This window comes from Podarcis raffonei, chromosome 11, assembly GCF_027172205.1.
Source record: "Podarcis raffonei isolate rPodRaf1 chromosome 11, rPodRaf1.pri, whole genome shotgun sequence".
Classification (NCBI taxonomy): Eukaryota; Metazoa; Chordata; class Lepidosauria; order Squamata; family Lacertidae; genus Podarcis; species Podarcis raffonei.
The window spans coordinates 29,209,231-29,331,126 of record NC_070612.1 but is presented as its reverse complement, the minus strand read 5'-3'; the positions used below and the strand labels follow the sequence as shown (position 1 = coordinate 29,331,126).

General features: G+C 41.7%; 2 protein-coding genes and 1 long non-coding RNA gene across 13 annotated transcripts; 2 read left to right on the top strand and 1 right to left on the bottom strand.

Moving 5' to 3' along the window:
* Nucleotides 1-1,393: 1,393 nt before the first annotated feature.
* Nucleotides 1,394-31,679, top strand: ANKDD1B (ankyrin repeat and death domain containing 1B). 2 transcript variants are annotated; one of them, XM_053407806.1, is made up of 15 exons: nt 1,394-1,696; nt 5,869-5,972; nt 7,755-7,853; nt 8,929-9,027; nt 9,123-9,227; nt 10,450-10,548; nt 11,669-11,767; nt 11,953-12,051; nt 13,087-13,185; nt 16,991-17,089; nt 19,073-19,171; nt 23,038-23,133; nt 27,144-27,342; nt 29,402-29,533; nt 31,369-31,679. In XM_053407806.1, the coding sequence occupies exons 1-15, from the start codon at nt 1,513-1,515 to the stop codon at nt 31,425-31,427; spliced, it is 1,671 nt and encodes a 556-aa protein (XP_053263781.1). In that variant the 5' UTR covers nt 1,394-1,512; the 3' UTR covers nt 31,428-31,679. The 2 variants fall into 2 exon arrangements, with proteins under 2 accessions (XP_053263781.1, XP_053263782.1); XM_053407807.1 differs by lacking the exon at nt 1,394-1,696 and adding an exon at nt 2,165-2,367.
* A 1,567-nt stretch (nt 31,680-33,246) lies between these two features.
* Nucleotides 33,247-67,573, bottom strand: POC5 (POC5 centriolar protein). 10 transcript variants are annotated; one of them, XM_053407797.1, is made up of 14 exons: nt 67,455-67,535; nt 66,461-66,506; nt 65,026-65,126; nt 62,255-62,357; nt 51,049-51,159; nt 49,912-50,108; nt 47,999-48,175; nt 46,130-46,246; nt 45,346-45,525; nt 42,093-42,255; nt 37,902-38,107; nt 37,521-37,634; nt 36,686-36,862; nt 33,247-33,680 (listed from the first exon to the last, which is right to left on the bottom strand). In XM_053407797.1, exons 3-14 carry the CDS (start codon nt 65,107-65,109, stop codon nt 33,534-33,536), a joined length of 1,776 nt encoding a protein of 591 aa, XP_053263772.1. In that variant the 5' UTR covers nt 65,110-65,126; nt 66,461-66,506; nt 67,455-67,535; the 3' UTR covers nt 33,247-33,533. The 10 variants fall into 10 exon arrangements, with proteins under 10 accessions (XP_053263772.1, XP_053263773.1, XP_053263771.1 ...); XM_053407798.1 differs by lacking the exon at nt 67,455-67,535 and adding an exon at nt 67,119-67,448; XM_053407796.1 differs by lacking the exon at nt 66,461-66,506 and having other exon boundaries at nt 67,455-67,573.
* Nucleotides 53,409-54,872, top strand: LOC128423072 (uncharacterized). The gene is made up of 2 exons (XR_008332661.1): nt 53,409-53,842; nt 54,780-54,872. It is a non-coding gene; the product is annotated as an uncharacterized LOC128423072 (long non-coding RNA).
* Nucleotides 67,574-121,896: the final 54,323 nt, after the last annotated feature.

The window sequence follows — 121,896 nt, the reverse complement described above, 5'->3', positions numbered from 1 at the left end:
CAGGGGGTTCACAGTGGTGCACATGGTTCTCCAATTGCCCAATGTATCCTCACAACAACCCTTTGAGGTAGGTCAGGCTGAGAGGCAGTGACTGGCCCAAGGTCACCCAGTGAGTTTCATGGTAGAGTGGGGATTCGAACCCTGGTCTCCCAGGGCCTAGTCCAACACTCCAACCACACTGGCTTGTAAAAAACGCAACACAGAGTACAATAGAAAATTGCTCTTCATCACTTGCAGTGCAATCCGATGCATTTTTTACTTAGAACAGAAGTTAAGTTTCATTGTGTCCAACCCTGTGTATTTCCTAGGAAGTGTGTTTAGGACTCATCTCCTTGTCAAAAATACATATATACTCAAGAACACAGTTACAAAACACCTTGCTGGATTACTGGAGTGTTTAAGTCCAACGTGTGACCCACTTTTTAGCAATGTAATGTCAGGAACTACAATGAACTTTTTCTGCAGATCTAGCTTGGTAAACAGGCCACCCTAATCTCTGCTGAGCAGTAGTGAGATTGCAGGGGTTTTGGCACTTAAGCAGGGTTTGTGTTCCTTGGAAATGAGACAGGGTGGAGACTGTCGTGTATTTATGAAGTACAGTATAGTTTACACGTTTACAACCTGAGTTTTGATGGAAGGAGTGTAGAACATTACACCCCAAGAGTGCCTCTGATGACTTCTCTCATTGCTTCAGCAAGCAGCAGCCAGCCAGCTTCCCAAGTCTCTGCATGCAGTCTCCTCCAGTCAAGAGCCTGTGGAGATCTGGCCCCTCCCACCTCCCTGCTTCAAAACCTGTTTTAAAAGGACACCTTTTTTCTTTGTTGACATCACACCCCGTTAACCCTAGCAACCTCCCCACCTGGATTCTTTTGTTTTTGTCCACTTCTTGTGGGCAGAGAAAGTCAGCACCTCCATGGCCAATTGTTCTTACTTGGCTCTTTTTATGTTCTTAATGCCATCACTATCAGTGATCTCCTGAACAGGAGAACTGGTCCAGCCTGTATTTTTCACTGCCCTGACAAATACTAGCTAAATTCTACCTTTTACTAAACTTAGAATGTGGAGTCTGCGCCCCGCCCCCCACCCCAAATTCCTAACAATATTAAATATGCCACATTTCCCAATGCAAAACAAGCAGCGCGCCTTTGGTGGTCCTGAGCAAAAAATAAATGTTTTTAATTACATCTTTCAGGACTCTTTGTCCAACCAGAACTGATTCCTTCTGCCTTTGGATTTCAGTGGACGCGCCTACCTCTCATTAGCATCGAGGTGTATGAATCTTGCCATTTTACAGTATTGTTTCAGTTGGCAACACTCGGGTCTCACTTCAAAGTCTGCCCGTCCTCCGACCACGACAACTGGCTGCGGGCAGGCAATGTAAGGGCAGGAACCCGACCAGCTCTTAGTCACCCTCGTCACCTACTTCTCAGGTCCTCCTTTGTTTGCCAGCTCCTAGGACTGACGGTAGCCCATATTTCTTATCTAGTTGACGGAGAAAAGCACACACAGCTGATGCTTGTGGACAGGGAGTCGCCCCTCGAAAGCGACACACACTCGCCCAGCGCCATGGAGGAAAACTGGAACCGCGCAGTGAAAGGCCTGACTGATTTTATGGGCTTTCTGAACCGGAGTCCCAAAGAAGAAAGCAGCAGCCCGAAGGCGACGGCGACAGCAGAGGCGGCGAACGCGGGGACTTGTGAGTGCTGCTGTTGTGTGGCGGGCGGCTCAGGAGGTGCCCTGCCGGGGAAGGGCGAGGGCGCAGCTCGGCACCGCGCCGGCAAGCCCCTGGCGTTATTATTATGACTGGAAGCCGAGCAGCCGGCCCCGCGAAGATGGCGGCCCTTCCCACCCCGCGGAAGGCGGGAAAAGGCAGACTAGAGGCGCAGACGGGCCCTTTGGTTCCTTGCGCTTTTCACGGGCGTCGAGGCGCTCTTGGCTGAGAAAGCGCGCTTCTTTTTGTCAGCAGCAGCAGCTCGCGAGGGCTTGTTTTTAGACAAACAAAAACCGTATTTTCTACTAAGCGCCAGGAGTGGATTAGTTTTATGTTGGTAAATTCTCTCTCAGGGCCCCGTGTGTCTCTAAACAACTTAAAACCGGCAGCAGCAATTCCTTCCCCGACTGCATTGTGCGCTTTTACGCATCTACGTGGTTGAACGACATAAATCAATTCCAGCTGGAGCGGGAAGGATTGGTAGCTCCTCCCTCCTTCCCATTTTAGAAATTCCCTTCTGTAGGGTATAAAAAGCAGGAGTCGAGTCCTGAAAAGTTTTTCAGTAACAGGGATCAGTCCTGGAACACCGGAAGAGCAGAGGAAAGGTCAGCATATTCTGGGATGCGTTCTCTCCACCACTTTCCCGCTGAAAATTGGTAATAATTCCGCTTTCATATAGTTCAAAGTGCTCCACTGACATTATTTCAGTAATATTTATAATAATCCTATAAGTCAGATAAATAGATATTGCAAGCAGCCAAAAAGTGGCTGACCATTTCTGATGCCCACTGGTCACGCAGGAACAGAACTTTCACCACATGGAGGCAGTTTGGCACAATCAGGCAGCCATTACATTATTTTCTACTGATAACCTAATTCATCTTTGGAAATTGCTAAATTCTTTGGTGCAGCGTTTCCCTTGTGGCAAGGAGTTCCATAGCTCACTTTTCCTTAAGCCAAATACAGGCGGAGATGGTTGTTTGGTTGTATATTTCCCCCTTTCAACACCTACTCTGGCCCTTTCCCCTCTGAGGAGGAAGACTTGGTCTCCCTTCCCAAACTTCTCCATTTCTCAGCCATCTGTACTCAGCGCTGGCATTAAGCCCAACCAAAAGGCGCTATGGCATAGTTAAGGGGCAGGGTAGGCAACTGAGGAGGCACTGGGCAGACTGGCACTGAGGCCCACATGAAAGGGGTCTGAGCCAGCTGTTTGAAAAATACTGGGCTAGAGTTTATCATTTTTCATAAAAAGTGAAAATGGAAACAGTGCACATATTATCTCAGCAAGAGGAACATGAAATTGAATTGTTGGTTTTTTATCAAAACAAACCAGTGTTTTACAAATGTGGAATTACTTTTGAGAATTTTAATCTTTCAACTTTTAAAAAATGTATACCTTACCCTATCAGCTTAAAAGACCCTACAGCAGTGGGAAAGTATAATGCTCCAGTCCTGAAAGCCACGTTGAACTGAATGAGATTGACTTTTGAGTCAATGTGGATATTTTGTGCTGTAAATATCTAAAATAAAAAATGAACATCTACTGTGGCAGTTATTCTTACTGTGTGGTTGCAGTTAGCTTCAATCACATTCCTTTCTATGCTTCATTAATAGTAGAGTCTTTTGCATATTGACTAGGGGTACTTCCATGCTGGTGTTTATTATGGGATGGGAGCTTGTCAAGTATTCATTATTATTATTTTGCAGCACCCCACATGGCATTGTAGACAAAGACATTTACCATTTAATCCAGATTTCCTTTTTAACATGGAAAATGTGATAAGTTTTTTTTAAAATTAAGTTGCCGACCTGTTGCCTATTTGTGTTATCTGAATGACCCATTTGCAGTATTAAGATGGGGTTCTGAATGCACCCTCTGAAGTCAGTGTCCTGTGGGGCTTATTCCTAGTTGTTAAGTAAGCATATTATTGTCCTGGAAGGCTATTTTTAATTTTTTTAGAAGTGTCCAGTCAGAATACTTTCCTTCGAACTGCTTTGACTACCTCTTAATGAACCCCAGTCCTCCCTGATATCTCCTATGCCTCAATCAAATAATTTAAACAATTCAGAGCAATACATTTGTTTTTCTTACAAGGCTCCTTTAGGGCTGTATTCATTCATATCAGAGCTGGGTGGAAACCTTATTAGGACCATTAGTCCTACAGTCTGCTTGATGCAGGAAACACTGATGTGGAATTCAGCCATTCCTCCAAAACAAATACATCCTCATAGAGGTAAAGGTAAAGGTACTCCTGTCCGTTAGGTCCAGTTGCGGATGACTCTGGGATTGCGGCGCTCATCTCGCTTTATAGGCTGAGGGAGTCGGAGCTTGTCCGCAGTTTCTGGGTCATGTGACCAGCATGACTAAGCCACTTCTGGCGAACCAGAGCAGCGCACAGAAACGCCATTTACCTTACCACCTGAGTGGTACCTGTTTATCTACTTGCACTTTGATGTGCTTTCAAACTGCTAGGTGGGCAATAGCTGGGACTGAGCAATGGGAGCTCACCCAGTCATGGGGATTAGAACCACCGACCTTCTGATCGGCAAGTCCTAGGCTCTGTGGTTTAGACCACAACCCAGGATGCAGGAAACACTGATGTAGCATTCAGCCATTCCTACAAAACAAATACATCCTCATAGTAGTAAGCAAAGTAGTAAGTAGTAAGTAGTAGTAGTAAGCTTTTGGAATATTTCCTCTTAGGAGCACTTTTTCTGTCCAAGCCAGAGTACTTATTATTCATCTGCCTCTGCAGTAATGAAACCTCAAATATAAACAATTCCCATAGAATATTTTAAATTACCTGTGCCTACTTATTCTTTCCTCTGGCTTATTTTTGTGAATAGGAGACCAGGCTGAAAGCAGGGAATGTAGGCCAAGGTGCACTGTCAAATTCATCATGAAAGGGAGAATGCTGAAGTACCTGTCTGTCTGGTCTATTTGCCTTTCTGCTCCTTGACCAGAATCGAGCAAACACCCCTTTTTCTTTTCTTTCATGTGTGCAATATCAATAGAATATGAAGTGATCTCTTGCACTCTCTGCATTAATGAAACATGTCAAATAAATGCGATAAAGCAGAGCATTAAACTGAGGTCCTTATAAAGTCACAACCATTGTTTTCCTAACTATTTGATTCTGGTTGCTGTTAGTGAGGGTGGAAATGAATGTTTTTACAGGCTAGTAACAGAAGCACTGCTGTGCCAGTAGAGCCAGTAGAACCCACCTCTGTGACTGCGGTCCAGCCTTAACTCTCTTGTTCTTTCTCTTATAGGAACATTTTTTAATAAAAGTGTATGTGCTATTTTGTTTTCTGTACAGTGGTACCTCAGGTTACATACGCTTCAGGTTACAGACTTGGCTAACCCAGAAATAGTGCTTCAGGTTAAGGACTTTGCTTCAGGATGAGAACAGAAATTGTGCTCCAGTGGCGCGGCAGCAGCAGGAGGCCCCATTAGCTAAAGTGGTGCTTCAGGTTAAGAACAGTTTCAGGTTAAGAACGGACCTCCAGAACGAATTAAGTACTTAACCCGAGGTACCACTGTACTGTGGTCAGATTTAACAGGTCCACTCTGGCTTTTAAAACCTCTTTTCTTTTGAATCTCATTTTTATTTATTTATTATAGAGTATTTATTATATACTAAATACATAATTGTTATATATTTAATTCTTACTGCATGAAATATACACATATAACAGTGGTATGTGGCATGAGCACTAGCATGTTGGGTTAGGATCAGGGAGACCTGAGTTCAAATCACCATTCCACCATTATGCTCACTAGATATCCTTGCATCAGTCATTCTTACTCACCTCACAGATTTATGATGAACATAATACACTATCTTATACCGAGCGAGACCATCAGTCCATCTGGCTTGGTATTGCCAACACTGACTGGCAGCACCCCAAGGTTTCAGGCAGGGGTTTCTCAATGCTGCTCCTGGAGAAGACGGGGATTGAACCCAGGAACATTTGTGTTCAAACCAAATATTTTTCCACTGAGCTATGGCCCTTCCCATTATATAATGGGAAGAAGGAAAGAAGGACCACTGTCCACCACTCTGTGGAAAGGTGGGATAAAAACGTAGCACATAAATTTAACTTTGTGATCATTTCTTTTATATTTCAAAAGTCCCATGCTTTTTGTTTTGCAGTGCTACCAGACGAAGAAGAATTTCAGCATGCTGCTAAAACTAATAATCTGGACACGATGGAAAGACTGTTTAAGAAAAGAATTAATATTAATGCTGTAAATAATGTAAGTATAATACACATTAACATCTGAACAGGGAACCCCCCCAACACCATCATTTCCAAAGCCTAAAATTACCTAACTGCAACACACTGCTCTTATAGGGAATGTTTCAAATATGTGTTTTGGGGATCACAAACAGGAGAGTGCTATTGTCTGGTGGTTGGACACTGTGGAAACAGAAAGTTGGACTAGATTAGCTTTTGCTATGATCCAGTAAGGATATTCTTATTTCCTTAAACAACTTTTATTTCAAGAGACTGCAGAATGTGCATTGCCAAACTGACTACTAAGAATTCAGGCCGTACTCAAATTCATGTCAAATTCCATGGACCTCATTGATCAAAGCGTTCTGCTTACCCTATAAAAGTGATCCTGCCCAGTATATGCCACTTGGATATTCCTAAATTTAAATGAGACATTAAATTTTATTCACATGAGGGCTTATTGGATTTCTGACATCTAGATAGACTAATTTAGACTCTGATTATGCATCATGGCAGCCACGTAGTCCTGAGTCACTCCAGATCCAGTCACTTTGGCATGGATGCATGGGCGTAGCCGGGGGGGAGAGCTGCCCCCCAGATCAAGTTAAACAATAGAAACACTTAACTAACTGACCAACCACGTCGGTTCTGCCACCCCAACAAAAGTTCTGCCCCCCCAACAAAGTCCTTCTCCCCCTAACAAAAATCCTGGCTATGCCCATGCATGGATGTTGAAGTCCTCCAGGCCCAGCAGTCTGGGAGTCCTCAGCACCACCTCTGAGACCAGCTCTGTCAACTCAGGCCGGGAAACCTCTGAGCAGTGAGGCAGGTGGTAAACCAGCAGAATCCCTAATCTGTCCTGATTCCCCAATGCCAGAAACACACACATTTTTCTTCAGGGTGACATTCTAGTGTTAAAAGTGGGAGGGTTAATCTTTGTGATCTTGAGTATCCTCAGTCTCGGGGTGGGGGAACCCTCTAAGGGCACGATCATAAATTAACTAGAGTAGAGAGGTAAAAAAACAGGATAGGATGTCTGCACCTTTAATACTCATGTACAACATGGAATTTGAGCATCATCCACAATGGTCTATTCCTATTTGTTTCTAATTTCTTTTTGCTTTAAACTTGTTTTTAACTTCTTCTGATTTCATTGTTTGGATTTGGATTTTTTTATATTGTTGTGAACTGCTGTGATGTTGTTTTATGATACAGCAGAATAAAAATATTGAAAGAAAGAAAGAAAGAAAGAGAGGAGGAGGAGGAGTTTGTTGCCCAAGCTGCACCAGCTGAAATTCCCTCTTCCATACAGCTGTTAAAGGCACTGGGTTAAGAGCAGCTTGGGCTAAGAACAATGTCATAAACACATAATGCAATGTCAACACTTACGCAGAAATGGTAGCACAGCACTTAAGAACAGTTTGCTGGTACCTCTATTTTTATCTGGGCATCTGGCAGTGGAGCCTGTGAAAACAATGTTATTTGCATATATTAATCAGCGTCCTTATGAACAAATATTTTACTTTTCCACAGACTGTTATCTACAAATATTTACCTGCTTGGCAGAGCCCATTGAGTTTATTGTACTTACTCTTTATATTTAAAGGTACCATCATTCACATATATTTGTGGGGAAATAATTTTCCAATGAAAATCCAAATCAAATTGTTGTTGACCAGTACTAAAAGAAAAGGAACTGAAATTTGGGGTTGTCTAGATGCTGAACATTTTGCTTTTATTACTGACCAGAAGATTTAAAGCTCTTCAGTGTTATTCTGTCACTTTTATTTTCTGATTTTAGCTGAAGCGCACAGCACTCCATTTTGCTGTTGCAGGAAATCATGTATCTGCAGTAGACTTTCTCCTCCATCACAAAGCCAGAGTTGATGTAGCAGATAAGGTATGCAAAAAAAAAGTTCTTTTTTATTGTTGACACAGACAAATAGGAATATTTTGTAGGAACGCTGGCATTGATAGATTGTCCTTTTTTGCTCACAGTATTTGAAGGGGGAGAGAGACATTTTTAAAAATAGAAACATATTGAAATGTTAATATCTTCCTCAGAAACATCTTCCTTAAAAATGAGAAATAAAAATAATTATTTAACTTTTTTGTTTCAGGTGTTCTGCATATGTTTGCTAGTTTAAACACACTCAAGCAAGAAAAAAAAGCACAAAATGTCAAAGGTTGCTTTATATCAGGCAAAATCAAGAGCTGTCTCAGTTTTAAATGGGAAACCTAGATGTGCAGTGAAATTACCGTACTAGTTTTTTTAAAAATTGTCCCACTTACATTTACATTTTGAAAGATGCTTTGCAAATGATGTCAAATAACATAAGAGTTAGGTCTATGCGTACTAAGATTTTTTAATATTTTTTTTGAGAGAGAGAACAAGATGGATTTGACTTTTAACCTATAATGTCTTTAGAAGTAGCTATTTTTTAATAATAGTATTGGGAGATTTAGAAAAAAATGCACTCATTGCTACATCATTGCTATTAGATACTTTTCTGTGGTTGAATTAAGTAAGCAGACTATTGTTGGGATCAGTGAGTGCTTTTTAAGGGTAGCTCTACAAATAATATATGAACTTAAAAAAAATGGTTTGTGCAATAAAAATTGTTAAGTATTTGATTCAAATGTCACCTCACACATAAACTCCCTACATGGAGAGGCCTCCATCTCTTACCCTCAGCTTCCTTTGCCAAACAATGCTGACCTACTGTACAGCTTTATTAAAATGGTTATGAAATACTTAAAAAGAGCTACATACACGCTGTCAAAAGAACCCACACACTGCTCCCAGCCTCACAGGTTTAAGTGGCGTGGTCCGAATTCCGTAGAATTTACGAGCTAATCCCCATTTGTCATGTCTGTTAACTATATAATGCCACAAAGTATAAATTGAAAAGAGCAGTTTGGAATTGCATTGCGACTTAACTGCATTTTAATTGTTCTTTTTTTAAAATTTGGAGCATGGACTTACTGCAATTCATCTTGCTGCGTGGTCTGGAAATCTGGACATAATGCTGATGTTGATTAAAGCAGGCGCTGATCAAAAAGCTAAGAACAAGGTTTGTTAGTGGTGGGTATAAAACAGCATTAAGATTTTTTCACAACAGAAGAATGTTTTATTCCATTTTACTAATCTGTTCTGTCTTTTCCTTAGGAGGGAATGAATGTCCTGCACTTTGCAGCCCGGAACAATAATGTTAGAATAGTGGATTATTTTATCCAAGATCTTCACTTGATGGATCTTAATAAGCCTGATGAGGTACCATACATATGCTATACTATGGGTTATTTGCTAGTGGATATTTCTGGATAGCATTAGTAAATTTTGTGAATTAAAAAAAAAAAAACATCTAGGATAACTATACATATTGTCACAGTAAAATTTCCTTTGTGGTGTTTGTCACAGGGCTGCCTTCAGATGTCTTCTAAATGTTATGTAGTTCTTTATCCCCTTGGCATCTGAAGGGAGGGTGTTCCACAGGGAGGGCGCCACTACTGAGAAGGCCCTCTGCCTGGTTCCTTGTAACTTCGCTTCTTGGAGGACCTCAGTGTCCAGACTTAAGAATGGGGGTGGAGACACTCCTTCAGGTATACTGGGCCGAGGCTGCTCTTTTTATCCTTTTCTCCTAACATCATGATGATATTGCCCATCTTCTTAAGTCTCTCTATGGGTACCGTATCCTGTTCTATATCAATTATGGACTTCTGGTAATCAATACTTAAAGTTCTCTTCCTTTACCTCTTTGCCTATGGTGAGGTGGTAAATCTGTGGCCCTTTAGATGTTGTTTGAATACAACTCCCTTCATCCCTGACCATTGTCCATGGCAGGACTGTCTTAAGCATATGCGGTGCCAGGGTACAAAGATCCGCCCGGTAGCCCCCCCCCCAGGTTGCCCAGTCCCAGGCACACAGGAGGGCGGAGCTGGCCAGCCGCCTCAGCGTCTCACTGGCTCGGTCACCTCCAAACTCGCGGTGCAGGGATCCCCTGTGGCGCTCTGACCAACGGGCGGGCTTTTCCCCGGACTCAACTCTCGAGCCCTGGACTCTTGGCCTGGCGCCCCTGAGAGCCCGGTGCCCAGGTGCCCTGCACCCCTAGCACCTATGGGTAAGATGGCCCTGGTCCATGGTGACTGGGGCTGATCAAAGGTGAGGACCAACAATATCTGGAGGATTACAGGTTCTCAACTCAATATAGGTTTTTTAGAGAGAGACTACATCATTTATACATTATGTTGCCACATCATATCTATCCATGATAGTTAGTTGCCCAGTTTCTCCTCTGTTGTTTCTGGTACTGACAAGTTTTGGAGCAGTGGAGCTAGGACCCAAGTATTTAGCAGTTATGTATCATTAATTGTATAGGTGTTTGCAGCCACATATATAGGAGTGTGCATTTGTAAGGGCACTGTAATACTTAACAAAATTTCTACAAGAGCTTTTTACTTCCACACTGACATCTTAATTATTTACTGTTTCCTAGAAAGGTAGGAAGCCATTCCTTGTTGGAGCTGAAATGGGCCACGTAGAAATGACCAACGAGTTGATTTCCCTTAACTTATCCACCTCAGAAAAGGACAATGTAAGTTTATCACAAGAATTCCAATAAATACTTATTGCCTTTGGGAATTTTGCAATGAGTGGCATTTCCAACTAAAAGCTGTACTTTCTTACCCATGTTAAACACTGTATTAAAACACTGTGAGTTCTGGCAATTAAGAGGGGGAAAGGATAGATTGAACAGTGCTTAATTTCACTTTGCCATTTAATATACCAAGCTGCTACATTTATGCATCTGCTTTAGAATATTTGTATGCCGCTGTTCCTTTTTACAATTTTCACACCAAACTTAAGTTTATTAGTAGCCTCGCTTATGTAAGAAAACATTGTATCTATATCAACTTAATTCTAAATTATCTTGCTCAGAATTAGTGCTTCATTTTGATAAGCACTGAACCAATTTATTTTATGTAAAAGGCTCTACTTGGTGAAATATATTGAATTAACATAATTAGTATTTTGTATATTATAGTATGCAAAACTAATGTTGGTTAAAATATGTGTTTCTACCCTTTTGCCAACTTTGGTAGGGCAGGGGGAAAACATATGGTAGATTGGCATCCGCTGTCAGCTCTCTAGCTGATTTGCAGTACAACAGCAGGGGTTTCTAACTTCCAATTGTTTAACAAGAGCAACAGCAAAACAACAATTACTATATAAATTGGACTGCTGAAATGAATAAAGCTAACCAGGAGTGGACTCTTGTGTGAAAGCTCAATTCACTTCTAGTTCTGAAAACAAATTCCTATCCTTGGAATATGGAACACCATGTTCTGTAACTCAAACAGTATTTTTTTTCCACCTGGATTTTTTTATATATAAAAGAAAATTTATCTAACTAGCTTGGATTCTGCTACCCCTGTCAGCTAGGGCATTTGATTCTTGCTTCACAGCCTTCCATGATCCCTAAATCTTTCCATTCTATTAGAGACACAGGAATAGATAAAAGGAGGGTGGGAAAATTGAGATTAACTTTTATAACCTGCACTCAAAATGCTGTCTTCTATTCCAGATTGCATAGTGCCCATATAGACTTGCGAGCAGTGCTCTAGAGTTTCTATTTACTCCAAGGGTATCTGCTTTAAGTGGTGATAATGAATATTATATGTGTATAATTTATTTCTGTATGTGTTATTTTACAGGAAGGAAACACTGCATTGCACCTGGCTGCTAAAAATGGTCACAGTGAGGTGGTAGAAGTTATTCTTCAAGAGTGGAAAGAAATAAATGAGTTAAATGAGGTAAACATAAAGATGTAAAAACAAAGCACGTGGCCACAATTTGCAAGAGCATGGTGCCATTTGCAAAGGAACCGGAGGAAACCATTGTGGCTCAAATCAAGCATTTTCCCCTCAGCCATATCTGAGATTGAACCATTGCATTGTCTATAATACAAGTGCAAACCTTTTGTATTGTTTCGTTATAGAATGGTGAAACCCCGTTTTACCTAGCTGTGGAAGGAGGGCACGAAGGGTGTGCCGATCTGTTATTGGAAGCCGGAAGTGACATCAATATCTCCAACAAAGTATGTTGATATTCTTAGACTATATCATCAATCTTAGAGTAAGCCTCACCAAATACAATGAAACTTTTAAAATATATAAACAGATTGCTTAAATCATCTTATGACTGAAGAAACTCTAGTCTTTTTAATCTCTCATCTTGTGGAAGCTCAAGAAAGCATGCCGGGCTTTCTTTTGGCAGAAACAGAAAGGAAACCCCCCACCCACCTGGTCTAGTAAGATTTAAAAAGCATGTAAACTGGAATGCTCAGTTATTTGCTAATGGTGTCTCTTAGTTATAAGCATTCACATTCTAATTGAAATCAGTGGTGTGGAATAGCTGCCAAGGGGAGAAGCAATGGCTGTCATTCTTGAAAACATGATTTTTCTGCTTTCCATGTCGTAGAGCATAATCCTATGCATGTTCATGCATCTTCATTCAAGCCAGATGCACAAGAGGAGGAGGAAGAAGGGGGCATTTGGCTTATTCTTGGTCCATGGTTTCTTGAGATACCTTAACTGGACCATAGCGAACCACAGGCCAAATCCATTCCACCACCTTATTCAAAATAGACATCCATAAGTCTCATGGACTTCATTCTACCAATTAGCCTTCTGTTATAAGAAAGTGGTGCGGGCTTCGTGAAGTATTACATCATGTTAATATGGTGAGGCATTTGTATGAAGTAGCCGCAACAGGAAATAATATTATGTCAGGCCATTAAGAAGTTAAAAAGAGCCGCTGGTTAATCAAACTAAAGGCCCATCAAGTCCAGCATCCTGTTCTCACAGTGGCCAATCAAATGCCTATGGGAAGCCTATAAGCAGGACCTGAGTACATTCTGCTTACTTGTGATTCCCAGCAGCTAGTTTTCAGAGGCTTACTTCCTCGGCCAATGGAGGTAGAGCTTTGTGGATTGTAGCCAGAGAACATGTCCTCTGAATGGTGGCAAACTGGTTTCCTTAATAATTTCACCTGCTTCTTGAAATATCTTCAGAGAACATTATTTTTTTAATTACTTTGAAATAGAAACTGCTCTCCATTGTCTTTCCTTTAGCACAATACCAGTGCATTGCAAATAGCAACCCAGAATGGACATACAGCTTTGGTCACGTTTCTTATCAATAAAAATATAGATCTGGGAGTGCATCCTCAGGTGAGTACTTTAAAAAAAATCAGGTTATGCCCTTTATTTTGCAGGCACCTCTTGATATTTATTGACAAGATTCTCTGAAAGTAGTGGTAGCTAGCTATGTCTAAACCAGCATATAAAACAAGGAGAGCCCATAGACAGTATAGATAAAGTATAGTGCACGTTAAAGACTTACAAGCTTGCTTTGGCACAAACTTCTCTGTGTTAGAAGTCGACTTCATCCAATGATTAAGTGTTATCCTGAGCTACAGGATATTCAGAGTTAACCCTAACTTTATCTACATGTGTGGTAGTGCATTTTAAATAATAAGGTCATGAAATGAAATGCAGAAAGTTCAGGCAGTGATGCTTACGTTATTGACGGTAGGTCATTGACAAAGGAGTTGCTGATGATAATACAGACATCCTCACATTGGTAAGCTGACACAGATAGGGCTGGTTTGCAAATAATGCTAAAGCATGGCTTATTAAACCACAGCTTGGCATTATGTGGGAGCCAAGCCCAGATGCTTAACTATGGTTAAAGGTTAAGTGCCCTTTTACAGTTGGGTCCCAGATTGCAGGGGACCTTCCAAATAACAAAGGATATTGTGGGCACATATAGCAGCAACATCCAAGGCTAATTCAAATCCTAAATCCAGGCAAGCAGTTGTTCTAACAGGGGTTCAGACAAGAGAAAAGCGGTGCCGGTCACCAGAGGCTTGGACACAGTGCTAGTAGCAAGACATTGCTCCAGCAGCTCTCTCAGCCTTACATCAAATCTTCCACAGCTTCCAGACTGCCAGCCCACACACCCCAGGGTCCAGCTGCAACTTCTTAGAGGTTTCTGCAGAGAGAGTCCTTACGAGAATGGCCCTACTCCTGATTAGTCCTTTACTCACAAGGAGTCCTCATCTGCAACAAAGCACTCATCCTGACTGGTCTCGTTTGGGGCTCAGGGGTCATTTTGCCTCTGCTTCAGATGTTGAGCTGTCTTTCTGCAAGGAGGGATCCCTGTCAGCCCCTCCCCCCGACAGTTCTAGATCCTCCATACCTGTTATTCTGGGCTGTTCTTGGGGCTCCAGATCATTTACAGCCAAATCCTATATAAACAAGTTTATAAACTTTAGTTAATTTTAACTGTAGCTTAGCATTATGTGCCAATCTGGTTAAGGAACTGTCCTTGCCCCAAAGCTACAAAGCCACAGGTGAGGAGCGATGGAAAATTTAAAGGCATGACTGTTCTTGCTAGTGATTTTAACTGTTTTGTGACTTAATACACCAAGGTTTAAGTGGACATCTGCCAGATACATCAGCCTTAAATATTTGGTTTATTAACTATTTTTAATGTCAACTGTGCCTTAGGGTTAGGTGCAAACTAGGCCATAGTGTGATAAGTCTCAGTTGACAACATCAAGGCTGTTGATGAATTGTACTTCAATGGTTTCAAACTGCAGTCTCCCTTTGAAGTTTATTTTTTCTCCTGAAAATCCTATGAATAATGAGAACTAGCCAATTAAAGTTAAAACGTCTTAGGCTTTGTTGGTTTCAGTGGGAATGAGTTTAGCATGTGTCTGACTCTTTCATGGAAATCAGTGAAAATTAAATGTGTCAGGATTGTGTCTAATAGCATCAACATTTTTTTAATAAAAAAAATCAGAACACATACATTTCCAAATGAAATACCTACACAGAACTTCCTGCAGGAGAGTGATACCGTTATGCAAAGGACTGTATGTTGCTGTCCTGTTGTTACAACCAGTTGTATATGTACGACCAACACGTTTATTATCAACGAAAGAGAAATATGTTTGTATTCCAACACATTTGGAGCTGAGATTATATACAAAGTCATCAGCATTAGATTCAGCTCTCATAGAGTTCTTGTGGTTAAACATTTAGTTCTTGCTGGTATCATCTGAGAAACATATTTTGTTTGCTATTAAAAGCTTTTCGTCACATTTTAAAATCTTGGCTAGCCCCGATGTACAATTTTATTTACTTAATTTCCCACCAGCTGTTAATGGTAGATAAAATTCATCCAGGTTTCATTCCTAGAGGGAATATGTTGACACTGAATCTAAAATTGTCGTACTGTATGTATCACTGACATGAAAACACATTTTTATTAAATTGAGGAAAGGCTCAGGAGTGTGTTAAAACTTGGAAACTTTAGTGAAAAAACTGAGAAGATAACTTAGTTTATGTAGCTAATTAACATTTTACCTAATTTATCCCCCCCCCCCCGTTTTAGGCTACATGAAAATGTCTATATTTTGCTGATAGATCATTATTACATTTATATCCTGTCCTTTATCATATTTGCATCCTTAGCAGAGAGTTTTTCTTATTGTATTGTCAGGGGATAGAACAAGTAAAAAAGGAACATTGCAAACCCTGCTTTAAGTATGTATATGAATGTATGAATGTACATACAAGGGGCTGCACCCCTGTTTTCTTCTCTCATATTTTGCAGCTCCTCTTTGATGACGCACCTCATTATTACATTCACCCCCTTTTCCCTATCTCTTCCTTTTTCCAACTCCCCATTACACCTATTTTCATGCATCCTCCTCCCTCCTGTTCTAATTCTGCAAATACATTTGCACACAACCCCCATGCTGGTATATGTTACTGTGTTTTTTAGATCAATAGAATCTTAAGAGCAAGCCTGTCAGCCTGTTCAGCTGGAGACTGAGTGGATGGATGTTGGAGCTTCTTGTTGATTAACAACACATAACACCAGGAATTAAATACATTATGTGAAAGTACTATGGAATATTTGAGGGCTCTGCATCCTTTAACTCTTTCACCAAGCTGAGAAAAAAAGAAGGCAGCCGAGGAAAGAGGGAGAAGATTGAGTACAGCAAGAAGGGAGGTACAGTGAGAGGAAAATGGCATTTAAAACAATGGCAGAAATTTGAGCAGAGGAGGCAGAGGGTGTCAGTGAGAGAAAAACAGCGGTTTAAAACAATGGCAGAAGTTTAAGTAGAGCAAGCAGTTCAGACCCCATGATAAAAAAGTGATATTAATATATATTTTGTTATTTTGCCCCAACATGCATCACTTTATATTGGGTTACATTAAATTGCATTTGCCATTTTACTGCCCATTCACTCCTTTTGGAGTTCTACACTCTACATCCCTCCTGCTACTTACCGTACTTTTCCATGTATAAGACAAGGTTTTCCCCTGTTAAATAATGTTAAAAAATTGGGGTTGTCTTATACATGGGTAGCCCCCCCCCAAAACTTGGCAATCCTCCCCCCCAAAAGCTCAACAACTCTGGGCAATCTTCCCCCATTTTCTTAATTTTGAGTCCCCCAAAATAGGGGGCATCTTATACAAGGGGTGTGTTATACACGGAAAAGTACGGTAATCAGTTCCTGATCTGCAAGAGGACCTCTCCTCATATCTTATTCTATGAGTTGCTAAGCTTGCTTAGGAGTGTTTGGTGAGGTACTTTGTCAAAAGCTCTTTGAAAGAAATAATTGGCCAGCCACTATTTAAAAAACCTTTAAGTAAAAACACTTAAAGCAGGATTTGAAGAGTTCAGTTTTTAATTGGGCCTTCCTTTTGACATACATACATTTATCATCACATTTATCAGCTTGTTACATTGCAGTTCATTATAAATAACACCTTTTTATTGCCAGCACACTTGGCAAACATAATTCTCTTGGCAGAAATAATTTGGCTTCCTTCTACCCCAAGGATTATTTTTTCCTGAAGTGTGGACACATGCTGAAGCAATATCTCTTCTGAACAAGAATACTTGGGTTTGACATTTTCATCATGCTGTTGTAACAAACTTTTCCTCTCTCTGCAGCAAAAGAGTCCTCCACTCCATTTGGCGATCTTAAAAAATAACCTACCTGTGGTAAATAGTTTAATAGAAGCTAACCATGATATAAACTCGCTCGATCAGGTGAGAACTTGTGCTTACAAGATGAAATCTCTTATTTTCTTACCTGCATTACGTTCTTATCTTTGTAATAAGATGGGGAAGGTATCAGTTGGCTTGATACATGCCAAGTGACTACTCTGTACAGTTACTATTTTGATAATGTCAACGGATGCACTTAAGATTCTGTATTCTCACCACATTTGCCTGTTTTAATAGCATAGACCTCGACTGTCTAAAACAGCTTTTGTCAACCTGGTGCCCCCGGATATTTTGGACTACATCAGTCCCAGCCAGCAAATATTTGTATGCAGTATACAGTGCAAAAAATTTCTTAATTTTGAGTCCCCCAAAGCTGTCTAAAACAGCTTTTGTCAACCTGGTGCCCCCGGATATTTTGGACTACATCAGTCCCAGCCAGCAAATATTTGTATGCAGTATACAGTGGTACCTCAGGTTACATACACTTCAGGTTACATACGCTTCAGGTTACACACTCCGCTAACCCAGAAATAGTGCTTCAGGTTAAGAACTTTGCTTCAGGATGAGAACAGAAATCATGCCACGGCGTCGCGGCGGCAACAGGAGTCCCCATTAGCTAAAGTGGTGCTTCAGGTTAAGAACAGTTTCAGGTTAAGAATGGACCTCCGGAATGAATTAAGTACTTAACCCGAGGTACCACTGTATATGCAAGGCTGTATCTTACCTTTTCTTAGAAATCTTCCCCTCCCTCCTCCAGCTGCCATTGTTGGAAATTTCTCCAGCCTGGTTTATTGTGAAGATGGCAGGATTTATTACCTACCTTCCTCATAAGTTTCTACCTTACAGGTGCACCATCTTCTCTTCGTGCATCAATTAAGTATAATTACATTTGCCAGGGGGAAGCTAGGTTCCCCTCCCCAAATTATTTGCTGTTTCTGGAAATCCCCTCGTTTCTTTTGAAACCCTGTGCTTTGGTGCACAATTTGTATTTAAAACAATGGGTCAACATCCCATTTATCATTTTAAATTGAGATCAAGAACTTATTTTAGACATATTCCTAGACGCCAGATAGAAAATATATCAAAATATCCGCTGGATCATTGGTGTGGGGAAGAGATGTTCTTGCAAGAACCCAAAGAGATTAGAACTTTTGAGTAGACCTTTCATAGGATTGCATTATAAAATGAATAATGGAGTAGTTTTGGGGGAACCCAATTTACACCATATAAATCTAACATTCAGGCAAGGCCTCTTTGCCGTGACAAATTCAGTACACATTTAAAGCAAAATATATAAGATTTGAACTTTCTGAAACAATATGGGAACCAAAACAGACCCATCCTTTGAAATTTGCACTTATCTGAATGTTGCAGTGCGGTTCTCCAAACAAACTACGTTTACAAGAATGCAAAAAAAAAAAATATGAGGGGAAAGTGTGCATAAAAACGAAGATAGCAGTGAAAATCGACATACAAAAATCTGTTCAATTGGAACAAATTGCTTGCAAAAATGTATACATTAGTCAAAATTGTGTGTGTTAGGAGAAATTCACACAAAAATGTTGATGGATTTTCATAAGGTTTTATTTTTTAAAAAAAATAAATCACAAATTGCTGCAGGATGTGGAGAACTAAATTTAAAATGGGGAAAGTGAGAAAGTGAGACAACTGGAATTGACAGGTCCTTCCATTCTTAGCACTCGCATGAAGAATAGTGCTAGTGAAATAGGCTTTCCCACCCTGTGTGTTCTGTGCCACCCCCAAGTCTACCTAGAACAGATTTAGGGAATCCTGGGGGAGGAGGGCAGGGAGGACATTGCATTGATGTTGCAACGTTCTCTTTAGCACTATGTTGAATACAACACATTGAGGGCAACGGACATTACTAATACGGGTCCATTCATTTAAATGGGTCTCCTCTGAGTTGAACTTAGCTTTGTAGAACCAACTGACTTTTTTGCCATGTTTTTGTTAGTAGAGGACATTCCTTGATAACATTCTTCTGCTTTGTCTTATTTCTGCAAGAGACATCAAACACCTTTACACCTGGCAGCAGACCTTGGAAATGTGGAAGTAATTGAAATGCTGCTAAAGGCAGGTTGTGACTTGAAAATTGTGGACAAGGTACTTTCTGTTGTTCGTGTTTCTGTGAAAATGCAATTGCTCCACATGTCCTGTTCTGTAGAACAGGCTGCTCTTTTCAAATATCACCCACTGATATATATAACTCTTGATTTAACTTCTCTCGTAAAACCTACAAGTGCATGGCAATAGTAAGCAACCTGTCAGATCAAACAGACAGTACTTACTGTTCTTTCTTTTTGGAAGGCTGAGCGAGATATAAAATACTCCTTTTCAGAGAAACACTTTCCCATTCTGACTCATTGGGTTCCATTTAGCAGCTATTTTGAAGTCTCTCATCCAATTGTGCCTTGATGCATCTAAACTTTTCCTTTCTATTGGGACATGCATTCCCCAAATATAAAAAAATACAAAGCAATGTAGGTCACACTGGCCCAGTTCACATGTCATGGTAATCTATAGTTAATGGGTTTTCTCCTCAGAATCACATGGGGAGGAAAAAACCATGGTCCCTGCCTTTGCATTATGTCAAGGAGACAAACAAATCATGATCAGTAAGCTAAGAACAAGTCTTAGGTACAGATTGTGGCTTCCTGGGAGCAAAATAATCCATGATCCCTGAATCATACATAACACCTAGAGATTTTTGAAATATTATAAATGCTATAAAATAAAATAACCCAGATCAATGTCTGCATGGATGAAGCCACGTAATTCATTCTATGCATAGATGACTGAGCCAATTTAAATGCTTCTATGGGGGCCAAGGCCCAGGCTATCAAAGCTGCATTAGTCAAGTTCTATTGTGGAAGTTAAACCTATCCATTCACATTTAAGTTACTGACCTAAAAGGCAGGCCCAATAGGAGTAATTTGTTGGAGTGTCTGAGAAGAGAATGTTACTTGAATTTATTATGCAGTGCCTTAAGTAAAAAGCTGGAGTAGCCCAACCAAGACTCGACAATAACTCTTTTGGCCCACAATTAATGCTTTCATGCATTGTGCTTTCTGTGACATGGATTCAGCAAGCTGAACATTATCTAGATACCAAAGGAATGAGTCCCTGTCAGAGAAAAAGGTGGGATAGAAATAAACATATAATGATGATGATGATTTTTCAAAAATAAGAGATTGGAATGACCTAATGTAAAACTAGGGACCAATCCAAGATATGAAATGGTGAAATGTCATTCAGGCACACTTTCAAAGAGTGAGTCCCACTGATTGCAATGGGATTTGCTTCCAAGCAAATATGCCTAAGTTTGTTTTGCTTATTAGTGTGACCCTCATTCTGTGGAGCAAAGGCTTCAGTTGCAGCATGTCTCTGAGTACCATTTGCTAGGAATTGCCAGTGGGAAAAGTGCAGCTATGCTCCCATCCAGCTTGCAGGCTTCCTAGAGGTGTTTGGCTGGGCAATGTGAGAACAGGATGCTGGAGTAGACGGAGCATTGGCCTGATCCAACAGGCTCGTCTTCATTCTTATGTTGCTGCGCTTGAAGCATGCTTCTGTCCCTTGGTGAGGCATACACCTGCCTTCTCTCTGCCCCCGTTTCTGCCACCGGCACCGCTGTCGTAAGTCTAGGTTAGATTACACCTAATGCAATGGAATGAATTTCCCTCTCACACGGCTTTAGCTCTTTAGCACATGGAAACTCTGGAAGATTTATGTTGTGGACAGCTGTTTTCAGTGTAAATCCACTCACATAAAAGGATTACTGAGATAACCCGGTAAAGTCACAGAATTATGTGTGGCCTTGAACTGTCAGTAGCTGGGATGTACTTGGATTACAGAACAGCCAGTGGCTGGCTGAGGAGAGATGGATGTGCAGCACTGTGAAAGCAGCCGTTGTTAGTGAAGAATTTCACTTTTTTACGATCTTGTGTTATCAGGGCTGTTAAGCAAAGTCAAGTGATTTGGGGCAGGATTCAGCTAATGCAAGGGTCAGCAACCTTTTTCAGCCATGGGGTGGTCCACTGTCCCTCAGACCATGAGGTGGGCCGGACTATATTTTGGGGGAAGAAATATTCCTATGCCCTACAAATAACCCAGAGATGCATTTTAAATAAAAGCACACATTCTACTCATGTAAAAACATGCTGATTCCTGGACCGTCTGCGGGCCAGATTTAGAAGGCGATTGGGCCGGATCCGGCCTGCGGGCCTTAGGTTGCCTACCCCTGAGCTAATAAGTCCTATCAGCAGGGGCCCTGCACAAGGACTTCCACTTGTGTAATGGGGGCTTCCCTACTCTTCTCACCCCTCTGCCCCCACCCCCCACAATTGGCTGGGGGAGGGGAGGATAGAACCCCTGGAACACGGAGGGAGGGAAGAGGAGGGAGAGATCATCCTGTCTGGCTAGCTGAAATGCTTGCTCTGACAGAAGAATCACCTTACCATGATATTGAATCCCCATGTATATGTTTAACGTAATCATCTATTATTTTTAAAATATTGCTTAAAGCTAAGCAAAGAACAAATTCAAGCTATGCAATAATTATTATATTGGTTTAGAGCCTGATATAAGACAGGAGAATATGGCCGTACTCACACATTGTGCTAAACCATGGCTTGGAATAATGTTAGCAGAGAGTGCTGTGTGCTCCCTGGGAAAAATGTGCTTTTAAAAAGGATAGTGTAATTTGTGAGTTTGGGGGCTGTGCAGATGCACATGCCTATAGACCCACCCCACCCCACATCCCAGGACTCCAACCTATGCCGGGGAGCACTTGACCCCGAATTATATTGCTTTTTGATGGAAGGGAGGAGATAGCATTTAATTAGGGTTAATTTGGTCCACCAACTTGATTCAAAATGGCACCTGGCATCCAAATGTAAACGAAGTCTGCTGCCTCCACCTTGGGAACCCTCATGCTGAGTTTGGTTTCTCAAGAGGCATCCAGATTGATGCAGGTTGGAACTGCCATGCCGGATTTGGCAAAGACCCACCAAATGCAGCAACGATATCTTCAGAGGGAACCAAACCACCATAGTTTGTACCTGTTGTGCCAAAAAGTAGGTGAAGCCATGCCAAAATTATATTTCAGTCAGCCATCTTGATTCAAAATGGTGCCCGGCATCCGACATCAGTGAAGATTCCCACCATCACCACCTCTGGAACACTTAGTCCAAGTTTGGCAACGGTATCTTGACAGGCGGCCAAACCTAAGCTTTAAATGAGTGTATTTGGCTTATATTATAAATCTTCAAAAGGGAATTGGGGAACTTAATGAAAAATAAGCCACCATGCTCCTGAATGCCAGTTGCTGGGGATCACAAGCCTGACTATGCTATTGTACTCAATTCCTGCTTGTGGGTTTGCACATAGTCGCTGTGTGAACAATTCTATATGTTTATGTGTGTGTTTTTCTTATTGTGATTAATTTCTATAGCGGAAACTGCTGTATGAGAGCTGGACCCCACAAGGCAGCCTACAAATACTTTAAATAATTTTAATTTTTACGAATTTGAAATACCCATTATATTGTGCTCTTCCTTACGACTGGATACTGTGTTTCATGTTCTGGGATAGTAGTCATACACATAATTATAGAACCTGCTAACAGTTTGTTCTTGTTGCTTTGATTTTCTACTATCCATATCCTGTAACATTGACAGTAAACAAGTTAATGTAATAAGCGAAACACTGCACTGTTAATGGAAAAGTGTATTATAATTTGCCTGGTATTAGTACACCATTAGTTCCCGATATTGAAGAGAGATATTTTTTGGATGAGCTCTTAGATCCTAATGACTACTACTTACTTTAGTTTTTGTATGCGTTTCCCCTTTTTGTGTTTGTTAATATTTCAAAATTCAGTTTTTAAAAAATTGAAAAAAGATGAAGCTGCTAACCTCTTTTATATTGGCCTTTCTCAAGCTTTAATTGATTCACACTGTTTGCCTTTTCAGCAAGGAAAAACTGCACTAGCTGTAGCTTCCAGGAGCAATCATGCCTTAATTGTAGATATGATTATAAAAGCAGAAAGGTATTACACCTGGAAACAGGTAAGAAAAAACTCTGGTTTATTTATCCTTTTGCTAACACATATTTATCCAATAAGTGAAACCATTTTTCCAAAAGATGTTAATCTAATGGCTTTGGATACCCAAACTCTAAGGTGGGCTTCCTTGTAAAGGGGCTAGAAAATGCTAGAGAGAAAGTGGGCATTTCTTTTTCTTATTTCCATTGCATCTTTTGTTTATGTCTTCACTGTTATCCAACAGCATGTTGAGTTAGATGCTGAGCTGTCTTCCTGAAGTTTCTTGGCATCCTGATGAACTTGGTGCTTCCCATTGTTAACGGACTGTATGGGAAATGGCGGGAAAAATCAGTATGTTCTGCCTACCCAAAGATCCTTTCCATACAGCACAATCTGGTGCATATTTACTTAAAAGTTAGTACCACTGTGTTTGTTGGGGTTTCTTCCCTTGTAAATATGTTTAAGATTGCAGCTTTGGAAACTTCTTTATTTTCCATCAGTCTACCTTCTGCTGTGGCTGGGTTTAAAGGCGGGAGGAGGTTTTCCCCATTGGGCCAATTATTTGCCTACTCATGCACCTTTTATTGCCCAAATTGCATTATGTTACAGTCTGATTGTCTGAATGGTTCATTAAGGTGAGTACACACTCATGTTTTGGCATTGTCACAGCACGTTTAGAATATTTGCAGTGGCATTCTTGGCAGCGACTACAGTGAACATATGGGACGCGGGTGGCCCTGTGGTGTAAACCACAGAGACTAGCACTTGCCGATCAGAAGGTTGGCAGTTCGAATCCCCATGATGGGGTGAGCTCCCGTTGCTCGGTCCCAGCTCCTGCCCACCTATGCAGTTTGAAAGCACATCAAAGTGCAAGTAGATAAATAGGTACCGCTCCGCCGGGAAGGTAAACAGTGTTTCCATGCGCTGCTCTGGTTTGCCAGAAGCGGCTTAGTCATGCTGGCCACATGACCCGGAAGCTGTACGCAGGCTCCCATGGCCAATAAAGCGAGATGAGCACCGCAACCCCAGAGTCATCCACGATTGCACCTAATGGACAGGGGTCCCTTTACCTTTTAAAGTGAACATGGTGTGTTGGCTGGCCACACAATGAAACCGTGGGGTTTTTTTGTGTGGGTGATTGGGCTCCATTTGTTTATTTCATGTCTGAGGCTAGCCACATAATATGGATTATGTTCAACCCTCCCATTGCCCCCGTGGAACCACGTGGGCCCAATGAAAACAGTTTGGCCTGCAGCAAGCTCAGAGATCCCGCAGGACAGATCACATGCCTCTTGGAAACTACAACTTCCATGATGCCACAGAACCTTGGAAATACTGTGCATGAATGGGCACATTCAAGTCCTCCTTGTGCAGCTTATGAAACAGAAGTAGAAGATAGTGATAAAATATGAAGTAAAGCTCCAACAGATCCTAAAAATCAGGGTATTGTTGGCGTGCTCCTTTTTACAGAACTAGTGTGCTGCAGTGGCTAAAATGTAAACGTTGGCAACTCATTCAGCCATGAAACTCCAGTGAGTTTCATGTCCTTCAGCAAGGCACTGTCCCGTACCAAGCAGGGGTTGTTGAGGATAAAATCAAGCTGCCAAGCTCTGTTGGAAGGACATGAGAAAAAGAAATATGGGAAATAAGCAAACATATTGATTGAGGGGAAAGGAATGCCAGCAGAATGCACACTTTTACTTCAGAAACAAAGAGCTTTCCATTATGGAGTTGGTGTACTTGAAGCTCTTGTTTTTTGTTCCATTAAATAAAACAGAGAATGGAGGAAAGGGCAGGAAGGGAACACAAAGTACAGATTCAGCTTAGATTAGTTTGGAGTTAGCTGGCTTTTATAATGTGTCGCAAGGTTAATTACATGCTTATTTAAGTGCAGGTCTTCACAGTTCTCTTCCATATGGGGAAACAAGGTTCAGCTGGGAGGAGGAGGAGAAGGCTGTGTTCTTTACCAGAGAGAATGGCTTTGGAGTCTGATGATAATCAGATGGATATTTGTCTGCAGATGTTTGCAACAGAAATGGGCAAAGGAGGGCAGGAGAACATTTCACAGCAAACAGCTGCTGGTCAAGGGAAGCAGAGCAATGTCTGGGTTTCTGAGTAAATCCATAATGGCATCTGTTGTAACATCCATTCAACATAGGCAAGCTGGGATTGTGTGTGCTCCATCTCAGCCCAATATACAGATGGGTCTGGTGAGGTCTTTTTTTGGCCAGGATTCTGTGTCATGTTCAAATTCTGTCCTTTATGATGTGAAGGTGCAGTGAGATACCCTTGTGCAGAAGGGCAGGAGGGGAAAATGAACTATTACTGCTTTTGCTATTTTTAGTATCTCAAGCTTAGTCCAGTCCTTTAAAAGGTAAAGGGACCCCTGACCATTAGGTCCAGTCATGACCGACTCTGGGGGTGCGGCGCTCTTCTCGCTTTATTGGCCAAGGGAGCCGGCGTACAGCTTCCGGGTCATGCGGCTAGCATGACTAAGCCGCTTCTGGCGAACCAGAGCAGCGCACGGAAACGCCATTTACCTTCCCGCTGGAGTGGTACCTATTTATCTACTTGCACTTGACGTGCTTTTGAACTTCTAGGTGGGCAGGAGCTGGGACCGAGCAACAGGAGCTCACCCCGTTGCGGGGATTCGAACTGCCGACCTTCTGCTGCATCTGTATGTCTATTGAAAACTAGACCTGGAAATTGACTGGGGCTGCATTAGGTATACCAGCAGGTTTTTCTACTGTGGGGTGAATTCTGCTTCCCCCACCTTCACACCTCAAAGCACGGCCTCCAACGTGAACACAGATTGTGTCTTCCTCTTTGCCCCTCCTCTAATGCTTCAAGCACTCTGCCTGCATTGGGCTGGTTAAAAACCAACAACAAAAACCATTGTATATATGTCTGACGAAATGCTTGTTCCTAGAAAAAGTAATAACTTTTTATCTTGAAGTGGCTTCAAGATTGAAACAAGGGCCAGCCAATCCGTGCTGTGCAGAGGTGGAGCAGAGATGTGTTTTGTCTTTAATCAGAACAAGGGTCTCTCACTTGCCAAGATGCAAAGATATATGAATGTAGAATCCTCTCAACTTTTTGTGCAGCCCTTCTGTACAAGACGACAAACCCAGAATGTTGCCTGAAAGGAAATGCGATTCTCAGGCTGAAAAGGGTTTCCCAGCCCTGACTTAAAATGTCAAGGCTATCCACGTGAATCTCTAACGGCATTAATATTCTAGAAGTGTGATACTGAAATTGTTTATTAATTTAGCATCTAATGAACCATGCAACATGGTCCAGCACCTGTGAACTCAGAATAGGCTATGATCTAATCTAGGCCTGCAAGATCTGGCGCATGGAAACTTTTGGCCATGCTCATGAATGCATAAATTAAGGTGTTCTATTGGGCATGAGGCCTCACACAATCTTGAAGAGTCTACACCATATATTTTATGTGTAGTGTATGTTTGGCAGTATCTTGCCTCTAGCAATGTGTTTTGATTTCTGCCCATTCCTTGAGAATATAAATAGATGAGAGGGGTTTAGATTCCCTACCTAGTTGCTATATGTGAGAGTGACTCTCTGATGTTCTTCTCTTGCTTCACCTCTGCTATCACTGTCAAAGCTGTAGCATTTATAAATGTCTCACTTGTTTGCTTCCTGGAAACAAATGCCTTAGGGGGATAGCAGTATAAAGTAAGTTGGGGGCTATTCATGTTGGTAATTCTGTACAGGCAGAGCAGAGGCAGAAGTGTTTGCTATGAGAAATGCTGGAAACAGGAGCCTATTATCCTGTTTCCCTGTATCAGCGAACCCTGGTTATTGGTTGGTTTGTTTTTACAATCTGTTGTTGCGTCCTCCTCCAATTCTTTCCCTTTGGGGGTGTAGTATGTCATGCTTCTTGTTGCAATCAATATCAGGGCTAGCCTTGGAAAATCATTAAGATTCAAAGCCCAGGGATATTTTTAATAATTGGGGGAGGGGAGCCCTATTATTGGAAGAACCACATGGCTTCATCTTTAACTTTCTTTCCAGGAGCAACTTCAAAGTGGTGATGATCCGCAAAATGATATTCTGTCTTTTAAACAAGATCACGGTGTGCAGACCAAACAGATTCGCTCCTCCCTTTGGAATCTTGCTTACAACCAGTTAAAAATGCGTGAGTGGACAAAACTGGCACAATTTTGGAAGTTTACAGATGAGCAAGTCAAAGCTATTGAAGAACAGTGGACAGGTAAATATACTACATGAAATGGCAGTGTCCTCATTCCAGACATAAGAAAGTCCACATAAGCCTGAGCTACAGGTTTTGAATTATGGAGAAATTAGTATTTCTCTGGCTCTAAGCATTTAAAATTAAATGTAGCTGTATGGTTGTTGGTTTTTAAATGCAGGATACAATCAATAGCTGCTACCTGTCTTGCCAACTTTGGATAGTTGTTTCCAAAGCGAGCATAGAAAATGTAATCATATGGTTCTTCTGTACATAATAAAATACAGGATGTACTTTTGTTGTTGTTGTGCTATATCTGTTCTCCTGGCATAGACTAGGTCTTAACATGGATTCTATAAATGCCCCTCTTTCAAATTTTGTAGGTGTATTTGTTTAAAGCAAGACTCTGTCTTTAGACATTGAATTAAAAGTCGTCGTCTCATAAGTCAACATACATATTCTCATACCTGTCAATGTTTGAAAGGGGTGTGTGAGAGAGAATTTGATTTTGGCCCCACCCACTGAGCACTGGTTCATGCTCAGTCACCAGCACATTGTGTAGTATGTTACTGTTTCAATATTTACATTTAAAGGTAAAGGGTGTGTTAAAAACAGATAAGGATCCCTTGTTGGTTCAGCCAACTGGGACCAAGTGAACTCTTGGATTACAAGCTCTGCTCTGCCACACAGCCATAATGTGGAGCCCTTTGATGTTTTCTCTAGCATGCCCAAGGTCACCTTATGCAGATTGACACCCATCAATCTGGCCAAAGGGTAGACAATTGTGAAGCCATGTTCCTAATGCAATTACGTGATGATTCTCCACTTAAACATGTAGTAAGATCTCTGTTCAATTTCCATGAGTGGGAAAAGTTATTCTTTAACCATTTCAACTATGTGTAGGAAAGGGAGCACTCCTTCTCCTAGTATGTGAACCCTGCAACCTCTGCACTCAAGCTGGGGAAATGAAAAGACAAACACATACTTAAGCTGCATTTTCCTCTCACCGCTGAGTAATGTCTAAATTGTAACTAACAAGGAAAGGTTAGCGCCTTCCCCGCAAGTCATTTAGCACCTATTCTCATAAACTTGGGAAGAGATAGAGAACAGAACAGAATGTTGGTAGCTTGCAAAAATCCCAAGTGGAAACGGGTAGGGCAGAAGATGCTCTTATTTGTGGCAAGACAGTTGCTTTCAAGTTGTGGAAGCAAATATCCAAAAAGGTTCCGTTCTCAGAGCCAAACTGGATGTTACATGAGATTTGTGTTTGCATCTCACATGTGCTGGTCTTTTTAAAAATAAATAAAGAGAAGAACAATAAGGGGGAGGGAATACCTAACCATTTTCATTCCATTTTGGGGGTGGGCACCCCATCACACAAGTTGAAGCTGCTCTCTCCCCCACATGGGAGAAGATACAGGATCCCCATACAGACAGTGAAGCAGTTTGGGGAGAGCAAATCTAAGTGGACAAATGGTGGACGAAAGAGTTAGGCAGCACCTTCCTTTTAGTCTCCACGGCTACTTTTCCGTCTTAAAAAGAAGAGTAAGGGTTTTCTGTTCTCACATCTCCCATGTAATGTCCATCTTAACTCTCAGTCCTCCCACACAGCAAATTGGTGGTTCCATATTCAGTGCGGATTTTCTGGGCTTTGGGGTGTTGGTGTTGAGTTTTTATTTTTATCTGCTGGTTGGGGTGGTGGGAGTATTGCTTGCTTTATTGTTTGGCAGCATGCTATCATGGTTATGGGAGTGTATTTCCCCCAAATTTGTTGTATGGAATATCAACCCCTTTTCCCCCTGTGGCATAGGGCATTTATATACATCTTTTCCAGTGCTTGGAGAATCTTTGGCTGACAAGAGACTAATGATAATTCCCTCTAAGAATTGCAAGTTTGAAACAGAGACCCTTTATACAACCCCTGCTCCCAACAGAGCCTCTTCTTTCCCTGTGAGCAGAGGGGCTTGGAGTATCAAGCTCATTCAAGCAAGCATCCCTACACCAGTGGGAGAGAACATCCCATGGGAAAACATTTTTCTTTCTAAAACTATAGGCTAACATTCCATATGTTGTTGCCTAGGAAAAAAGAGCTACAAGGAACACGGACACAGAATGCTTCTCATCTGGTTGCATGGCGTCCTAATGGCTGGCCAGAATCCAGTTAAATATTTGTATGAAGATCTGGTAAAAGGAGGATTCAGAGATCTAGCTGGTGAGCAATCAAATTAAGATATTCTATCTGGTCTTTGAAGAGCAGAGACTTTGGGTGGGATTTACCTAACATGTCCTGTCAGCAGAAACCTTGTGCAAGGTCTTCTGCATGCACCATGGGGATTTCCCCCATCTCCTCCTCCACCCCCCCAAAAATGGCTAAGGGTGTGTCACAAGAACCCCGAAAACTGTGTGTAGGGGGAGGAGAGGGGCAGTCATTCCATCTGGCAAAGCGAAATGCTTGAGCTGACAACATAAATGCCTCTCTGATTCTGTATTAATCTCTAAAGAGAAGAAAGTTTTCTTCCCCAACACACTGCTGGTTTGCGTAAGGTACCTCCAATTGGTGTGGGAGTAAGATGCACCACAAAGGCACCTTTGCTTCCTTTTGTGCAGACACCCCTTCCAACTTGCTAGCTATGGCAGTGCACAAGAGGAAAAACAGGTACATTGAAAGGGATCGATTTTGCTGGGAGTTTGGAAAGTGACTTCAGTTGGTTTAATTGATTTGGCCCACCCCTGCTATACCAACACACATTGATTTATTTAGTTATAGTTCAGGAGTCATCAGTTGTGCCAGTTAAAAAAAAATGTCTGCTTGGTCATAATTTAGAATACAAGTACAGTCACAGTGGCTTTCTTCCCACTACAACCTCATGCTTGCCGGTCCTGCTTGTGGAGATCATACCATATTGATCCTCCACAACAATGATGTGGTTGTCTTCTAATAACAGGAAACATTCCATGGTACCAGGAAAGTCACACCATACACTTTTCACACGCATCGCAAATGCAAACACTTCCAACACATGCAACTCCCTCCCCCCATTCTTGAGCATCTCCCCCCCAGATGAAGGAAATGCCTGCCATTTGCAATCAATCATCAATCCATTAAAACACACAAAAAACACATTATGGATGCTAGCACAGTAGCAATTCCCTGATGTGGTTAAACAAGTGAGGCACCAGACTTCAGATGAGGCAAAGGGCCTTTCCAGCTGATGAAAAGCCCAAATTTTACTTCAAGCAAGTTCACCTTATCCCTAAGGGTGCGATGCCATGTCCTCCTCATGGATAATGAGCTGCTTGCTGGAGGAAGAAAGGAACAAGCTGTACTCAATTTGTTACTTGGGGAGAAAACAAAACAAAAATATTGGCTCATGCAGACTTTTGCTTTTCCGACTGCTTTCCCCTAGGAAAACCCATTATTAACTGCTGAATCAGAGCAAACATCAATCGGGTTTTTCATGGACTGACATTTGCTCTGGTTGAGCGCTATTAAGAGTGGCTTTTCCTGGGGAAAGCAGAGGGGCAAACAGAAAACCGCTTGGACCCATGCTTTCTAGGCAGAAGACAAGCAGCAGTGTGGATGAGCCCTGAATGCTTCAGTGTTGGAGGGAAAGAGCTTGCAGTTGTGAGCAAAAAAAAATTATGAATGAAATGATGGGATATACTGGAGCCTGGGCTGCGAGAAAAAGATGAAAAATTCCCATGCAGCATCAATTTCTTAAAAATAAAAAAGCAAATACCCATGGTGTGACTATAGCTACATCATCAGTACATATAAGTAAAGGAAACAAGATGGCAGGAAGCCAGTATACAAATAATACTGAAAGGATTTTAAATAAAAGAAAGCAAGCCAAACAACTTTGTTTGGAGGGGTGCCTGTTTCTATTTCAGAAATTCTTTAATTGCCACTGGTTTCACTTTAACAGCAGATGGTTGGGTGGCTACTGAATATTGTGCGTTGTGCAGAAACGAACATGAATCGTTCACATCTGACATATTATAGGCATGCCATGTTTTCTGAAGTCTCACAAGTATTTCCTCTTACAGAGAAAATCAGAGCAGAAAATAATGCTGGCACAGAATCAAAGAAATGTGCAATTTCATGAACTCATCCACCAAAGAGCTGGAAACTACATACATTCTGGAATTTACAGGTGCCATTTTTATTTTTCAATAGAAGATGCTTCTTCAAAAGCAGCCAGTTTGTTCCCCAAACTTCTGTTTCAATGCACTGAAACATATTTGTACGACAAAAGGTTTTTGGTTTTTTGGCAAGAGAATACCATGTATTTTTCTTACGGCAAACAATTCTATAGTGGACATGTGAATTAAAACTTTGCGTTAGATACTTAACAGAATCTTGAGACTTAATGCAATGAATTTTATCTAAACTTCATAACCTGAAGGTTCTAATATGAGGTTACCATACAGTACACAACTGATGTTCCTTCAGTATAAAGTGTTTTTCAGCATAATTTTTTCCTCCTAAAATTTAAAGTTTCCTCCCTCTTATTTCTGCAAGTAGACACCTGGAAACCAAAAAAATCTTTTTCCAGAATGGTGTGATGGTACAAAATTATACAAATTGTGTATTAGGGCTGAAAGAGCTGTACCTACCCAAGCTTTTGCAACCATCCTTGTCTCACTGCAACCTCCTGTGGTTTTCCAAAATGCTGTTCCTTGAAGTGGCAGTCAGCATGGGGAAGGGAAATTGGCAGGGCCTCTGCATGCAGTGCCCTAGATGTCCACAAAAGCCTCTTTGGATCCTGGGCCAAGAATATCCCAGCCTGCCCAGAGATCACCTGGAGGAGAACAATTTCTTGTCCTCCTAGAACTCAGGCATTTAGTGTCGCCAGTCCAGTTTTGTGAAATACTCTCAGCTACTAATTTTCAGGTGTTTCTTGAAAATGTTTTTATGGCAAGAGGCCTATTTAGCTCTCCAACCATTTTTCTTTCGAGATGAGACCATCATTTTATTAATATTTTGTATTGCTTTCAAGGTATTTTCTATTTTATTGAACCTGTAAAATTTTGTGTATACCATATGGCTATTTTATATGCAAGGGTGGTGTCTAAATAAATAACCATGGTCAAACTAGGTTACAGTCACATGGGTGGCATGAATTATTATTACTATTATTGAACTAGTTCTTATCTGCCATGGCCAAGAGTCAGGACTGATGGAAGCTGGTGTCAAACAACTGGAGTTGTTCCATTTTGTGTCTTTATCATAAAAGTGTGAAACCGAGTACACATACAGGGAAGAATGCATCGCCAGAGTGGTGCATGCTCTAGTCATCTTCCACTTGGACTACTGCAATGCGCTAGACTATGTGGGTCTACCTTTGAAGGTGACTCAGAAACTGCAACTAATCCAGAATGCGGCAGCTAGACTGGTGACTAGGAGTGGCCGCCGGGACCACATAACACCGGTCCTGAGAGATCTGCATTGGCTCTTAGTACGTTTCCGAGCACAATTCAAAGTGTCGGTGCTTACCTTTAACGCCGTAAACGGCCTTGGCCCAGTGGAACTGATAAAACTCAAATTCATCATGAAAGAATGCATTATGAGACCTTTAAAAGTGGCACTGCAGATGCCACTTTTTACAATTGGGGGGAACCAAAACGTTGCTATCATGAAAACAAAGGACTGGGACGTTACTTCTCTATAAAAGCATTCATTTTCACTCAAATTATGTATATAAATGTACTACTACTCATGGCAAAGAAACCTATTTCATATTGTATTTTGCCCTGTTTTCTCATTTGGTGTCAGCAAAAATTATGGAGGAACATCCCCCCCCCCGAATTTCAAGTCTGATTGGTACAACAACAGTTTAGGGCTTCAGAATAATAAAAGATATATGTAAGGCACTATTGATGTTTAAGTAGTAGAAATACTCGTGCTTCTTAAAATATACAGAGTTCAGTTTATCCTTTTTATTAAAAACATTAAATAATCATTAATAAAATAGTTAAGAAAATAAGAATTTCAAGTAGACCTTATTTGCAGTTACAAAGAACTACATTGCACTAACTCAGGCGCTTCATATTTAAGCCTCAAAACATTTTTACATATTTATTATTATTAGTGAAAGGAAAAAACATGATGCATCCTTGGGGTATAAACATCAGGGAGCATTTTAAACTGTAACCTAGAATATTTGCCTCCATGTGTTCAAGGTAAAATACAAGCATTTTAACCTGTAAACCTAGTCAACCACCTTTATTGACTGGACGTTGCTGTGGGTCTGGGAGTGAGATTTCGCACTGTGTCCTGAAGGCCTCGCACTGATAGCGTTAGAAAATTGGTGCAAAGTTCGAGGATATTTAGCAGCAGTAGCTTGAGGTATGGTTTGCTGAAACATACAAGAAAAAAGCAGTTATTTTTCCTTTCCCATCTCATGATCTCAAACAAACCCGTAACATTAGCAAGGTAAACCAGATACTCAAAGAGACTTTAGAAAATACTTCCATTAAAAAAAAATATGTTTCCCATAGGTCATCAAATAAAAAGTGAAGCAACTGCTCAACTAGTAACTTTTCTATTTGTTCTCTGTAAACTGGAAAGTCAAATGTCCTACCTAGCAACTTAAAAGCTTTAAGAATGAAGAAGAGCCCTCCTGGGTCAGACTGCAGAAGCCTATTTAGTCCCGTATTCCATTCTCAGTGGCCAACCAGATGCCTGAGGCAAACTCATATGCAGGGCATGAACTCAGCAGCATTTTTCTCACTCCACAACAACTGGCATTTAGAAATATACTGCGTCTGATCCTGGCCCATGCCCATATTATTATTATTATTATTATTATTATTATTATTATTATTACTGATGTAAGTCACTTTGGGAGAATGTGGATTCTCTAGGGCCTCATATGCCTAACATCACTGCTCTCTGCAGAAACTGTTAATGTGGCAGCGGCAACCTTTTACACATTAGATGGATGGCAACTCCATGGTATTTTCAGTGCCTCCTGAAGATATTCCTCTATCCATATGCTTTTATTTTATCCCAGTCTGCATCTGTATTGGAGCTATTTTTAACTATTTTAACATATGGAATTGTTTTTTATTGTTTCAAAAATGGAGCTATCCCCTTCTTGTTTTATGGCTGTAGCTGTTTTCATAATTGTGTATTCCATAATGTGGGCCATTATGAGAAAAGGTAAGAAATCTAATAAATGGACAAATTAATAATAACACTACCCGGAGAGCACATAGTCAAGGAGAAATTCAAGCCAGGAATTTTCTGATTTGCAGCTGCGCAGATTATGCATCACACCTGTTCACAAACTCCCCATCAAAAAGCACTGAAAATTTTTGAACTCTCACATTTCAAGTCAAACATCCCTCATGTATTCTACAGTAGGTAAGCTAGGTTCCCTCACATATTCTTTCTTTGTATTCAAGATTTACAGTCTCTTCAGTGAAAAAGTTGCAAAAAAAGTAATGATTCCAGCAGAAATGGGAGTTATGTTCCTCTCCTGTTGTCTTCTCAGACAAGCAGCCTGACTGACAGATTGTCATTAGGGAAAGTAGCACAATAGTACAGTCAAGCCTGTTCTTATAGCCTTGGGTCCTGGCCTATATGTGTCCACTTAAACGCAAAAACATACATAGTGATTGACAAGAAACATTGCTTTCAAAAAGCTTTAGATGACCTTTGCTACAAGCTGTAGTTTAAGGAAACTGGCAGGAGAAAAAAACATGAGTCCAAGTGGCATCTGGACCTTTCGACGTACTGAAAGGTAAGGAGTAGGGTGAAAAGGATAGAGAACAAACATGAAGCTCCAAAAGGAATTAAGAATCACCTTTGAAAACTTCAGAGTTTATTCAAAGTCTCTTATCAGTTATGGCAAAAAAGGCATTCGGTATCTCAGAACCAACAAACTTTGTCAAGGTTTCCTACAGTTTCAAGGCCTTACATTGAATATCTTTCTCATTTGGACTTCTTCCTCCATCTTTTCCCAATTCTCTGCTTGTTCTGCTGAAAAGCATAACCCAACGGCCTGGTTTATGCATACTGCTAAACTATGGTGCAATGGTATATGCACAAGCTTCAGGCTTATGGACTTCCTTGTGCCCTCCCCTCCCAAACATCTCCTTGTGGCTATACCAGAACAGGGGAGTGGTGGTGGGGCACACAAGCCTAAGAACTTTGCATGTAACATAGAACCATAGTTTAGTCCTACTCGAAAAAAGCCCCTGTAGAGTGATAAGCTTGCAGGATGCAACAGAAACTGACTCAGTCTTTAGTTCAGCAGCAAATGAGATGAAAAACCTCTTTCTGGGCTCTAACAGCTTCAGTTGCAGGAGTGGGCTCATGTAACTGCTCATTCTCCTATAAAACAAGAATTTGCTGTGCAGAGCAAACAAGATATAAAGAGAATAGTCCTAGCCTTCTTGACATACTAACATTATAAATGCTAGTTTTGTGGAGCATTCCAACATGCAAGCCCCCACCTGCAGTTTGGAAGAGGCTTCCCACCTTCTTGCTGCTTGTGGAAACAAGGCTTAAGATGTTCACCAGAACCATTATGGATCACCTCTTGATCATGCAAGAACATGACTGACTGATTGCTGTCCATGGTGAAGGATTAAGTATAGTAAAAACACAGCTGGTGTAATGGGAGTATGTATGAGTTCAACAAGATTTCAGGACAGGTATGGAGGGACTGTAATGTCCCAGGACAATTGCTCATAATACTGCTGGTGTACTAATCAGACCAGACACCAAACAAACATATGGTCACCTCTAGCAGTTAACAATCAGATTCTAGTCCTGCCTCTAGCTTTTAGTAGAGACAGGAAACAGCTACTTCGAATTACCACAAATATAAGAGGAATAGTTCTCAAAACAAGCATATGGTGTGTGGGGCAGGGAAGGCACTAGATGCAAAGTATAGCTTAGATTGAAATGGGTGGATCATGCCACTCTCTCTTGACAGAAGGGTTAGAAGTAAATTATACCGAGATCAGAAATGCCATTACTGAAGAGCAATGAAAAAACAATTGTTCATTGTCAGCATGCCAAGCCCTTACCAGGTGTTTTTTTATCCCCACCTTTACTTTTAATATACAGAATCATACTTCCGAGTACCTGGGGTATTCCCCGAATTATGTAACAACCACTATTATTTGAAAGTGGCCCCTTTTGCTTCCAAATCAAGAGAACTCAGGTGTCTACAAACAGAGGGATATTATTGCTTCCCATATAAAACTTAAAATAATCTATGCTTGTGTACTGGATCACTCTAGCTACGTTTTGTACTTGATATTTCAAACCGACACAGGAAATACAAACTTAAATCACAGAAGAAAAAAAGGTAAAAGGCACACATTACTTAAACTTTACATGACTTACTTTAGTGACTGGATGATGTTTTTCCACAACAACAGAATTCATGGGAGGAGAAACGCCCAACACGTCTAGGTTACTACAAATCCGATTCTTTAGTGCAAAATCAGGCCGGCCGAAGATTCTAGCAGTGATTGTCCTTCCAGCCTTCTGTTGTGCTGAAGTTACAACTCGACCCGAGGACTATGACAGACAACACACAAATCCTAATTACACAGGGAGTAGTACATAGTGTTTTTTGCAGTTAGATACCATTTACCAGCTATGTGCATCAAAAAACACTATTACCCTGCAGCTTGGTCCCCAGAATATCTGCTCTCATCTAGGAAGCATGATGCCATGGTGTGGCAAAGCCAACCAGAGTTGATGACTTCAACGTTTCACTGTCAGTTTACATGAGTCTGGAGCCAAATTTATTTCAAAGGCAGCCGTGCTGCCTCAACAGGGCACATACTGTTTTGCTGTGTGGCAGACACTACACAGGACTAAAAAGAGGGCTGGGCAGATTGCCCTAGCAATAGGGCACACCTCTCTTGCCCGCCACTGGGTATTTTCATATTGCTGAATTTCATCCCCCAATTCCACTGAACTCAACGGAACTTACTTCCAAGTAGGCATATCTAGTGATAATAAATGCTACTACTAATAATAATTCATTTCATTTCTATACCGCTTTGTATTTTTAAGAAAAAAATCTCAAAGCAGTTAACAACCTACTTTAAAACATCAAATAAAACAATCCAGAATAAAATATTACTTAAGAAAGTCAAAAATAAAGCATACAAATATAAAGCATACATTCAAAGTGTACATTGTGTTGTTAATAATATGGTTTGTTTACCAGTTTTGGAATGGACACAACGCCTGACCCTGTAGCAGCACCAGAGGCCAATACCATAGCAGTTGAGTCTAATCTGGTTTGGGAGGTGACTGCATGGCCGTGGTGAGAAGAAAACTGCAAAGCAATGAGAGAAAGTTGCAAACGTCCAATTAAAAGTTCTGTATCTCCAATTTCCCAGCCCAAATTATCTCCATAATGTATTAATCTGTTTTGTAGGAGACTAGCCCTATATCACCAGCATAACCTTAACATAACCCATCCTAACTGATTTTTTTCCTGATCTTTTCCCAATCTTGTCCACCAAATTTTAAACACATCTAGAATTACTGAAACTGGGAGTTTGCTCCTGCACAAAGTTATAGATTGCATTTCCTTACTTACCAGATCCTCTACAGGAGCAGAGCCTGGAGCCGCAGTTAGAGGACGAGGAGTGGAAGGAGGAGGAGGTGGTGGTGGTGGCGGCGGTGGTGGCAAGGAGGAGGATGGGGGTAAATGCCGATCAAAGTGAGATGTAGGAAGCTTTGCTGTAGGACCACCAGAACTACCAGTGCCAGCACCAGGTTCTGTTCTATCTGATAGCTCAACCACTATAAACAAATTGCATGCAAACATTCAGAACTGAATTGCATAGAAAGAGTTAAATCACAAATTGTGATTTATTTATTTTTGCATTTTGTACTGAATTCAACAGAAGCCATATAGCTGTATGAAGATTTCAAAAACTAAATACACTGGTTAATATGTGCTATCCAATTTAGAGACACAGCAAAAAGAGATCAGTGTATTTACTCCAGTTTAGCACCCGTTGTCAACAAAACTGTGTGATGAAGGATCTTCTAAGACAGAGGCTGGTCATTTGTTATCTATATAAATTTGGCAATTTACTGAGCAACTTCGATACATTAAAAAACCCAGATCCTTTCCCCGTGATAGTTGAATGAATGAAATCTTTATTGCTAAAAGCTATAAGCCGTCACAATTGGTAAATGCTTTTCTAAGTGGTCTCCGTGATAGTTGCAAACCAGCTGAACAAAGGGGAAAGTACAGAAATAAGCAAAGGGAAAGAAAATGTGCAAGCCTTTCTTGGTACCATCCCCATCAGGTTGGCAAAAATCACAGGGCAGTGTCTTTTCAATTGTGGCACCCCGATTATAGAACTCCCTCAACAACCAAGCTGTAACTTTTTATGGCATATCAAACTAACATTTTAATTTCCCCTACCTTTCCCTTCTGCTACCAAGTATATTGTTTGCTCATTCCTGTTTGTAGCACTGCTTTTATATTGTGAAGTACATTTTGTATTTCTTTAATGCAGTAGTTAATTGTTTTCAAGGACTGTAAAACTGCCTTCCGAACAGATTTGGCCAAAAGGTGGAATATATATTTTTAGATAAATATGTAGTCGAAATAATTTTTAAAAATATATATATATATTGTCCAGTAGCACCTTATAGACCAACTAAGTTTGTTCTGGTATCTGCTTTCGTGTGCATGCACTTAGTTGGTCTATAAAGGTGCTACTGAACAATTTTTATTTTTATTTTATTTCGTCTACGTCAGACCAACACTGCTACCTACCTGAATCTAGATAAATATGTAGTTATACATAGTTAGGCTTAGTTTGAGGGGTGTGTGTGAAGAATTAAGAGCAAGGGCTCTGTGGCACAATGGGCTTGGGTGTCTGGTTAACCAGAAGGTTGGTGGTTCGAGCCCACCCAGGGACAGCAGTGGGCAGAATTCCTGCATTGCAGGGGGTTGGACTAGATAGGGTCCCTTCAAACTCTATAGTTCTATGATGATCTCACATGGTTGATGCTTCAAAAATGAGGGTTTTGTGATGAGGGTTTTCAACGAAGAGAGAGGCAGTGGTATGCAAGAATTATTGAGAGAATTCCCAACAAAAGGGGCAAGCAAGGAACCTTTTGCCTGTTAAGCTAGGTTTCTCTTCTTTTCTTTTACCTGTGATCTCTGTCCCCGTTGCTTTTAACTGGATTTTTTATATTGCATATTTTATGTATTCTCCTTGTTTTATTCTTTGCAATTTAAAATCACAATACAAACATATTAAATTGTTGTAAGCAACTCTTAAGTGGTGCATGGGCACTAGAAGGGAGGGACAGAAACTTTTCTTTAAATTTAAGGAAGTAAAAGAGTTTTGCTCAGTGACACACACATTAATGCAAGAGCCATCATACCTATTGGAAATATACTTTACAGACTAACTTATTCCAGAACCCAGCAGGATCAAAAGGCCATCAGTTGTTGCCAACTGTGCCTTTAATCACTGGAAATGGAACTAAGATATTATGGAAGATTAAATACAGTTGCTCTTGTTCAAGGACGTGCAACCAGCTATTCTTCCTCAGAAATATTTCCACAAACAGCGACACCTCGTGTTATGTTGTGCCTTCTATTTAGAAGCTCAATTCAAAACCATACTACCCAGGGAAATTAAGTCCCCCCCCCCCCCATTCCTCAGAATATCTGGAATAAGAGAGCATTGTCCTTTCCAAGCTTCACCAATGAAGTGTCAAACTTGCATGCCTTCCCACAAGTAAATTCATTTGCAAGTAGTATGAGCTGTTGGACTTTCCTGCTTGCTGTATACACTTGCCAATATCAACAGAGGGAAAACAGATGTGGCAAGAAACAAAGTCACTCTATGGCCAATGCTAATATATAAAGCAGTCATGAGACAAAGGGACACATAAAAATGAAACAGCACCGGTGAGGACCTTGGAAAGTGTCTGCAGACACACGCAATGTTTCCGGTTACTCCTGCCATAAAGCTTTTTCTAGGACTAGAGTGACACCCTGTGGCAAGCTAGGTACATCAGATTTAAAAATAATTATTTCAATTATTTAGACATTTGTACTACAGTCGTACCTTGGAAGTCGAACGGAATTTGTTCCGGAAGTCTGTTCGACTTCCGAAACATTCGGAAACCAAGGTGCGGCTTCCAATTGGTTTCCAGCTGTGCAGGCAAGCCGGAAACAAAAGCGGAAGCCACACTGGATGCTTGGCTTCCAAAATAAAGTTCAAAAACCGGAACACTCACTTCCGGTTTTTATCATTCGGGAGCCGAGATATGACTGTATTCTGATGACGGTCCTTGAAAAGAAAACGGCAACCTCCTTTATTTAAGGAAATCTAGCAACAAGAAGCAGCAGGAGGAGGAATGTATATCTGTCACGTGAAGAGAGAGACGTTACCCAACCCATTCGGGTCATCAGCAACCATCTCAAATTTGTCAAGCAGCTGTCAGATGACACAGGAACAGATGAGCCTTGCCTCTTTTACATTAACATTGTAATCAGGGGTTGTGTATATGCTCTGTTAAACCAAGGAAAGGAGAAGCTGACACATTTTGAGAATCTGAGGATTAACATTAGGAACCAACTCTAGGCTCGTGATTAGTCTGTTCATAATTCTTTTGGGGACAGTGGGTGGCAAAACAGTCTTTAGACCTGGGGGCCAAATCTGGCCCTCTAAGCTTCTGCATCAGGCCCTCAGGACTCTCAGTAGTTCCTTCTCCAAGACACACTCCCCACTAGTCCTGCTACAAGGCCTCCTTGAGAGGTTTTGCCTGGCTAGAATGTGTCTTTGAATGGTGAAGATGCCTCTTGGCAGCCTAGATGCACAGTGGGAGACGTGTGTGGGTAGAAACATCTGACTTTTCCATAGCTAGAGTGTAGCCTAATGGAAATAAGTTAAGAGAGACAGTTACTGATCCATCTGCTTTTGCCTCTGCCTACCACTGCCATGTGACCCACCCCTCTCCAAAAGGACTCCTGCGTGGGAACGTGGCCCTTGACTGAAAAAGAGATTTTCCATACCTGCTCCAGACCCTTCAATGCACCCAGTCACTAGTCACTCTTTCAAAGGTGTGTCTCAGGCCCTACCTCCCTCGGATCTTCATTTTCCTTGCCGATGGCGGGTGGGATAACAGAAAGGGAGGGGGCTTGATTTGGTGGCTGCAGGCTTTTTGAAGGCCCTAGATATCATCATGTCCCCTGATAGTACTTTTTTTATATCCACACTACCAGGTTAAGATGATTTAAACGTGCAAACACTGCATCTTAACAATTGTTTCTTCTAGAAGTACAGCTCAGTCTTTTACAAACAATAATTCCTTTGGAATAACCAGGGGTGGGTGAGAGGGAAGCAACAGAGTAACTGCTTTTTGCAAATGCATTTCAAGGAGGCAAGAAGGAAGTGGTCATATAGTGGAAAGGAAAGCGGAAAACAGAATTTATGGGCTGTTAAGACAGGATCATTTTGTTAGAGAATTGATTCTTTAAGGACCAAACTGTTTACACATTTATGCCCCAATAATCAAATATAAACATGGAGCTTCTCTCTGCATGGGCTTTCCCATTCTCTTCACTGCCCTCCAATAATAAACAACTGAACTGATGCAGTGTTGCAGTTTTGATTCAACCGTTTATCCTCCAGTATGACTGGATAATCAACTTAATTTTCCTGAGAAACTGAAATTAGAACAAATGCACAAGTTATCCATTGGCATGATGATGCTAGCTGGTAGTATTTGCTTTCCTTGTAATACTCACCATGGTCAAATTTGAACTCTTTGCCCTGAAATATAGTCATTGCTTCCAGATTCAATGCACAGACTCCACGCATGAAGGCCTTCTTCATAGCATCTTCATAATCATGTCTTTTGTTCTGCATTTCCATGAGCTCAGATTTCGACTTCTCCAGTGCAATATTTAACTAGCAAGGAAACAAAACATTTCTAACAAGTGTATTTTGGGGCCATTTCTCTTACAGAAAGTCTTGAGAGATATTGAGATTAGGTATATATACTGCAGGGTACTGGCCCCTTTGTGGCAAAAAGGAAATGGGAGAACTATATCACCACCACCATTAGAGACTTAAAATAGGCTAATGCTCGGAAACTGCAGTGAGGACTGGAGTGCAACTCACATTGCCAGGTGCAGCTTTAAATAGCTGGAAGAGAAAACCATATTGTCAGGAAAGCACTATTTAATGTCTGGACAAGATATAAAGACTTTTTGGAGAACAAAACCCCAAGGTAGTTATCACCTATGGAAGCGAAAGCTATGAAAAAACTTAATATGGAGGCAAAATGGCCAAAGTATTGTGAAATTTTGGAACAGGAAGGTGACAAGCTGAAATTGCAGAGTTATGAGAAGCTCAAAGGGAAGGTGCGAGACTGGTTACATTATTTTCAAATAAGAGAGGTTTATAATCAAGATAAAAAAATTGGTTTCCAGGTGGAAAAATCAAAGTTGGAAACAGAATTGTTAGAACCCAATGCTAAGATATTATCAAGAATGTATAATTTGCTGTTGAAATGGAGTACTGAGGAAGAAACGGTAAAATCTGCTATGATTAAATGGGCACAAGATATTGGTCATAATATTTTGTTTGCCGACTGGGAGCAGTTGTGGACCACTGGGATTAAATTTACGGCATGTAATGCCCTAAGAGAATATTATGAAAATGATGTATAGGTGGTACATGACCCCAGTCAAGCTTGCAAAAATATACCATTTGCCCGATAATAAATGTTGGAAATGTAAAGAAATTGAAGGTACATTCTTTCACCTTTGGTGGACGTGCCCGAGGATTAAGGCTTTCTGGGAGATGATTTATAATGAAATGAAAAAGGTATTTAAGTATACTTTCGTGAAGAAACTAGAGGCCTTTCTCCTGGGCATAGTCGGCCAATTGGTGCCAAAGAAGGATAGAACTTTTTTTATGTATGCTACAGCAGCAGCAAGAATACTTATTGCAAAGTATTGGAAGACACAAGAATTACCCACCTTGGAAGAATGGCAGATGCAAGTAATCGACTATATGGAAATGGCTGAGATGACTGGCAGGATCCGAGACCAGGGAGAAGAGTTGGTGGAAGAAGATTGGATGAAATTTAAAATTTATTTACAGAAGTATTGTAAAATGTATGAATGCTGATGACATTGAAATAAAATGAAGGGGTTCTAGTAATAAGAGATAAAAATTTGAAATCTGGGAGGTAAAATATATAAGGATAAAGTAGTAGGATACGAATTTGTTGAACTAATTGTTAAAAAGGGATATAAAAAAGGGAGGCGTGAGGAAGTCAGGAAAATAAGTTAATTGAAGATGAATAATTAGAAAAGAGTGATTTGTGTTTTTCTTATTCTATTTTGTGTGTGTTGATTGTTCTTTTTTTATCTTGTTAAATGTTTGTATTTTATGTATTGTGAAAGTTTGTATTGTTGTGTTTTATATTTTTTTGTGTTCTTATTGTCCTATTTTTCTATTGTTAAACTTAATAAAATATTATTTAAAAAAAATAAAAATAAATAGCTGGAAGAGGCAACTTGATAGCACAGAAGTGGCATGGAGACAGGGGTGGGAGGGATGGCTATAGGCAAGCAATATAGGGGCAGACTACCTTGCTCTGAATTGTCATTTCAAGGCTGGTGTTAAAAGCTGTGAAATTAGGACACTGCCTGGAATGACTAACAACATTTCAACACAGCAAATAGCTGTTTATTTCGAGCATTTGACCACAAAGCCTATAGTGAATGTGTGCTTATCTTCAAGGTGAATTGGACATTCCCTTTGACACCCATAACAGCTAAATCACAGCCACGAGTGTGTACTACAGAATGCACACATAGAAAAAGTGTGATGCTCCCAACAGTGTGGAAAGTAAATTACAATTTCACTTGCACCTGATGGCAGAAGAGTAATGATTCAGAAGAAACCTGGTATCCATTCTGTGTATCATATACCAAAGGACTGGTGAAACAACTTACTATATTAAAAAAACTAATTTCATACTGTGATACTGGGCAACACTCCTCCCAATTGTGTTCCCATGTGTACACAGAGGAGCAAGGCCCTTCCCACCTCTGATACACATGGGTGCAACATTTAAGTAGAATATCTGAAAAGACAAATGTATGTAGAGACATTCAGTGTTACATATAAACCCAAATTATAGGTCCAGATAAACCATGGGGTCATCATAACCACAGCTCAGGCCCATACGTATTGGGATTTTAAAGCATTACCTCTACCTGTTGGATGTCCCAACAAGCATGCCTGAAGAGCAGGAAGGTACCATCTGAATCACAGAACTATATAATTGGAAGGGACCCCGAGGATCACCTAGTCCAACCCCCTGCAATGCAGGAATCTCAAAATTATGATTATATAACCCAATCTAAACAAAGTTTTACCTTTGAAGATTTAATCCCCATTCTCTCTTTCAGTTGTTCTCCCAGCTGCATGTTGTTCTGTGCACTGATCCAACCTATGGTTTGTATTTTCCTTTGTCTAAAACCCTCCTTGCTGTTCACTGAAACATTTTCTGGTAAGATCCAACCTCACCAAATTGCAGTAATCTGCATGAGTTCCTGCATGCTTCAACTCCCTGAATATATGCTTCTGTGGTAGCAAAGTCTCTCTTACATTCCTTACAGCCTCTCTGATTTTCAGGCTGATCACTCAACTTTTCCTTTACTACTTGGATGTCATGAAATCTCAGCACACTTAATTACTACAACTCACTTGAAGCTAAATTCCTCAGTCTCATCAGATCTGCTTTTGAACAAAATAAAGCACCAGAAGCCATAACAAAATCCAAAGCTAGGACCAGTTTCTGTTTTACTTTATTATGGCCTCAATACTGCTTACTATAACAAAGGCTTAAAAATAAATAGTAAACCCTCATAGTTAAAATACTTTCACTGTATGGGCAAACACTGCTTCCTGCTCCACCGGAGAAATTATGCCTTTTTAGATTGGTTCATCAGGAAAATAGTCCTTTAGAAATTTCCTTACCTCTTGAAGTTGACTTTCATAGGTATTGGATAGCGAAACACGTACAGATTCAGCACTTGATTGACAAGCCCTTTCCACAGTTTCTTTCCATTTTACATGGATGCGAGAGCGCCAAGTTGCCCAAGCTTTCTTCAATAAACCCATTTCATATAACCGATCAGCCAGTCTATTTGTGTACATCTAGAGAAGGAGTGAAAATCAGTGTCAGGTCTGCAATTCCTATTCATTAGTCAGCTGCCTTATGTCAACAGGGCACAAAACAGGTTTTCATCTGCTCTGGCTAAGCTGTGATTAAATCACTCCAGCATTCTTCTAGTGCAGTAAAAGCAAGATAGAGGTTTTTGGGATATATATTGCCATATTTAACCCACAGCGTTGCCTAACAAGTGCTGGGCTAGTGGATGTGCTGGTGTTAAGTCATGTTAGAATTCAGACAAAGATGCTTAGTTGCTACTGAGTAGCAAAAAGGGTTAATGAAATACCTTTTAATTTTTCCATGCATATTGTCTCATTGGAACAAGATCCAAGCATAATCTTTTCAGTGCAAGATGTTACCTTTGCATTGCCCCACCTGTCGATAGCTCAGTTAGTTTCTTCAAGGAAAAGAGGGCACCAGTTTCCAAGAAGACAGACTGAAAACTGCAGATTTGTTCCGTTTTTTTATTCATCTTACTTTAAAGGAAGGATTTTGTTTGTTTGTTTAAAAGAATCAAGACATTCTTCATCGACAAGCCCTGCAAGAGTTCTAATCCTTAGAAATTCAACTATCAACATTCATGTTTACCTCATGTCTGGCATCTTGTTTGCCCATGAAATGCTGAAGGCGCCACTTTGAGAATTTCTTCATTAGCTCTATTCTGTCCTTTTGTTTCTCAATTGCATGTGTCAAATTGGCAATTATCTAAACAAAGCAAAGTGAAGAAAATGGGAAAAATGCATAGAGGACATTTATCAGCTGCTACACAGTAATTTTTAGGGACGCGGGTGGTGCTGTGGGTTAAACCACGGAGCCTAGGATTTGCCGATCAGAAGGTCGGCGGTTCGAATCCCCACAATGGGGTGAGCTCCCGTTGCTCGGTCCCTGCTCCTTCCAACCTAGCAGCTTGAAAGCACATCAAAGTGCAAATAGATAAATAGGTACTGCTTCGGTGGGAAGGTAAACGGCATTTCCGTGCGCTGCTCTGGTTCACCAGAAGCGGCTTCATCATGCTGGCCACATGCCCCGGAAGCTGTACGCCGGCTCCCTTGGCCAATAAAGCGAGATGAGCGCCGCAATCCCAGAGTCGGCCACAACTGGACCTAATGGTCAGGGGTCCCTTTACCTTTACCTTACACAGTAATTTACTTAAATTGATCAAAAAATATCTGACAGACAGTGCCATTAAAGCACTACCTGCAGTTCCCTTTCATAGCAGGCATCTCACCCAACGCCAATCACCATTCAATGGTGGCATAAGCAAGTAGTAAGAAAATGGCTGGCAACCCAGAGATACATTAACTGATCAAGACATAATGGTTTGGTGTTAGGAATCATCTCAGCAGCCAAGGAGGAAAAAGGGATTCAGCTTGCAGGTAAATCTTTCCTTATTAATTAATTAATTAATTAATTAAATTTCTACCCTACTCTTCTTCCCAAAGGAGGCCAAGGTGTCAAACAAATGATAAAACATCTTAAAATCAATTCCAATATAGAGGCAGACCAAGAAAGATCTCAGCTCAAAAGGCTGGTTGAAAGAGGAAGGTCTTCAGTAGGGGCTGAGACTGTGCCTGTATAATATTGAAGGGAAGGTGCCACAACACTCAAGGGCTGAATCCTACATTGGGCGGAACAGACCTGATAGAAGCACACAACTCCCTTGTTGCAACAGCTCCAATGGCTACCAGTCTGTTTCTGGGCACAATTCAAAGTGCAGCTTATCACCTATAAAGCCCTATATGGCTCAGGTCTAGGCAATCTGAAGGACCATATTCTCTCACATGAATCTGCGCACAGGCTTGTTGTCCTTCCGCTGCCTGGTGTAGACTGTTTTATTCCAGCAGGTTTTGGGGAACTGATTGCTCTTAAGGAAAGGGCTCTTGATAGTGTGCTGTACTGTTGCTGTTTCAGTGTGAGCATGCATGTTTTCTACCTGCATTTTAATAGGGGTTTTTCACATAGTTTCTTTTTAATGATAACCTTTTATATGTTTTTAGCTATGCGTGATTTATCTGTACAGTTGTACCTTGGAAGTCAAACAGCTTAGTTCCCGAACGTTTTGGCTCCTGAACGTTGCAAACCCGGAAGTGACTATTCCTGTTTGTGAACTATTTTTTTAAGCCGAACGTCTGTCGAGGCTTCCGCGGCTTCCGATTGGCTGCAGAAGCTTCCGAGGTACGACTGTATTTGTTTTAGTGTTTGTGAGCTGTCTTGAGTCCTAGTTCTGGGGGAAAGGCAGGATATGAAGGAATGAATAAAGATAATAGGATGGTATCCACAGGAGACCCTCACCTACAGAGTGATTGACTGGGTATAGAAGGGGCAATGCGATCTTTCAGGTTCCTAGTTCCAAGCTGTATAGGGCTTTATGCACCCAAACCAGCACCTTGAACTTAGCCCAGCAGCTAATTTGCAACACTGTAGGAATTATTACAATAAATTAGCAAAAAGTGTTACCTCATCTTTTCTCCCTATTGAAATCTCATATGTATGCAGCAGTTCCTTCAGGTTCTCCATCTGATTGGTCAATTGTCTCACATGGGCTGCATGTTTTTCTCTTTCTTGTCTCAGTTCTAGCGTGTGATGTTCAATGAAATGAAGCTTCCATTTCCTCAGTTCAGTCAGAACATTGGTCTGAAGAATTAAAGGGGGAAGTTTAGTGAAGAAATTGAACGAACCCTAGCCCACCAAACACATACAATGAAATGTATCACTGCTATTATAGAAAGTAGTTCCACATTCCACAGAAAAGTTAACCGATATTAATGCTGCATTAAGAAGTATGTACGAGCAGAAAGAAGACAGCACATCTTTTTCACATGCCACAACACACATTCAGGCTCTCTGGTACATGACATTTATTTATTGTTTATGAAAGTATCTATATACTGCCTTTCCACAAAATATCAGGGTGATGCACAGCAATATAAAAGCAGTATGGAACAATCAATCAAATGACTGGCTCACATTTAGGTGTCAGCTTTGAACATCTAAATTCATGAATCCATAGAACCTATGCAGGGCCTTCTCTGGAGAGCAGTTAAATTAGAACATTGGACCACAAGAGCCCAGTAGCACAGAAACACAAGGCAGATGGTTTTGTTTTTTTACTTGCTTTGATATGCGAGTCCAATGCAAATGGCTCATTCAAATGCCAATTTTTCCATATACGTTTCACTCAGGTAATCCAATCTTAAGAAGGCAGGAGTGTAATTATATTTTGACAGCTGTTGTTCAGAGTTCCAAGTGGAGGGAATTTGGTTTCTAATCTGCAGTCCAGGCTGTTTTCTCTTTCAGAGGGACTTGCAGCCTTAGGCTCTATCTCAGCGGACGTCAATGTGTGCCGTTTGGGAATACTACTCCCATCAGCCCCAGCTGGCTGGCCAGTGATCAAGTGGATGATGGGAACTGTAGCCAACAACATCAGGAGGGTATCATATTGACTAACCTTCCTCTAAGTAGACATGAGGCACAGCCACTGAGACTATAGCACTTCAAAAAAAGAAGCAGTAGCAGAAAAGCAATATTAGAAGAAAAAGAATTTAGAGCAGCGGAGCCCTCTTGTCTATTTGCATGTGAAGCTCCACTGGGGAAGAACAGCTGGGGCTGGGTGTCTTAGAGAAGCGAAACAATGGGTAAGCAAAAAGTCCTGCCCCCACCTACTCCTACAGTCTAAATTTGCTGCTTCTGAAGCTGTTTTGCTATTTAAAAAAACAGTGCAGTGTATCTTTCGTTGGGGTTTATTACGCACAGATTCTCAGTCGTTTTCCTTTTCGAACAACCTTTTTGACATGACTAACTTTTGAGATCAAAAGATCATTTTTTACACACAAAAGATGTGTTCAAATGCCACTCTGTCAAGGTTGGTTCTTTAATCTTATAAAACCCCGCAGAAGCAGTGATAGAAGGAAACATTTCTAGAACTGGGGATTTTGTTCCCAGGGCTGGCGCAAGCTGAGGTGGGCAGACCGCACCATCTCTTCTTGCTTCCAGCTTACCTTGCATTGCCACTGTGTTAGCGGTAGCAGGACTGGCAAGATCAATGCCATGAAGAGGGGCTTGGGTGGACAGGCAGCAGTGGTGGCCGGTGGGGAGGAGTAGCCATGGTAGTGGCATATGGGGAGGAACATGAGCCACACCCCTCCCAATCTGCCACCTGAGCCATGTGGCTCAGTACTGCTCAGGTAGGTCAAGGCCCTGCGAACAGTACAGGATTTGACTTAGAGCCTTTTGAAAACAACACTTTGTTTTACTTGGCCAAAGCACTCACCATGCATTTCCCATGCACATTTTGTCACTAAATATTCAAAATGTTGCAAAGGACAAAGCTATCTGCAAGATGATTTTATAATTAATGCAAAGTTAAATACCTTAAGACTTCCACTCCAGAGATCAAGTATGCTCTCTATTTGGGTCACTCTTTCATCCGAAAGGCTTAAATCAGTCACATTTGACTCTTGAATATCTTTTTGACTAGATGAGGACCCTTCTGAAGAGCTGTCTTCTGAACGGACTGGGCAAAGTCCCCCCGCGTTCGTACGAGCCGGCTCCTTTATTGCTGTTGAAACTGAAAAAAAGAAAAGAAACATGAAAAGGGCATTTAGATTTTCCACATTCTATCACTGAACTTACTTGGTGCAAGTCAAACAAAAGGTTTACAAAGCCAATGTTGGCTTTTTTCAACACAGCAAAAAGTACTGTGGCATCTTAATTGGAAAACAAATTTATTACAGGGTATGCTTTTGTGCTTGCACCACAGCAAGGTTCAACACTGGCTGACTCCCATTGTACAGTGGACCCATTCCATCAACATGGGGCTTGTTGACTTCATTAGATGCCTTAGCACCTTCTGTTGCAGCAACAAACTAGCACAGTTGTTGCCTGGGAAGTTTTTGCTGGTCACTGTAAGCAAGCTATTTGATCTTAAGAGACTGATACCGTAAGCCCACCCCAGGAATTCGCCATTTGCTAAACCATAGTTAATGGCTTCCTGCTATGTCCTAACACAGAAATTATATACTGTACATAGTTGAACCACGATATAAAGAATCCCTTTAACAAAGATGGTTTCCACAGCAAAGCATTTCTTAAACCTTCCCCCAATGGTAACAGAAACTATTTTTTTAAAAAAGGGGTGGGGAGGCAGTTTTGAGATTAAGCAGAAGGGATATTTATCATGGGGTGGTGGTGGAAGAGGCAATGCCCCATTCCATGTAAAGATCACCCCTCATGCTTCTCTACATAGTAGCTATTCTAGAAATACATACACTCGACAGACCATAGTCTGGACACTGAGCAAACTTGCTGGTAAAATCATGTGTTAACAGTCAGTTCAAACCCCTAGGCACCCATCAAGTTAGCTTGGGCCAGACACAATTTCAGCATAATTTATTTGAAAAAGGAAAGCATGAAACCCCTATGTGCCGTATCTGTAAACTGAACCTTAATGAGAGTTTTTAAGCAGTAGATACACGAGTCAAAATTTTCTCACCCCAGTTAAGTTATACCTTCTATCCTTGTTGTCCGAGTAGATGTAGCAAAATCAGAAGGTCTCCCTTGTTTCCTCCGTCTCACTGCTGCAGCTTCACGTCTGCGTTCATCCATTACTGGACTTATTCCTGTTTCAAATATGAGGATTGACCAGATTTGCATAGGCTGGTATAGGGCACTTCAGAATACCACTAATGAAAATATTCTTATGTTGGAAACTGAAACTCGGATTGCAACACTAACAAAATGGTCCCAATATACTCTCCTAGTACTGTTAGAATGGAAGCAAGCAGTAGCAGGATTGCAGTCTTGGTGTAACTAACTTTGCACTAGAGCTCTCCAAAGCCTTTCAGTTGAGGAAGAGGAACAAACAATTTATTTGTGTGTGTTCCAAAGTCTGTTACTGCCTGCTGAAAGGGAAATTTCACTAAATGCTAGATTTACTGGGTGAAAAATTAAATAAAATGCCAAGCATTATAAAATCACAAGGGGCTGCTAACAACACAGTAGAAAGTTTGGCAATATATTTTCATAGACAAGAGATAAAGTCAGCTTTAACACAGATCCACTGAAGTGCAACAGTTCAATACTGGAGGACCAGCACCTTGAGAAAGCAGCACTTAACCGCCTGGAGATGAGTCACTGCTGCTCAGTAATTTATTGCATCAGTCTTACAAGTTTTCAGATTTAATTAACTAAGCAGATAACACAGGACAGGAAATTAAATTTTAGTGTTAAAACCATTCAAATGCTAGATTTAACACTGCAGCCTGTTTTATTCTGATATTTCTTCTTTATAAGACAGGAAGCTTCTTTGAAGATAATTGTTATCCTTAGATCTGTCATTTCAAAGGAAGGCTTGTTATTAGTAATTGGAGTTCTCCCACCAAAGCATACTAGATTTAATGCACAAAACAGGTTTTTCAGTTCAAAATTTTTGCAAAAGCATCAACTCTTCTGGATGCTCACAGTACTAAAACTCTACAGCTTATGAGACGATGTCAGTCCCAAATGTAGAGTTCATAATTCTAATGAAAAGCAGATGTGTACTGGGTAAAACCAGGCAGATAAAAAATAAGAGGTCAATGCTTCCCAGAACATTTCCACATACTTGCTGCTTTGGATGACCAGGCTCCATAAAGCTGGAAATATGCCAGTCCAGGTTGCAGTATCCATACCTACATAGCCAGGTTTGCTTCAAGAACTACAAGTTTCTCTTTCATTTCCTCCCCAACATGCCCAAATCCCTGGCAATTCATGCCCTTTTTCAATGCATGCATTTGTGGGAGTTCACAAAAGCACTCCACCTACAGACATCCCATGACAAGGGAATATGACCATCCTTTTCAAGACTGGCTTTATGCTTGATACTCATGCCTTTGTTAAACACTCTCGGACACAAGGGTCCTTGAAACGGGAGAGGACTGCAGAAGTGACTTTCAGGTGGTTGAATCTAACCGAGTCATTGTATGAGTGGAAGAACTTGCAAGAAGAGAAGAAGAAGAGTTTGGATTTGATATCCCGCTTTATCACTAACCAAAGGAGCCTCAAAGCGGCTAACATTCTCCTTTCCCTTCCTCCCCCAAAACAAACACTGTGAGGTGAGTGGGGCTGAGAGACTTCAGAGAAGTGTGACTGGCCCAAGGTCACCCAGCAGCTGCATGTGGAGGAGCGGAGACACAAACCCAGTTCACCAGATTACGAATCTACCGCTCTTAACCACTACACCACATTGGTTCCCCAATGTATTGGGGAACCCCAATCAGATTTTGGGGGGTGCAGTGGGTGAGGGGAAATTCTGCTGTGCAAGCTGAAGTTGTTCACTCCCTCAGTGACTTCACTGGATCCAACCCAGGGTTTTGTTCTACATATTTTAGAAGGGGCCATTTTGCATACGCATTCAAGAATGTACTTCAGCCACAAAATTAAACTCCATCTGTGAACTAGATGGCTATTATAAACTCTTGTCAGTTCCTTCTTCAATGAACATGATCTAATGTGAAGGCTGCCTGCTTGGTAACTGTCTTGCTGCCAAAAACTAGAGATTTCATCACCTACTGGACACACTTACTAGAGAAGAATGAGCTGGGCTCACGCAAGACACTGTTAGGCTCCAATGTCAGCTCAGCAGTAGGAAAGCCACTGTGATCTCCAGATGGTTTGAGAAGGAGGAGAAATTCCTAACGGTGTTTCGTCATACAGGTTGGCATTACTACAACAGCAGCTAAGCTGATATTAGCTTGCAAAAGCGTTCCCTCCCCATTAAGGATGTGAGTACATATCCAGTAGGAGACCATCTTACAACTGCTCTTAGAACTACTGTAGAATTCTAGAGTCTTGCAATAATTTGAATTCTAGCAGTTTTGCTGCCGTACATAATTTGTTTATTTAAGGATCTATTTTGTGCAAGGTCTTCTGACTCATGCTTACTCAGTGACAAAAGGACCAATTTACCCTCAAGTGCTTGTCCCTCATTCGGCATACAAGGCTAGTAAAAGATGTTTGCATGTGCAGACCCTGCAGTAAAAACTCAAGACGGCATCATTATCTAAACCTTTCATTTTGTTGTCTATGAAATGAAACTGTGGAACTTCAGGAACCTGCCTCAGCTCCAAGCTAGAGACAAAGACAAGGCTTCTGGTATGATCCAGTGGGTGGCCAAACACTCAACATCACAAGTAGAAATGTGAACACAAGGAAAGAAACAAAAAGGCTAAATGACGAGGAAAGAATTATAGGAGAGAAGAAATAGATGTTGGAAGAAGAGAAAAGTAGAAGGTTCAGAAATGTAACAGCAAAACTCTTAATGTGGTAAGATGACTATTAGCTGAAAGACAAAAGCAATGTTTGTACATCATGGTAAGTAAGCCACAGTTATTAGGTTTTCCATGATTTTATAGAAGGCTCCTGCTTCATTCCTTTCCTCTAGCCAGCAGGAGCAACAAACTAAGATGTTTGGCTCCACATTACTAGGAATTATGATTTATTTTGCCCCAAGTCATGAGCCAAGAATAAACCTTGGCACTTTTAGACCCAGATGTGGTGAAAGCGGGGTATACGGTATATCTTTTTTTTAAAAAAATGTTTGAAGTAAAAACAAATCATGATTCCTAGTTAGAACATAACATGAAACCAGGGATCGTGCTTTGCTGCTCCCGTTGGCTAGAGAACGGGTCTTCATCTGATAGGTTGGAAATCTAGTAGTGGGTCATGGACTAATCCAAGGTGGATTGTGACAGGAGCACTAACACCATGCAGATATGTGGTAAAAGATTAAGAAATGGGTCCCCAAATGAATATTTGGGTTAAACGTGGGTCCTGGGGTACTGGGCTAGAGGGGAAGAGAAAAGCGGGAGTCTTCTATACCATCATGGAAAACCATTATCTATAGTTTGCCATGATGTTCAAACTGGATCATAGAAAAGCAAAAAGTGAAGGTTTAACAAGGTATAACACAATAAATTATGTCTGTTGAATGGAAAGACTGGTAAAAGGAGCCTTCTACCTACAGGGGACGAAACAGATAAGGAGCACACAAGCCTAGAACCCTGATATCAAGCAGATAGAATCCCAGTTTCAATGTAACATTCAAGAATGTATGTATTTGTTGTGACCCACCCTGCTGACAAAGGATGGGGATAGTCATTTCTTAAATTGATAAAGGTGTTTTAAAAAGAAAAGAAAGGCCTTAGCGATGTAAGCATTAAAAACATAGTGAAGGCCCATTATCTATACTTCTGTTTTTCAGGCTTGATTTGTATTTCCTAGACAAAAACACCCAGCGTGTCTTTTTATGCAAACCTGGCTATGTTTAAAATATGTCTCAGGAGTACAAGCAAGAGACAGAGAGTGTGGGTGTTATTGTGCTGCTATGTCAAGCTTATTTTTTTTTTTTATAATATTTTTTTATTACGTTTCTTTCCAACTTTTATACATTGCAAGCAAATAAGGAATTTACAAGAAACCATTTTTTTTTTTTTTTAACAAAAATCCCAATTTGGACTTCCCCACCCCTTCCGATTCTGCGTTCTTTATATTAACAATGTCAGCAATTTGTTACCTTATGTCATACCTTATTGTAACTTTTACATGTTATGTATCTAAATTCAATATATTGTGTCACAGTTTTTATACCTTTAAAATAAACGTAACATGTTCAGTTCATATTATCTCCTTTTCTCTTTTATCACTTAGTTTACTATTTACTTAATCATAATTGCTAAAGCGTATCATTTCGAAATCATGCACAATCTTAAGATTCATACAGTTTATAATACTTTTGCAAGTAGTCTTTAAACTTTTTCCAGTCCACCTCAGTTGTTTCTACATCCAAATCTCGGATTCTGCCGGTCAGTTCAGCTATCTCCATGTAGTCCATCAACTGCGTCTGCCATTCCTCCAGCGTGGGTAAATCTTGTGTCTTCCAGTTCTTTGCGATAAGTATTCTTGCTGCTGTACTAGCATACATAAACAAAGTTCTGTCCTTCTTTGACACTTTCTGGTCTACCATGCCCAACAGGAAGGCCTCTGGTTTCTTGGGAAAGGTATACCTAAATATCTTTTTCAACTCATTATAAATCATTTCCCAGAAAGCCTTAACCCTTGGGCATGTCCACCAGAGGTGAAAGAAAGTCCCCTCTGCTTCCTTACACTTCCAACATTTATTGTCAGACAGGTGGTGTATCTTAGCTAACTTGACTGGGGTCATGTACCACCGGTATATCATTTTCATAATGTTTTCCTTCAAGGCCGTACTTGCCGTGAATTTCATTCCGGTGTTCCATAACCTTTCCCAGTCTTCAAACATAATGTTGTGTCCAACATCCTGTGCCCATTTAATCATAGCAGATTTAACTGTCTCATCCTGTAAGTTCCACATAAGCAGCAAGTTATACATTCTAGATAACAGCTTTGTCTTTGGTTCTAACAATTCTGTCTCTAGTTTCGACTTTTCCACCTGGAAACCAACTTTTTTATCCATTTTGAAAACCTCTTGAATTTGAGCATAATGTAACCAATCTCGCACCTTATTTTTTAGTTTGTCCTGGCTCTGCAACTTCCAATTGTCTCCAATTTTTTCAGTCAGTTCCCAATATTTCGGCCAATAGGCCTCCATATTGGGTCTTTTTCGGGCCTTGGCCTCCACTGGTGATAGCCACCTCGGAGTTTTACTCTCTAGTAAGTCTTTATATTTCATCCAGACTGCAAAAATTGCTTTTCTGACAATGTGACTTTTAAACAATTTATGTACTTTAACCTTGTCGTACCATAGGTATGCGTGCCATCCAAAAGCATTATTAAAACCTTCCAGATCTAGGACATCAGTGTTTTCCAACAAGAACCAATCTTTCAGCCAGCAGAAGGCTGCAGCTTCATAATACAACCTCAGGTCCGGCAGGGCAAACCCCCCTCTTTCTTTTGAATCTGTTAATATTTTAAACTTTATTCGGGGCTTTTTGCCCTGCCAGATAAATCTAGATATATCCTTCTGCCATTTTCCAAAGCAGTCCACTCTGTCCACGATCTGTAAGGTTTGAAACAAAAATAACATTTTCGGCAACACATTCATTTTTATCGCTGCGATTCTTCCCAACAAGGAAAGTTTCAATCTTGACCAAATTTCTAAATCCTTTTTAACTTCCAACCAACATTTCTCATAATTATCCTTAAATAAATTCAAATTCTTGGAGGACAAATAAATCCCAAGGTATTTCACTTTTTTAACCACATTCAGTTCTGTTTCTCTCTGAAACCCCTCTGTTTCTGTGTTTGTTAAATTTTTGGTCAGAACCTTAGTTTTTTGTTTATTCAACCTAAATCCCGCCACCCGACCAAATTCCGATATAAGTTCGAGAACTCTTTTTGTACTGGATTCTGGCTCCTGCAGTGTCAAAACTAGGTCATCTGCAAAAGCTTTCAGTTTATATTGTTTCACTCCGACCTCTATCCCTTGTACCAACCGGTCCTCTCTGATCATATTCAATAGCACCTCCAGGACTGAAATAAATAACAGAGGGGATAGAGGGCACCCTTGTCGTGTCCCTTTTTCAATTTTAAATTCCTCCGTCACCACATTGTTCACTATTAGTTTAGCTTTTTGTTCTGAATAGATTGCATGTAATCCATTCTCAAACCCCCGTCCCACTCCCATCCCTTCCAAGTTCTTCTTCATAAACATCCAAGATATGTTGTCAAATGCTTTCTCCGCATCAATAAAAATTAACACCGCCCTTGTGTTCCTATTAGTCTGCAAAAGTTCTAAAATGTCAATGATGTTTCTAGTGTTCTCATATAAATGTCTACCAGGGAGAAAGCCTGCTTGGTCTTTATGAATTACTTCATTTAAAACTTTTTTAAGTCTATTTGCCAAAATGTCTGCAAATATTTTGTAATCCACATTTAGGAGTGAGATGGGACGGTAGTTTTTAAGCTGAGTCTTTTCAGATTCTGACTTAGGTATCAATGTGATGAAGGCTTCTTTCCACGTTTCTGGTGCCCTCTTCCCATCCATGATCTGGTTACATACCTCCAACAAAGGTTGTATCAAATAGTCCTTCAGAACCTTATAATATTTGGAGGTAAGTCCATCCGGGCCTGGAGATTTGCCTAGTTGCATATTCTGAATGGCACCTTCAATTTCCTGTGAGGTTATTGTAGAGTTCAAGATTGATCTTTTATCTTGAGTTATTTTTAATAGTCCATTTGTCTTTAAAAATTGATCTATCTCTGATTCTTTCTGGGGCCCCTGTGCATACAGTTCTTTGAAGTATCTGTGGAAGCACTTCCTAATTTCTTCTGGTTTCTGTACCATCCTTCCATCAATCTCTAGGTTTGTTATCGTATTTAGCTTTTGTCTTTTTTTCAGCTGCCAAGCTAATAGCTTTCCACATTTATTTGCTGATTCAAAGGATCTTTGCTTCATCTGTTTTATTTTCCATTCAATCTCCTGATTGATCAATTTTGAATATTCTGCTTGGTGGAATTTAATTTCTCTCAGCACCTCCTTGGACTTTGGTTTGGTTCTCAGTTTTTTCTCTCCTTGGTATATTTTCTCCAATATTTTGTCCTTCTTTCCATTCCAGAGTTTTTTCTTGATTGTATTCTGTTGTATCAGAAACCCTCTCATAACAGCTTTGCTTGCGTCCCAGATCGTTCTTTTTTCAACTGTAGTATTCAGATTTATCTCAAAATAGTCCTTTAATGTTTTTTGGGCCTTTTTCACAATCTCTTGATCTCTTAGTAGTGTGTCATTCATTCTCCATCTGAAGGAACCAGGTTGAGTTAATCTAAGTTCTATTTTCAAGGCATTATGGTCGGAGCATGTTTTTGGGCAGATTTCCACCCTTTTAATCTTGGGTGCCAGCCCCCTGGAGGTCCAGATTTGGTCGATCCTTGACCAAGACAGGTGGGCCTCAGAGAAAAAAGTTCCTTCTTTACCTAAGGGATTCTTTGTCCTCCATATGTCGATCAAATCCAGATTGTCAGTCAATTCGAAAAAAGTTTTGGGCAGTCTGCCGTCTAATGTTAAGTTTTGGTTGTAAGACTTATCCATGTGTGTAGACACCACTCCATTCATATCTCCCATCATTATGATGTTAGCATAATCCAGATAATCCAGCAACGTCTCATGCAGCTTCTTGAAAAATTCCGATTTCCCGTCATTTGGAGCATAAATTCCTAAAATCAATATTTTTACTCCTTGGGTTTGAATTTCAATTGCCAAAATTCTTCCTTGTTCATCCTTAAATAGAAATTTAGGTGTCAGGTTCTCCTTGGCATAAATCACCACTCCTCTTTTCTTTACTTTGTCAGACGAAATAAATTCTTGGCCTAATCTTTTGTTAACCAAAACCTTCCTGTGGAGCCTAGTCACATGGGTTTCTTGTAGGCAAATAATGTCCAATTGTTCTTTCTTCAATATGTGAAATAACCTCCTTCTTTTCTCCGGGGAATTTCCGCCATTTATATTCCAACTGAGTAGCCGCAGAGACATCCTGAACTATTCTGCTACACCTAGAGCGGTGTGTCTTCTTTCTCCTCTGGTTCCGAAGGTGCAGGTATTGCTCCACCTGGGTTGGGTATAGGCCAATTAGCTGCTGCTTCTTTTTGGAGATCTTCTCCGTGATCGTGCTGGAACTTTTGTAGGTCCTCTGGTGATCTTATTTTAACCTTCTTCTGTTTGTAAGTAAATGATAGCCCTTGTGGGAACTCCCACCTGTAAGGAATTGTGTTGAGTCTCAGCAACTTAGCCAATTCTGAATAGGTGGCTCTCAAGTCCAATAACTGTTTAGGAATGTCTCGGTAAATTTCCACCCTTTTCTCTTGTATCACAATTGAGTTTTTGAAGTGTAGGCCTAATATTTTATCTCTCTCCTCCCTTGATCTCAAAGCTATTAGGCAGTCTCTGGATCTATCTTTTCTTACTAATCTTCCCAACCGAAAAGCCGATACAATTTTGAAGTCACTTTCTTCTTTTAAGTCCCAGAACTTTGTAAACTCTGTTGTCAAAAGTCCTATTAGGTCTTCTTGTTCAATTTCTGGGACTCCCCTTAGTCTGAGGTTGGTCTCGCGATTTTTCAATTCCACCAACGAAAGATAGGTTTGTTGGTCCCCTATCTGTTTATGGAGAGGCTTGACTTCTGCTTTAACTTCCTCGACTTCTTTTTTAGCTGATGTTGCAATTTGAACGGCTTCCCCTGCCAGTTTACGATTCTCTTCTGTTGCTCCTTGCAATTTTTCAATTGCTTGGGTATGTTGGGAAACCTGATCTGTCAATTTCTGGATCGAGGATGTTGCTTGGTCAATTTTTGTTGATTGATTATCAATTTTTTGATTTATTGCTGACAATTGTTCCAAAACTTGTTTCAGTACTGCCTCAGCTCCTCCTGCTGCCATATCTTCCTCTTCAGATTTTTCAGGCTTTTCGGTTTCTACTTTTTGTGTCGCAAGCACAGCTGGAACTGATAGTCTACGTCCCTGAGTTAAAGTTGTTTGCAAAAGCTGTGCTTGCTTTTTTACTTTCTCTTTCTCCTTAGCTTCCTTAGCTTTGGCTGCTCTTGTCTTTCCCGTGCCACTCATCAGTCAATGTTCAAGGTCAAATGTTGTAATCCCATGGGAAAGGCAAGCCCAAAATTGAAAACAGTCTATTGAGAGAAGGTAAACAGAGAAACTTTTCCCAGGCCTCTATATTCCCAATGTCCTCTAGGGGGAGTGCCACCAAAATTTTAGTAAGAAGAAGGTAACTTTTCCACGATTAAAGTCTCTTTGTTCCAACTTTAAAAACAATTTTAAAAGCAAATTAGTTCCAGCACGCTAAGAAAAAAGTCCTGCAGAGCACTTTTAAACATGTAACAAAGTTCCAGCAAGGTGCCTACAGTTATATCCACTTCAGCTAGCAGAGCTCAAAATTACACTCTCCAGTTACAAAAGTATCAGGAAGCTTGCAACAGTTCCGCAGTTTAAACAACTTTACCCGGCCACCCGGGAATTTGGGGTTAGAGTCTTCCCTTGCCCCTTGGGGGACCGCTCCAGGTCAAATTTATGCTGTATTTATTCTTTAAAAGAAAAATTCAGATGTGCACGAAAGTCCCAATTTAAAGCTTTAAAGCTTCCCTGTTCACAGCGCTTTCCGCTCTTTAGTCCGTCTGCTTTGATCTTGAAAGCAGTGCCGGAAGACGGACTTCCTCTTTCTCGTCTCCCGTTTTTAGCCGAATTTTCCGAATTAATTTGTAGGATCTTAGGTCCTTACTCACGGGTTTGATGTTTCAGCCCGATGCTTCTTGGAAGAAAGGTCAGCGCTCATCCGTGACAGCCGCGCGGCTTCGCCTCCGCAGAAAGAGCGATGAACCCACAGCACCGCTCCCCCTCCTTCACTCCGGAGCCCCTTACGGGGTTCCTTTTGTGATTTCGGGGTCGCTCCAGGTGCCCGCCGGGTCCCACGGCCACGGACTCACTCTGCCCGTGGTTTGTCTTGATGGGTTGCCGCTGCGCCGTCGCGAACAACCCTTTTCTGCGGTGCCCCTCTTCAGAGCTCGAAGAGGTCCGCCATCACGGTTTCGCGCCGCCTCCGGAAGTCCTGCTATGTCAAGCTTAAAGACGTGAAGGTCCAGAAAACAACAAAGAGAAAAATTGGAAAGAAGCCAGAAAAAGAGGGGGCAGGTCCACACCCTATTTTTCCAGTTTTCCCCCAGATCTTCATATCACTAGTCAAACTGATAGTGAAGCAGAACTGCATGCATTTGAAGATGCAAGAATCATAAGAATTCCTGAAGCCACTATAAATATGAGCAAAACCAAGTCCTAGTAAGAACTGCTGCATCTCTTAAGAGTCTATACAATCTTGCCACTTCAAACTGTCCTAGTTTGTTTTTCTTGCAAAGTAAATAAATAAACTTTTGTAATTTTGAATAAATGCCTGTAAAAATTGGAACTATAGGGATGTCATACTTTCTGAATGCCTTGAAAGATTAAAGGCATTAACATGAATTAAAACTATTGAACATTTTCAAAAGGAAACAATATTAATGCAAATGTTACTTTTCAAAATGCCTCAGGATATATATTGTTAACTAAAAACAATGTCTGAAACAAATCATTAAAAGTCAATCACTCCTGTCTTCCAAGAAAGAAAAATACTACAAGGCGCCAGATTATAAGAACATAATGACTAGATAGGATGAATTAAATGTTCAGTTTGGCCAGAACTAGTCTACTCTGCTTAGCAAACGTATAAAAATATAGCACATACATAAACTGACAAATGAATATGTGCTGTGAAATCTCATTAAAGTAAATCATATTATGAGTTAACAAGTTACCATGAATTAGATATCATGCCAATGGGAAACTCTGAACAATTTTAGAATGCTTCGTTGAAGATCAGGCAAAGCACAAGTATATTTCATGTGGGACAGCACAAAGTCATCCTCATCTGGGTTATGAGGTTTACTTGGTAGCGGAGCATTTGAGCATGAAAAAGAGTTCAGGTTTAATCCTGGGTATACAGTGCAAATAAAATGTCATTGCCAACCTTTGCAATATGCTCACATACCAGTCAAGGTAATCCATTTCAAATTATAAGGCATGGGACAGCCTTCATTCTAATCAGTAGTAACACCCTTTCCTGCATTGGCATTTCAGAGAGTTGGAGATAACTTCCTTTCATAAAAAAAAGCAAATCTCCCCTTATCTCCTGATAAATATCCATTTTCTATCACAAGTTACCTGCAGACTGCTGGCGAACCTCTATGCGATCCGACTGCCGTAATACACTTGGTTCAAACTTTGGGGTAACTACAGCATAACGAAGTAGCTCTTCGTATTCATCCTGTCATAAAAGGACCACAAGACTGATGTCAAAGGCAGTGACTGGGTTGAGTGCAACAGTTTGTGCCAGTTTACTGTATAGGAAGGCTATTTTCACGCATCCTGCTTTTGCTATCTTATATTGTTTGGAAAATTGTCTTAGTATTCATTGTACTTTTATTGTATCTTTCTATGCATTAATATGCTGTTCATCACTTAGGGGGCCATAACGTAATGCAAAGAATTGCAAAATTTGTTGCCAAATCAAAAGTTCAAAATGGAGGAAGTTTCACTTGCTCTCTTTCTATTTCCATCCTTGCTCATTCCTTCTTCCATACAAAGCAAGCTGCTGGTCTCAAGGTTTCCCTGCTTGCCAAATCTCTTAGTTGCTGAATGGAGAAAGACATGGCTTCTGGGGTCTTGCCACCGCTCAGCCCTCCTATTTCCCCCACCCCCCTGCAGTGATAGCTTGTTGGTTTTTCAAACACCATTCCCAGTATTTAAACTGAGTTACTCAAATCACTAACACCTAATGTCTGTTTTATTTATATACTGTATTAACACATATAATGCTCAAGACTACAACAAAACTGACAAAATCATATAAAAAAAACAAACACAGCACCACCAAACACACAAACAAATTCAAAATTAGGCAATACTTTAAGGCATTACAGTGGTACCTCAGGTTAAGTACTTAATTCGTTCCGGAGGTCCGTACTTAACCTGAAACTGTTCTTAACCTGAAGCAACACTTTAGCTAATGGGGCCTCCTGCTGCTGCCGTGCCGCCGGAGCCCGATTTCTGTTCTCATCCTGAAGCAAAGTTCTTAACCTGAAGCACTATTTCTGGGTTAGTGGATTCTGTAACCTGACGCGTATGTAACCTGAAGCGTATGTAACCTGAGGTACCACTGTATATGGTAACAGCCCATTAAACAATTCATCAAAATGTAACTGATGAAAAACCAATCTCAAAACAAATAGGTTCATAATTACCAACTCATAAGAGTATTTCGAAAGTAAAAACGTAGTCCAGAAGTAATTAAAACACATTTCCCACCTAATACAAAAAATACTGTGACCATAAGCACACTTACTAGGGAGCAAGCACCAGAAAAGCAGCACATTTAAAAAGGACAGAATATAGTTGCCAAGAAATTCATATGATGTAAGAAGTACGCAGTGCACTTGTGGGGCCAGCATCTCAACCTCCTCTCTTACCTGGGCCAACATAAGTCCTTTCTTAGCTATCCCCAAAGTGAGGTCTCTGGGATCTGATGACATGGATCAGAATACAGAGCCTCACCTTCATTCAACCACCAAGAGAAGAACCCGCCACCTGCAGTGGCCTCATGGAAAATACCCATGCAATGGACATCACTGCTGGTTTTGCACCCAACAGTGGATGTTGACAATAATATCTAACAGTAGGAGTAATAATTGTAATAATAAGACCATGGGGGAGGGTTGGATTCACAGGGCTTCTGTCTCTTTGGTGGTGGCAACTGGGAAGCAGATGGTAAGATGTGTCTTCTAAATTGTTGCTGCTGAGCTTAGTCCTTGATAGCAAAGCTACTGAGAGAAGGCAACACTATTACGGTAACTACTTCAACCACCTCAGGGCCTATGATCAGCAGGGGAAACCTTGTTGGTGGTGCTGCCTCTGGCTGCTGCCTGGTTGGAATTGGCCTGTGACAGGGCATTCTCAGTGGTGGTTCCTCATTTGTGGAATGTGCTCCCTGGTGAGGTGCACCCACCTCCCTCATCATTGACTTTCAGAAGAAATTTTAGAACATTCCTGTTTATTACCAACATTTGGTGGCTACAAGATACTGGCCTGGGCAACCTTGAAATTAGGAATTGTGAGATACAATAGCTTTTAAATGTTTTTAGATGTCCTAAATATTTTTAAATGTTTCTTATTTATTTATTTTTAAATTGTATTCTTCAGTCATTTTGATGTTTGCCACCCTGGGTTCTTTTGGGAAGAAGGGTGGGACAGAAATTTAATAATATTACTTACGACACAGCTTCTACAATATTGCCACTCAGAAGCCACTTCAGCAAGCATCCTGAAACAGACAACCTTTTCACCCAAGTACTCACACTCAGAGTCAACAAGGTGGCTCTCCCTCTCTGAAGGGCTGACATCCAAACGCCCATTCATGACTGAGAAAGTGCACCTTCTTGATGGGCTAAGGATCTGGTTTCCTCAGGAGAGCTACAGTCAGGGAGCAGCCAGCATTCAAATTATGCTAGCTTGGGCCTGTGCATAGCCATCAGGAGGATTAGACCCACTGATCTGAAGTCCAAATGTGCAAACAGTACTGGTTCCTAAGAGCATGCTTTGAACAAACATGTGCAGAGTGCCACTCAGAGCCACGGCTGCCGGTCCACCTTCCAGCCTTACCTCAGCCTAGTGTGGCAGAGTTGTGCCCACCCTTAGATAAAAATACATAGAAGACTAGAAATTTGAGCATCTACTTGTGGCAGTTATAAAAGGTCGAGATGCTGCATTTATTTACGGAGATGTACATTGTACTACACTTATTCTTCTCCACAGACATTTTGTACTGTTTCATTCTGCTAGATTTACAGGTGAATAGGATCTAAATGAAAGTTAACAGTTCTTAAGACATGCACTTTTAAAAAACACTGCACAATTTCCAAAACCTATTTCTAGCCCACCTGAAGTTCTGAAGAAACAGAACTCCCTCGATCAGAGTCTTTTGGCAAAACTGGACTTGTGCTGTTCTCTTCAGATGATGACATCCCACACTAAGGTATACCTATTAAAAAAAATATCCAGAGGGTGAACTTCATTTTTTTATCCAAATCCCATTTCTTCATACGTATTGGCCAAATGTTCTTCTAAATCATTAATGGGCTCCAAATTTGAGGCAGGTAATCTTACGGGGTCACAAACTTTTCCATAACCAGTTCTAGTTCAATATTTGTGGTTCATTTAGGCTAGGAAGCAGAGTACTTCCTTACTTGCCATTCTCTTCCCAAAAAGTGTAATAAGGCTGGCTTTCTAAGAAGAATCTGCACCCTCCTGTTTACACTAACTAGAATACCGTATTGAATAAAATCATAAGGGACCAACACTTAAATTTTGTTGCTTTCCCTGCTTTTGGGGAGTGATATTGCTGTTTTGTTATTATTGATTTACTGTTAATAGGCTTTGATATTGTTTTTAATTATTCGTCTGGTAATGACTTGGAGTTTTGTTCAAAAGAAAAGTGGGATTATTCAATAAAATATAAATAAGAACCAGAAATCAAAAACTAATAATACTGATTAGAACACTGAGTAAAACAAAAAGAGGTAAAAATCTAAAACATGGCCTGACACCTTGTTTCTATACCATTCTTTTTCTTTTCTTTTTTGCAATGCAATGCAATGTACAAGTTAAGACCACCATAAAACATTCTAACACATATTCACAGGTTAACTAGAAGCAAGTTAGCTTGTACTGCAAAATAACCTAATTTGGTCTATATAATCACCTTCTTTATACCATACACTAAGCTTCCACCCCCCAAATATGGAGCCTGCTAGAAACTCTTTCAAGTTATAAGACAGATCCAGCCTATGTGGCAAGAACCTGTTTTGAATAACTGTAAAGAGTCTTCTAAGGTCACATAAGCAGAATCTGCAGGTCTTGATTAAGACAAATGGAGTAGTTCACTGCTTTTGGGGAAGCATTACTCAAGTAAAGGTACCAACAGCATGCAGAAATACTCCTTCAGCTCCTATTTCAATCAAGCTTTTATCTTAATCAGCTCTAAAGTGTTGCTTAAGGCTAATGCACAACAGATGCAGACACAGGAGGTTAAGGCGGCCATATTTCAATTTTATTCAGCTGTCCTGAAAATGTGCAAAGTAGCCAATTTATAGCACTTTAAAGAGTGTTTAAAGCATATCATGCACAGTAACAAGAAGGCTGCAAGGAAGCTCATCTCCAAATTTTAAATAAGGACGCAAGAGAGGGAGACAGCAACTTTTCTATAGTCACTAATTCAGCTCATATGGCTTAGGTTGGGAGTAAGAAACGGCTGAGGGAAAAGTAGGTAACCAGGTTGCTTAGGCAACCCAACAGACTTAAAACACACACATGTACCTTCAAGCATGGGTCTGCTCAAGTTCACGGAATGTGAATTAAAGTGCTGTGAAAAAACATACGTTGTGCGCATTAACAACAGTAGTGTAAAAGGCATGTTAGCAAGCATTTTGTAGCAGTAAGGCTACTACTGGACTGACAATCACACCCATATGGTTTTTTTTCTTTTTGTTGTATTGGTCTTCAGTCAGCGGCGACATTATTTTTGATTACTTATTTATTTCTCACTACATTTACACCTCGCCATTCCCCCCCAAAGAGCTCCAAGCAGCTTGCATGGTTCTTCCCATCCTCATTTCATCCTCTTAACAATCCTGTGAGGCAAGTTAGGCTGAGAGAGTGAGTGACTGGACCAGGCATAGGCAAACTCGACCCTCCAGATGTTTTCGGACTACAACTCCCATGATCCCTAGCTAACAGGACCAGTGGTCAGGGATGATGGGAACTGAAGTCCAAAAACATCTGGAGGGCTGAGTTTACCTATGCCTGGACTGGACCAAGGCCACCCATCGAGTCGGGATTATGAAGCCTGCTCTCCTGTACAGCCCAGCCCTCTAACCACACCATCTCCTTTAACTCCTGCTTTCCTCTAGGCAACCCAAAAGAGAGCGTCGCAAGGTACACTGGTACAGGAAAGCCGCAGTTCTTACAGACCTACCTGGGAGTAAAGTCCCACTGTACTCAATGGGGCTTACTTCTGAGTAGGCACAAACAAGTGCATGCACTGTGAGTCGGAAAGGGGCCAACAGGCCTTAGAAGGCGCCAGGTAGAAGCGTGCAATTAGAAGGAAGTGCTGCGAAGGGTGCATTGCACGGAGAGAAGGGAAGAGACGCTTTCGCCCCTCTAGGCAACGGGCAGATGCAGAATTTAGAATGGCGCTTATTGCGCGTCAGGACGCGAGGAAAGTGACGCGCCTCCGCGACCCGGTGCTTCTCCAGCCTGCCCCTGGCTCGAGGTCCCCGCAGCCCCTTCCCCCGAAAGCCGCCTCCCTCACCTGAGCAGCCTCCTCCGCTCCTCACCTCCCCAGCAAGAGAAGCCTGACAGTTTCAAACTGCCAGCCCGGAAAGAAAGGGCGCCTGTGATTGGTCCCCGTCCTCTTGTTAAAGACCCGCTGACAGGGCAGTGTCGCGCAGCCCGCTTGATGGCCAATCGGCACTCCGGACACGCATTCGGAGGCGGGGCTTTGCCGGTGGCGAAGGCCAATTAAAACCCCAGAAGCAAGGGCAGTTCGGCTAGGGATTTTTTTTAAGGGCTTCCAGAGCGTGGGTTCTGATGTAACAGAACGGGCCGTCTCCCGCGTGCTGATTGGTTCGTTGATGGGAGCCCGGGCCCGAGAGGCGGGTAGCGAGGAGGCAGTTGAGGATTTAGGCCACGTGACAAGGGCGGGAGAAGGCGGGGCGCGTCTGAGGGACGAAGCTTGGGCGGAGCGAAGCTGGAGGGTTTGTTGTGGTTACTCAGAAGCAGCGCGCGAGCTCCCTTTAAGCGCAGTGGGGATTGCACCGAAATGAGGGTGCACAGGATTGCAGTCTAAATGATAAGAGGGACTTGGAGGTGCTTGAGTTGATCAAGATTCCGCCTGGTCTAGGGGAATGCAGAAAGATCTTCTGGAAGATCCCTTGATGATTTGCATTAGTTCTTAAGGGTTTCTCGTTCCCAGCTGCTTAACAGCAGCAGCAACGAAAATACTTTCCCTGACAAAATTAGGCTGAAGAAAGCCAAGCTGTGGGACTGAAAACAAATTCCTAGGCAGACGGGAAGACACCTGCATTCTCCTGCTTTGCGTAATGACCAAGAGTCGCTCCTGTACTGCGGAGGTTTAGCAGATTATTTCACTAAAATTTAAGCTACGTTTGCCTTTCCTCACAAATAATGGAGTTTCCTAGAGTAAAGGCACTGGGGAATACTTAAAATGCCAGCGAGGCTAAAGTCCTTGCTAAGGGTTAGTTGTAGGGAGTGCAGTTGAGAGATTCCCATAGGTATCTGGTGGTTGGTCACTATCAGAGCAGGATGCTGGTCTAGATGGGCCACTGGTCTGATCCATCAGTCTCTTGCGTGCTTACGGTGTACAAATCAGCACATTTTGAGGATGCATGGACAGTTCCAGGGGAGAGTAGAGGAAGGTGAATTCCCATTCTGTGACATTAGCCCAGTGGAAAGCCCATGTGAATAATTTAAACCTCCAAAATGTAAAGCCGCTAAGATTTGCTTTAAACAAACCTTAAAAGCATTTATGACAAATTAGGACATTGTTCTTCAACCTTCAGTCCCCATATGCACAGCATCTGAGGACTTGAGAACAACACTGCATTTGACAGTAAGAGTATCAGTTTCAATACTAATTTCCAAAGAACAGTTCCAACTTAAATTACTCAGCACATTTACAAAAATAAAGATGCTAATGTTTAATCTTAAAGGGATTTTAAATTTTTTTTACAATAATAGCATACTTGGTTATAAAAAAAAGGTAAACGACCCAGGGATGGTTAAGTCCAGTCAAAGGTGACTACAGTGCAGCACTCATCTTGCTTCAGGCTGAGGGAGCCGGCGTTTGTCCACAGACAGCTTTCCAGGCCATGTGGCCAGCATGACTAAACCACTTCTGGCACAACCAAACACCAGGACGGAAGCCAGAGCTCATGGAAACGCCATTTACCTTCCTGCCGCAGTGGTACCTATTTATTTACTTGCACTGGTATGCTTTCAAACTGCTAGGTTGGCGGAAGCTAAGGCAGAGTAATGGGAGTTCACCCTGTCACGTGGATTCGAACTGCCGACCTTCCAGTCAGCAAGCCCAAGAGGCTCAGTGGTTTAGACCACAGAGCCACCCACATCCCTGTACATATTAACAGCCAGCTCATTATCCACATATGGCTTTTTGTGCAGCCAAAACTGCATAATTTTTACACACAAGAGGGGAGGTGTCAACAGGCCTGGGGAAACTACAACACTAAATTAAATAATAAGTGAAGCACATATGCAAAATCAGTCCAATAAGGAGGTTTGAGCTGGCTGTCCAGAACACTGTTGCACTCCACACTGCAGTATCTTCTTGCAGGTCCTACTTAGTTAGAAAGAAGACTTCCCTGCCTCCCCACCCCCTTGTTTAACCTTCTCAATAAAATATCATTGTGGAATATCTCTGATCAGCTGACAAATGACTAATACTGTACTGAGATAAAAGCAATGCTGTCAAAATGTAGGAGATCAGGTAATCAGCTAAGCCTCCTCTGAAATGAGTTCAAAAGATCAGCATTTCTAGACATCTCTTAATAGCAATGTGCACACCAATAACGTATTTGTGATGACATAGTTTGCCTCCAGCACTATGAATTTCCACTGCATCCAGAGGTAAAGAACAATAAAGTGCACATTATCAGGCATCTCTCATGCTAGAACTGGGGGTTCTGCTGAAATCTATTATTCTAAATTGTGAGGAATGAAGCCTTTTATTTTCCCATTCTTGCTTGCAGCAGTCTATGATGTACCATTTTAAAGACAGCCTACGGACAATTCCACAATGCAACTTACAGAACTACTATGAAGCTTATCCTTATAAATAACTATGAAGCGCGCAGAACTGAGTCTCCACTAGAAAGTGCACTTATGAGACAGTGGAGCTGCCAGATGGAAATCTCTCCACATCTTGCTCCAAAGAGATGGATGTTGACAGATGATGACTGGCTTCAGGTTTCATGGGTCCCCTGGCAAAGTGCTCTCTGATTGGACTCTTCCTATGATAGTAGCCCCTCCCATTTGGATTTCACAAATGAGTAAGTGGGGGCACCATATAGGTGGGGGCATGGGGCCGAGAACCCCCAAATTTTCAAGCAGGGGGCCGGGCCCCCTCAATATTCTGCAGCTGCAGTGAGCCTTTCCATGGCTGTGGTGGGCCCCAGCAAGCCCCCTCCCATCGTGCGACATCACACATGCACACTGCCCCCCCCCCGTTGGGCAGAACCCAACGCATGTGTGAGTAAGTATGGCTATTTTAGTTTATGTAGGCAGTGAAGCTACTGGGATACGGCCCTCACACTAAAAATCTCTTTTCATCACTTCTCTGATAAAAATAGGGACGTCCTACCATACCCTCCAATATTTCTCAGATGAAAATAGGCACATCCTAAGGAAAAGCGATACATCCCGGGATCAAATCAGAAACTGGGGTGACTTCTGTAAATCCAGGACTGTCCCTGGAAAATAGGGATACTTGGAGGGTCTGCAAAAGGAGCACAGAGAGTTCTGTATATATAGGAGAATTTTAAAAAGCAAGTGGCCCTTACTGACCTGGTGTAAAAAGATCTTGTCAACCGGAGGAGCCCTGGCTGCCTAGATAAAACACTATAGCCCCCCCACACCTTTACTTGGGAGTAAGGCCCACTGAACTCAGTGCAGCTTTCGTCTGAGAAGACAGTTATTTACTAGATGCAAGTCAGCAGCACCAGATGCCCCTGCTCGGCCAGGCACTTGGGAGCCTCAGCAATTGCTCTCTCCACCTTGAAACAAACTAGGACTGCAAACACTGCAAATTTTGGACAAGATGGACTGTTTCAAGAAGTGGCAGAGAGATATTTCTAGATTTGTCTGGCAGGGCAAGAAGCCTCGAATAAAATTTAAGATATTAACCGATGCTAAAGAAAGAGGTGGATTTGCCCTGCCAGACCTTAAACTTTACTATGAATCAGCTGCCTTGTGCTGGCTGAGAGAATGGCTGCTTCTTGAAAACACTGATGTGTTGGATTTAGAAGGTTTCAACAATGTATTTGGTTGGCATGCATATTTGTGGTATGATAAGGTAAAAGCACATAAAGCGTTTAAAAATCATATTGTTAGAAAAGCACTGTTTAATGTTTGGATAAGATATAAGGATTTGTTAGAAAATAAAACCCCAAGATGGTTGTCTCCAATGGAAGCGAAGGCTCAGAAAAAACTCAATATGGAGGCCAAATGGCCGAAATATTGGGAAATTTTAGAACAAGATGGAGATAGAATAAAACTACAGAGCTTTGAGAAATTGAAAAACAGAGTGTGAGATTGGCTTCATTATTATCAAATAATGGAGGCATATAACTCGGACAAAAAAGTTGGTTTCCAGGTGGAAAAATCAAAATTGGAATGAGAATTGTTAGATCCCAAAGTTAAGAACTTGTCAAGAATGTATAACTTGCTGTTGAAATGGAACACTCAGGATGAAATGGTAAAATCTGCTATGATTAAATGGGCACAAGATGTTGGACATAATATTATGATGGCTGGCTGGGAACTGTTATGGACCACAGGTATGAAATTTACGGCATGTAATGCTCTAAGAGAGAATTTAATGAAAATGATTTACAGGTGGTACATGACACCAGTCAAGCTTGCAAAAATTTATAATTTACCTGACAATAAATGTTGGAAATGTAATGAGATTGAAGGTACATTCTTTCACCTTTGGTGGACATGCCCAAGGATTAAGGCATTCTGGGAGATGATTTATAATGAAATGAAAAAGGTATTTAAATATACCTTCCTGAAGAAACCAGAGGCCTTTCTCCTGGGCATGGTCGGCCAATTGGTGCCAAAGAAGGACAGAACTTTTTTTATGTATGCAACAACAGCAGCAAGAATACTTATTGCGAAGTATTGGAAGACACAGGATTTACCCACCCGGGAAGAATGGCAGATGAAGTTGATGTACTATATGGAACTGGCGGAAATGACTGGCAGAATCCGAGACCAGGGAGAAGAGTCGGTGGAAGAAGACTGGAAAAAAATTTAAAGATTACTTACGGAAATACTGTAAAATTAATGAATGCTAGAAAAATGTTGGAATGAAGTTATATGGCTTTAGCAGAAAGGTTATAAGGAATTAAGTATAAATGGAATTTTAATGTATTAAAGGGAAAAAATAAGTTTAAAATAAGTTAAGATAAAATACAGGACAGAAAACTGAGGAAGATGGAAAGGATTTGCTGAAACAGTTAATTGAAGTGGAATACAAAAAGGGAGGTGTGAGGAAGTCGTGAAAAAAGTGAATGAAAGATAAGATACTGAAATTATGGATGTGTTTTAAATTGTGTTTGTTGTATTTTGTTAATTTAATGTTTTTAATGTCAGTATTATGTAGTGTTTTTGTTTTTGTATTGTTGAATTATTTTTCTTTCTTTTATACTCTTTAAACTGTTAATAAATATTATTTTAAAAAAGAAAAGAAACAAACTAGGACTGCTCAAAGAAAATGCACGTGCCCAAAATAAGCGCTGGGCTGCCCCCTTACCTGCTTGTCATTGCCCAAGCAGATAGCCAGCCAATCATGATTTTGTTAAAAAGATTTTTCCCCCTCTCACTTCCCTCTGTGGCCCCCTAGCATCATGTTGTGCCCCCCCCATTTACGTAATTTTCACTTGTGCCCCCCTTGGAGTATCCCGGTTGGGAAACACTGATCACTGCCTGAGCTGGACATACACCACTGTGTTACTTTTCTTTCTCTAAAGAAATTTCCATCACTTCTACAGCAGGTGGCAACGCATAATACTGTTCAGGCACCACTGAACTGACAGATGATCACTTGTGAAGACTGGAGGAGTGACTGGAATACATATGACATTGTGAGGGGAAACAGCTATAAACTGGATTTTACTAGGAGGTAATAAAGATTCCTTAGTAGTGTCAAACAGACTTTGTTCTTATAAGGGATGTGAATCAGTGTAAAGATCCAGAACATGATAAAGAGCAAGCAGGGGAAAGCTAAATGGATGGCTGTAAAAAGCTTCTCAGTCTATAATGCCATGAATACTACACACAATAAAAACAGAACAAAACCACAAGCTCTCTTTGTTTGGAAGGCTGTGGCCAAATTGCTACATTGCAGTAGCTGCAGCACAAAATATAAAATGCAGAGGAGATCCCCAAATGCTAAATGAATCAGGCCTTTGGTTTCCAGGTTGCTCCTAGGGAGGCAGTGGGGGAATACACAACTTTGAATTCTCCCATTTGCCTAACTATCCCACTTGCTTCCTGTCCTTTTCCACACAGCTAGGTGAAAAAGAGGATTGGATACCCACACATTTAACAGTTGTGTCATGCAAGCTGTGCCTGCTGAAGGTTCCGCTTCTGCAGAACTAAAAGATGCAGCAGTCCTGTCCACTTTTGGATCTGGCCAGCAGGTGGGGGAGGAGAACAGCTTTCCAAGAGAATCGGGAGGAACATGGCAAAACAAACCACCCTCTCTCACCTTATCATCAGGCTAACTCTAGCTTAGACGGGGCAGATCTACTATAAAAGTAGTGAAGCTTAATCTTCAGGGCCCCTAATCCCAGAGGGGCCTCAGAAGCGACTTTATTCCACATTGCATCCCTGCCTCTTGATGTCAGGCTGACAGCCTTCCTATACTCTTTTTGGCATCCACTTAAGTCACACTTAAGGGACGTGGGTACGCTGTGGGTTAAACCACAGGGCCTAGGGCTTACTGATCAGAAGGTTGGAAGTTCGAATCCCCGCGACGGGGTGAGCTCCTGTTGCTCGGTCCCTGCTCCTGCCAACCTAGCAGTTCGCAAGCATGTCAAAGTGCAAGTAGATAAATAGGTACTGCTCCGGCGGGAAGGTAAACGGCGTTTCCGTGTGCCGCTCTGGTTCGCCAGAAGAGGCTTAGTCATGCTGGCCACATGACCCGGAAGCTGTACGTCGGCTCCCTCGGCCAGGAAAGCAAGATGAACACACAACCCCAGAGTCGTCCATGACTGGACCTAACGGTCAGGGGTCCCTTTACCTTTACCTTAAGTCACACTTATTTAGGAAAGCCTACGCAGACACACAGATGTTGATGCATTTTAGTTTCTTTTACTGTTAATTTTAATTATCTTTATTTTTTAAAAAAATAATTTCAAACTGTTCTCAATTGATATATGTTAATATTTTTTGTAGGCCACTTTAGAGTTTCAAGTGGTATGAATTTTGTTAAATAAAATAAAATAAACAGTAGACAACATTTCTTTTTCTATCAACATGTGCAATATGGCTTTGTACTGATGTAGATTAACCTATTTTGATTCTAGGCTCCTTTTTAAAAAAAAGAACAAATACTAACTAGATAAAGCAGATGCAGTGGAGGACAGAGGTGCCTGGCGTTCTCTGGTCCATGGGGTCACGAAGAGTCGGACACGACTAAACAACAAATTGCACACGATCAAAGTTCTACCTCTTATAGCAGTTCTGTAACTCCTCCTGCAACAGTGGCTCACTGTGCCAATGCTTTGATAAAGATAAGTAGCTAATGTTCCTTGCAGAGAAACTAATTGATATTAAAAGTTCCGATTTGTGGACTGATTATTTTAGCTAATGTAGTTGTAAAGCACTTGTAAGGTCTTGTCAGCAGGAGATCTAACAGAGTTCTGGTGCAATTTTATTAGGAACACCAGAAGCTGCTTCATACTGAGTCAGGCCACTGGTCCATGTAACCCAGTGTTGTCTGCACTGACTGGCAGCAGCCCTCCAGGGAGCCCAGATGTTGTTGGACTACAACTTCTGCCATCTGCAGTGATTGGCTAAGCTGCTTTGGGATTATGGAAGTTTTTGGTCCTTTCAACATCCACAGATCAAGTAATAAACCCAATAAAATTTCTGGATCAAGCTTGCTTGCTTGTCTGAGTCACTAGGGGACATAGGTGCCAACTGTTTTTATTTTATATTCTTTATTGAAAAATAAAAAGTACATAATTACAAGTGCACAGAGTAAGATAAGACAGAAAAAGAAGAAAACAAAAGAAATAGTAGAAAACAAAGCAGAACCAAGAAAGAAATTGTATACATCACAAAAGAAAAAAAATGTTATTGTAGGTCTGGTTAACTACAATAATGACATAGGCGCCAACTTAGACAAAATATTGGGCCCCCCCACCCACACTTCTCCCCCCACTCCCTGCACCTTCCTCTGCCACACACAACTGGACACAGCCCTCCCTTCCCCCCCACCTGCTCACCTCTCACCCCCCACCGCCCACAAAATGATTTTCACTAATATTTGTGGATCTAGAGGGAGCTGCCCCCCTGGCTATGGCCATGTGCTTGCCTACCTCCTGCCCCATCCTACCATTCACGTCTCCTATCTGCCTGCCTCTCCCCAGATATGGTGCTGAAAGCCAGGAGGCAAGCCAGGAAAAGCGGTGTGTGTGTGTGTGCGCCTGACTTTTGGGAAGGTGGCTGCCCTAGGGAGGGAGGGAGGCACCAACTTGCAAAAAATATTTTTAGGGGGACGAAGGGGCCAGGGCCCCATAGAGTTGGCATCTATGCTAGGGGACCTTCTGTTGTTGATCACAGTGCTTCATGGGAGTTGAGTTTAAAAACACTGGGATTAGCGTATACTTGCAATGGCACTGTTAATTTTTTCTTAGGGTGGGTGCTTCTTTGACGCCGATTGTGACATGTGAAGGCAAAGACCCTTTTTGTCCCCTCTCAACTTCCCCCTGCTCATTCAGAATCCATGCCTTAAAGGCTGCCCAAAGAACTTGATTTCATTTATATAATTAATATTTGGTTTCAGTTGCGCAGACAATTGCATACCCACAGATTAGGAGTGATTTGGGACTTGCTGTTGTTAATCAGCAGCTTTTATTTTTCCTGGGCACCACCGTGGGTATACACACAAATTCTATTACGGACGCACAGTGAACAGTGCAATTGGTGGTTGGGCAACGCTGATTAGGCAGTGCGGTATTCTGGCTCTAAATTGTAGACTGCCATCCATTGTTTGTGAGGCTGCAGTTCTCTTTCTCCAGTCTGATTCATTCTGAGTCATACCGAACATATCCTTGCTGAAATGGGGCACGCAGCAGAGAGGGCTGTCGTGCTTGTTCTGCACCATTAGGTAATTGTATGAGTCTTTCTACGAGAAATGTCTGTTAGGCTGGCAGAGTACAAAAAAAAAAGAATACCGGTAATCTAAGAGAGTGTAGGCGTCAGTGAAAGAGCATGCAGACTCAAGGGAAAAGGAGATATACCTAGTCCAGTTGTAAGAGAAAAATGTTAACGTGACAACGAGTATGACAAATTCACCATCATTTGGGTTGTCACGTTTTATTAACACATGACGCTATGAAAAACTACAGCTGCTTTTTACAGATACGGTTTTTCATCTTGTGCAGCATTAAAAAAAAAAGCCTTGTGCTGAATTATTTACATATATGATATTGAGATATTATAGCATGGCCAGGGTATATGACATTTTATACCGTACACAGGCAAAAGGAAGATCTCTGCCCTGAGACACTTGCAATCCGGAGTTCCTGATTGTAGGGAGAAAGGAAGCAGGGAGAAGGGAGGGGAAAGAAGTGAAAATAGTGAAGGATAAATGTGTGCAAAAATACATGTGTAGAAGTGCAATTATAAGAACTTTGGTTTTGTTTATGTTGGGGACGCTGATTGAAGGGCCGATGGTTTATCCTTCTTTGTTATGTAGATATAAATGTTAACTTGCCTTTGTCGGCCATGCTGTAACTATTCCCCATATACAAAGCTGTGCAGAAAGAGAGACCAAGTTCTTCACAATTATCCTGAATCTGGTGGGTTAAACTGATCAAGCCATTCATGAACACAGTCACAGAGTGACTGCTCCAGAACCATTTGCCACGAACAGCTTCTGCCGATAAGATACCATTACAGAGATGCTGTGGTGTGGTCTCTACTGGGAGTCGTCAGCTCACCAAGCAGCCTGCTTCAGCACAGAGTGGTTAATTAATTTGTGTATAGTAATTGACTGGAACACAGATGGCTACTCAGGAAATAGTAAAATACCATAGTTCTATTTTAGTCAGAAAACGCCCAGCCTAGCAACAATAATATCACAATAAGAAAAATGTATGTGTGATTTATTTAGGAGAGACATTTGGTAGATACCATGGCCTGAAATAATTTATCTTCTGCCTCTTTCCTACTCAATCTATCAATAAGCACAATCCATCAGAAAGATCTCTTGTGCAAACCCCATAGTGTTCCTGTCCGTTTTATCATGTTTGCTTAGGGAAATATGTATCTTTCTATTTCAGAAACAACCTATGAAGACAACCAAAGCAGTCTTCAGTAATAAACATACCTCAAGGTATCATGGGCAGGAGAATATTCAAACGTTGTTGTCCACATGTTGAAAGTTCCTTCAGGAGCCAGGTTACCTGAAGGATCACCTCGTTTCACGTATATGTTCTGAGCAGCAATGGCAATAAAGGAGAGTGCAGAGATTCAGTGGTGGTAGCGGTGGCATTTGTCAAGACAGGCTGGTGGAAAGGTAGGGAAGAGTCCCAGATTAGTGGCGTTGGCATCCTGCAGATGTATGCATGCCTACAGGAAACCAAGGCAGCCAACCGGGAGCTCCCCTGACCTTGCCACTGCCATGCTCCATCCAAAATCAGCACTGCTGGGAGGCTGCCACTGCTGCTGCTCTTCTCCTACACAGGGCTACTGGTTCTTCTAAGACTCTTCTCTGGGTACCCTGCCAAATGAGGTTGAAGAACTGGCTACTAGAGACATGGTCTTTTTAGAGTTGGCACCCAGGTCCTGGAATATCCTTCCCATAGAGGCTCACCCAATTTTTCTTAAATATTTTCAGATTTTCAATCTTAAATATTTTAGTCCTTTTTAAAGCTGTTATTCTTTGCTGCTGCTTTTATTTTGGTTTTATTTGACTGCAAAAATTGTTTTAGATTTTTTTCCTTTTGTTGCATTTTTATAATTTGTTGTTTTTCTGTTCTTTTTTCATACAAACCTTCTGCTACAGCATGGTATATGAATACGGAAGATAAGTAGGCATGTTTACATGATGAATTGTAAGAGCACCAGGGGAGTCCTGAAGGATCAGGCCAATGGGCCTTTCAACCCAGCATGTTTTCCACCAGCCCTCAGGGAGGTCAGGGAGGCAATAAGGCAATCATGTTTTCTTTCATCATCACCCTGTTGATTAGAGAAGAACATAATGCCTGAACATTTGATTTGGAGTGAGGTGAAAAATAACCGGATGGAGAGGGAACACAGATTAAGCCTCTTCTTTAAATCATTGGCCGAGGTACAATTGATTTGCCTTATTATGAAATAGGAAGGTGTGTAGAGGAAGGAAGAGCAGCAACTTCAGTGAACAAGATGAAATTAAATTAACATCAAATAATCCAAACGTAACAATGTTCACTGAAATAGGAAGGTAACCAGCATTTCTTACACAGGAAGAAGATAAAAAAACAACAAGAAATGGAAAGACATATCCCTGTATTTTTCCAAACAGCACTGCTCTTATTTTAAACATTTTTTTTTAAAAAAACAAAACTTCAGGCTCTGTTAACAGAAAGAGATAAAGAGATTATGAGAACATCTTTTTTAAAAACAAAAAAACAAAAAACCAACACCATGTAGCATGCAGTAAAATCCATTATCAGTCCTTTGTTTGAATTCAGTTCACATCATCTTCTCATGGGCTATAAAGAGGTTCACTCTGTTCCAGAACAGTAATCACAATCCATTAAATTCTGTTCCCTGTAGTCTTTGTTCCCAGTTACATTTGATACTGTAGGAGTGTGTGTGTGTGTGTGTGTGTGAGAGAGAGAGAGAGAGAGAGAGAGAGATTTCATCTTAAATGTCCATTTAAGCAGCTTAACATAAATATGATTTTTTTACTATCCAGTGCTGTTGCCTATTTGCTTAGTTTAATCATGGTATTTATAATAGGTAAAACTTCTTCACCAGGAAAAAGCAAGCTGAGAAACATATAAATATTAAACTTTATAAGAGTAGTTCCCTAAGGTCTTGCAGATTTCCCCTGTAGCATTGGAGGAGCTCACAGAAGGCAAACCTGACAAAGTCACTCCTTCACAAATCCCTCTCATCATGGGATTTTAGTCATGGGTAGTGGTTTGTGGAAAATTATCGTGTGGGAGACAAGCCTGAGGCACAGTCATAAAAGAACCAATCATCCAACTTTTGTCTACAATTGTCTTTGATGCTTCAGCGTAGCCAGAATTGAAGATGGGAAGTATCTTCACATCACGAACACTGACTCTCAAATCTGTTGAACGCTAGTTTTATATTGGCTGGGTTGTTTACACAGCTGTCTGTTCAAGAGTGTGTTTTTAAAATTTGACTCCAAATATGTGCCAAATATATGTACAAGTGGGGTACCCCATGGTAGCAAAGGAGATATCCAAATTAAGGTAATTTGGACTTTATCCTGAAGGAGATCAGAACTTTATCCTGTTCTGATCTCAGAATTTGTGCATGTAATCCTTAAATTTGATGGATGTGCTGCCATTTCAATGGGTTGAGGGTTTCCTGCTTGGCTCTTGTATAAACGGGGGATTACCATATGAGTTGGACGACTTCCTGGGGCTCCTTCAAGTGTAGTGACTATGACTGAGCATATGTATTTTATCACCAGAAAGCAGTATCAGAATAATACCTAGTTTATGGTTATTAAACTTTAATTCACCACTTCTGAACAAAAGGGAGCAAAAAACATTTTGCAAATAATATTCTGACTATGCCTACTTAAGTGAAGACTTTAACCACAAGGCATTTAATATACAATACTACCTTACCGTGAACCTGAATAAATGCTTTCTCAGTCCTGGTTCTGTTTGTTCTCTGTGTTCTTATTTTTTATTTTACTGCATTGAATCTATTCAGCCTTGAGGTAGGTAATGACAAAAAACGACAACACAAACAATCCATTCACTAGACCTTTGCTGCACCAACTGTTTCTGGGGCTTGGGGAGGAAAATAAAAGGCTCTTGGAACTTTGCCTGGTCTGAGATGCATTACTCTATCAACTGGAGGCAAGAAACTACGAGCTAAATTTAGTTCAGTGTGCATTATCTACCAAGATATTTAAGGTGTTATTAGAATATCAGATGTTCTTGCATGTGTCAGTGTCCCAGGCAAGATGAATGGATGTAAAAATGTGCTAATAACATTTATGTGAGTGAAGTACACATCTTGGTTGCTACATCGTTAAAGTTCATGTGCTTTTCCATGCAACTGTCAGAAAACACAGGCTTAGTTACAGTGGTGAAAATTCCTAAATTATTGATATGGAACCAAATAATGGCTTTTAAGAGCCATGCGGTCTGAGCTTGGAGCAACCAGCTCAGACCTCACATATTGAACTTCTCGGGAAGACTGAAAGGGGAACAAAGGCCTGATTGCCAAAGGGCTGACCTTTTTTTAGGATTGAAGTTGTTGAGTTGTTGAGCTTTTTTTTTTTTTTAGGATTTTACCCCAGGAAATAAACTGCCACAGGGGCAGGATTAAACCAACCGGTGAGCCAGATTAGGCCCCCAAAGCGGACTTTGGACATGCCTGGCCTAGTCCCTCCCAATATGGGCTAAACCTGGCAGGATAGCTTACTCTATGGTCTTAACTCCTTCAGGAATTATTTAGATAGAAGCATGTTGGTGATATGAGGCTGGTTATTCCACACATAATAGCAATTGTTCTATTAATTGATACTCTCATTGTGATTTTTTTAATGACAGTCAGCTATTTAGAATATTATATATGTTATGCCCTCCGTGGTAACAGGGTGTTTTGTTACAAGTCTCCAACTGACTAACCCTTGGGATCAGAACAGCGCTACATTCTGATGGAGGAATGAATAGCCAATTGGCGCCTTAGGCATTACAGCCCACAACTTACTGAGACAATAGGGTAGCCTTGGAACGCAGAAGCTGAGATCTGGAAGACCACTTTGAAGGCTCACTATTCACCCTAAGCTAGGAGTGGGGAACCTCAGACTCACCTCTAGACCTCTCTGTTTGGCCTCTGGACTGTTCCCAGGCCATATCCTCTCCTCAGCCACACACCCTCAACCAGGCCACACCTCTTACCAGTCCTCCTCTCCTGGCTGGAATGTGTCATTGAACTCTGACAATGTCCCTTGGTTGTCTGGATGGAGAATAGAGAGCAGGGTGTGAGTATGTGTCGAAACCAGCCTACTGCAAAATTCACATTTGATGTTCCTTCCACCACCCTGGAAGGTTTTCCAGAAGGGAATGCAGCCTTTCATCTGAACAATGTTTCCCACCTCTACTTTAAGCTGTGGGAACAATACAGAATGGTTGGTTGGGTGGAAAGGGGCAGGGTGCCGCAAAATGCGGTGTGGTGGGGAGAAGCTTTCTGTGGTGCCACCAAAACGCTTGAGGCATTGGTGGTAGCTCAACCTTTTGCCATGGTTTGAGCCTAGCAGACAATGGTTCATTTACCTTGACCATGAACTGCCATTGTGGCTGAATGATAAAGAACAAAGAATGACTGAGTGTTAACTATCAAACAAAACATTTCATCTCCAACAAGTTTGGTCTGCTCCTTACTCATATTAGACTGTTAAGTGCTTTTCTTGCAGCAGTGATTGTGTGTGTGTGTGTGTGTGTGTGTGTACAATGAATGCCGGCACTGATTGAATCAGCATGAGCCAACTTGAAGGAACAAAAGCTGTCTTCCCCACGCTGTGTCATTCCCTGTTCCCAATATGAATTTTGCATGCATACATCTACACATATGTAGAGGGTCTTAAATCCATCTTTATCTCTTGCGCATGATACACTTATCTCTAAAATAGTCCCACAGATGAAATAAGAATAATATTTGCACATTGTCTTTCTTCATTAGGGCTTCCCAGTCTAGTTTAAGCATGCTATATATACACAGTAAAGCCTCACAAGCATCTGAGAAATCCTTTGTTCCTGCTGCTTGTTTTATCACCCAGCAGAAAGCAGTAGTTCTACAAGATAGCTTGCTGCAACACCGGGCTTCCTGAACCCACACTGATGATTCCCCTGGGCTCAGAGCCAACCCAAGACATTTTGGCACCTGAGGCGAATGACAAAATGCTCCCCCCGCCTCCATCAGAGAAGGTGTAGGTGAAGATCTACATCAGGAACAAGAGGGGAGGCAAGATCTACATCGGGAACAGGGGGAGTGGTGGAAATCAAACCAAACTTACCCAGCAGTTGAATTGGGAATCAAAGGCTGTTGGAGGGAAAGGGGCCTGCTCTGAATCATCACACCAGGCAGGTGCAGAACCCAGGAGACTCCAGAAGGCAGCCCCCGCCATTTCCTCCCCAGGGGTGGGAGGAGACCAGCAGCACTTCCTATTTGCTGCGAGGCCACTGTGGCATGGGGGAGCTGCCAAGTAGGTCGCAGTTCTGACTCCAAGGAGTGCACTACAGCCATCGCACCGCAGCAATGGGCAATGCATTCCTTGGAGGCCAGATCTGCTGCCCTTGTGGATCCTGAGATGGTCGCCTCACCTTGCCTCTTGGGTTGGCCAGCCCTACCTGGGCTGGTGACAGGGTAGTTTAATAGGACCCGGTCTACCACTGGGCAGTGTCAGAACAGCACAGTGAACACATGCTGGAGGGTGGGGAGGGCTGACCTACCACTTTCCAGCGCAGTGGAGGTAATCCCTGTTGAAGTAAGATGCAACTTCTGAACCATGTGGTCCTCTTTGACTCCTTTTTCTTCTCTTACGCCAACTATGGCAATTATTAGCCACTTCCAACTTTTAAATATTGCTAAAAAGAAAAACCTATCCATTCTTAATGAAATCAGCCCTGGGTGCTCACTGGAAGGACAGATCGTGAAGCTAAGGCTCCAATACTTTGGCCACCTCATGAGAAGAGAAGACTCCCTGGAAAAGACCCTGATGTTGGGAAAGATGGAGGGCACAAGGAGAAGGGGACGACAGAGGACGAGATGGTTGGACAGTGTTCTTGAAGCTACCAACTTGATTCTGACCAAACTACGGAAGGCAGTGGAAGACAGAAGTGCCTGGGGTGCTCTGGTCCATGGGGTCACGAAGAGTCGGACACGACTAAACAACAGCAACAAAAAGAAAAGAAGAAAAAGAGAAAATACAAATTGAGATGATAAGAACTCACATATTCAACATGACTTACATGCTAAGGATCCCAGAGCTGTAGTCATATTCTTAATTGGAATATAGGAGGTAAAACAAAGGAGGTAAAAACTTAAAAGGGAGATTAAAACCAACAGGAAAAAATAATTTTTTAAAAAATTAATGTTAAATTAAAGCGTACAACTTCAACTGGAATTAAACATAAAAATTACAACAAAATTTCATGTGTTGGCTAATATCTTCCAACACCAGCATCAAGAGCATTACGGATTAGTCGTGAATATAAATCCCAGCCCTTTTCATCATCTGGATTCAGGCACATGAAATTTATTTATTAACTTCATGAAGTGTGAGAGCTGGCATTTCTGACATCTTTATTTTCTTGATGCAAAGCCTCCTTTTCAGCTTCTGGCACAAAATATGTACTAGCAATGGTGGAGATGGGTGGGGGCAGAAAAGGTAAGGAGGAAACATCATAAAGAAGTCAGCCAAATATATTCCTGCTTTGAACGAATGGAGAAACTCTTTTCTATTGCAGTTATAGAATTCAAAGTGCGAATGCCTTTAGTTCGTCATAGGATATTATTTGAGTTTGAAATAGAGCTCGCAATCTGATTTATGTGTACAGCACAAGCATAAAGAAAACTATATTTCTTCCTCAGGATGGCTGAGGATGGCTGCATGGAAACTAAGGGAAACCCTGGCATCCCTGCTGAAAAATAAAGCTTCACAGTGAGACAGGCTATGCATTAATATGTGTCAGATTCTGCAGATAAGTGTCATCTGTTTCTGAGGGAAAGCAGGCTCATAGCTCTGGACTCTCTTGTACTTAGCAAAAAAGTGTACAAGGCATTGGTAAAGAATCATCAATGTTCTTCAACACTTGAACCTTAAAAATTGTATATACTTTTGCCATTGCCAGAATTTTCCAAACTGACAGCCTATTTGATAAGTAACTGAGGAGGAGACAGGGCGTAATAGAACATGACAAAAGGCTTTGAGGCATTGGCCATGTTCACATGTCACACTAAGTCAAGCTCTGGTTTAGTGTGAATATGCAAGCATGTGGACTTCAGGAGAGGAGCCGACAGCTGCTTTGCTCCCTCCTGGTCCTTTTGGATGCCACACTTCACTGATATAAGCCAAACCATGGCTTAGTGTCTCAGCCATGCCCAGGTCCATGATTAAGCTCTCTCCAGACTAACCATGAGCTGCAACCAATAACTCCTCAGGCCACACCCCTCACTGGCTCTGCCCTGTGCCCACTTGGTGCTTTCGTCTGGCTGAACTGTGACAATGCTGCTTCCTTGTCTGGATGGGTATGTGTATGAGGAAACCTCTGGCTTTTGCGTAGCTGCAACGTAGCCTACTATAGCAAGGTAAGGGTCATCTTCATTGCTCCACCCACTTTTGCCCATGGCCACACCCACTGCTAGGATGCAACCCACAGAAGGTTGCTTCTAAGGGAATGTGGCCTTTGACCTGGAAAAGGCTCCTCACCTCCACTATAGACAATCATATGGTAATACCTATTTACCTGGGCAGGGGTGCTGAATTGGGCCCCAGATCATGGGTGTCCAGCGGCTCCAAGGTAACATGACGTCACCCCCCAGAGTGGTGTCAGAGGCCCTGCGAGGCCTAGGACACCATTTTCAAGCCCCCCTGAGACCTTGGAAGCTACATCAAAGGCCCCGTTAGGCCCCCGGCAGGACCTCTGGGACCTTGCAAGGAACTGGAGGTCCTATCCGAGGCCTTGCAGAGCCTTGAAAGCAGTGTCCTAGGACCCGTGTGGCCTTGAAAGTAGCACCCAAGGCCTTGCAGGGCATTGAAAGTGGCATCCTAAGCCTCACAGGGTCTCCTACACCACTTCTGGTTCCTGGCGAGGAACCAGAAGTGGCGTTGGAGGCCTCCCAGAGCTTAGGATGCTGCTTCCAAGGCCCCCCAAGGCTTCGGACAGGACCCAGAAGGTTTTTTGTGGGTGCCCAGGCACCCAAGGCCCCTTGGAGTTGGCACCAGTGTATCTGGGTAAAACTCCCATTGGCAAAAGAATACTTCCAATAAGAGATGTATAGGATTATATAATCATTTACAATATCATTTGATAGTATTGTCATGGTTGGGCTCTATAATGCTGGATCAATTCATTTTTATCTCTGGTCTTTACCCCCATCTTTTGTTTCTGTGGCATCATTCCCACGACACTTCTCTGCTATTGGCTGGGCTCTGTATTGACACTTGAGTACAAAATAACAGCTTTGGAGAAGGTTAACATGACATTTATTTTCTTAATCAAGTTTGCCATCTTATTGCATGGTACCATTTCATTCTCCTTTTGTCAAGTGAATTGTTTCATGATCAGTTACTTCCCAAGGACTGGAAAGGGCATTAATCCTCTCTTTTGTGTATACATTAGGTGACACTCTGCTCAGGAAGGGTATGAATCATCCAACTTTAAATGTAGCAGGTTTCTTCTTATTGTCTGCTCAGCAGAAGGAGAATGCACAAGGTGAAATATTTTGGACAACACAAAAGTATAACATAATTCCATTTGGTGAAAGAATGAGCCAAGATTGGAAGAGCTGGCCTTCAGGCTGAAGTGGGTACAATTTACAGAGGTACGTAGTTAGATGCGTCTTATTGCAACTTCTTTGCATGGCTAGGTCCCAAACCCACCTGGGAAGTGGAATAAAGACACATGAAACAGTATTTTAGGTTAATGGGCGAAAAAGGCCACAACTTTATTGGTTACAGAATGTGAGTGGTATTGGCTTAGGCATTGGAAACCACACGACTATATCTGACTCCTGCCCCTCTGCAGGACTCTTGGAAGGGTTAACCACCAGAAGGGTGAGCCCCGCTGATGCACATCAACTAGGAATCCCCCAGGGTCACCACTAGGGGTCGTGCCATGGCCCTAGCCCCCCACCTGGGGCTTCGGACAGAGACCATACCCCTCGGATTCCTTAAACAGAATACCCTTGAAATAGGAGGGGTAGGTGATGGCCACTACTGCCCCTCACCTTCAACCTAATACTCCAATGCCTAACCGCCAAACCTTACAAAGTTGTGACGATTTGCTACAAGGTAGGTGAAAAACCAAATGGCCGGTGCCAATTTGCCAAGTGGAAAAAATTCCTACCAGGCCCCTGTTAAAAAATAGGCGACCAACCGAAGTCCATAGCAAGGTCAGGAGAAAAAGAGCCTAACCTAAGGGAGGGAGGGCAGGAGAACAGACCAAGCAGGGAGAAAAGGAACATGTCAGTTTAAATAGCCTGCACCATGCCCCCGAACCATCCGGATTGGACAGCCTTGGGATGACATGGCTGAGGACCAACCAATGGCGCAGGGGCTATCCTGCCCCATGCGCGTGGGGAGGGCTTGCTCCCAGCCTGCAACGTCATCTCCCTGGGGATGGGAAATGGCTTTCACAGAATTATGCAGAAACATGGGAGTATAGTGGGCCATTAGGGAGCACCAGCATCTTCCCTCCGAGCCATGGTGTGGTCCAACTCAAAAAACATGTGAGCTCTGGCACCCTCAGATGATGTCACACATGGGCACCATGAACTTGCCAACTTGCCTAACTGCTGGCTGAAGCCACAAAAGTAGCAAGGTTGGGGAGAGGTGGGGTGACTCTTCTCACCCCTAAAATGTTCAGCAGCCCACAGAGATCCACTACCATATCATATATGATTTGTTAACAATTAAGTAAGCCATGTTACCTTCTGCAGGTCTTGCAGTTTTGCCCAGGTGCCTCCACACTATTTTTGGATGGTGTTCTTTAGGTTCCACCCCACCCCCATCTGCTCTGCTCACAACTGGTAAATGTCCATGTCCATAAGCTTTGTGTACACAACAGCTTCTTATTTTTCAATCTTTTGCTGACCGTTCTTCTCCCTGCATAGCTTGTTTTAGGGTCTAAAACATTAAAAGATATCATCTTGCACCATCCCCTCAGCTCATTGCCCTAAAAATATTTCAGGATAGTTTTCTATCAACTGTTTCCACTGTGGATGCCACATATTTCTTTATTCCCCTACTGCACCTACACACGATAACAATTTATGAGTACAGTAAGTAGAGCAAAACAATTAATGTGGGTAGACTTGAAGGGTTGCAAACATCTAGGCATTGCATTCAAATTAAAAAGAAAATGGGCTCATTGCAAAGGAAATCAGAGGTCACATGAGAGTTGAAAGAAATTAAAGTAGTTTAAAATTTGTCTCAAATGCTTACATGAGTGCCCAAGGACATTAAATATGCACACACCAGCAGACAAGTTTCTTAAAGTGGGACTTGGGGGACTTTAGAAAACTGGAAACTGGTATAGTTAAATTGGCCTAACTTCAAAATCGGTGTGGATCACATTCATTGCAATTGGTTCCAGGGATTATTCAAGTTGGTACCCCTGCAAATTTATATGTGGTGACTGAAATTATCCTCTGAAAAACCATCACATCTAAGTTATGGACAATAAAACAATTGAAATAAGAGGACTACAGCAGGTGTTTCAATGTCATGCTCCAACAATGTATTATTGTAAGTTTTGGGTGTTGGTTTAGAGGACCTCTTTGGTCTCTTTCCGCTCAGTAATTCTTCACTGTAAAATTTCGAAGAATTGTATGATTAGCTGCAATCCTAACAATACAATCCTAGGCATGGCTAAGACAGCAGCCTTAAACATTTGCTCCTATCCCACAAATGTTTTAAATCTAAAATCCTAACCATATCCATTCAGAAGAATGTTCCTTTGAATTCAATGATCAGTGCCAGGGCTAACATTACACAGGAATAAGCAAAGGACAGTTTCACTTTCTACATCTAAATCCAAGCCATACACAGAAAGGGGGAGGGGGCATCCGAAACAAGGAAGGCTGTTCTGGGAAGCATGTTTCTTCTTACTGCACAGTCATTAATAAAAAAATAAGAAAAAAGCTTTCTGTAGCAGCTGCTATTGATGCACACCGCTAACTTGCACATAATGAGGAGAAGAGGCTTTCTCCGTAATTGAAAATCTGCAGCGACCTTTAAAAAGAAAAGATCAGCACTGAGTGAACAAAAGGCTCATTCAGTGTGTGCTATCTGCTCTCTATGAGCTGAGGAATTTTTGGAAAATGTTACTCTTCTTCAGCTGTTTTATTGTTGGGCTGCCCCCTGTCCATTTTTTTACTTGGACAGTATAGGAACTGAGAGCTGTGCTTGGTCATTTTTGATCTTCATCTTGGTATGACTGGGGAAGGCAGTAGATTGGGCTAGGCTTAGCTAGGGCAACATTTTCAGCTCTCTGTAACAACCCCCTTTTCCCTGGGACTTACTTAGGGTCGTCAGAAACCATTTTTAAAAAAGATTTTGCCAAAAGCAGCTCAACAACTTTGCCCCCCCCCCAAAGCTTTTCTGTCCGGATTTTCACTTTTTGAAATATGGCTATCCTACTTAGTCTTAGTTCGGAGAACAGAGTGAGATGAGGAGGGGGAATGTGTTTGGAGCAATGAGCTCAAGGAGGCATCTGAAAGAGGGAACACCAATTGTAATAGGTAACTTTGACTACTCTCCCTGTCCTGGCTCCCATCCCAAACCAGATGACAGGGGCATTTACTTTTGTAAACTTTTGTATTGGCAGTCTAATAGCACAAACACAGCTGCTAGGAAAGAGCATAATCTAGTCCTGGTGGTCTTACAGGACAGAGGAATAGCAACAATAAGTCCAGCTCAAGAGTCCAAGATTAGCCTAAGACTGCATTGGAGCTGCAGCATTGTCCCAGCAAGTTTCCCTGCCTTCTTGCAAAGCACTTAAGCAGAGATTAGAAGGCTCAGCTACTGATGTGAGTCCCTGTGAGCATTCCTGACTTGGAAGCATGCACTTTTCCTAGGGGGAGGGCAAGTCTCCTCCCTTCTCTTCAGCTCTGTTGCAGCAGGCTGTGCCCCTGAGCCCCACTCAACCTCTACAGCAGAGCTTTCCAAACTGTGTGTTGTGACACATTAGTGTGCATTGGCTGAAGTGTGTAGGTGTGCCGCACAAACGTTCCCCACGCTCTTCCCGGGGCTGGGAAGGGGTTAAATTAACCTCTGGTTTGCTAGGAAAACAGAATTACTGTGCCACAAAATGATGCATGTCTAAGAAGTGTCTCACCAACATGGAAAGTTTGGAAAGCTCTGTTCTGCAGGCTGCAGGTGAGCAGTGAAGTAGCCCAATTTCCTGATGATACTAAATTGCTTAGGGTAGTTGAAACGAAAGGGATTGTGAAGAGCTGCAAAAGGAACTCTCTATATGGCAAATGTAATTTGATGTCAGCAAGTGTGAAGCGTTGCACGTTGGGACAAAAGAATCCTAATCCCACATGTAAACTTATCGGGTTCTGAACCAGCAGAGACTGACCACAAATAAGACACTGAAGTCTCAGGGGAGAGTTCAATGAAGATGCTGTGAAACAGATGAAGGATACATGCCAGGGATCATTAGGAAAGGGGTTGGAAATACAGTGGTACCTCGGGTTAAGTACTTAATTTGTTCCGGAAGTCTGTTCTTAACCTGAAACTGTTCTTAACCTGAAGCACCACTTTAGCTAATGGGGCCTCCTGCTGCTGCCGTGCCGCCGGAGCCCAATTTCTGTTCTTATCCTGAAGCAAAGTTCTTAACCTGAAGCACTATTTCTGGGTTAGCGGATTCTGTAACCTGAAGTGTATGTAACCTGAAGCGTATGTAACCCGAGGTACCACTGTAATATATATACTGTAATACATATACAGTGGTACCTAGGGTTACAGACGCTTCAGGTTACAGACTCCGTTAACCCAGAAATAGTACCTTGAGTTAAGAACTTTGCTTCAGGATAAGAACAGAAATCGGGCTCTGGCAGGGGTGGGAGGCCCCATTTGCTAAAGTGGTGCTTCAGGTTAAGAACAGTTTCAGGTTAAGAATGAACCTCCAGAATGAATTAAGTTCTTAACCTGAGGTACCACTGTATATATAAGAGATGAAAAAGATGCTGAATAGGACAACCAAAATGATGAAGGGGCAGAAACAACTTCCTTATGAGAAAAGGTTTTGAAAAAAGTTGAGTATAAAGGCCATGACAGAGGTGTATAAATTATACCTGGTGTGAAGAAAGTGAATAGTCAGTCATTCCCCCCGCTCATAGTACTAGAACTTTGGGGCATGCAATGAAGGGTGTACTTCTTCACACATCACATAGTTAAACTTTGGAATCTGCTGCCACAGGACATAGTGAGGACCACCAGCTTGGACCATTTTAAAAAGTATTAGACAAATTTATGGAGGATAGGACTATCAATGGCTGTTATTCAGGATGGCTGTGTATTCCTTCCTGTATCAGAGGGGGGTATCGCTCTGAGCATCACTTTCTGGGGAACACAAGTGGGGAGAGGGCTATTGTGTTCAGGTCCAGCTTGTGTCCTTCCCAGAGACATCTGGTTGGCCACTGTGAGAACAGGATGCTGCAGAACTCTTCATATGTTCTTGTGGAGCAGTGGGCATACTTATGCAGAGAGTATGTTCTCTCTCTCTGCATGTTATTTGACAAAAGCTGCAGATAACTATGGCACATAGCTAGGTAACCTTGGCCCTCTTAAAAAAAAATACTATTTTAAAAAACTGGCAGGCCTAAACTGCTTCAGCCCTAGGTTTTTCTGTAATTATTGAACTGCTATATTATATCTAAAATGATGATTACAGGGTTCATTGACTGCACCACCATGTTATAAGCAGCTATATGGGGAGGTGCAGTCAATGAACACTGCAATCATCACCCTAGATTGCATACAATTACTTTTTACATGATACTGCAGGATTTGTAAGAGAGTTTAACAGTACACAGACAAGCTCTTGTTGCCCCAGGTACCAGTTAAGGACATCATTGTAAAAAAGGTGGACTGTTTTAGCTGTTTTGTATGGAATGACGTTCAGCTCATGCCTTCATTATACCTCTTTAGGTGCCAGGCGAAAACGTTCCTTTTTAACCAGGCCATTGGCTGATTGATATCAATGCCCTTTTAAATGTGTTGTGGAAGGTAGGGTTATTGGGTTGTCCTTGTTTTAATTTTCATTATGGTTTTTTTTTTTAAAAATGTAATTTTATGTTGTGAACTGCCCTGAGATGTATGGGTACAGGGTGGTATACAATTCTAAATAAATAAATACATAAATGACAGAACACTGTGCAATTAGTTGTGTATATTAATGTGTGCAGGCTTGTAGTTTCTGGAACAACTGTTTTGTTACGGAAGTGTGTAAGATGGTAGTGCATTCTGCACTAAATTCCATGATAAGAAAATGAGAAAAGACCTGTTGGGTAAGACAAAAGGCCTATCTATTCCGGCATCCTACAGGCAAGATGTGAAGTCAATTCTCCTTTCCTGCTGTTGCTTCCAGCAATTGGTATTTAGAGCATGTAGAGTCTAGAGAGCCATCACTACTAGTAGCCACTGACAGCAATTCTTTAAGCCAATCCCTTTTCTAAACCATCTAGTTCCATTTTATATCTATCCATAACTTTCTCTAATTTGTTTTTGAAGCCATCTCTGTTAGTGGTCTCTCCTCCACTTATGCCAGCAACACGACAGCTTAACTATGCAGTGTCTGAAGCAAGATTTATCAATCTTCCCTTCCCCAACCTATCAGCTTTGATGGGTGAGCCCAGATTTTGGTGTTATGAGAAAGGGGGGAAGGGAAATTATCTCATCACTTTCTGCACACAACGCACAATTTTATAAATCCTAAATAAGGTGGCCAGGCACAAGAGAAGGCAGGGTCCCTGCACTTTTTATAGTTTGTAGAAAAGGGGGGTTCAGCAGGAGCTTGAATAACAAGTTACACCTGCTGAAATTCCCTTTTCTCAACAAGTTTATTTATTTGGAAGGGCAGCACCAATCATGAGCCCCACAGCACTGTTGGGATTGGGTGTGGGTTGATGCACGAGGAGGAAGAAACAGTGAGAGGGTGGTGGATTGTGTTGGAGATTCATTCCCCATGTCTGCAGTCATGGGATTGTTGTCTATCACACGACGGTGTATGTTTTCATTCCACAGTGTGGGAAGTGATGGAGACAGGATGTTTTGGTATTACTATGTTCCGTGAAGTGGGACTATTGTCCTTTGTTCTTTCTCTCTTTGCTGTCTGATGAGAAAGGGGAAGGAGCTAAGTCAGAATGCTCTGAGTGTTTTATATGTAAATAAAGTAGTTTAGCCAAAATGCTGAGTTGCTGAGGTCTATTACGCAAGCTGCGAAGACTCTGTGGATCTCTAAGTGTGCTGATGTTTGTTGGCATCAGTCGCTGTGATGTCCGGGCAGAAGAAAGCTTTGAAGCTCCCGAACAATCGACCAGGAGGGAGAGAATATGCCAGGGTCCTACTCGAGAGTAGGATGGCTCCTGACGGTGGTTAGAGGAGGGGGCTCTCCCTGGTGTACCTCAACTCCAGCCACTTTGGAGGGTGGAGCAAGAATGCCAGCCCCTCCCCACAACCTCCCAGCAGAGCAGAGGTTGCATTGCAACAGTCTAGGCTGGTTGTAGCCAAGGCATAGATCACTAGCAGAATCTGCCGTCTCATAGTGGGGAAAACAGCCTAAGCTGCATGGAGACTGTTCTGTTTAGAACAGTGTTTCCCAACCTTGGGCCTCCAGCTGTTTTTGGACTACAGTTCCCATCATCCCTGACCACTGGTCTTGCTGTTGGAGGCCCAAGGTTGGGAAACACTGGTCTAGAAGGACTTCCAAGCTACAGACTTGGCCTTTCAGAGGGAATATTTGGCTTAGAATGTTGCAGGCATCCTTATCTTATTTTACTAGTGAAAGCCACCCTTGAGACATTGTGCCACCAAAATAACACAGAAAGTGAAAATGTTGTATTGATACTGGCTATTTTCTTCAGAGCTTTTCTCCACTGTTCATGTTTTTGTCTCGGACACCCTAACATTTTATACTTACTGTAGTATTTAACCTAACCATTATATGGAGGATCTTTTGCCTGCAGGAGGAACACAGACTAGGACTAGAACAGAGACACGTTATAATTCTGTGTGTCTCCATTGCGCCCTGACAGCCTGTCATTTTCTGTTCTTTTCGAGAGATTGTGAATAGACAATACACGTAGGCTGGATACAGTTGCTTGGTAACCAGATTTTAAAACTTTCTTAAATGTAATTGCCTCTTTGCAAAAGAAACATCGATTAGTTAAATTTCCTTGAATGTTAAGGCAACAAATTTGGATTGAACTTTTATAGCATCTCAATAAATCAAATTGAGAGTGCCTCCTTCAACGTTATTTAATTTTCAGGGCATTTTGAACCATCCTACCTAATATTCAATGGTGTGGAAAGAGCGTGGGATGCTATTATACCTTGGCTTTGGGGGCGATTTCTAAGAGATAATTATATTCAGTTCAAATTAGCTTTCCAAAATAACTTTGCAGTTTGGATCCTTCACAATATGCAGTAAAATGTACTTGTGTACATCTATTTGAAAAAATTCCCATTTCTCATTGCCTGGCAAGGCTAGTTGGGAAGAATCTATAAAAATATGCCACCTGGGGTGTAAATTTACATAACTCATCTCATTTGATAAATTTTACACTGCTGAATCCAAATTTTGTTGTTAATCAGCCATCTGAGCCTGCATTAGTGGCCACATTTGCAGAGAGAAAAACATGGCAATGGGTCATTTGGATTATACATATGTGTACTGTATATCACTTATGGGTTATAGATTTTGGAGTATGAAATCAGAATTTCAACATCCGTCCAAGTAATGCTTAGCATTTGTAAAGCGCTTTCAGAGCACAAAGAGTCAGAGTTGCTACTTGGATAGATACAGCAACAGTGAATTTCATTCATATAACATGTTAGTAGGGTGTATGAGGTCCTAGGGGAGGGGTAGTACCTCTAACAGGGGACACATCATGTTTCTTCTGGTTTAGTTTGTCCACCTTTGGGGAAAGATCTTTTACATATTGTGCAATATTGTGTTTCTGAATATTAATGTTGTGTTTTAATGGTTGAAACCTGCCCTGGGACCTTAGTGTGAAGGCGGGTAATAAATTGAGGTGGGGGATATGGAGAAACAGGCTATTAGTTGACTTGGATGAGAATTGACAGTAAGAGGTGGGTAAAGACAGAAAACAGATTAAATCTCCACTCATACTTCCATCACCTCAAGGGCAGGGAACCCTTTTTGGACCAGCGAGCCAGATCTTTATCTCCCTGCCAACCTCCATGGGCCAACTTTAACAGGTGGACCTGGCCACCCAACTGTCAATCATATGCTGACTGATAGGTGGGTGCTCCCGCCCACCTGTCAAACTTGACTTATGTGATTGGGTGGGAATGCTTTGCCAGAATATTCCCTGCAGGGAATGTACAATGGTACCTTGGTTCTCAAACACCTTGGAACCCAAACACTGCAAACCCAGAAGTAAGTGTTTTGGTTTTGCAGATTTTTTTTGGAAACTGAACGTGCTCCGTTTTGAGTGTTATGCTCCCAATTTGAGTGCCACACTTCTGTTTTGAGTGCCACACTTCCATTTTAAGTGTTACGCTGATGTCTGTCTGTTTTTGCTATTTATTTTGTGTTTTTGTGGTTTTTGTGTGTGTGTGTGACTGTGTGGAACCCAGTTCAGCTACAGATTGATTGATGGTGTGACTGCAGTACATTATTTATTGCTTTCATTTTATGGATCAATGGTTCCGTTAGATAGTAAAATCCATGTTAAATTGCTGTTTTAGGAGTTGTTTTTTGAAGTCTGGAATGGATTAATCCATTTTGCATTACTTTCTATGGGAAAGGATGCCTTGACTTTGGAACGCTTTGGTTTTGGAATGGATTTCTGGAACGGATTAAGTTTGAGAACCAAGGTACCACTGTACTAGCAAAGCAGCACCCAGCAGGGTGAAACACTGTGCTCACCAACTGATGCGTGGAGGATTCAATCCTGCTAAGCTGCAAGTGTCTGCTTCACCAGTGAGTTCCCGGCAGAATTGGCTGATGGGCCAGACATTCTACTCTGTATTAGCTTGAGCCTGTCACTCTTCGTCACCCTGTCTTAACTTCAGGGCCTGCCTGCCAATGAGTTGCCCCAGGGAGGCAGACTCCCATGATTTGCCGCACTGCTACCACTGCATGCCTGTTATGTATCTATCACACAGTGCCAATTGAAGAAGAAGAGGAGGAGGAGGAGGAGGAGGAGGAGGAGGAGCAGGAGTTTGGATTTGATATCCCACTTTATCACTACCCGAAGGAGTCTCAAAGCGGCTTACATTCTCTTTTCCCTTCCTCCCCCACAACAAACACTCTGTGAGGTGAGTGGGGCTGAGAGACTTCAATGAAGTGTGAGTAGCCCAAGGTCATCCAGCAGCTGCATGTGGAGGAGCGGGGAAGCGAACCCAGTTCACCAGATTACGGGTCTACCGCTCTTAACCACTACACCACACTGGCTCTCCAGTTGCTTGCCACCACCGGATGTTTGCTGCTATAGCCACCACACCCACAGCTCTTCCCCCTTTGCTGGGAAGCCCCATTTCACTGGTGGCAGTGAAAGAATGGATACAGAGGAGGAGCAGTAAGTGGTGGCGGGGAACAGTGTGGGGTGGTGCTCACTGCTGCCAGGCACTCGCTGTGGCTGGAAGCTTGCTGCCTCATCCTGCTGCTCCTCTGCACTGCAGCTCGGCTCCTTGCCATGGGGGTTGTGGCTGTGGTGGTGGTGGGTCACAGCCATGGAGGAGGAAGCGAAGCAGAAGGCGGCAGCAGGAATTTCCCCTCAAGCGGCAAAATGTCTTGCACCAGCCCTGCTTACCTTCCTACCTATTCTTTATGCAAGGGGGAGGAGAGATCTCAGAGATGAATCATGGCTTAAGTTATACATACTGTTGTAGAAATACCTATGAATTAAAGTGGGCCATATTCAGAGCTGATTAACTGCGATTCCCTACTGGCGCTAAACAAACAGAATGCATTTTATAATTTTCTGCTTGATAACTCAAGGCAGAGCTTTTGTGCCACCAGCATATTCCGGATAAAGCTTGACAGTATGATGAATGCTTTTCCCTCCTTGCTCATATTTTTAGCTTTTAGCTTTTTTTAAAAAAATGGGGGAGTGTCTTTTTCTGTGCTTTTCTTTTTAAAAAAAGTAGGTTTAAATTAACATTTTGTTATGATTTAATTAATTAAGCTTAGTAGTAGTAGAAGTACGAATGTATTTTCTGCCCTTTAGAGGATGGTGCAGGACATAAACTTAAATCTACTACTACTAGTAGTAGTAGATTTAAGTTTAAGTAGTATTTAAGTAGATTTAAGTAGCACTACTAGTACTACTACTACTAGTAGTAGAAGAAGAAGTAGTAGTTAAGCACAAGCTTCTAAATCAGTGGGTCCCAAATTGTGTTCTGTGGACCACCTGCAGTCTGCAACCTCTATGCTGTTGGTCCACAATGTGCTTTTGAAGAAGAGCAGAAGCATAAGAACATAAGCGGCGTTAGAGCAGGATGGGTAAAAGATAGGGAAAAGACAAGGGGAATGCTGATTGCTTTGCTAGTCATCCTGGAGTAGTTATAAAACACCCATTAACTCCAATAGGACTTAGTAGACATGTTTAGGAGAGCTGCACAGTAGACCATTTTATTCTCTCTGTTTTCTTAATTGGAGGAAGAGTCAGGTTTGACTTTGCAGCAGCATTGCAATTCTGTTATTCTGGACAACATGAATGATAATTGCATGACGGGGATGTGCGAGTCTTAAAACTGATTTCATTTATGTATATTAACTTATCATTATTACTCATTTTATTACCTGCTCTTCACCAGCAGGTTCCAGGGTGGGTTGCAATGAATTAAAATTACATATTAAAAACAGTTAAAATAAAGTATGATCACAGGAATATTGTACCCTACTTCTCAAAGTACATATGAAGACATATCAAGAAGGCTCTAATGCATATAAACCATGATATCCTCTTATCCCATGAAGATCAGTCTAGAATCCTTCCCTTTGATTGACTAGTTTACTGTCATAGGCAGAATTATTAACCTGAAGGAGAATGAAAATATGGTACATAGGAAGCTGTCTTATACAGATACATATCTGTGGTCCATCTGATCCAGTATTGTCTGCACTGACTGGCAACAGCTCTCTGAGGGTTCCACACAGAAATCTTTCCCAGCCGTGCTCTGAAATGCATGCAAAGCAGGTCCTCTGCCATACCGATCTACAGCCCTTCGCTACCCCTGCAGTGGAGTCCACAAAAGCAGCTCTACATGATTGCTCTGTGTCTGTTTTCTGGTCCCTATTTCCATATTGAGTTCAGAAATTACTGGTAGACAAATCCTGGAGAAGCTTTGGCATATGCCATAAAACCGGCTGAGCTTGAAGAAGGCTTGTTGTTGTTTCAATTACATTTTCCCTCCGTGAAGAACAGTTCAATATGTCAAACTCAACCAAACAACTAGCTAACCTGGTATTACGATTCTAGGCACCGATACGTGCTTCTGAACCAACACCATCTAAGGAACAAAGTCTAAAACAAGTAACCCATATGGGTATCTCAGAGTGTTGTTTTTTTTGCTGTGCTCATAAGGCCAGCTAGTCCCTGAGAGGCACTTTCAGCCCTGGGCCGGTCAATGCTCCCTGACACACTTCCTTCACATAATTGCCCTCTGAAAGTTTGTGCAGGTGTTCTGTTATAGGCTCAGCTCTCCTGCCTTACCTAGCCACCAAGTCACTGAACTGAAAACAGACCAAGGAGTAGACACTTGGCTGCGCCCCAGAATCCTTTCTTCCACTTTGCAGTGTATTTATGCAGTTGCTCCCATTTCCACCGGCAGGACATACAAAACAGAACAATGTCAGTTCACACACCTCCTGTGTGCTTCATTTGCAGTGATCAGCTGCTTCGTGATGCAGTCTACTGGGAAATTCTCTGAGCTTTACATTCTCCACAAAATTCTTTTTAGAGCCGCCAACTTTCATTTGGAAAGTGCTGCAAAGATTCTGCATTAGGTGGGTGGACATTTTGCAGAAACAAACCCCAGTTGGAAACTGATTGCATTTGCGATAACAACACAAAGAGATCCTCCCCAGAGGTCCTTTGTGGGTGGAATTAGCAACCATTAAACAGAGTTTAATTATATGTACCATTATTCTGCTCTGTACTCTTGACAGACACTGCAGCATATCACTAAACCTTCTCTTCTGTTATTTGAAAGTTTGGTCTCCTAGCAGAAAGACAACCATGAGAGAGAAATCGTAAATCAAGGTGGGGGCGGGATGGGTTTTTATTATGCATCCTCCAAGTTGTACATGGGGATGGATGCAATGTCAATTTTTGTTCTCTCTGTTACTTAGTTTTCCAGTCTCAAATTGATTTATTTCCATTACTACAGGGGTACCTCTGGTTAAGAACTTAATTTGTTCTGGAGGTCCGTTCTTTATCTAATGGGGCCTCCTGCTGCTGCTGCGCCGCCGGAGCACGATTTCTGTTCTCATCCTGAAGCAAAGTTTTTAACCTGAGGTACTATTTCTGGGTTAGCGAAGTCTGTAACCTGAAGCGTCTGAGGTACCACTGTACAGCACTTTGTGCATTTTTAAAGGGGGGCGGGAATCCTCATAGAAAGTTAGCAGTGAGGATCCTGCTGAATCTCTGCTGGGGCCAATGATGCTAAACATCCTGCTTCAGTTGAGCTTCTGAACCTTAAAGGTAAAGGGACCCCTGACCATTAGGTCCAGTCGTGACCGACTCTGGGGTTGTGGCGCTCATCTCACTTTATTGGCCGAGGGAGCCGGCGTACAGCTTCCAGGTCATGTGGCCAGCATGACTAAGCCGCTTCTGGTGAACCAGAACAGTGCACGGAAACTCCGTATACGGAAACGCTGTTCTGAACCTTAGGAGACAACTAATAGTGCTGCTCTGAATTATCTCAGTGATCAAACTGGGATATTAAGGGCTCAGGCTCTCCTTAAAGTATCATGAACACATGTTGTTTTGTGCATTATATGTGTTGTACAGGAAGGGGTGACATGTCTCTCTTCCTGGGAATACATTGGCCACATTCACACCATACATTTAAACCACTATGCCACTTTATATAGCTGTGGCTTCCCACAAAGAATTCTGGGAGTTGAGAGTTGTGGGGAAACCTCTTTCCCCTCACAGAGCTATGGATTTCACAGTCATTTAACAATCAATCCCTCTTCACAGGGAACTCTGGGAATTGTATCTCTGTGAGGGGAACACTGACCTCTTGATAACTTTCAGCACCCTTAACAAACTACATCTCCCATAATTCTTTGGGGAAAGCCATGGCTGTTTAAAGTGGTACAGGAAAGCTTCAAATGTATTGTGTGTGGGCAGACTCCTCAGCACAGTTCCTGATTGGTGGGTATGGCAGTGTTTCTATGTAAAAAGGAGGCCCATCAACCATTTCCCCACCATTGGAGGGTTTTCCAAGATGTGTGTTTTTCCCTCCCAGGCTGGCTGATTATACAATGCAGCAAGCATTCCATTGGCCATTATGGCAGCATATATCTTCTTCCAGCATAATTGGTATATAGGATTGCTCCATAAGAGAACTTTTTTTTATTTTAGCCAAGGTAGCTCATGCAACTCCATGATTATGGTTAACTAATATTATGGTCAATTATTACTAACACGAGTATGTTAGCTTTATACCACGTTGTGTTAGCAAAGCAATAATGCATTATTTGTTATTATGAGAATTAAAGTAATCATGCACAGCTTGATCTCAATAGCTTAAAAGCAATTGTAGTGCAATCAAACAAACAAACTGTGAGCAGCCTCCACTTATCATTTCCAAAATTACCACTTTCTCAAAAGTCAAGCATTTATTAATGGTGCCATAAAACCAATGAAATACTACCTTTTCATTATTTCTTTTAGTGAATCCAAAATACATGTTTAAAAGTGGGGAATTGTCTGATAATTGCAACGTTTGCTCCCTTTGGTCATTTTATATAGCCAAATTATCATGAGAATACATAGTTTAATATTTGAAAACCTAATTAACACAGGCTTTGCTTTTGTTAATCACATTTAAGATTTATTACTATTTAGCAATCTTTTCATCTGAAAAGCAAGATAAAAATTATGTTGATTAAAAACTGTTGTTGGTTTTTCTTGCTGTCACTGTCATAAAGGACAATCCATGGCGTACTTCTTCTGTGAAACCTCTGCTTCTTTCAAGGTTTCCATGATTTAATAGCAGTGATGGAGTCTGCCTCTGCAGTGCACAGCTGATCAGGTGAACTGGGAAGGGATGCCTACCAAAAGTCTCACCTCAAAAGAGCAAAATGCTTTTTTAAAAAACAAAAACTTATCATATAGGCTCACACTTGTCAGTAACTCACATCCATGAACTCATATTTATTAAACTACATTTGCGACTCTTAAGGAACCATGTGCTAAGGGCCATGTTGCAGTCTGAATCAGGCCTCTGGGTGGGGTGGGGACACCTCTGTTACCTCCTGGCAGCGCCACTGGTGGGAGACTGCTTCTAACCTCCTTCATCTCCACAGCAGCAGCAGCAGGATGAGAAGGAGCCCGCCATGGGAGCCGCGCCACACTGGGGAACATGCTCGGGAACATGCTCAGTTGCCTCCATTCCCTTTGCATTGGGAGGCCCCGGTCCCTTCCCCAAAAATATTGAGGGGCTCCAAAACAGCTCAACCACAGGAACTGGTGCTCCAGCACAAATTGCGTAAATTGTGTCTCATCTACACTCACACAAACTTGTTTAATCGTACCGCGTCATATAAAAGCTGAATTCTATAGCCGTCATTAAAACCTCACAAGTTACCTATTCTTCAGTGACAGTAGCAGTTCTACCTGTTCTTGTTAGGCTGGCAGCTGAACCCCAGTAAAGGTAAAAAGGTAAAGGACCCCTGGATGGTTATGTCCAGTCAAAGATGACTATGGGCTGTGGCACTCATCTCACTTCAGGCCGAGGGAGTCGGCGTTTGTCCAGATAGGTTCTGGGTCATGGGGCCAGCAAGACTAAACCGCTTCTGGCGCAACGGGGCACCATGATGGAAGCCAGAACTCAGGGAAATGCCGTTTATCTTCCCGTTGCAGCGGTACCTATTTATCTACTTGCACTGGTATGCTTTTGAACCGCTAGGTTGGCAGGAGCTGGGACAGAGCAACAGAAGCTCATCCCGTCACGCGGATTCGAAACGTTGACCTTCCAATTGGCAAGCCCAATAGGCTCTGTGGTTTAGACAACAGCGCCACCCACTCTATTCTGATTCAGTAAGAGTGAGGTTAACTGTTAGAAGAGAACAGTTCCTATATATAAATTTCTTCTAATAAAGATACAGTTTCTTCACAGAGAGACATACCCGTACCTTTGTATTAAAATATGGCAAGACAGAAGAATCATGAAGCTTGATCTACTATTTTTTATGCTGTGAACTGCCTTGAGATCTATGGACAAAGGGCAGCTAATAATAATAATAATAATAGTCACCAGGAACCAACATGGACCAGTTAGCTGCCTGTGGCTTTTGTCTTCCAACCAAGGGAGCAGGTGCCCATTGGTTGTAGTGGGAAGTGGTATGCTGGGATGTCAGATATACACTGAATGGTAAGTTTATAACATTTCCAGTTAAGTTGGCTCATTCTTCACAGGCTCCCGAGTGACACAATTGATGGGATGCAATTATAATCATTATTGTAGCTGGCTGTAATTTATCAAAATACAATGTTGTAATTTACTGGCTGTCATTTTGTTGAGTTATTAAAAAAACAATGGCAAAATTGCAAATGTCACTTTTGGACACACACACACACACACAAATGGATGTGAATTCTTTTGTAGCTGGACTTCCCTGGTAATTTCTAAATTGTGGCTAATTATCACTGAGCCATCTTTGCATGGGCTCCCAGTATGCGCCGCTGTTCAATACAGTATTCTACCGTTATCTCATGCCTTGACATTTTGTTCACCTACTCCAACCGAGTAGGCAGAATTAATAATTCAATAGAAAGTTAGTGTGGCCAAGCTTAATCCTTTATGCTCATTTGAAAGCAAGGGGGGAGGCGGGGAGGGAGAGGAGAAAATTGACCTCGATTTGCTTCTGTGAGTCCCATTGACCCAACATAATGGATTTATAATGCCCTGCTGTATTCCCAACTTCATATCAATACAAATGCACAGAAGAAGTGATCTGTGTTAATACAAGACTTCATTGCACAAGTAGCTCTTTCAAGTGGAAGCAACCTTGCCACCATGAACTTAAGCACATTTTCTAAAGGACTTACTTGTGCAGTGAATGCAATGTATTTCCATATATTGTCTGAGATCTGTGGCGCTAAAGCTGCAATTCCATACCAGGAAGCAAGTCTTACGCCGGCCCAGCCCACTAATGAGGCAAAGTGAGCTGCCTGCCTCAAGTGGTAGAACCCCAAGAGATGGTGTGTACCTCGCCTTGTCCATCAGTGGAGAAGCAGCACCGATGGCAGCACTGGTTTCTGGCAAGATCTTGCTCAGGTAAGAGAGGCCTCAAGCAGCGAAAGGGGCTGCACTACCCTTGGTCCCACCTCACTTGAGACATGCCGGCTTCCCTTAGACATCTGGTTGGCCACTGTGAGAAGAGGATGCTGGACAAGGTGGACCTTTGACCTGATCCAGCTGAGCTCTTCTTGTGTTCTTATTGGAGCTTACTTCTTAGCAGAGCAAGAATAGGACTGCACTGTAATATACCTGGAGCTTTGCTATGGCACTAGAATTTAGAAGACTGTCCTATGGACTTAAGGTATGAGTTGATTACTTGACCATGTTTTGCATTCTGAATTGCTTGCTAATGGTCAGTGATTAGCACTGACTATGGCAGCTCTCCTCTCAGAATGTGCAGCAGCTGGGGCCAGGTGGGGAAGTGATTTTCATCAGAACTGCAGTGCATAGACCTCTATATGTCTCAGATTTCACAAAAGCTGGAACCCTGCACAATCAAGGTTCCAGCTCCCTTGGAAGCCTATGCATGTACAGGGTTAGTCCTTTAAAAGAGGCCCATGGATACAGAGTACACATGTTCCATGGGGCCTCTTTTAAAAGACTCACCCTGTAGTGATCAATGAAAGCTTCTGCTGCTTAGACACCCATGCCCAATGCAGGGATACAAGAGAATGGAGATGGGAACTGGAGAGGGGCTCATGGAATGGCACTGCTGCCCCTTTCAACGAATGGACTTCCTTCATGTATATAAAGCAGGAAGAGATTCTTGTCTGAAATATGCCATATGTATTAAAGGTAAAATAAAGGGACCCCTGACCATTAGGTCCACTTGTGGCCGACTCTGGGGTTGCAGCGCTTATCTCACTTTATTGGCCGAGGGAGCCGGCGTACAGCTTCCGGGTCACATGGCCAGCATGACTAAGTTGCTTCTGGCGAACCAGAGCAGCGCACGGAAACACCGTTTAACTTCCTGCCGGAGCGGTACCTATTTATCTACTTGCACTTTTACGTGCTTTCGAACTGCTAGGTTGGCAGGAGCTGGGACCGAGCAACAGGAGCTCACCCCGTTGCGGGGATTCAAACCGCCGACCTTCTGATCGGCAAGTCCTAGGCTCTGTGGTTTAACCCACAGGGCCACCCACGTCCCTTCCATATGCATTGGGTTATGCCAAAGCACGTTTTCATGCCCATGCTCACATCACATTTTGTTGCTTCTTTTGGAGCAGGTAGCTACAGTATCCATTGATCCACTAAATGAAACAATCTGAAGGTCAAACAATATGTGTTGCAACTGAGTCTATTGAAAGACTGCTCTCTTGATACCTTGTTCTCTGTTGTTGCTTGCTGGAAGTTTCTTTGACCTACAATAAATTGTCTCGATTGTTTTCATCCATTTCCTCCTCCTGGTAATTCACCCATTCTCTTTTGTCCTCTTAATTGTCTTTGTTCAAAGTTTTTGATGCATTTTAAAATTTGAAATAGTTATTTTTCTTTTGCAGGTTTTTTTTTTACAAATCCACAAAAGATTAGAGGAGTGAGAGTCAGATGTTTTGCAGGAATCCTGGTCTGTGTGGAACAGTTATAAAGACATTAGTAAACTCTAATTTGATTCCAGAGTCCTTGTCTGCAGTGCCTTAATGGAAAAATAAATGCTATAAAGGTCTTCTAGAATCACCTTTAACAACTAAAGGTTGACCTGCTCATCATGGAAAAAGTAGCAGCTGCTACCATTAATTCTGGACCCTCTTATTGTTATAAGACAGGGCCTCCTAGACTGTAATTTACCTTTGCCCAATTCTGCAAAATAGAGAGAGATTTCAGTTCTTTCCTGGAATATTGTGCAGTGGCAATTTTAGAGTATAGGTGGTGAATTCCTTGACTTACTGCTGAAATATTTAAATTTCCTATTTATGAGAAACTTGGCCTGCAGAACCTGAAATTGCTAAGATTCTATTCAAAGTGGTTTCAGAAGGTAAGTGCTTCCTTCCTTTAGGAAAAAGGACAGAGGCAGACTAGCTGGAGGGGTGGCTGTTTTCATTAACCTAAAATTAACAATCAGTTGTGCACAGATAAACCTTGAAAATCATTTCCACTGCTTTTATTTCCACTGCTTTTCCACTGCTTTGTCACAAACTCCAGCTAACTTTAGCTGGCAGGCTATGCAATCCCTGCTGCATGAAAGTTGAGAGAGACCAGAAAGTTCAGAAAAGAGTTTTACAGGAGACCCTTCCCACCCCTCTACATAACAGTAGGGATGGATAAATCTGCCAGTTTCAGTTCCTCATTTCCCCCAACGTAAGTTCATTTCCCCCCATTTCTGCATCACCTTGTAAGAGTCCTCACAAAAAAATTGTACACATTGTCATGCACATTGGCAAGCAAATTCCACTAATATTGCATGTTTGAATGCCATTTTCACCAATAAATTTTTGTGTGTGTGCACACTTTCCCTGAAAATATACCTTTTATGCATGCATATAATTTTGAAGGATACCTTCATCATGGTCCACACATTGGTTTGGGAAGTGAAAATTAGGTAAGTTTACATTAAACTGTAGGGTGTGTGGGGTGTTAGGGGTGGGGGACCTCTGGTGGGGGACATGCCATTCCCCTTCTGGGGTACTTTGTCCAGCATTGCACACGGCTCTCACAGGTGGCTCCTAGAAGCTGCCAGCATGCGACAGCGGCCACGTTACAAGAACAGCTTTGACTGGCCTGCTAAACTGGGTGAGGGCAGCAGTTTGACTTCATCCCCAGAGGCATACCTCCATTGTCTCTTGAGACAGACGGATGCTGACAAGATTAAAATACAAAACAAACTAGTTTCTCTCTCTTCTCTGCCTACCAGGTGTGCCAACCTCAGAATCAAACTTTTATTATTAAGATTCCACACTATATGTGAATAATGAATAACTTAATTGTGACAATTGATCAGTTCCATTGTTGCCTAGCTCTCACTGGCAAGCTGTATCTTTTCTTATCCTTTCTGAAAAGGATAAGAATTGGAATGGTAAAGAGTGAGGAAACTTCATTTTAGGGGGAGTCGAAGCACACTATTCAACACGCCATTGTAGCTAACTGCCAGAAGTGTATGGATATGTGTGTGATCTTCATCTCTCGCCCTAGGAGTGCATTGTGAACAATGGCTTTAAAGAAAGTAGTAGTAGTATCTGTGGCTGTCAATTAAAAGCAAAGGCACAAATTTGTCATATTTCAGTGATTCTAAGCCATAGTATGAATGACAGGTACATGATTTGGGCTCAGCGAGATGTATTTCATCAAAGCAGAGCATTATAGCAGCAGTGCGAGAGCTATTGGTTATGAGGTGCTTTTTATATTCAACTCTTCGGTTTTGAATAGTTTTTCATGCCTATCCCCAATTCACATGGGATTGTAATGGAAGTTCTAAATGGACTCACTTAGCTTTTTGTCTGCATGCACTTGGTTCAGCATAGAGGTTTTTCTTTCTTCCCTCAGTTATAATAACATAAGAGCAGGCCAACTGAACCTTACTTTACTGCATCACTTCAAAAGTCCATGTGGCCCATGTGACAGCAGTCTTGAAAGCACTCCACTGGCTGACAGTGTTCTACTGGGCCAAAATAAAGCTGTTAGCTCTTGCATATAAATCTCTAAATTGTTTGGGACCAAAGTATCTAAAAAGGTGCCTTTCTCAGTACCAAGTATCTTGGAGCCTACGATTGGCAGGTGAGGCCTTGTTGGTGGTGCTGCCACCAGGGGCTGCCTGGTTAATGCTGACTCATGATAGGGCCTTTTCAGTGGTGGTTCCTTGGTTATGGAATGCCCTCCTTAGTGACGTGCACCTGCCTCCATTATGATTAATTTTCAAACATTCCTGTTTACCCAGGCATTTTTGTTGCTGAAGAATACCGTTTCTGGCAACCTCAAGAACATTGGGGAGAAGTGTGTTTTTAATCATAATAGTTTTTAAAATGTTTTCATCTATATCTGCTTTTGTTTTTTAATTGTTTTCCAGCCTGAGTCCCTTTTGGAGGAAGGGCAGAATCTGCATTCAAACAAATCTTATTGTGAGTTTAGGGGTGCAGGGTTAGGCTGTCTTGCCTGAGTCCCTTCTAATTCCTGGATCCAGCACGGATTCAATTGTTAGATTAGCCAGGCAAGTACCATAATGCCCCCCTAAGTATGGGTCATTAAGGTAAGAAAGGAAGCGGCTCTGCACAACTGGACAAATAAGTGCCCCCCCAACTGTCTGGTAGTTAGAAAGTCAAAAGGTGAGAGTGGGATATGTGAGCAAGGAAGCTAGAAGCAGGCTGCAAGCTGGGCAGGTGAGAGACAGAGCCATGCCTGATTCCTGCTGGAATCCAAGGCTGGCTATGGGAGAAGCAAGACTTCTTGGGGTGTTAATGCTGTGAGCCCCTCCATCGTAGGCTCAGGTTGCATATATGTGTAAATAAACCATATATCGTAAAGACATCACAATCTCAGAACTGTGGGAAAGTGCCTGGAACCTCTGGAATCTCACAGTGCTTGGAGATTGGAGTGGCATGCAAAAATATTATAGTATCCACCCTATTCTCTTCACTGTCATTTGTTTCAATTGGTTTTAATGTTGTATTTTTAAAACCAGCCCTGGGACCTTATGATGAACAGGTAATGTAATAAATAATAATATTACTGACCCAGGAAGGCAGTGACAGTACACATTTGGAAATGTAGACTTGTAGGGGAATGGCTGGAGGAGAGTTGAAGGATTGGGGAAATGAATAGTTAAAGTTCATTCCTATCTAATACTAAACACCAGCTCAAAGGTAAGGCTGGGTATATCTGAATCATCCTTTTCCGTGGTTTAGACCACAGCACCACCCTGTATATGGGTGGCACTGTGGTCTAAACCACTGAAGCTCTTGGGCTTGCCAATCATGATGGGGTGAGCTCCCGTTGCTCTGTCCCAGATACTCCCAACCTAGCAGTTCGAAAGCGTACCAGTGCAAGTAGATGAATCGGTACCAATGTGGTGGGAAGGCAAATGGTGTTCCCATGCGCTCTGGCTTCCATCACAGAAGAAGCGGTTTAGTCATGCTGGCCACATGACCCAGAAAGCTGTCTGCAGACAAACGCTGGCTCCCTCAACCTCAAAAGCGAGATGAGTGGTGCAGCCCATAGTTGTCTTTGACTGACCTTAACTGTTCAGAAGTCCTTTACCGTTACCTTTACCTTTTTCAGAAACCTGGAGGAAGTATAATAGAACTATTGTGGTCATCTCTGGCTAAACAGCTTTCGTAGACTTTTCTAGTTCTGAGACAATCATAGGACAAGAAAATAAATGAAAGTGAATATTCACAATCAACATTAGTTCAATCATCACTCCTTCGCATTTCTGAAAAACAATAATCTTGACACAGCTGCTGTCTGGTAGGGAGTCTCTAACCACAAAAGCTTTCTCAAATACATCTTCACTTCATTGTCATAAATGGAACATGAGCACTTTGGCCTTGATGCTGCAAACTGAGCCCAGTTTAGAAACAAAACCCAAACTAAGCTTGAGTGGCATCCTTCTCCAGTGAAACCACTTATTTTGAGGAAGCAAAAGCATTGTATTGGCTAAGGATGCTTCTTTGAGTTACAAACAGCAAAATAATCTTGGAGACGTGTATACCTGCATATACAAAACCCATATTAGGAATTTCACAATAAATATTTCAGAATAGTCAAGAATGAAATTCTTCAACATTCAGGTGGCTTCCGCAAGATTCACCCAGGTATGACAGTACAAGAAGGTATTTTTAACAGAACCTTTTGTGATGTGTATTATGTGAAGAGGACACAACAACCCTGTCCACCACTTCTGTATGCATTTTTTATGTTAGAAAGAATCCAACAACAAAGCAGTCTGGCAGCCATGATAATATACATATATTTAAAAATGAAATATAGAGGGACAATGAAGTTCATGGCTTCAACCAATAATATTTGGATATCGTCATTCTTGACTTTTTGATGGTGAATTCAAGAACAGTCTTCATAATATCAGCATGAAAATCTACCATGTTTTGGTAGATTTGCATTGAGGTTGCTTTCAGTTTAGATGGTGCTTAGCACCCATTTCCCCCCACTGTTGCAAGTACAGGCAGAAACCCAGAGAAGCACTTGTTATTTTATAATGAATGGTTTTAGATGTTGTTTGTGCTGTACTTTTGTACTGTTTTATTGTTGTTAGCCGCCCTGAGCCCGGCTTCGGCTGGGGAGGGCGGGATATAAATAATTTTTTTAATTATTATTTATTATTGTGTTTCCCTTCCAAATGTCTCTTACACTTTCTTTAGCTGTTGTACTTCAGCCACACCATGCAATCTGGCTTCAGTGTATTTTGTCTGCAATTGTAAAACCATGGCGGCTCATTACCAGCCAGGATGTCCCATTGCTTGTGTCATGTGAATCTCAAAGGCCTGTGCCTGACTTGACATTATTAATGATTCCTGTGGATTTTCTGCTGAATCAATGATTTCCCTAATTAGTTCTGTGGTGTAGATAGATTCTCACGGACTGCACCATGCGCTTCATGGAAAATGATTAAATATATTTTAGACAAGAAATTTCAAATTAACCTATTAGTCAGTCATTGTTCAATGATCACTTCATTTTCCATTTTCAGAATTAAGAAGTGCATTGGAAAGAGGAGCCAAGAGGGGCAATTGAAGCAACAATGTTTTCTGCTGGCTGCAGTTTCTGAATAATGTTCAGGAGGAACCCACTATGCAGCATATTGCATCATGAGTTCCCCCAAAGAGTCCCAGGAACTGTGGTTTGTTAAGAGCACTGATCTCACAGCAGCAATTCCCAGGACCCTTAACAAGCTACTTGTGGAAGTCAGTTGGTAGTTCACTGCACCTCAGCTAGTGCGATGTATCAACAGAATATGCAGAGCCCCAACCGAGTCTTCCACCAGATGAGTGGGTTATACATAATAAAATTATTACTATAATTCAGAGATATCCTGCTCCCAGTCAAAAAGTGAGACCAGGCATTGTGTAATTTAACCCATTGTTCACATTACACCAACACAGTATATCCCTTGGAAAGGCATTTCATAGATCTGGAGTCACCATATAGACCCCAATATGCTATTTTCTCCAACCATATTAGGTGAAAGACCTATTGAGTCAAGCATCCTATTCTCACAGTGGCAAGCCATATAGGAACATAGGAAGCTGTGAGTCAGGTCATTGGTCCATCTAGTTCAGTAAAGTCTACTCTGACTCTCCAAGGTTTCAGACAGAAGGTTTCCCTAGTGCTACCCGGAGACACCAAGGATTGAACCAGGAAGAGTCTGTTTGCAAGACAGACGCTCTACCACTGAGCCTACAGTCCTTCCCTATGCCTCAGTCCTTTCCATACAATGTCTTTGGGAAACCTGTAAGCAGGACCTGAGTGTAGCAGCACTCTCTCCACTTGCGATTTCCAGAAACTGTTAATCAGAGGCAGACTGCTTCCGACAGTGAATTGTAGAATTGTAGAGTTGGAAGGAACCCAGAGGATCATCTAGTTCAGCCTTTCTCAACCTGTAGGTCCCCAGATGTTGTTGAACTACAACTCCCATCACCCCTAGCTAACAAGGCCAGAGCTCAGGGATGATGGGAGTTGTAGTCCAACAACATCTGGGGACCCACAGGTTGAGAACCACTGATCTATTCCAACCCCCTGCAATGCAGGAATCTGAACTAGATCATCCATGACAAATGGCTCTCCAACCTCTGCTTAAAAACCTCCAAGGAAGGAGAGTCCACCACTTCTCATGGGAGGTAATAATATGTTAAATACGTTTATATATTTTTTAAAATTAAACATTCACAGAACTGAACTCCTGATGGCATTTATTCACTCCATTGGAGACAGAGTTTGGAGCAATATGCAGCAATATGTTGCTTTCTCCCTATCTGTATCCCTTGTTTTAAACTAGATTGCAAGAGTGTCCCACGCAGTCCCCTCCATTATGCCATAATGTCTGGGAGGTTAGGAATTGGTTCTAAGGGTGCATGTCAAGTAATCACAACACATTTTTGCATTCATTTCTTTTTTCACTTCATCAATTCAGCCCTGGAAACCTCTGCATTGGGCTAATCCAAGACAAGCCCTAAGAAGTATAAGCAGAGGAATGGGTCTCATCAAAAGCATTCCCAACTTTATGCACCATTGCATAAAACATTCATGGTGTCAAAATAGCAATCAAAGTCTCAGCAGATGCCAATCATTTAACAGCTCACAATTTACACCTACTAGGAGAAGGCCTGCTGCATATTACTGCCCCCCCCCAAGTAAATATAAGCATCAATAGACTAGTATTGTACTTCTATTTTCACCAGCATGTTTACTGGAATTTGTAACCTACCTATGTCAGAGGTACAGTGAAGGTCACAGCTTTTTTAAACAGTCAGAAATTATATTGATACATAAAAGTATTCAGCTAATTCAAGGAACAGCTTTCCCACAGGCTCAGCTGTCACCCACTGAGTAACAGCCCAAATTGTTCTTCCTAGTTACATCCTTTCTGATGGTGGAATCATAGAATTTTAGAGTTGGGTCTCTCAAGTTCAACCCCCTACAATGCAGGGATCTCAACATGCAGTTCCCCATCGAATTTGAAACCATACTGGACCCTGCTTAGCTTTGCAAATGTGCTAGCAGATTTATTGCTGTTGCTGAAGGGGATGGGTCAGCCCAAACTCCCATGGAGCACCTGTGTGCGCGCATCACAGCCTCATGCTATAGAGCTCTCAATCATAGTGTTGGCCATTAATTTAGTTCCCATAATGACAGCTTTGAGTGTCAGCCAGCTAGAGCCCAAGGAGGACTTCACCGTTAATCAAACTGCACTGTAAAACTATATAAATCTTTAAGGCAGCTGCAGGATTCTCTCACATTTCCCTCTGTTATCTCTTAAAAGACTTTTGGTTTGGTGGTTAATCCAGTGAAAACTAAAGTGATGCCCCTGCACTGATAGCTTGCCATTTGAACTATGTGATATACAAATGACATGAAAAGACTTGGTCTATTTACTTGTATCATTTATGATTCTTATATTCCTTATTTCTAAAACCCAATAATATTATTGTTATTAAAAGTGGCATGATCTTTGTCTATTTTTTGGTACATGGTTACATATGTGTCAAGTCCAAATGAAGTACAGCTAACTGAAGTCAGCATAACTGAAGTCTGGATAAAAAACCTTCCTTTGTATAATAACACGAGGAGTTTCAGTGTAAAAATCTATCTCCATCTGATGCTTTGAGCACCATAAACTCCAGGAAATAACCTTTAGCTAGATCTACTGTTCATGAATCATCTTTGGCAACAAGTATGTCAAATGAAATGATCTGGAGTACAGCTCTGCTGGAATGAGAAACGAAAGTCCCCAAAGGTATTTCAGTTTGCAAAATATACAGTACTATCTCTCCTGGTCCAAGAAATTCTGAAGTCATTAATCACTGAACTCTTGGAGTGTTTCCACAAAAGATTACATTCTCCTACCACACTTAAGAAGGCAGTGCATTGATACCATCACCCTAACAATCTTTTCTTGGAAGCATGTTATTGCTCCCCCCCCAATGGAAATAACTCCTAAGTAGATGCTCACTCCTAATCACATATATTTTGTATACAGTCTCAATTTCAGTGGGTAAAACTGATCTGCATGCAGATAAGACTGCAGTCCTAAATTCCACTGAAGTCTTACTAAACCTATTTAGGAGCGGACTCAACCTGTGCTTTATATTGGAACCTAACAGTGCAAGCCTATGCATATTTACTTGGAAGTAAGCCCCGCTGTTTTCAATATGGATTGTGTCCAGGTAACTAAATAGGTACCTTAATCAGGGGCGACCTGTCCTGTTTCGTCACCAGAGGGGGAAAACGGTATTGCAACCTTCTGGTCCCCCCACTGCCCTGCAATTCCGCTACAGTGGTACCTCGGGTTAAGTACTTAATTCGCTCTTAACCTGAAACTGTTCTTAACCTGAAGCACCACTTTTAGCTAATGGGGCCTCCTGCTGCCACTGTGCCGCTGCTGCACGATTTCTGTTTTCATCCTGAAGCAAAGTTCTTAATCCAAGGTAATATTTCTGGGTTAGTGGAGTCTGTAACCTGGAGTGTATGTAACCCGAGCTACCACTGTACTGATGTGCCCCAACTCTTAGCAAACTTAGCAGGAGCTAGGACACTCCTCCAAGTCTTGCCACTCACTTGGCTTCTCCACCTGGAGGCAGGGAAGGCCAGTGGCACTGGCACCCACTGGAACACCTCTCTCTCGGCGGCGGCAGCAGTGGGGCAGGTGGGCAGAGCACTGCCTCTTGCACTTCCATTGCCTAAGGTGGGCACTTCATCCTACATCAGGGTTGGGGGTGGCTCTGGCCTTAATGATACTGATGTAAGTCCAGCATAGTTACCGGTAAATGCTTTGGAGACAATTTTCTATAATCTAGGCTACTCACTACCTATTCAGTTGTTTTAATCTTGCTGCTGAAATCATAAGAAAAATCTATTGAAGACTGGCTATGAACCTATTGTACAATACCAGGGATGGGGGTGGGGGGGGGAAAGGATCTGATTCACTTTGCATTTAAAGCCGAATCTATTAAATGCCAAACAATATGAGGAACGAAAGGCAGCCATCCTTTGAATTTCACACTTAGCTGAATTTTGCATTGCAGTTCTCCAACCAGCTTTTCAAAAAACAACAAGCGAAAGTGTGCATTAAAATAAGCATATTAGTGAACATAGGATACAAAAATGCATTACATTAGGAGAAATGGCTTGCAAAATTTTGTGCATTAGTCAAAACTGCATACAAAAATGTATTAGGAGGAATTTGCACATTAGAATGCTGCAGAATTGTCACGAGTGTTGTTTTTTAATTGCAAAGCACCGTAGAAATGTGAAGAACTGGCTTTTGGATTTGAAAAATGAGAAGCAGGGAACTAATATGGACAGATCATCCCATCCTTATAAAGGATTCTTCCAGTTGATTGGAAGTGATGTTCTCACTAGCAGAGGGTTCACTTTTCACTCTGGACCAGCTACTGTACTTGGTGTTGATGTCCTCTTGGAATGGGGTTTGCCATAACACAGAATATACTCCACATCAATCTGATGTACAATCGTACTTGTACTAGTGCTACTCTTTACACATGAAACATTTGCTGAAGAGTGGGTAGTTGTCTTAAGCACCAGCAACAAATTTGGTTTCTTTTGCACAGCATCTCCTAATTGGATTTCCACCAGTGATTTTGATGTGCCAGCTTGCAATCCAAAGGAGCGCCTCTTACTCTTTGGTTGGACCTCAGAGTAGAACCGAAAAAGACATACAATAAAAGATTATGCTGCACAGGTTAACTTCACATTTTTAGAAGTGCCACACTGTAATTTTTCACAAATGTGTCCACACTACGTGTTTCGCACATTTATTCATCCAAGAGAAAGAAAATGCACAGAGATACTTAAATTCACCCCTTAACTACAGAATGATAATAATGGGAAAAAAATAATCAATGAACCTTCTTTGAATTACATTAAAAGATGATGGAGCCATTCCAGGATAAATGTCTACTCTGTTGGGTTACTATAATACATATTGATTTCAAAGAAAGTCTAGTATTGATTTCTGGACAGCATGCAGTACAGAGAAATACTATTTTTCAATACATTTGGCTAAACTTACACCAAATGTGTATACTCATTTACAATTGCATTTTTAAGTAGAGGGTGGTGGTTGTTTTTTTGTTTGTTTTGGATCTCAGTAAAAGTTTTATTCATTCTTAAAGTTTGGATTATGTACAGTTCAGTAAAATCGGATCTTCACATTTCTTCGATTAGAAGCTATGAAACGCAAGCAATGGTCCCTCCTCCCAAACATAGGTATAGAATTATGGAGTCACAGGACTGCAGAGTTGGAAGGGACCCCAAAGGCCATCTAAGTCCAACCTTCTGCAATGCAGAAATCCTGCTCCCAGCCATCCCTGGGTGGGCTCGAACCACCAACTTTTTGATTAAGAGGTAGATGCACTGACCCATTGTGCCACACACCACTGTTGGTTCCCATTTGTTTTCACATCTTTCTGATGTTCAGTTTTAGAACATGAAGGCAAGGTCATCTAACTGGGTAAAGTTCTTTTAGAATGCAACACAAGAAGATAATGTCACAGCCCCAGTCACAAGCTTGAAGGAGGAGGAGGAGGAGGCCTGGACAGGCTCAACCTGAAGCTGTTGTGCTGTTAGCTGAAGAGCTGGGCCAGGGCTCATGATGCCAAACCAGAGCCTGCCAAACCTATGCCAAGATCCTCATGAGCGCCTTCACCTGCAATGAAGAAACCCAATTCCCCTCTCCAGTTGCGCTGGGACGTGCCAGCTGGGAGGCTGTGGAGTGAACTGCCCATCTTCAGACCAGGCGGTTGACACATTAAGGGTTTGTTCTTTGAGCAAAAGGGTTAGACTGTGGGATGAGTTGACTGGAGACCCAAAGTTATAGGTCTCAGGTGAGTCTTTGTCAGAACAAGTTGCTCACTAGGAACTATCCTACTGTGTTGCTTTATGGGCCCCTTGTTGGGACCAGGAGAAGACAGATCCTTGCTGACTCAGATGAACTCTCCAGCAATGTTAGTCTTTTTGTAGGATAGCTACTATAAAACCAAAGGGTATAGACTGCTAATACACCCATAGTTTGGAGGACAGCCCCAGCTCCTGCTAGGGGGAGAACAAGATGTTGTTCATGCAATTACAACTGTGTGCATGATTTAATTTTTTTTTGGGGGGTGAAGTCAGTATGTCAGTGGGACTTGATCTGTATTTGGGATGTATGGGGGAAAGGGTTAAATCCTTTGCTCCCCCCAACTGCTGCTTAAAGAAACATTAAAACAATTCATAATTGTGCAAATTATGCCATGTTTAGCTTGACCCTCAAACACATGGAGCAGAAAAAAATTTAGCTAGGCAATTTCACTTAGAGATTAAATATATTTTAAGGGACACTGGAGATGATATATAATCTATCTATCTATCTATTGCACAGCTACCATTACTGAAATGAACATGGACAACTGGATACTTTTCAATTGGGAAAGCAGTTGCTGGGAGAATGAGGGAGACTTGAACATTATTTTGGGCAGCAAATTGGATGAGAAAGGATAGCCACAATCATCCACCTCATTCCTTGCAGTTCTCCCAAATCCTGGGCAAATACTGTTTTCTTGATGCCTAGAGATTCTTTACTTCTGAAGTACAGGGCTTTATGTTCCACCCAGCTGGGTCTGGCACATGCTTTCCGAAAAGATTACATCTGACATTGTACACCTTGTCCAAGACTATAATGGACTCAAACGCTGGCTTGATTACTGTTTCAGATCATTCACCTAAAAATCACGATCCCTAACCTGCCACCTTTATTTGGAGATTGAATTCTCCTCTGTTATGCAGGCAGGCAGTGGTAGACAAGAAATCCAGGACTGTTTTAATGTGGACACTTGTCCCACTTTATTGCATGCCTTAATTTAGGATGCTATGAAGATAATCCTAAGAGGTGACTGCATAAACGAGTCAAGTGCTGTTATATAATACAAACGTACAGCAGCAAGGGAAACATTCAAAAATGATATTGCCAGGCTAGAATCGAGGCACAAAAGGGCTGAGTGTGCCAAGGTTTACAGAGTTCCTTTGGGGCAGCAGTGAGTATTGGAGGTACAGATGTTACCAAATGCATAGGTCCATGGTGTTGTTTAATCATAATTTTTTTAAAATTTGGAAACAAACATTCCAGCATTTGATAAATTGAAATGGCCATTTTAGCTGATGTGATTACAAAAAAATTGAGATAACCCTAGATTCCTAAATTTGGTTTTTCATTTTTATAATTCTCTAAGCTTATACATAGGATGTTCTGAGGCACCAAGGAGGGATGCCTTTTTCACTGCTCCTGTTTGCAGTCTCTGCTGAGTCACTGGCAATAGCCACTAGGGATAACCTTCACATGAGGGTCATCACTGTGAATAAAATGCTTTTGCATCTTCACAGGCACAATATGGAACTCAAGTTCTGCATTGTGGGTGGTCTCCTGCAACTTGTGATTAGACACCCACTCACCGTGGCCCAAATTCTAGAAAAGTCTATCAGACACAGCATGAATTGGTTTTAGATACACATAATCAGGCACCTTATGACAAACCAGACTATACTACAGCAAGCACTTTAACTTCAAATAAATCTAAAGTCCAGTTTTGCAACCTGGTGGGAGAATATCCAGCCTATGCACCAACCCACCTGCTGGTCTCTCTTATGGAAGCAAGTATTCAGCTCCATTTCCACCGGTATTAAGAGAATCATTATTGATGCATGTACTTTTTTGTACCTTAAGCCATGTAAGCACAATGTCATTCCTACTGTGTTGGTGGGTGCCATGATAATCAGGCTTCCGGCAGTGACTTAGATGGTGACTCAGAGGGAGAGGGGGCCACCAAGTCAGAAGACCCAGCAGCTCAACCTACAGAGAGGCTGGTTTTTGATCCTGATAATAACCTTGAGTCTAGCACCCTCAAGCAAGACCTCAGACACTGAACTCCCAGCTTCTGCAGCCTCTGAACCAGACACCATCAAGGGACCAGCATCCTCAACTCCAATGATCTCATGTCCCACTGAGTTTGTTCACCAGCTGGTGGTGTGCCCAGCAAGAGATAACTGAAAGGTGATGGATCACCAGGCTCTAGCTCAGAGGACTTAACTCTTTAAGGAACTCTGATGTCCAGCAAGGGGACAGGACCTGAAAGCCTAGTCAATGCAAGGAACTGTGTAAGGACTTACTGGTAGTTACTGCACTCAATACTTTTGGAGTACCGTATTGGCCCGAATATAAGCCACACTTTTTTTTCCAAATTCCGACCCTGAAAAGTTAAAGTGTGGCTTAAATTTGTGACCTTACAAAAATTGGTTTTTGCAATATCACTGCTGAAACAGATATATGGTAAAATGGAACAGGTGTGAGTGCCTGCGGAATTTTAAGGGAGTGGCTTATATTCGGGTATTGTCTTTCTCTCTCCCCCCCCGCTTGAATTTTAAAGGCGTGGCTTATATCAGGCCAATACGGTAAGTCAGCTGCTCCCTGGGACCACCCCATACCCTCCAACAGTTCTCTGATGAAAATAGGATGTCCCATTCCCTAATGATATTACTATTTATACCCCACACACCTTACTGTGTTGTCCCAGCCACTCTAAGCAGCTTCCAACATATATAAGAACATAATAAAACACTAAACATAAAAACTTCTCTAAACAGGATTGCCTTCAGATGGCTCGGGGGTCAGATAACTCCATAACCTCCAACATTTCTCTGGTGAAAATAGGGACATCCTAAGGAAAAGAGGGACATTCCAGGATCAAATCAGAAACCAGGATGGCTTCTCTAAATCAGGAATGTCCCTGGAAAATAGGGACACTTAGAGGGTTTGCTACTCTAGTTTTCTGAAGGACTTGATTGCTCTTGCTTTCTAACCCTGTTTTTTGACCTTTGCATGAATACTGTCTCTGCTTGTCAGTCTCTGCTCTGTTTGCCTGACCTGCTTCCTGCAGACTCGTGTGGCTCATCCTTCCCAGGACTTGACAGAGGGGTTTTTTTAATGGCAGAGGCTTCTATTTGTAGATGTTGTAGAGGTACAAAGCAGTTTCAAATTTTCAGAATCAGCATTATCGGTAAGTATTTAAAATGATTCAACAAATCATTATCCCCAATCCTAAATCCATGCCCCTGTGAATTTTTGGTGAACAAAATGGTTCTATGTGAGGATTTTATAATTTTCCCTCTTGGTTGCCGCATGCTTGGAAGAAGAGAGTTTGGATTTGATATCCCGCTTTATCACTCCCCTTCAGGAGTCTCAAAGTGGCTAACATCCTCCTTTCCCTTCCTCCTCCACAACAAACACTCTGTGAGGTGAGTGGGGCTGAGAGACTTCACAGAAGTGTGACTGGCCGAAGGTCACCCAGTGGAGGAGCGGGGAATACAACCCGGTTCACCAGATTACGAGTCCACTGCTCTTAACCACTACACCACACTGGCTCTGCACAACCACTACACCACACTGGGAACTGCACAGCTTTGAAAAGTGACAAATTCATGCAACTTATAGGTACGCCCCCCCCCCCGACGGAGCTCACTGGAGCTCAGCTCCAGCACCTCTCATGTGGGTGCCATTGCCATCCTAAGAGAAAAAGGGAGAAGTTCACAGTGAGCTCTAGCAGCTCTTTGTCTAGAAAAAGAGCACTACTTAAAGGTTTGGTATCCTGGTCACACCCACACCATGCATTTAAAGAACCCTGGGAGCTGAACTCACAGTGTGTGGCATTTGGTCCTGCTGGAGAAACTGACCCACAAATGTTAACTGTCAAGAGATTTGGTTAAACCTTATTTTTTGTACACAGTTGTGGCCATCTATTGCCTAACCTGCCTATATTTTACCAATCAGCTTGGTTTACATTGCTCCTCCATCTTTTTACATTTTATTTATTTTATTTCGGTAGGAGGCTCATAATTAGATAATTATTAATGAGTTACATTGTTTTAAAATGGTTTTCTCCTCCTTTACTAACTGTATCACATAGACTCCCGCTTCCACAAGGAAGGTTCAGAATATCCCTTTTGACCAATGGCATTCCTTCCCCTTAAATCTTTATATTTTCTGGATATGGTCTCTGATTGCTAAAGTGCATTTATTTGATTTTATTATGTCCAACGCAAAAAATTAATTAGAATAAACAGACCAGAAAAGAAACGGTTCATTTTGAAGTTACTCCCCAGAACTTTTAGAATCCATATTTATTTTAGGTCTCCCTTTTGTTAAGGCCTATTCACCCTACTTTTTTATATGGGAAGAGAAAAGAAAGCAATTCTACTCTGCTCAAAGCATCCATAGTTTTTTGTTTATGTGCTGCCAGTATTCCAAGCATGCAGAAAGAATATTAAACCACAAATGTCAAAAAGCTCTTCCTTCTTGTTGGCTTTAGGCAATATTGCTTATTTCTCAACCAGAGAACCTGTTCTGTGGCTGTTACCTCTCCTTTCCCCCCGTATGTTAATTTATTCCTTGAGATAATTTAGTATAAATGAGACTTCTTGATGGAAGAAAATTCCTGTCTAATTGCAAAAATGGCCACATAACGACATTTTAATGGGAATATCAACATTCCGTGAAAATATGCAAAACATAACCGCAAGCTTCCTACCCTTCCTCCATGCTGTAATGAGTTGACGGGCAAGATATCTGCAGTGGGCATTGCTGAGCTGCTGAGGCCTTGGTAGCTGCCCCAGGATGCTATGTGGTGCCTGGATGAACCTGTCAATTTCAGTTTCTAATTTTTCCTGTCTTCAATTCTCCACCTTTCCACATTGGTTTGCATTAAAAGTCCTTCGGAAAAATTCATCAATATATTAGTGTGACTTTCTCCTAATATATAAATACCTGTATGCAGATTTCCCCAATATACACTTTTTTTGCAACACTTATTTCCCCTAATATCTATGTTTTCCCTAATATAATGCACTTCTAATGTTATTTTCACTAATATGTTGTTGTTGTTGTTTAGTCGTTTAGTTGTGTCCGACTCTTTGTGACCCCATGGACCAGAGCACGCCAGGCACTCCTGTCTTCCATTGCCTCCCGCAGTTTGGTCAAACTCATGTTCGTAGCTTCGAGAACACTATCCAGCCATCTCGTCCTCTGTCGTCCCCTTCTCCTTGTGCCCTCCACCTTTCCCAACATCAGGGTCTTTTCCAGGGAGTCTTCTCTTCTCATGAGGTGGCCAAAGTATTGGAGCCTCAGCTTCAGGATCTGTCCTTCCAGTGAGCACTCAGGGCTGATTTCCTTAAGAATGGAGAGGTTTGATCTTCTTGCAGTCCATGGGACTCTCAAGGGTCTCCTCCAGCACCATAATTCAAAAGCATCAATTATTTGGCGATCAGCCTTCTTGATGGTCCAGCTCTCACTCCCATACATCACTACTGGGAAAACCATAGCTTTACCTATACGGACCTTTGTTGGCAAGGTGACGTCTCTGCTTTTTAAGATGCTGTCTTGGTTTATCATTGCTTTTCTCCCAAGAAGCAGGCATCTTTTAATTTTGTGACTGCTGTCACCATCTGCAGTGATCACTAATATACTGTATGCATTTTTATGCACACTTTAGTATATACATTCTTATATACAACCTTGCTAGAAAACGACATTGCCCAGTTCAGAGAAGTGCAAGTTCCAAAGGATGACTGCCAGTTTGCATATGATTTTGGAAATCACCTTTGACTGAACAGAATTTCTCCCCAATCCCTTGTGGTGATAGCTACATATGCATATAATGTGTTACACCTCTATGTCAAACTTGAATAGAGTACTATTCACCAGCAGCTGTCATGACATCACCAAATAGGTTATGCATGGAGTCTCAGTTTGATAGATTTGAGGAGTGTACCTCCTGTTCTCTCTTCTGAAGTGACACACAGTTCGAATGATTTGCTGAACTCCTTCACCTCCTTCCTGTGTTTGCTATACTGTGGGGCTGACTCACCAATACTTTTCCCTTTGGGAAATACGTGACCCATTTGGGTTCCACTGAACTCTGCTGCAGAGGACTGAACTTGTGTTGCTAAGGATACAAAGAGTGGAACATTCGGTCTCTGCTGCGCTTGGAAGATTACCTTTGCGATTATACAAGGGAAACAAGAATAATCTATTTTGCTGCACTGTTTCAGAAGACTAGCTGTCAAATTGCTCACTGCAAAGTGAGACGGAAGATTGATGTCCACACTGCATCTTCTATGGATTGCATATGGCTGACATACAGAACTAAACAGAGGGGAAACTTCACATTTTCATAGCTTTAAGTCAACTGAATTGATTAGTACTGTACAATAAATGTTTCTAATTGTTGCTCATGGTCTCAGTAACAGTAAACCATCACAGAACCAGTTAAATAGATTGTATTTGCAGGAAGGGTGTTATTATCAGGGTGAAATTTTAGTGATTTTTTTTCTTACAGGATAGTTGAAACCAAAACCTGTTCTCCGTGATTCCTCTGTCAAATATCAATAGATATGTCCAACA

Bases quoted from the DNA above. Each gene is read 5' to 3' on its own strand.
- ANKDD1B (XM_053407806.1), top strand. From the start codon at position 1,513: ATGCTTGTGGACAGGGAGTCGCCCCTCGAAAGCGACACACACTCGCCC. The intron at 9,028-9,122 runs GTTTGTTAGTGG...TCTTTTCCTTAG, and splicing joins ATCAAAAAGCTAAGAACAAG to GAGGGAATGAATGTCCTGCA. The intron at 13,186-16,990 runs GTGAGTACTTTA...CTCTCTCTGCAG, and splicing joins ATCTGGGAGTGCATCCTCAG to CAAAAGAGTCCTCCACTCCA.
- POC5 (XM_053407796.1), bottom strand. From the start codon at position 65,109: ATGTCATCATCTGAAGAGAACAGCACAAGTCCAGTTTTGCCAAAAGAC. The intron at 62,358-65,025 runs GTGGGCTAGAAA...CTTTTATGACAG, and splicing joins CTGTTTCTTCAGAACTTCAG to GATGAATACGAAGAGCTACT. The intron at 36,863-37,520 runs GTAAACAAACCA...TGTCTGTCATAG, and splicing joins TTGTGTCCATTCCAAAACTG to TCCTCGGGTCGAGTTGTAAC.